General features: G+C 43.8%; 1 protein-coding gene across 1 annotated transcript; it reads left to right on the plus strand.

The window, feature by feature from the left end:
- Positions 1-10,792: 10,792 nt before the first annotated feature.
- On the plus strand, positions 10,793-110,784 carry SEL1L3 (SEL1L family member 3). Its single transcript, XM_044225842.1, has 24 exons — positions 10,793-10,957; positions 23,415-23,985; positions 34,419-34,545; positions 36,163-36,284; positions 36,671-36,786; positions 39,371-39,429; positions 46,987-47,119; positions 49,351-49,483; positions 51,013-51,153; positions 62,862-63,073; positions 64,322-64,501; positions 72,979-73,098; positions 74,835-74,975; positions 78,563-78,625; positions 82,291-82,467; positions 84,617-84,744; positions 87,078-87,161; positions 94,314-94,404; positions 94,539-94,623; positions 95,628-95,737; positions 100,392-100,519; positions 101,126-101,228; positions 101,309-101,381; positions 109,648-110,784. The coding sequence occupies exons 1-24, from the start codon at positions 10,793-10,795 to the stop codon at positions 109,785-109,787; spliced, it is 3,402 nt and encodes a 1,133-aa protein (XP_044081777.1). The 3' UTR covers positions 109,788-110,784.
- The last annotated feature ends 33,395 nt before the right edge of the window (positions 110,785-144,179 follow it).

A 144,179-nucleotide genomic window follows, 5' to 3' on the forward strand; every position in this document is an offset into this window, starting at 1 on the left:
GTGATTTAGCGCCAGATCCACAGGTAAAAGCCTTCATTAACTTCAGCGGGAGTCATAAGCTCCTCAGAACTCTAGGGTGAGATTAATAATTAGATAATGAATCTAACGCGCTGTGAAAACGAGAAGCCAGACTCATGAAATGCTGAGCACGGCGCGGTGATCAGTAGTCGAGAAAACCCTTATTTACTGACCCCTTTCCCCTGATCTGTTTCAAGTAAAACAAGAGATCCTTGATACTCTAAAAATTAATATAAATCAAATCAAATCCCTCCTGCCATCCCGACTCCTCTCAAGGGCTAGAACAAAACAAGGAGGTTGCCATTGAAGAGCACAGTTTGGAGGTTAGTTGGATTCTCTTTGAGGGAACAGCAGACTAATTTAGATCGCGTTTGAAGGAGCGGCATAATTGCTTATTGAATGTTGACGTTCAAATCCTAGTTATTCCTTTACCAGCGATTAAGGGGAATTAGGGAACAGTTCACGTCCATCCTGCTAAACCTGACCCAGTTTATTTACACTGTAATCTTACTTCAGAGCATGAGAGGTAAAACGAGCTGCTCTTATCAATTAATAGCTGGAGAAAAAATTAGATTTCAAGTTCAACATAAGAGCTATTTATTCCAAAGCACCTCAGAAATGAAGAGGGGCTCCCTGTTACACTGGAGAGAGGGGCTCTGGGTGGAGTGGAGGGGAGTGCTGAAGTGAATTCTTTTTTTTCCTTTCCCTCTTAAGAGTTTGAATTACTGTGCAATCTTGGATTTTCTAGTGACCTGTGTTAAAGCCCTGGGGCTAAAGCAGACCTATAATGGATCTACTTCTGAATTGTTCAGCAGTATTGGAGTTTAAAACAGCGGTCGTTGTACATGCATATAATGAGGCCAGTGCTTCCTTCTCCATCCGAGAGGGCACTGGTCACAGCCCTTCACCACTGCTCAAAGTACAGAGGACAGCAATCTCTTCCTCAGCCCCCTCCAGAATTCTCCGAGGCAGCCAGTTCTATCCTGAGCAGTCACTGAAGTTGCTCTAAGGATCTGAGATACCAGGTCAGGTCAGTGAAAGACCCTACCCTCGCCCCCAAATCTCCCATCTGACTTTGCCCACCCCAACCTCCAGTGCCACATTCCACAGTCAGAAATTCATGTCTCTGGGTTCAGGCATTGTCTCACTTTCAAGCACCCCAGGGAAGTAGAACACATTCTCGTTATCAGTGATTAATAATTTAATGCTCATTCGACAAACATTTGTTGTTTGTTGAATTTATTCATAACATGAATTAATCAGCGTCAGGGAATGAGAAGATGTATTGGAGTTGGGTGTTGCCTTTCTACTGGTAGCCCGACCCCTCTGCACCTCGGGAAGCTCAGCTGGAACACCGAGGGGTTGGATCAGATCCTCCAAGCCTCTTCTAGCCCCAGCACGGCCTACCTCTAAGACAGTTGTGGGAATGGGTATAGACCATATAGTGGGGATGGTTGGGGATGGTCCCTGGGCATGAGGATGTTGAGGAAGAGAGACTGAGACTTAACAGAATGAGCGTAGAAACTCATCAGAGGGCTTGGGTCTTTGATGTGCTTTATATCAACCTGAACTCTTGGGTCTGAGTTCCAGAGCTCAGCTTAGAGTCAGTAGGTACCCAATAACATTGCATTAAAAAGTATAGGGAAAATGACAACACCTATATATTAGTTTTCTAGGGCTGCTGAAATGAAGTGCCTCAAATTGGCACAGGAATTTGTTTCACAGTTCTGGAAGGTAGAGTCCAAAATTAAGGCACTAGCAAAGTTGTGTTCCCTCTGAAGCCACAAGATAAGGATCCTTCCTTGCCTCTTCCAGCTTCTGGGAGTCCCAGATGTTCCTGGAACTTGTGGCAGCATAGCTCCAATCCCTGCCTCCATGTTCATATGGCCTTTTTCCTTCCGGGTCTTCACGTTGTCATCCCTCAGTACGTGTCTATGAGCAAACATCCATCTTCTTGTCAGGAACCCGGTCCTATTGGGTCAAGGCCTACCCCACAATCTCCTCTTCACCTGACTATATCTGCAAAGACCTTATTTCTAAATAAATATTTGCAGGCACCCAGGGTTAGGACTTCCAACGTATCTTTTTAGAGAACACAGTGTCACCCATAACAGGATTATTTCACAGGATTCCACCGAAATTGTTGAGACATTGAACTGAAATATGGACGTGAAATGTCTTGGGGATTGGAAAGCATTTACACAAATGTAGGATAAAGAACTCAGCTGGGATTTGAGCCTGGTCCTTTCTGCTCACCTTTCGGCTACCCACAGAGCAGTTCACCATAGGGACTCAGAAGTCCAGTTTAGGGGTGTGAAGATAAATAAGGGGAAGAGTATAGAAAACAAGGTCAAGGACCCAAGGATGAAATTCACTACCTTCTTAGGGTTGCCTGGGCCTTGTTCAGGTTCCAAGTAAGTGAGGTGACCTCAAATACCCCATGTGCTAACCCAGTCTTTCCAGGACAGGATCCGTAGGCAGACAACACGTATTCACTGAGGAATTCTCACACTGGAGAGAATGGAAATCATTGATTTACACTCTGATTAACAGCTTTATGTTTTTTATTATTGTAGATTTGAAAGGTCACTTAATGAAGACAAGTTTTAATAAGCACCAGGAAAGCATTAAGCATTGTGTTATTCAGAAGGCAGATATGGTTCCTGACCTCCCAGAGCATGGGTTCTAGAGAACACAAAGACTGCCATGTGTCTATTTTACATATTTTTCTTTTCTCTTTCCTTTTTAGGGGGGTTAGCACCAGGGAAGGGTTGCATTCTTAGGAACCACAAGTCTAATTTCCAATTCTGGGCTGAATAGTAATTTTTCCTGAAGGTTTGAATAAATCATCCAATCTGCTTCAGTTTCAACTATTTTCAGCATTTCTATTTTAATCATTAATTTTGGCTGCTTAGGACCCCGGAGACACTGAGCCCGTTTGTGACTTAATTTGGGATGGGAAGGAGGCAGGAGGCAGAAGATGCACTGAGAACCAAACAGGAGAAAATGGGCTTGAGCTACAGTGTGAAAGATTTGGGCCAGATGCAATGAACACTATCTCGTGAGTGACAACTGCAATTCTTTGGTTTGCTCTAGCCAGGTGGATGATAGAATTCGCACAATTATAATTTGGGGAGGACAGAAGAGATTCTCATGTAAGAAAGAGAGTTTAATTTTCACTCTGATTTGACTACAAGGAGAGGAGTCTGATGAACTCTCCATCCTGGTAAATCATAGTACTCAAGATAATAAGAAGAGCACCCAATCCATCCGGCTCCCCTTTTTGCTTTGAAAGCCAGGGAGCTCAAAGCTAATGAAACTGTTCAGTTATCATAGTAAGATTAGCCTAGGGCACTGCTTCAGTTACCCACTGTGGTCAACAAACCACTCCTAAACTTAGTGGCTCAAAGCAACAATTTATTTTTACCTTTCATGGTTCAGCGAGTTGACGGGACTTGGCTAGGCAAATCTTGCTTGGGAGTTTTAGTCAAACAGTGACCGGGTTAGAGTCATTTAAGGTTTGACTGGGGTAAATGTTCAAAGACGATTTGTTTGTTCACACGTCTGGCCCACATGATGGCTGGAATGGCTGGAAGCCAGCAGAGCATCTCTCTCCCTCCACATGGCTAGCTTGGACTTTCTAAGAGCATGCTGGTGGTCAAAGTTGACCAGGGCAGCTGGCTTCCCTCCCTGGGAGGAAATAGCCTCCCTACTCCAGGGTTAGTATGGAAAAGTTCTTCATGGGTAGGATCATCTTTGGAGGCATGCCACCACAGGTATTTATAAAATTTTTTCTGTTTTCATAATTTAAAACATGTCATTCATGCCATGTCAGCGGCAGGATGCACTTACCAAATCTGTCAGGACTTGTAAATATTTATTCATTTATTTTTTTAGAGAGAAAGGGGGGTGGGGCAGAGGGAGAGAGAATCTCAAGGAGACACCTGCTGAGCCCAGAGCCCAATGCAGGGCTCAATGCCATGACCCTGAGATCAGGACCTGAGCCAAAATCAAGAGTTGAATGCTTAACCAACTGAGACGCACAGCCGCCCCTCTATTTTTCATAATCTTATAAGGGCTGTATCTTTCTTTGTGAGCTTTTTCAGAAGTAGACAAGTGTGAATAATATACAAATGGCACTTCATTCTTGTCTAGGGCTTGACAAGCTGCCGTGTGCCCTCACCCATGCTTCCTTGATGGCCTTACCAACGCCACATCAGTGGCCAGGTTGGTGACTTTATCCCCAACTTAACAGAGGAGGAGACTCGGGTTCAGAAAGGGTTTGTGACCCGCCCGAGATAACATAGCTAGGAAGTGGTGGGATGGCCTTGGACAGATGCTTTGACATTGTAATGTGTGTCCTTAACTCCATGAGGCCCTGCCAGACATTTCAAATCCAGATATGATCCCCCTGCTCACACATATACCTCAGAACACCTGTTGCCTCTCCACCACTGGTTGTCACACCAGGAGTGGAGCAGAGTGGTGGAAGCTGGAGTCCTTGAGCAAAGCTGCCTAAGCCAAAGTGGTTTGGCCCCCTCGTGACCATGAACCTGAAGTCTTTCAAATGACTCCGTTCCTTCCTCTGTAAAATGAGGCTGCTGCTGCCCGTGTCAATGCATCAAAGCAATGCATCAAAGCAACACTTGATAAGAACTTTAAAAAGAAATCTCCTGGGGGCGCCTGGTGGCTCAGTCGGGTAAGCGGCGCAAGCACTGCCTTTGACTTAAGTCATGATCCCAGGGTTCTGAGATCGAGCCCCATATTGGAGTCCTTGCTCTATGGGGAGCCTCTTTCTCTCTCTGCCTGCTGTCATGCCCCCCCCACTTGTGTGTTCTCTCTCTCTCTATCTCTCTGACAAATTAATAAATAAAATCTTAAAAGAAAGAAAGAAAGAAATCTGCCAGCCCAAAGCTGTAGTGATAAGTAGCTATTAAGAGAGCTATAAGTAGCTATTAAGCTATTAAGAGAACCCTGGTCTGGTTTCCTCTTCTCTAGGCTATTCTCGATTTTATATGGACCTCACTAAGTATCCATATGTGTACAGCTGATCTTGACATTTCATTTTACTTGGTATTATTTATTACCAGATAGACTGAAAGCTCTCAGTCGATGTTAATGCCTGCCTAAGGATCGCCATGTCAGCGGCAGGATGCACTTACCAAATCTGTCAGGACTTGTAGACAGCATCCGGTTCTCCAAGGTCTCACGTGGACTCTCCTTCCTCAATTATTTACTCTCTATGCTAGGTGCCCAGTCGATATCCACTCTCCCAACCCCCCACTCCCTGTCCCAAGTGGATCTGTACATCCACACCCAACTTCCCTCCACCCCTCTTTTTCACACACATGTTCTTAACACGCTCACCCAAAGAGATCTTTCCAAGCATGGACACGTGCCCTTGACCTTCTGCCTCTCAAGGTATACAGAAATTTCCTTACACCCTCGGTATACAAATACTTTGCTCACTGAGCCTAAAATGTACCCCTACCATCTCAGGTCCCCCAAGGATGGTGGGAGGAGTTTCACAGTCACGGCCAGTGAAGCAGGGCTCAGACCTCTATTCGAGTGAGGAGGCCCTGGATACCTAGCTGCCCTGCCCCGGGATGCTCAGTTCACAAGTCTTGCCACCAGTAGTCTGAGGGGGCCGGGGAGAGGACTTCCCCTCTTTCCAGGCCTGGTGGCAGCACAAATAGCCGGTGTGCAGTCCAGGGCACTTGTGATAGCTGCTCCCTAAGGGGGCCAATGGTCCTGACTTGAGAGGAGGCTTGGCTAAGGAAAGTTGCCTGCTTTTTCCCAGCTCAGGGTCGGGGGAGAATTGAGCTGAATGTGCACCTATTCAGAAGGGCAAGGAGCCAAAAATAACTGGGAGCAACAGCATTTCATCTGACAGGCCCAGAAATAGAGCTCATTTAGGAGTACACCAAGGCTACAGAGTGGGTGATTCTGAGACCTTCAGCATTCCCACAGAAACGCATGGAAAAAGTCCCAGCTCACACAAGGGCTTCTGTCCCCTCGTCACACAACTTCTCAAGGGTCCCACGGCCCACAGGAAAGGAGTCTGTAGAGACACAGAGACATAAGGCTCAAAGGATGGGGTGTGGGGATGAGGAGATGAGCATGGAATCTGGTGGAACGTTTTAAGGAAGGGAGGAACGGAAGTACTTGGTAAATATGGAGGACTCAAAAATGGAAGAACAGAGATAGGAACGGATTTAGGGAAGCCCAAAGCCTAGGTTTCTCAATTTGTCATGAAAAAAAATGGAAGTACTAAATGCTGAAAAAGGTTTTTGTTTTGTTTTGTTTTGTTTTTGCTGCAAACAGGATTTAACTGGATCCTGAAGGTCAACCTTGGCAGAAAAAAAGGCCATGGTTTTCCAATGGGGATGGGCAGCATGTTGCCTGACAGCAATCTTCTCTTCTGTTTTTGTTTTCTTCTCTTTTATGTTGATGTCAAAGGCAAATGTCACAGTTCATTTATCTTTATCCCGCATATCTGAAGTTGCAGAAAGGAATGGAGGGAGTGGGAGTGGACAGAATTCCAGAGAACTCTGGAAAAGCCAGGTACGAACAGGAAGGAGATGGAGAAGGTGACACTGACTACCGAAGGGAAAAAAAGGCAGAGAGGTGATAAGGGGGCAAGAAGAAAAGGAAGGATGGAAAGAAAACAAAATGAAAAAGGAAGATGATGAAGTCGATTTTATGGAGTGACTAAGTCTAAGAACTTTCTACATAGAAGGCATGGGGGCAGTGCCCAGGGCTGATTAAGAAACAACCCCCGCTTCCAAGGAGCTTTCAACCCACTTGAGGAGAACAGGCCAACAGACTGACTAGAACAAGATGCAAGCTTAGCCAGCTGCCTAATGGAGCTGCAGGAGAGAGAGAAAGGATTGGTTGCTTTTTGACTGGAAGTCACTAGAGAAGGTTCTCTAGAGCTGGTGGCATTTGCCTGGGACCCAAATGTTTATGTAGGAAGGCAGTGGGCAGAAGGAGATTTCCCCACTCTTATGTAGTGCCCTCCTGCCCCTTCTTATAACTCAGGTGTCTCTGCACAGTCTCTACTTGAGACATCCTTGGGACCTAGAAGTGTGGTTTCCAAGGGCCCCTGCATGGACCATGACAGCCCGAAGGTAAGTTTCTACGGGTCTACAGCAAAATAAGAAAATGACCCATCAGGAGTTTTTCACAACTTATATTCCGTTTAAAGGACTTTTTTTTTTTTTACTATATTAGGTCCTTCCTAATTTTTTGATAGTAAAAATACCCTGTCCTTTGGATGAAATAATGTTGATAAAAGACAGCATATTGGGGCATATTTAAAACAAATATTTTTACTTGGCAAGTGAATAGTTGCCCAAATGCATTGGTCCCTGAGATTTTACAGATTTTATTTTTTAAAAAGATTTATTTATTCACTTATTTCTTTATGAGAGAGAGAGAGAGAGAGAGCGAGCGCATGTGTGCAGGTGAGCAGGGGGGAGGGGCAGTGGGAGAGGGAGAAGCAGACTCCCTGCTGAGCAGAGAGCCTGACTTGGGACTCTCTGGACCCCAGGATCAAGACCTGAGCCAAAGACAGATGCTTAACCTACTGAGCCACCCAGGCTCCTGATTTTATAAATCTTAAACCATTTCAGCATCCAAGAACTACTGGCTTTGGATACCATTCTATGCCCACTGAGGCAAGCACGTTCAGTGAAGTTTCTGTCTTTTCCCTGCAGCCCTAACCCCCTTCCTCCAGACCTCTGATTGCTCCAACCCAGAAGCCTTGTGGAGGAAGGCTACCATCCTCCTTCGAGATTCTGTCCTGTTCCACGTTGAAGTGTGGTGTTGCTTTCTCACGGTCTCTCAGAGGGGATGGGATGAACGGACTCACACTAAGGCAGTAATGAGCCACAGTGGATAAATACGGTCCCCAGGGACCTTCACAGTTTAGCGGAGCATTAATACTTAATCCAAACCAATAAATCGTAAAAGTGGGAAAGAATGATATTTTTGGAATGAGCAGTCTTCTTCTATAATCAGACCACACCCTTCAAATTATTGATACAGACAGCTGGAGAGGAGGCAAGGGCAAAAACTGGTCCCGGCTTCTGGATCGAAATGTCACAGACCGCTGTGAATAGAAATCCTGACCTTCTCTATTTCTGCCCCTCTCCAGTACAAAACTGATCAGTCAATCCCTGTACCCCCCTGCCCTGGGCCACAGAGCAAGCTGAACACCCCTTTTTGAGGACCAAAATTGTGTTATGGTTAGTCTTCTGCACGCCAGCTGCTCCTCACATTAAGGGGTGACCAGTCACCTCTGGACTCTGGAGCCTTGGGTGGGGCCTGACGCACAGTAGGAGCACAGCTGAAGCCTAGTCAGTCAGAGATTTGATACACCAGGTTAAAAATAGCCCAGTGCCCTACAGGGTGCCTCCACAGTGACGATAGGGAAATTCAAACTCATAGGCTTCTAAAACTTCAATTCCATGAATCCCGATTACAAACAACTGGAGGAAACCATTTCGTTCCCTGAAGAACAACTGAGTCCGTGGGCAATGAAGGGGGAGAGAACTCCAGAGAAGCCTAGGAAGACAGGTTCCAGAAATATTGTGAAGCCCCATATCCTGGAACTGGCCAACAATTTTCCTTCCACATACATTAAAATGTATAATTTATACTTTGACCTGACTATATATATGTGTGTGCGTGTGTGTGTGTATGGACACAATCTGGGGCAAGACACCAAATCTTTCATCTCCTTAGACACTCAATAGAATAAATGATTCTCCACATCACACAGGAGAATTGTAAGTACTTTGGGTCTATAGAAGTGGGACAGTGTTGGAGACATCTGTCAAAAAGGAGCCCTCAGATGTTTTAAAGCCGTGGCCGCTGGATTAGGTGGGAGCAGAATGATACTTTCTATCAGCCAGTGGTTCTGGAAATGGGGTCTGTGGACCAGCAGCAGCATCCCCTGGAAACTTGTTGGAAAGGCAGCTTTTTAAGCCTCACCAGGGCCAACTGAACCTGAAATTCTAGTGGGCTTATCCAGCAATATATACTATCCTAAGTCCTTGCTGCGGTTCAGAGGCACGCTGAACGTTGAGAACCACCACAAAAGACATTACCTTGCAGTGAGTGTCGGGGAGCCATGAGCCTGACCCAGGACCACAGCCCTCAGGTGACTTAAAAAGAGAAAGGGATGACTCAGCTGGGTTGCTGAGTGTGCTGGGGCCTATCCTGAGATGGCTGAGGGCATATCCAGGCACAACCCCTGGGCACCCCACCTTCACTGCCAGCCTCCCCTGTCTCCTGGCTGGACTTGACCTACTGCTGTGGCATGTGCACAGGGCAAGGGCCAAATCCTTCCAGACTCCCAACTGTTCTTAGCGGCAATATGCACAAATCCACCAGTGCCTAAGGGAAGCTTGTGAGGACTTTCGAAGGTGGGTTAACTGTTAACTGTTTCAGAGCACCAGTTCCGGGCCCAGGCAGTTCTCTGAACCTCCTGACGCAGGCCCATGCTTCCCAGAGCACCGGGGAGGCCGCAAGCTGGAGGTCTTGCGGTCCAGCCGCGCCCCTCGGACTGGTGGCAGAACACACACCGCCAACAGCCAGTCCCAACCTGGGTCCCCAACACCCAGTGCGTGCCGGGTTTATTTTTTAAAAGTGTTTGTGCACTTCACGAGCCTTACCCTTTCATTTAGGGCTTCAGTCAGATTGCATTGACCTAATTAATTCATTTTCTTTTCGGTCCAAAGTGGAAGCCGGGCCACAGCGCTGCAAATCCAATGCAAACCTGCTTTGAGCGCCGATACTCTGGACAATTAAAACAAAGAGCGGTGGCGGCGGCACCGCACAAAACCCTCGGGAAACATCCAGAACGTGCCGCGTACCAGCCGGCAGGGCGGGGCGCAACCTGGGTTAAAAATGTGCCCGAGGGAGGCAGCCCCACCCCTGCAGGTGGACAGGTGGAGGTTAGCAGGGGTCAAAATCCAGCCTTAAAGGACTAGAAGGGGGGCCGCAACGTGGCGCAACTGCAGGGGGCACACTCGCCCCGCGCCCAGCGGGAATGGCGCCCTCGCCCAAAAGCAACGAAACAAAACCCATTGCACCGGCGGGAACTGGGCTGCGGGACCCGCAGGAGGAGTGGGTGGGAGCCGGAGAAGGCGGGAGGGGGCACTAGAACGGGAAAGGGAAGGAGGGGAGGGAGAGAAAGGACGGGGAGAAAAAGCAGAAAGTGGAAGGAAGAGGGGGTGAGGAAAAGAAAGGTGCGAGCGGGAGATCGGGGAGAGGGAAAAGGGGGAACGGAGGGAGGGGAGAGAGGGCTAGCGGACAGGAAGAGCGCCGAAGGGGGCGGGGGAGGAAAGCGAAGAAAGGGAAAAGGGGGGCGGGGGCGGGCGGGGAGCCGAGAGAACCGGGCGGGGGGGCAGCGGACAGGGGGGCGGGACCGGGGTCAGTCCCCACCTGCGGGGGCGCCGGCCGGCCGGGGAGGTGGCAGCCGGGATCGGGGGCAGCTGCGGGGAGGCGGGCTGGGCAAGGAGGCAGAGGGGAGGGAGGGGACGGCACTGGGAGGCGGGGAGGAGCCGGCGCTCGGCTGGGGCTGCGGGGGCGGCGACGGCGGGAGCGGCAGTGGCGGCGGCGGCGGCGGGTCCGGCGGCGGCGGCGGCAGGTGGCCCCGCGCGCGGCGGCCGGCCCGGCCGGGGGCGGGCGGGAAGGTGGCGCCTCGGGCGGGGGCCGGTCCCTGCACCAGGTGACCTGCTCTGGCCCGGATCCGGGCGGCCTCGCCATGCAGCGGCGCGGCGCGGGGCTCGGGTGGCCGCGGCAGCAGCAGCAACAACCCCCGCCGCCCGCGGTCGGTCCCCGGGCCGCAGCCATGGCCCCCCCGAGCAGCAGCGTCCCCCCGGGCCTCGGCGGCCGCCCTGCCAGCGCGCTGCTCCTGTTCTGCTACCTGGTGAGCGCCGGACCCTACCCGGGTCCTCCCCTCTGCGCGGGGCCCCGGGGACGCGGGCGGGGGCGGCCGGGGACCTCCGCGTCGCCGGGCGGTACGGCGCTGCTAGTTTGCTCGCTTCCTGGCCGCTGCGCCCCGGGCGCGCCGGCACCTGGAATGGGGACCCGGGGCGCGGAGAGGGGTGCGTGGATCGGACTTGCAGCGCGGCGCTCTCGCTAGTCTCCGTTCCTCTCCCTCCCCAGACGCGCTCCAGAGCCGGGCGAGGTTCCCCTCGAGACCCCCCTCACGTCCCCGGCTCCACCTGGAGCCTCGCCAGCCGCGTTTCCTCCCCACCCGCCGCGCGCGGCTCTCCAGCTCCCTCCCTCCCTCCCCGTCCTGGGCTTCCCTCACAGTCTCGCAGCTCCCTGCCTTCCCGTGCCCAACTTCGCCTCCCGCCTCGAACCTCCGTTTAGTTTCCGCCGGGTTCTCGTGGCCCGGACCGTTTTCTGCCAACGCGCTGGCGGCGAACCCTCGCGTTTCCAGCGCTCTCAACTCCTCCGTGGTCACTCCAGCCAAGTTGCGGATGCCAGAAAGAAATCGAGTTCTTTGTAACACGCTTACCGCCTGAGTGGCGACTTTAGCTGCGACTTGAACATTGTCATTTAAGAGAATACGCTTGGCTTAGGCACGTCAGTTTACCATTTGCGCTCTTCTTGGCTTGGGTTTCAGTCATCAACTAAATGGCAGTAACCTATTTTACAAAACCAGCTCATTTAGAATACCAGAATAATTCAGACCCTCAGAGCGGGGTGGGGGAATAGTCCTCAATTCCTTTGATGGCTTGCTTTCTTCTGCTTTGAAAGCTCCTAAACAATAGTAAATTTACAGGAGGCGCCACCCTTCCTGTCCAGCCTACCTTATGTTCCAGGATCCTGCAGAAACCTTGGGTTATCTCGCCATATATTACTGTAAATAAATGAAATCGAAAATGCTGAATCATGAAACTGATGTAATAGGAAATTCACAGAATGCTTAAAATTGAGCAGTGTCATTGTCCAGAATTGTTCTCATTTATATGGTCTCACCGTTATTTGGAGTCTTCCTTTGTAGAGGCTAAAAACTGCTCAGGAGACATTGTCAGCCATCAGGATCTGATTCCAGAGAAATTGCCACCCAGCCCAAGTTTCTTTTAACACTTTTTACTTCTTGGCTGTTGCATTTCTTGAAGCAAGAGGGTGTAGAAATGCAAATTTCGGTTTTAGTGTCTACCTGTTGAGTAATCCATGCTTCTCCTCCCGTTTTAAAGTTAACCCGCACCAAAAATTTGGTGGTTGGATTTACTTGCTGTCTTCAGAAGTTGTCAGTTAACATGTGTGGGTTAAGTATTATTATTTAATATTTATGCCACTGGGTTAGAGCTCACAGACATAAATATAACTGCCAAAACAAATGACAGGGTTTCAGTTTAAACAGATGATCCCCATCCACAAGGCACTGGTTACCCATAGAGGCAGAAATGATGATGTAGTAGAATATTGTGTGAAACATTAATGTCCAGGTTGTCTGGAAAGTTCTACGCAGAAATCTGAAGACCTGGCAAGGAGAGACCACTTCTTGACAGTTCTGAGAAATCAGAGGAACAGGAGCAAAGCCCAAAGGCCTAGTGGTCTGTGGGAACAGAGGCAGATGAGGGAGCAAACAGAAAAGATCGGTTGGGACCGAGGGAGTTTTAAGGGGCCAGGTCACAGAGAGGGGACAGAGGTGCTGTGCAGAGAATACAGTGAGAGAGTGAGGTGGTGAGGTCAGGCCTCTAAGGAGAGAAATTATAGGACATACTGTAATGTGGGAACTAACCAGAGCACGTCTGAGTGTCTTGGCTGATGGGGAAGGACTGGATTTTGGAAACACTGTGAAGAGGCAGTGTCAGTGCTTCCTGCTGTGTGTTTCCTTCGGATGGGCTTCAGATAGGCGAGTGCACAGGAAAGTCTGGCAAACAAGCAAACCACTTTGCAACTGAATGAGAAGCTTTTGTCAAGCCCAGGGAAAGCAAAAGTGTGATTTGGAAGATGGGCTTCACCTTTTGTTCTAAAGGTCTGGCCATTTCCATAGGATTCTGCTCTAGAGGTATGTGCTATCTGAGCCTCTGGTGAAAGGTGAGGCTTCCTGACCTTGGAGAAATTCACTGTGCGAGGTGGGGAACATCTGCCTGAAGCATGAGATACAGAAAATGACAGGGAAAAAAAAGGCATAATCGTGTCCATTCTCCTCATGGAGGAGTATTGCCTAGAGAAAGTGATTGGTCAGGGGAGGTGAGGTGTGCAGGTGGAGAGTAGATGTGGAGCAGAATAACGAAGCAGGATCTCAGGAACATTTAGACACTAGAGGGAGAAAGCTATCCCATAATTTGGAAACATAACTAATCATATTACTTTGTATTGTACTAAGTTGTTTATATGCATTATCCAGTATTTTTTTTAAAGATTTATTTATTCGAGAGAGAGCATGTGTGAGCGGGATGAGAGGCAGAGGGAGAGAGAGAGACTCCTCAAGCAGTCTCTCAAGCAGAGACTCCTCCTCCCACTGAACATGGAGCCCAATGCGGGGCTTGACGTAGGACTTGATCCTAGGACCCTGAGATCATGACCTGAGCTGAAATCCAGAGCCGGGCACTTAACCAACAGAGTCACGTAGACACCCCCTCCATTCTCCAGTATTAGCTTTAACGACAACCTTGTAAAGTGGGAGCTGTTATGATCCTCATTCGGATGAGGTAACTAAGACTCCGAGAGGTTAAGTCTGTTGCCCTAGGCCACACAGGTAGTCCAAGATAGAAACCCAAGTCTGTCTACTTCCAGAAACCCAGCCCTTAGGCATGCTGACGTACTGCTTTCTGTACGTTGCTGCGTTGCACTCTTTCCTCTCATACATAGATGCGTGGGTCATTACCAAACCTCTTACCATTAGCAGCCACTGTGCAGTTGGCCAGGATGTGAGGTCATGTCTAAAGTAGCCTAAAATACACAAAGCAGGAAGCACAGGCCACACACTAGAGGCAGGATGTTAATGAGAAAAAAAAAAAATAGGTGAAATCAGAAAATATTTGCCATGGAGGGATAAAAGATAGGGTCTCTCATCCGGAGGAACCCGGTGGAGGTTGGCACTAAGCATTTGTATGAATGTGTGTCTAGGTGTAGAGCCAGTGTGCCTTGGAATGCATTCTGTGCATTGGCTGTGATTTGGGGGTCGATTACCACTCTGTGTCATCCCCACCTGTGTTCTTGTTCTTTTGACCGGAGTCGAGAATGGTTTTCTGAACAGAAGCCTTTAAGCCCCGGCCCTCTTGGGGAGTGTGCTTCCCAGAGCCAGGGTCCTGAGGCAATGGGCACCTTTCTTCCCCATTGGCTGGGACAGAGTCACCTTCAGTGGCAGCTCAAGAACAGTACTGTGACTGTAGCTAGGTTACTGCCAAAGCATGAATAATTGTGACGAGGCCTGAAAGATAAGTCACGGAACGATGCCAAGCAGATTTCTGAAAAGATGATCCCTGGTTCCAGTAGCTGCCAGAAAATTCTAAGGTCACCAAAGGTCAAGAGGCAGAGAGCCTCCTCACAAAGGGTGAGGGCCCGGAAAGGAAAGGGTAGCAGAATTGCTTCCGCTGAGGTCCCGGGTGCTGAGTGCTATGGTCTGGGCAGGACTTGCCAGCAGACCCCTTCTGGCATTCCCGTACGTCATTGCCTCATACCTTTCTCCAGACTTGGCCAGACCAGCGGAGGTGGCCCCAGCCCCATCTGGGATGGTGGCACTTGTGGAAGGCATTTCTGTCCTTTCCGAACGCTGGTCTCGAATGTATAATTTTTTCTTTAATGAGAAAAACAAATCTCATAATGGCTGGTATTGATGTCAGCCGTAGAGTGGAAATATTCAGAGGGGACCTTCGCGTTTGTTAGACAACCAGAGGACAAAGACGCAAGGGGGCATTAGTGGCACAAATGTATGTGGTGATTGTTAGCAGATCTCCAGTGGCTGTGACAGAATTCCCTATCAGTGGCCATAGACCATGGGTTATCCCTCTGGTAGCACTGGTGAACTCCTTACTCTGTGTCTAACACATGGCCTAGGAAGATCAAAACAAGGTATAGAGCCTCTCTATTATCTCATTTGTACAAGAGTGAAAATGGATATTTGAAATACAGAGCTCAGCTTCAGACTTCCTGTCAGACAACAGAGACCACATTCACCCCCACCAGAGCTCCTAAAATCCCCCAAGCCATGGTGTTTGTCTCTTGCTTAGTAGACCTATTCCTCTCGGCAAAAGTGTGGGAATCATGAATTGGCTGAAGGAAGCAGGTGGAGGAGAGGCAGACGAGGCATAAAGAACCCAGGCAGTTCACAAAGATGGATAGATTTGACTAGATCATAAATAGCCTCAAGTGAATTACCCTGTTTATTGGCTCATCCTATTCCCCCTAGAAAGGATCCAAGGGACAGGAGAGCTGTGTGGCATGGAAGGGATGGCTGAGGACATTCTGCTTTGGCTGCTCTTATTTGTCTGACATCCTCATCCAAAGAACGGCTTAACTGATCTGGGGTGTTGGCTCAGTGAGGTGTGAATATTTGTGGGTAAGATGATATCTACACTCCCCAGGCACAAGGTATACCAACCTGGTAGGATCTTAGCCTTCATCCTCCTGCCCCTCTCTATCTTCAAGATGAGAGTGAGCAAAATCTCACTTCCCACACCTGTGGCCAGAAAGTGGGACTGGTGTAGAGGTCAGTTGGTGGGTCGAGGGCCTCATTTTGGGCATGTCTGGAAGCAAGAGGGACACCATAATTGATTGTGGAGTCAGGAATTTGAATTTTGGTTCTGTTTTTGAGGAGCTGGTTGACCTTGGGCAAGTGACTCCCCCTCTCTGAATCCATTCCATTTTCTCAGCTGTGTCCCTCCCAGAGCTGTTGTGAAGATTCGATTTGAAGGGAGTTCTATGAAGTTCTTTTTGAGAGGATGAAGTCAGAAGTAAATGAGAAGAAGGGCTTGCCGCATCTGTCCCAATGACCAGCTCATAGTTATTCAATGAAATTAAACCAGACCAAACCTTGGTTACCCTCATGATTTAAGTTAAAAAGGAATAGCCTATCAAACAGTATTAAAGAGAGGAGGGGAACCGATTCAACCAGGAGTCTTCTCGTTGTCGTGATGGTATTTCTCCAGCCAGCTCTCAGGTTTGCGAAGGCATATTCGTCCACTGGGAAGTATTGCCCAAGGCCCATCTTGATTTTGGCGTCCATACTGACATCACTGTCCATTCTGTTTAATTGCATGCGTTGTTGACATAAACAGGATTTTTGCTTGCTTCTAGTCAGCAGAAATTGGAAAATTAGGCCTCTTAAGCCGATACCATGACCTTTTGACTTATGGAAAGTTGGATACAGCCAATTTGGAGAGAAAGCACTCATGGGCAAGGTTTCCTTTGGTTATCGATGGGGTGGAATGGGCAGGAATGACAAAAACAGATACTCTGTAATTGTTACATGAACCCACCACATACACGTATTAGTGTAAATAAATTTCCCATGATAAGACATGAATGATTTAAGATACCTCAATCTCTTGGTCCCTTCCTTAAAGAACAAGTGGTCCATATAGAGAAAAGAGCCAAGCTTTCTCAGCTTTTTGGAACAGGGAGGGTTATTTGAATAGAATTTCTTACTGATTTTGTATAAGGGCATCAGATGCAGTCATCCTAAAAGAAGCTTAGATAGAATTGATAGATTTTTTTTTTTCCATCCAGAAGATACACAAATTCATCTGTTTCTCGACTCCCAGTTTGAATTGAATGCATTTTGATCTTCAATTTGGGGTTTTTTATCACGAACATGACATCAACTGACCCATTTCTTTCTTTATAAAAATTTACAATACATACACAATTAGACAAACATGAGAGAATCTGTTTTGAGAGTGTGTGTGACGTTGTCAAATTTGACTTTGATTAAGGCTTACTTCTGGTGTAAACAGATGTTTGAGGGCTCAGGCGTCTTTCAGAGCCCAGCTCCATTGTGTGCAGAGCAGATCAGTAGCTTCTGAGGTGGAACATATATGTGGCTGCCTGAATGGCCTAATTTGAGGGGCACAGAAATGCGCCCTCACCTCCCAAGTCTTGCTTAAAGCTGCAGTGCATCTGGGCTTTGCTTTGAAGGCGTTATCTCCCCCAGGCTGGTAGAGAAATGCAGATATGTGACACCACTGATGCCCTTTTTCATTATCACATTAACACTGATGAACTTGCCAGACAAACAGGCGTCCAACAGGGGGTAGAGGGATAGGACATTTTAAACATTTAATTTGTATTTTTGGTGTGGAGAAATGGAAAGTTCTAGAAGGTAGGGTGTTTGTCTAAAAGGTCTGGAGGGGCTTGATAGCTGAGAGAAGTTCACCCTAAATGGGTAAGCTAGGTGCTGGAGCACCACCTTCCCTGACCTCACAGTCCCCATATCAGCTGTGATCCCCTAGGGGCCCGGTGAGAGGCCAAAGGGTTAGGGTTCTTCCCAAGGACTTTAATTAGGCTAGATGGAAAAAGAAAAGTGGAGAGGGTCCCCATCACAAAAGAACTGGTGAATGTTGGGAAAGGGTGGGGAGGACTCGGGATTGGATCAAGAGCCCCTGGGAGCACTGACCTGAGGCAGACCACAGAGGCTCCTGACAGAAAGGCTCATGCCCAGGATTTTACTTCACCAGGAAACACTTAACCAAACTCCTTCTGTGTGCCTCGTTCTAGCTGAGAAGCCAGAGACATAACAATGAATAAGACATGGACTCTGACCTCATAATTTCTAAGCAAAGGAACAACTGGGTAATTTCTCACTTCCGTTAATGCAACCTGGCATGTGAAAATACCTATGAAGGTTGGACACGTGTCATGCCTGTAGCTGAAACTCTTCAAGTTAATTGCCTTATTTTCCTGGCAGGAAACAGCTCATAACCACACACATGACTTGAGCCAGGAAATCAGCCTCAGCTTAATCAATATTTAGAGTGTGATGTGTTGCTAATCGGTGTTGGTTTTGTACATAACAGAGGTGGCCACAACTCATGGTGCAGCAGCTGCCCACTGGGTCCTCTCCAAGCCACAGGATGCTGGCTTCCTACGTTGCATAGGAGCCCAAAGACTGAAGACCACCGTGCCTCCTTGAGGGATTTAGACCATGCCCCGATAGCCACATACAGTGATTTTGAAGTCCCCTTTGGGGCCAGCACACCCCCATCATATTACAAAAACATTGCCCGTCTCAGAAATTGTTCTTCTCCTGTATTCATGCTTCTCCGCCTTCTTAAGTTCATCTTCCTCAGTCCATGAAATTTTTCTGCACCCAGCCTCGCACTAACTTCTCATCTTACTTAGCTCAGACAGAAACAATAGCAAGATGTCAACACCATTGCCAGGGAGCCTTAGCAAAATAACAAATTAAGTGCCATCCACGGCACGTCTATGAAATTACGCCTAATTGGGTTATTCATCTCTTTTCTCTCACAAGACCATTCCTTTGGAAAGCATATTTTTCGTCATGTTGTGTTTTCCAAAACTCTTAAGTCTAGAATAAAAGCTCGGTAACCTAGAACAGTAGCCGGCAAGCTACGGCCCATGGGCACAGCCAGCTGCCTGTTTCTGTAAACAGAGTTGAGCTGGACCACAGCCGTGCTCCTTCGCTTCCGAGTTAGTTGTCTGTGGCTGCTTTCTTGATACCACAGCAGAGCTAAGTAGTTTTTCATGGCCACCAAGTGGCCTGCAAAACCTAAAATACTTACCATATGGCCCTTTTTTACAGGAAAAGTCTGCTCACTTCAAATCTAGCATAGCACCATCCAGTAGAAATATAACATAAGTCACAAATATAAGCCACGTGTGTGCTCCCAGATTTTCTAATAGCTGCATTTAAAAAGAAACCAGTGAAATTAATATTAGTGATATGTTTTATTTAACTCGCTGAACCTCGATATGATCGTTTCAACGTGTAATTGGGATAAGAAATATTAATGAGATATTTTGCATTTTTAAAAAATTGTCTTTGAAATCCAGTCTATATTGTACACTCACAGCAATTTTTAAAAAATAATTTATTTATTTTCAGAAAGACAGTATTCATTATTTTTTCACCACACCCAGTGCTCCATGCAATCCGTGCCCTCTATAATACCCACCACCTGGTACCCCAAACTCCCACCCCCCCGCCACTTCAAACCCCTCAGATTGTTTTTCAGAGTCCATAGTCTCTCATGATTCACCTCCCCTTCCAATTTCCCTCAACTCCCTTCTCCTCTCTAACACCCCTTGTCCTCCATGCTATTTGTATGCTCCACAAATAAGTGAAACCATAGCAATTTGGACCAGCCCCTTTACCAGCTCTTCCTAGGACTCGTGGCCTCTGTATCAGTTAGCATCTAGAACGATGAACCTTGGATTTACTTTTCCTGCACTTGAAGCTTTGAAGTAGATGAAAATAAAATAATCTTCATCTGCATATACAGAGTTTACCTTTAAAGCTGAATTTGGAGGGAAGGGCCTGGAGGGAGAACACAGTCAGGTGTCCTATACCTTCTTCTTTCTCATCTGTCCCTGCTGATCTCAGCGATGATGAACCCAATGTCCGGAAAGTCATGGGTCATCAAGTGAAGCTGAAACTAGTTTTAGCACGCTGCACTTATTAATGTGGGAAAGTGGACCATGCATGTTTAGCACTAAGATGTAAAGTAATGAACATTACTAGTAATGGCACTTTGCAATGAAATCTCGTGAAATCACGTAGCCTTTCCCCCAGAATTCTGTTTAAAAGAAGTATTAACCTGGAATTCTAGCGTCAGCAATAAAAACATGATTTAAAAAAAAATACTGAAGTGGAGAAGAGGGCTGGGGCGAGTTTTTAAGGTATCATAAGAGTATTGAGGAAGAAGTGTTAAGTCATTCTTGGAGAAAAAACACGAGGTGGTATTCAGTATACCACAGTATGTCCTAGACTCTGCCCTCTGTTGCCACATTAACTGGGCAAATGTGGAATTGAGTGACAGAGGCATGAGGGGCAGTTGGAATGAGGAATGCCTGCCTCTCTGTCTTCGGCTGGCTCATTGGCTGGATTCTCATGTTGAGAAGGAGCCCACAGCTTGGCACATCTGGCTGAGTGAAAAACCACCGCTTGTGGACCAATGCTGGGAGTATCTTTAGTCACCAGAAAGCAGAATTCCACCTGGCAGCTCTTTATTGCCTTGCTGTTGTGTGCTGTGGGGTCGGGAATGTGGGAGAGGGAGTGAAGGCCAGGGGCTGGGCTCCTGGGCTTGCCCCTGGGAAGCCACCAGCTGGGCCATGTTGGAGAACATCACTTCTCAGTGCTCGTTGCCTTGGCGGAAGAATGGGGTGGGCTGGCTCATCACCAGGGGCTAGTCTACTCTAACAGTCACTAGTTCTAATTATAAGATTATTTTTATGTTTGTTTTCCCCCCTGTAATTTGGAAGTATAAATGAGAGCATAAAACAATTAAACCTCTCATTGCGGGGGCAGGGAGTTTGGACTGTACCCACCTCTTTACATATTTCTTCCCACAGTTTTCCCATGACTCATTGAAAGCAATGGCCAGCCCTTCTCACTCCACCACTTGGAGAAGCTACATTTTTTATTTTCATCTATAGGACAGTTGCTTTTCTCTCCATCCGCCACCCCCACCCCAAATCTGTTTGTCCCCCCCCCCCAGTATTCATGTAGTACAAAATTCAAAAGATAAATAAGGCTATATAGCTCACGTCTGTCTCTGAGCCTATCTCCTGGTCACCTCATCCTTCTCCACGTGAGCAAGCAATGCTATACAGACTCAAGCAAATGTGTAGATATTTTTCCTTTTCTTAAGAAGAAACTCAAATGGTACTTCTGAACCTTGTTAAAACAACAACAACAACAACAACAAAACTTCAAACTTTAGAGATCATTTCATTATCTGTCCATGAAGCTCTTCCTCGTTTGAATAGCTGCCTAGCACTCTGGGAGTGGATGTCCTATCATTTACTGAACCAGCTCTGTCTTGATGGACATTTAGTTTTGCATCCTTTGCTGTTACAAACTTTGCTGCAGTGCAAACCTGCACATCCATCATTTTGCACAAATTTGAGTATATGAGTAGGATAAAATCCTAGAGGAGGAATTATTGGACCAGAGGGTGGGTGCATTTATATATTTGGTGGATACTGCCTGACCACCATCTGCAGAGATCACTCTCACCAGCAGTACATAAGAAGCCAATCTGGCCGGGACAGCCTGTTATCTTGGACTTTTTGATCTCTGTGAAGCTAGTAAGTTCAAACTGATTTCTTCAGTGTGGTTTCAACTTGCCTTTCTCAAACTATCAGTGGGAATTTACTTATTGATGAACTGTGTCATTTGCTCGTTTTTCTTGATTGTCAGCTTTGTTTCTAATTCGAGGTCAGTGCTTTCAAACAGAAACACTGTTCCCTCTTCCAGAAACTTCCATTGATACTTCACTGTCCGTAGAAGGGAAGTCCGCATTCCTTGGGCTGGGGGACTCAGTGGCCTTCAGAGCTGTCTACCCAAAGAACTTTTCTTCTCTCCTCCAAGCCCAGCTGAAGTACAATTCCTTCCATAAAGGCTATTCTAGACACATCCCCCCTGCCATGCCGGTAGGATTACCTTCACCTGGGACTGTATTCCTTTAGGATTTGCTTATAGTTTGACAGGCGCCCTGATCATGTTCTGCCTGGGGTCACTGCTCTTTGTAAACACAATTCCCTGATACCCAGCTTTGTGTCTTAGCCCCTTTTGCGTCTCCTGTAACCCTCAGCAGGAATTGAAGAAAGGGGGCCTTATTTCTTCCTTCTTTAGGAAACTGACCTTTTTTCTTTAAACTTGTAAAAATATTCACAGCATAAAATTCACTGCTTTTATCACTTCAAAGTGTACAGTTCAGGGAGTTAAGTACATTCATATTGTGTAACCATCACCACATCCCTCTCTAAACTCTTTTCCTCTTATAAAACTGCAACTCTGTGTCCATTGAACAATACTTCCCCATGATCACCTCCCCCACCGCCAACTCCAGTCCCTGGCAACCACCATCCTCCCTCTGTCTCTGTGCATTTGACTGTTTCAGGTTCTTCATAGAGGTAGAATCATGCAGTATCTATTCCTTGTGACTGGCTTATTTTACTCAGATTGTTTCCTCAAAGTTCATCTGTCTTATAGCATGTGTCAGACTTCCTGTTCTTTTTAAGGCTGAATAATATTCCATCATGTGTACATATCTGTTTGTGTATCCTTTTATTCACTGAGGTCATTCCTACCTCTTAGCTATTGTGAATAATGCTGCTATGAACATGGGTATATCTCTATGAATGTATCTCTTCGAGTCTCTGTTTCCAACTATTTGAGGCTTTATAGCCAGAAGTGGAATTGCTGGATCATGTGGTAACTCTAGGTTTAATTATTTGAGGAACTGCTGCACCATTTTACATTCCCACCCACAATGCACCAGGGGTCCGGTTTATCTACCTCCTCTCCAATGCTTGTTATTTTTGTTTTGTTATTGTTTTTGGATAATAGCCATGCTAACGGGTGTGAATGGTCCAGAGTAATCTTTTCACTATTGTGTTTTGGATGCCTGAATCACAAAGTTATATTTAGAAGAACTCTTTGCACCTGTATATCAGTATCTTATGCTCAAAACATTGCCTTGATCTCATGACCAACTTCCAAGAATTCTTCTGCAAGGAATGTCTGTATTAAGAGGGCTTTGTATTTAGAGAACTAGAGAAATCAACACACAGATAAAATCTTTCTTGGCCCATGTAGCCCCATCCATGGTGAAAGAATCAGACAACACAGTCTGTGGTCTAAGCCTGCCTGTGTGTGATTTGGAGCAGTGGAAATTCCTGCTGGTCCATCCATCATGCGTGCTTGTCCTGGCTCAGAACTCACGGGAGAAAAAGGGGCCAGGTTGGCATCCCTGTCATGTTCCCTCTTGGGTGCACTTTGAACTCTTCTCCCACACTTTGATTTGGCTGCATGTGTCACCGTTTGAAGTCAGGACAATGGTCTGGAAATGTCTGAAGCTGGCTCATCTCTTTTTCACGCTAAGGCAGGCTCACCGCTCCTGGATTTGTTGTGAACTAGCTCCTCCATTTGGAAACCAACTCTGGAATGATTGCCACGTAGCTTTGAAAGGCCCATTTTGATCAGCAGATGCTACTAAGTCTGGGGAGAGACTTAAATGTGGTCTAATCTTCATTTGTGTGTGTGTGTGTGTGTGTGTGTGTGTTGGTTTTTCTCTAATTGTTTGGGAGTGGTTTTGCCATCTTTTATGTTCCCCATTCAGTGCTTTTTGTAGAAAAAAGGAAACGATTCGCATATCTGTTAATGTGATGATTTTTAAACTTTCTATACCCCTTTCTTTCTTTCTTCCTTCTTTTTTTTTTTTTCCCCTTTTCAGAACGTTGTGCCGTCTTTGGGCAGGCAGACCTCCCTGACGACGTCGGTGACCCCCAAAGCCGAGCAGAGCGTGGCTTACAAAGACTTTATTTATTTCACTGTCTTTGAAGGCAATGTCCGCAATGTTTCTGAAGTCTCGGTTGAGTATTTATGCTCTCAGCCTTGTGTTGTCAATCTGGAAGCGGTTGTTTCATCTGAGTTCAGAAGTAGCATCCCTGTGTACAAAAAGAGGTGGAAGAATGAGAAGCATCTTCACACCAGCAGGACACAAATAGTACATGTGAAATTTCCAAGCATCATGGTTTATAGAGATGATTATTTCATCAGACACTCCATTTCGGTATCCGCGGTGATACTACGCGCCTGGATTACTCACAAATACAGTGGCGGAGACTTGAATGTTAAATGGGAGGAAAATTTGCTACATGCTGTAGCGAAGAATTATACTCTGCTGAAGACGGTCCCGCCTTTCGAACGCCCTTTCAAAGATCATCAAGTGTGCCTTGAGTGGAACATGGATTATATTTGGAACCTTTGGGCAAACAAGATTCCCCAGTGTCCTCTTGAAAATGGTAGGTCGTTTGCCTTGCCAGGGACCTAATGCTCATTTCTTCAGATGGTTTGTATCACAAGAGGATGGCAGGAGGTGGTTCTTACACTGGCCGTGAGGAAGGGGTGGGGAATGGAGGGTCACCGAGTCTGTAGTTTAGGACTCTGGGGAGAAGGGGGGTCGGAGGTAAAAAGGTGATGAGAGAAGAAATAAAGAAGAGAGTCACAGAGGTCACGGGGGGCCCTTGAGAGATTTGGTTCTGAAGTTGGAAAGGAGTGTTAATGCCACCGAAACAGACACTGGGAAAATCTTCTACCCCTCTCCCATCATGAATCCTTTGAGCGTCAGTTATTTTTAGGTGGAGCGTTTTGACCCAGAGGAGACGAGAACCAGAGGCACCTTTGTGCCAAAGGTGTTTTCCCACAGTAGTTTTCAGCCCAGAGCCCCTGGGTTCAACTCCTGACTCTGCCACTTTCTGCCTTGGCATTCTAGGAGCCTCAGTTTTCGGATCTGTAAAATGGGGATGATAAATAACAATTCCCTCAGAGCCATGTTGTGAAAATTAAACGAGATGTAATCGCTTAACGCATGATCAGCACTCAGCAAAAAGTAGCCACGATGCTGACAGAGTCCAAATTCTGCATCTTATCCTAAAAGCCACATGGTTACAGCCACTGAAGGATCCATGAGGTCTCTGGCTTGTGTGCTCTTAGTTCTCTCCATTGGTATGAAGGGCATCTTCCTATGTGGATGCTGAGGGCCTGCCAGCTCTTCTGCTGATCTAGCGATGGGGAGCTAACCTGGCCATGCTCCCAGGCATTCACCTGGTACCTGACAGTGTTTCCTGAGGTGTAGCTCCAGGACCAGCCGAGACAGAATCAGGTGAGGCTCTTGTTGTCAATGCAGATTCCCAGGCCCCATCCATATCCTTCTTGGTCAGGATCTGTGGAGTACAGGACCCTGAAACCAGCACTTTAAACACACTCCCATGACCCTGATGCATCTTTAAGCTCCAGGATCTCTGGAGCAGTGGCAGAGCTGGTGGGTTTTCGAACTTGAGTAACTGCCACTGAGCCCCCATAGGTCTGGGATAGCAGACCCATTCATGGTAGGTGCCTGACCCATCATGGTCTTTAAGAGGACTGCTTTGGGGCAAGATGACTTAAGAGCACTGAGAAAACAATGGCAACAAATATTTCCTGAAACCACCCCAAAACAGCCCTGTATCTGTTGGGCGTTTTGAGAATCTGTTTAACCATATATTGCAGTTGGTCACAGGCCACTTGCCATAGAATGAATGCATGTGGCATTACAAAAAAGAAAAAAAGAAAAAGAAAAAAAAAACCTCTTTATTTTAACATAATTATAGATTTGCAAGAAGTTGAAAAAATTGGAGAGAGTCCTGTGGATCCTTCCCCCAGCTTCCCCCTAATGGTGAGGTCTTTCATAACTGTAGCTCACTAGCAAGATCGTGAAAGTGACATTGACCTAGTACCTTTGAACTAGACTGCAGACCTTAAGCAGAATTCTCCAGTTTTTATGTGCCTTTGTGTTTGTGTAGTTCTATGCACTCTTACCCTGCACTTGGTCTGAATAGCCTTGTTCTGTGGCTGGTGTATTCTATGTTTGTGTGCGGCTTTAAATACAGATAATGGAGAAGGAGAAGGCTAGTTCCTTTTCTGTGTGTATGTGGGTTGCTGGTAGGGTGGGGCAGGCAATTAAATGTCTGAAACCTTCGAGCTGCCAGCGTTTTGATGATTGGTGTACATCCCTCTTCCAGGAGGAACCCCATGCTGGCATCTTTCTGGAATGCCTTCCACAGGGAGACCTCATTTATTAAGGAGAAGGAAGCATAAGGCACATACGGCCAGCTTTGATTTGCCTTCGATTTTGTCAGGGTGTAATGATTCCATTTCATGTGTGGCAAATCACATATTTCTCATTGAAGAATGACTAAATTGCAAGCTGGAAGTTTTCAAATGAAGTCGTTTATGAACTGGCTGAGGTCTTAGTGTGCCCCGCACATACCCTTAAAATACGAACCACCTTTCCTTTCTTTTGTTGTTCCTTCCCCTGTTCACCGAGCTTCAGAATAGTGCGGTGGGATTTTTTTTTTCTCCCCACCTTCCTTCGAGTGTTACTTTTGGGGTGAGAACGAAGCTAATAAAAGCATAATGCCGAGGAAAGCCTTCTCTAATCATTCACGTCACCTCAAAGGGGGGCTGGGCTTCTCCATGCACTCTCAAAGCCAAGCCCTGTTTGCGTGGCTGTGATATGTTCCCCCAAAAGGGGAACATTTCCTCTCCCTCTCTTTAAAAGAGGAATCAAAAGAGTGTGTGCAGCAGCCCTATGGAAAGTGTCCACGACCTTTGTTCTGGATACGACTGAGCGATGGAAGGGAGCCAGGCCTCTGGCTCACTCTTAGCAGGATTTCTCTGTTCGGCTCTTGATGAACAAGAGTCAAGTCAGAACAACAAGATGGCATTAGGGAGCCAGGGTGGCGCCTTTCATGCCCGGTCCCCTTGCAGTCTGCAGCCAGCGCCCGTGTGGGGTGTGGGGGAACGTTTTCTGTGTTGAGTGCCTGGTGTCCTACGAGGGCTCCACGTCTGGCTGGCTTTCATTTTCTTTTTTCCTTTATAAAGAGAGAGAGAGCCAAAGTCTCCATGCCCAGGGCTGTTCTGTGAGTATTGTTAGAGTGCCCCTCCACCAAAGGCTCCCAAGGGGATAGCTGAGTGCACCCGGACACAGCCCTCGCCCTCACACCTGGCCCTTTATCTCCTTTGCCAGGACTGTGCCCGGCCAGCCCGTTGGTCTGATTTTCGGTGCACACGCGGCAGACCCTTGTCTGGCCCTGCTGAGAAAACGTACCCCAGATCAGAAGTCAGCAGGTCCTTTTAGGACACGTGTGTGTCCAGGCTTGGCCACGTGTCCTTTTGGTGCACCTGTTCCTGCTGCATTCTGGGCACATGGGCACCTGTGGCTGAACTTTCCTGGGGGAAAGGGACCGGGCATTAGCTGTTGTCCTTCACCAGTTCCCCATGTGCCTGACTCACGCATGAGCTCATCGAGAAAAAGAAATTCACCACAAAGGCAACAAGCCTAGGCCCACCTGGGCGGCTCCCCCTGCCTGTCCTCCCGTAAGAGGTCAGCGGGTCCAGCGGCCTCCATCTTCAGACGACGTTGCATACTCAGTCATTCTTCATCTCGCGGATTGCCGTCATACTGGTGGATGTCACAGCCTGCAAGCGGCCTCCCAGCTTTGCCCTCACACCCCACAGGGCAGCCAGTGTGGACATGTCCCATTTATCCTACCCCCTGGAGGTGGTTCCTCCCACTGCTGTGAGGAAGAGACCCCCCACCCCCCGCCCTCCTCCACGACCCTTACCATGGCCTGTACCGGGGGTCCCTGTCCTCTATCTTGCTGCATCTCCTGCCCTGCTCCTCTTTGTCTACCTGCTCCAGCCACATGGGCCTTCCAGCTCTTCTCATGCTGACAAGTTCATTCTCGCTTTGGGACATTTCTGTGACGGCTCCCTTCCCCTCACAGCTTGCTTACTGATGTCATGTCTCTGGGCTAACGTCATCTCAGAAGAGAAGACTTCCCTGACTACTTTATCTCAGATGGCAGCCCCACCCCTGCCATTCCCACCCCCTTGTCATCTGTCGTTATTTTCCTGCATAGCCTTATCGTTCCCAGACATCGTAATTAAATATGCGTCGTTTCTTTGTTGCCAGTTGCATGTTTCTGGACCAGTACGCAAGCTCCATGATGCCAAGGTCCAGCCTTGTTTCGTGTAGTGCCCAGCACTGCAGTCCCTAGCACACAGCGGGTGTGCAGTGACTCTTCGTGAATCGGGTGATGAATGCTCTCAGCCAAGGGGCAAGGACCTTTTTTTCATATGCCTGCATATGACCTTCACACAGAGACATCCCCACACAGCTGTGTTGCCACATTAGGGAGCACACTGGGGTAGGGGGTGGCTGTGTGCCTTCTCAAGGCCCACACACACACACCCCCCACAACTGCCTGGGGACCACCCATCTGGGCTGTGCTGGTTAAGGATGCTGTCTCACGCTCAGTGATTCTCCTTTGCAACCACACACAAAAGCCCACCTTTGCCCTCAGAGTTTGAGTCTGGGATTGCCCATACCCTGCCGTGACTTAATCAATTTCTTTTACAGGGGATAGCCTTCCCCACTGCCACACCACGTGGTAAAATCATATCCATATTTTGGTAGCTGGCTCAAATTTCCACTGTTCCCCTGCTCACCCCCTTCCTTTCCTTTCCTTTCCTTAACCTTATGTTACCTTGCCTTACCTCGTCTTACCTCCTCTCCTCTCCTTTCCTCTCTTCTCTTCTATTCTCCACTCTTCTTTCTTTTCTCATCCCCACAACCAGAAATTAACTCTCTACCCTCTAGCCTTCCCTAGCCCTCTGTTGGTACCTGTCTCTCCATGCCATGTGTATCATGTTTAAGTCAACTGAACAAAGAACATTGAGCATCTACTATGTATCAATTTCTTTAGAGTCTGGAGGCTAGTAGATGCAGACATGGTGCCCTCTGTCTTTAGGGTCTTTAGGTGCTTATGGGGGAGGGAAAGCCAGCTGCCAATAGTAACAGCTACATTCAGTTACTGAGTACTTACCATGTGTTAGGCTCTGGGCTAAGTGCTCTATGTATCTCATTTAATCTGCCCAGTGCCTTACTATCATATTTACAGAGGGGGCTACTGACTCAGAGAGGGAGATTGACTTGTCTAAGGTCACACAGCTCTTCATGATAGAGCTAAGATTTGAACCCAGGTAGTCTGGTTCCCAAACCCCACATGTAACTGTTAGCCTATGCTGCTGAAGGATGTCACGAAGCTATTTATTTATTTACTTGAAGTCCTTCATTCATTGAAAAATGTTACAGAGCAGTCTTTATGTGTTCTGAACTTCGCTTTTTTCACAGGGGAGCTGACTTTTGAACAGAGACTTGAAGGCTGAGTAGAGTTTTCAGAGTCGGAAAAGGAGTAGGGGGAAGGGCATCCAGGCGGAAGGGAAGGTATGAACCACGGCACACAGAGGAGAAAATGCAGCTGAATGGCAGAATGGTGATGAGCTTGCATCTCTTGATGGGAGGGATGACAAAGAGGTTTCATCTTGCATTCCAGCTAGGAGGGATTGGGGTGGCCACCGAGAACGTGATGTTGAGAAGGATTCTGAGGCTGAGTCTGTGCTTAGTGAGAAAGAGTGGCAGGCAGATCGATTACCAGTGTCTGCCATATGGTGGAAATGCCGAGTAAAAACTTCATGCTCTGTGTTTGTTCACCCAGGTAGACTCTCAGGTGTGAATTGGGCGATTCAGGAAATCAGACTGGAAAAGCAGGGAGGGGGCCACCCTTTGAAGTCTCTGAAATGCCATGCGGAGGTGTATTAAGCATTCTGCCCTGCTGTCCATCTTAGGATGGACAGCAGTTTTTCTGAGCTTCCAGCTTAGGTCAGCAACTGGGGGACATGGCAGCTTCCTTCTTTTCCACTTTTTCTTCCTTTCGCCAAAAACCCATTCTCATCTTCAGATCCAGTGGATTAGAAGTGTGATTTCTTATAACATAATTCCATTATAACAAAGTCATGGAAGGGCTGAGTCAGATAGCGTAGCCAGGCTTTACCTGTCTCTGAGAAAGTACCAGGATGCAGTGAGCTATTTAAGTCAATGTCATGATGATACTGTTTATAACTATGGGAACAATGCATTTAGCACTTTCATTAAAAGAGAGAGAGAAAGAGCCTTAGTTCTTTTTTTCCCTCCAGTTAATCACGGTGGTCTCAATTTCTCAGTAATAACACCAATTAATGCCTCGCATCTGCGTGGCCCTTTATGATTTTCAGAACACTTTTTCTGTGCACATTGTCTCATTTAATCCTCGTGATAGTCCCATGGGAAAGGGTATTATTCTCATCCTTTCTTTTCAGGAGAGAAAAACCAAGGCTCAGCTTGTTTTGCGGGAGTCCAAACTTTGCAATGCCGCCTCTCTGAAATATGCTAAAACAGCCCTAACCCAGGTTCTAAATTAGAAAGGAATACACTTTTTTTAAGCTGAATTTTTACTGATGTGAATCATCCTGTTTTCCTCACCCACTGGACTTTGTCTCTTTGAAGCAGATTGAATAGCCGCAGAGCGCAGGGCTGGGGAGGCCTCTGAATGTGGCTGGCCCCTGCCTGCGGCCTGCATGGGAATGCTCAGACCTTGTTCTCTGCTTTTTTAGCCTAAAAAAAAAATATATGTACCTGGTAAAACAAACAAACAAACAAACAAACAAACAAACAAAAAATCATAGAGTGTAAAAGGGATTGGAGGAAGAGCGAGCTCCCACTCATCCTGTGTTCTCGTCCTTTTCCCAGAGGCAAACGCACTCACACTAGTTTCTTGCATTTCCTCCCAGAAATGTTCTCTGCTCCTATAAGCCTTAAGTTGAGAGCCCCCATCTTCATACACACATGGGAAGACCCGGGCTGTCCCGCACTCATTAGCAATACGGCAGAGATTTCCCCCTAGCAGCGTGTGCCACCTGACCTCGTTCTTTTCGGTAGCTGCTTAGCTTCCTGTTGCCTGACAGCCCGTAATTTATCTCACCTGTCCCCTGCTGATGGTCACACAGGTCGTTTCTAGTCTTTTACTATTAGCAACAAGGTTTCACCGAACATCCCTGTACATGTATCTTGGTGTACACCTACGAGTATATTCGCAGGGTAAATTACTGGGAGTGAAATTTATTTTATTTTTAACACTCCTACTATTGAATATGGCACTGACTTCCTTACTCGCCCACTTCACTGCCTGGTATCCTTTGGGGGAAGTTCTGACCTAAATCATACTTGCTAGAAAAGTGAGCTTTAGTTCTCAGGCTTTGCTTTTAAAGAAAATGAAACACCTGAACACTCCTGCCTTTTAATGTCTTGCATTTGGAAAGCACTGTTGAGTTACCTGCACTCTGTCCTTCTCCAGGTTAGAACATCTTAACTTCTTTTCCTCCTGTTTCCACTTACAGACCTAGGTTACTTTTTGCCTCAAGACTGTCTCTTCTCCCTTAATGGGCTGAGATCTCAGCTGCACCGTTGTGGCTGTGTTTGAAGCACGTCCCGAGTAGGGTTTTGTTACATGGACGTGAAACTGTCTCCAGAGCAGGTGTCCATGTCAGAGCTCTGATCACCCTGCTGACTGGGAGAATGGGCTCCATGACCGACCACAGCCACCATGCTCGGTGGTGACGTTCAAAGTATTTAACAACCAATTTTAGACAGGGTCTCGTGGTCGGGCTCTGTAAGCGCTAGCCATAGTGCTGAAACAGGATAGTGCGGAGGGCCTTTCTACCCTGAAGGAGAGCCGGGATGGGTAGTGGTTGTGGAGTCCTAGAGGGTCGACGCAGCAGCCATCTCTTTGGGAAGACCTGGGAGATGTGATGTGGTTTAATAACAAGTCCATTGGTTTTTAGTAGGAGATCAGCTTTGACTCATTCCTGCATCTCTTACTAGCCATGCAACCTTCAGTGGGACGCTAACACTGTTCTTGTCTCCAAATGAGGGAGTTTGTGCCATACAAAATTTAATGCCTCTTCTTGCTCTAAAATTTAAGGAAATAAAACAAGCAAGAATAGTCAAGGTGGTGGGTTCTAAATCTGAACTATCTTCCTGGTATTTTATGTTTGTTGTCATGATGACTTTTTCCTACCTAACTTCTTCATTCAAAGTTAGCCAGAGAAATGGATTTGAGAGAAGCGTCTGAAGGAAGAGAGACTGTGATCTGATTCAGGCAGCATGGGACACATTACGGCATTGTGAAAAGAGCTGAGCAAGAGGGAGGCAGGTTCAGATCCTGACTTGGCCATATCGTGCCCATTTGTTCATGCAATCATTCATTCAATCATTCATTCATTCATTCCCTCAATATTTGTGGAGCCTCTGTCAGGTGTCGGGCACGGCTCTGTGCTCGAGGGATGGGATAATGATTGAAGTAATGTCCCTGTTTTCTTGGGGCTTACATTTTAGAGGAAACTGGGCAAGTCTCTTAACCTCTTTGAACCTAAACTTTGAACTTAAGTTTTTCTACCTGTAAATTCTTTCATGAGGAATGACACTGGTGCTGTTAACTCCCCATTCTAAAGCCCACGACAGCCATCACTAATCAAGCATGGTGCTCCAAGCAGCCACAATCACTTACTAGAAAACAAGCCTCTATGTTATCCTGGGCTAGCTGAATTCTAACATCCTTTCCTGCTCTGAAATTTCATTCTTATTATTTCTAACCTAAATGGAAAGGCAATATTATACTGAAGGAAAAATTGCTGTAGAACTCCAAATCATAGAACTATTCAAGCTGCAGATTTTACAAGAAAGCCACCGCCGCTTTGGTTTTGTTGGGTACAAAAGGTATGTGTTTTTGTAAAATTTATTTTAGATCTTTCAGTCTAAGATTTTTTTCCTTCCACATCTTTTGCTGCAAGTTCTTCTGCTCAACCCGATTTACTTTGATCCCTGGATAAAGGAGAGGCTCATCAGCATTGACTTTTAACTCCTTTCACTTTGGAAACCTCTTTATGAAGCCTCCTTTTCCTGAAGTCAGGTTGGACAGAATCAAATCCTGCTCCTTTTGATAAATGTTTCTACTGCACACTACGTAACTCACCAGCAATCACTAGCAGAAGGCCTCCTAGGGGGCTACCGTGGCCATCTGGTCTTTTATGTTCCAGTCCACACAGTGGAAGCCAAACCAAGGTTGGGCTGACAGCAACTGCATGGTGATTTTCTCTCTGGATTCCAAAGACACCCTTGCAGTATTTCCATCTCTAATCCCCTCTACCCATCCACATAATGATCAGCAAGACTAGCGTCCCCAAATTGAGTTCAAGGTGTAAAAGGAAAAAAAAAAAGTTTGCATTGTTTCTTTTGGAATCGATAGTTCTATCCTTCTGAGTTTCCAAATGCCTCTCTACCTCTCACCAAACAGGGAGGTTTGTGGACACTGGGGACAATTTGGCTCTAGTTTATTTAATTCTATTAGGTATACACACAGGGTCTGAGATTATGAACACTTTGCTCTTGTGATTTCTAAGTTTTAATGAACCAGAGGTACCTCTCTCTATAAGACGTTTTTCTCCATTGAAGAATGAGAGCTGGGGTCTGAAATATCCCAGGCTGAGGCTCCCATAATTTGTGCCAATAGAGGCGTTCGGTGACTTGCAGAGAAGTTAACTCTTCCCTTTCCAAGAAGCCCAGGAAAATAGATGAATTCTACCATTTAATCACAGACATTTAAACCAAAGAGCATTTTAAGAAAGTGAAAAAGGTTCTTTATTCCTCAGTTGAGCTCAGTGATTTTTTTTTTCCTTTGAAGGGGGATGGGTATGGAAAATAAAAATATATATATATATATATATATATATCATTCTGGCCTCCTTTAAAGCAGTAGATATTAAATATAGATGAGATAAGTCAGTTCTCCTTTTAAGACTTATTAAGGACACCCTATCTTCTCTAGGGCCACAGAATTCTCCCACATTTGCTAAATAAAGTGGAAGGCTCCCTAGTTTTAAGGGGTTTGGTTCGTCATTTTGCCTAGGGTAGTATGGGGAGTATACTGGAAAGTGCACAGAAGGAAAAAATACCTGTGCACTTCTAAAAGCATGGATTCTGAAACCAAACTGCCTGAGTTTGAGTCCCAGCTCCATCTCTTATTACTTAATCTTCTCTAGGGCTCGGTTTTCTCATCAGTTGAATGGGGATAATAATAGCACCCATTTCATAGATGGTTGTGAAATTAAGTGAGATTGCTCCTGGAATGGTAGGCTTAGCACATTGCGTGGCATATTCTGTGTTATATAAACATTAGCTACCATTTTGGCAGCTATGCCTCCATTTCCTCATCTGCAGAATGGGGATAATAATGAGGATGAGAATGACGATTACGTGACTCTCTTTCTAGCTAGCTAAATGAGATATAGATCTATTTATAGCAGTGTGGATGGCATGGAGGGCTACTCACATGGTAACTGTTACTATTGTTGCACAAATTGTGAATGTTTTTCTTAGCCCTGGAAGGGCAGCATGTGAAATGGTTAAGAACCTAGAACTGGAGCTTGGACGTCAAATCTGGCTCTACTGTCATTAGCTGTGACCTCATGAGAGTTAGTTATCTTACCTCTAAGCTTCGGGCTTTTCATCTGTAGATTGGGACTCACACTACAATCTCCTTTACAGGGTTGCCGTGAACACGGATTGAGACAGCTCTCTATAAAGGGCTTAGCAGGCACTCGGCATATCATCAGTGTTCAGTAAACATTTGCTAATATTTTCAGACGCTTTCTTGTAACTGTTTGATGGGAGTTAGGCAGAGGGTTCCGGTAAAAATGTGATTTGGGAAGCAGCGCTTTTCTGGAGATAACTGAAAGGCAGCTGTCTTGCTGTTCGCAGATGTGGTCACCCTCCTGGGCTTTCTCTATGCCTCCAGTGGAGAAAACACAGGCATTGTGAAGAAGTTCCCGAGGTTTCACAACCGAGAGCTGGAGGCCACCCGACGTCAGCGGATAGATTACCCCGTGTAAGAATGGGCGGATGATGGGGTCTGGTGGGGCGTCCTCTGTTTAATCTGAAGACAAGGCAGGCTCGTGGAATCCCTTAGGAGGTCACACCTTGGTAATATGTTTCGGGAAAATGTGGAGATCCACACAGTTTGGACAGAATTTTTGGCCCAAAGCGTTCTTGAATTATTCTTGCCACTAGCAGTCCTCAGTTGGTCCCAGGAATGACACGAACAGGGGAGCAAATTGTGGGAGCCTGAGGCCTCGCAAGCTTTCGCGTCCAGCCCGCCACAGCCAGCGCCCACTGCTGCCTTCACTTTGCTCTTTTGGTCTTGAAAGATTGGATGAGCTGCTTGAAATCTCCCAACTTCTGATCTCCTCCATTGATTTCAGCAAAACCCAGATATATATATTTTTTCCTTCTGCTGAATTGAAGATGCTGAAAACAGTTCCTGGTTCACCTCAGACTGGATGGATTTAGCAGAGTGATTTAATTCTTCCCATGCTGCTGGCTGTAGAAAGATCTTGAGTCACTTTACCGAGCGTATGTTCTTGCTAAGCTTCCTTGTAATAACTTATCTTCATGAGCTTGCTCAGCTGGGTGGGTCTGGAGGGAGCTGTGTGGCACCATCTGTTTGCGTATCTTACCAACTGATTCTGAGGCCAGATTAGAAAGCCCAGAAAATTCTAAAGGACTTGTTTGGATATATCCCCAAAGAACCTGGGGCCACGGCCACATTAAGCCAAACTGTGAATTGTTTACTGGGGTCATGGTGAGAACTCTGTGCATTTGTTTTGACCTTGATTCCTATTTTGCCTGCAAAATGCAATTACTCCCAGCTCCCCATCTTGGAACTGCTGGTCACTAAGACAATGTGTGGTGTCAAGCAAGTGTTGAGCTAATATTTGCTGAGTGACGGATGGATCACACATCTTGGCTAAATGTGTCCTAGTTAAGTTGACTACTGTTATTTTATTCTCACCCCACAAATCACAGATGTACAATACGTTTTTTCAACTAAAATAGCCCCGGTCCAGAAATGGAACAATTAGATTTGTTGTTCCATATGGGTCAGCCGGAACTGTGATCCTGAACAACCTAATGTATGCATTAAAATAGTATCTACGTGTCCCAATTAACATATAGCGATGCCATTTGCAGATTACGACACTTTTCTACCTTAAGGCTTTTATCTTGGAAGGGAACAAAATTGCTCAAAAAAGCCTAATTATGTTTTTTTCTTTTAATCATTGAAATTAGCATAGTTTCTTATCAGATCACCTCTTACTAAAATCCAGATTTTTATTTTATGTCTGACTTTCTAAACCTTAATCAAGAATTTAGATGGCAAGCATGTGAGGTTCTCCAAAAGGCACAGAAACAGAGTTTTTGGTGCAAGGCACAATATCTGCTAGTTTTGTACAATGATCTTTAACTCCTGTCTTTCGCAGTTTCAATAACTACCTCCTTTGTCTCAAAAATCAAGCTTTGCAAGCTGATCTCCCATGATGAACATGAAGGCAAATTCATCCCTTCATTGGAAAGAAAGCAATTTACTTGGTCATTGTTAACTATAATTACCTGTTCTTGGATGATATCAATCTGCAGATTTTTTTTTCTCTCCTCACTCTTGTAGGTTTACTGTTTCATTGTGGCTTTATTTACTCCATTATTGCAAGGCCAATCTCTGTGGGATTCTGTACTTTGTTGATTCTAATGAGATGTATGGCACACCGTCTGTATTTCTTACTGAAGAGGGTGAGTATGAAATGGAACATTTAAACTGATAAACTGATATCGTGGTTTCCTCATGCTCTCTTGGCAGGTGTGTCAGGAATTAAGGAAGATACTGTCAACGTGGCGATTCAGTGAGAGTGATGATTTTCAAATGCAGCTTCCCAGGAATGTCTTTTTCTCCTGGAAGCTTAAAACACATGTCTTCTTTACAAAGGAATTCACTTGTGTGGTCTTTTGTTTGCTTTGTTCGTGTTTGCAGGGAGAAGGCCCATGTTCTGACTATAGAGCTCCTTAGGCCAATTGTTGAAAACATGTAATCACTTCATGCCTTCCTAAGTTTTTGTTTTGTTTGTGTGTTTGTTTGTTTGTTTTTTGGTCATTTCTCACAAGTTTAATTTTCCTTGTAGGCCACTTGCATATTCAGATGCATCTTGTCAAAGGAGAAGATCTTGCCGTGAAAACGAAATTCACCATGCCTCTGAAGGAGTGGTTTCGACTGGATATCTCTTTTAATGGAGGCCAGGTATCTGTGTGCACGCTCCGTGAAACCCTTCATATTAGGCACTGCAGTAAAGGCAGGGAGGAGGGATGTCTGCGGGAGCAAATGTGTGCTAAAGGATAAGCTCTTTACAGCTCTACACGTCTCCGATCAAACTTTTATAGATGGAAGTTTATTTTATTTTTTTTCTGATTTTGATAAAATCCCATCCCATTTAATTAACTTCCAAAGTGCTTCTTTCGACCATATTGTGAATGAGTAAATAATATAGTTGCTCTATGTCCACAATTATCTGAGCAATTCAGTTTTTGTTTTTTTTTCCCCCATCTCTCAAGGGAGATAGGCTTTGTGGAGATAAATGTTAAAATAACATCGGTCATGTTTATACACTGTTATCAGATCTATGCCTTTTCTTTTTTTTTTTACAGGAAATTTATTAGTTAGTTCAGCCAAGAAGTGGTTTGACTGTTTTTGGCAGTTACACAAGTGCTGACGTTTGGCATTAAACAAATAATAACCAGCAAACCTAAGTGTTCGTTCTGGTGGGACAGAGGGGGTTTATCTACTGTGTACTATAAAACAGTGCACATAAATGTTTCAAACTCTCATAATGTAGATTTTATGGATTATGGCAAATCTGTTGTTATAATTGAAGACCATTCCATTTCTTGATATACTTGATGCTGATGTGCTACTTTTTTTCTCTCTACTTTACTTCCTCATCAGCTTTTCTTATTGATTTGTGATTTTCCAGTAACAGAAGTGGAAGAGACGTGTTGTTTGTCTCATGTATTAGATAATACACAGGCTTCCCTTGGTGTTTAGGTTCATCACATTTTCTTTTCCCGGGGAGACAAGAAATCAGGTCAATCTTGTTGTCTCCCTAAGAAGAATCTGTAAAAGGTTAGCTGGAATTTTTTTTTGTGTTTGTTGGTTTCCTTAACAATGTGAGGTGACCTAGCTCTGGACTATGGTCCAGCTTTCCATTTATATAAGGATTACGATAGCATTAGAGCTTGGTTGCTGCTTGCTTCTGAGGTGAAGGTCAGCTCAGTACTCTGTGTCAGTTAAATGGGTCTCAAATCATCAGAGCAAATCACAGATTTATTTTGTACCCTATGTATGCAAGGCTCTTTGCTCACGGAGCTTACTGACTGTTTATGGGAGAAGCATTAAGCAGGTGAAGGGATGTCATAAGGAGAGCTTAATTACCAAATGATTCATGTTAACTCAGGGAAGAGAGGTCGCGCTTTACGCTGGCATGCTCGGGGAAGGTTTCACGGAGAAGGTTCTTACAGATTGGGTGGAATTGAGTTGGAGGGGAGGGGAGGGATCATTGTAGCACATCATTGGGGTTATCAGATAAACCAAGTTGGAGCAGAAATCGGCAGCCTGTAGAAAACTAATAGGAGAAAAAAAAATGTCTGTAGGGCCAGAATGTCGGCAATCTTGAATATCAAGAAATCTGGATTTCTATTCCCAAGGTGGCAGGGCATCATGGAAGATTTCTGAGTCAGAGTAGAGCAAATCAAAGTAGTCCTTTAATTAAGGAGATGAATTTAATTTAGCAGAGTACACGATGGGGTAAGGATTAGAAAGACCATATGGGGAGGAAAGAAAAAACAACTAGGGTTGGGTGGTTTTTTTTTTTCTTTTTTAAATTTTTGTTTTTGGTAGACTTTTGCCTTTTGTCTTACTTTATTTTCCATCCTATCTCATCTTCCTAATATATCTGTAAGTCCCCAAAATAGTATTATTGTTTTTCCACATGACATCCGCCACTCTGGTGGGACTGCCATCCTCATTGTTTGGACTAAATGCACCAGGGACTTAAAGCCGGTGGCTGGTTTAGAGAAACAACTGATTGGAGTCATTTTCTTCTCTGAGCCAACATGCTGCATATGGAGAATTGGGTTGGTTTTTATGTGTTAGTTTGTCTGTCATAGACACAGTGTTGTAGCCACACCTCTGAGTCCCTCATTAGCTCAGCACACGTTTCCTAAATCCTTGCTCTGTGCTTGCACTGGATGTTGGGGGCAGAAGGAGCTCCTTAGCTCCAGGGGCTTATGTTGTAGTAGCCGTCCAAGACACATGAAGAATGTGCGACAGCTCACAACATTATCAACAAAAACATTGTCACCGTTGAAACGACAGTGACGATTCTCCACGCTTGAGGAAACAAAGTGGGGGACAGCCATGCGTGAGGAACACTCAGCACCCACTTGTTTCTCCCCCTAAGGCTGTCATGGAATCAAAGGAAAATTTCATAAACCCCTTGTAGTATCTTACGCATTTCCTTCTCTTCCTATGCAACAAACATTTGAGCAGAAGTACACCAAGCAAAACCATGGCTTGTAGCTTGGAAGTATCTGAACCCCACTGGGGGAAACTGTGTGATGGATATGGTTAGATGTGAAGTCATTTGGAGAAATTAAATTTCTTTAATCTTAAAATATACACAGGGCTAGTAATGTATTCATTTTATTTCTGCAGAAATGGATCAGGTGAAAGACTACGCAGCCCATTTTATGCGTAATTAATACCCAGGACTGTATTTATGCTGTGAGGTGTTGGGACCTAACTGATCTTGTGTATTTCTCCCACACAGATTGTAGTCACCACCAGCCTTGGACAGGATTTGAAAAGCTACCATAATCAGACCATTAGGTAAGGGCAATATTTTCTTTTTATTCAGCATGATGTTGGATAAGGATTAGAAAATCTAATAACATTAGCCCTCAACCCTAATGTTCTTCCCACACTTTCTTATTCAGCTCTTGATCATGGACTATGTCGCGTCTGCCCTATAGCTCAGTCTTTGCACTTTTTTTTTCCATCTGCAAACTCCCCTCTCTTCCCCCACAACATTTTTTTCTAAGCAAGAGGAACTATTCCTCTCTCCAGATCTCATTGTGAATTCTTCCTTTCATGTCACTTGATAATTCATTTTCTTTGAAAATTATCTCCTAGGAAGGATTCTGAAAAATAAATAACGTATTAATGCTGCTTATTGAGAATGGTTGGTAACTTTGGCCCTAGTATAAAACATAAAAGCAGACAGTCTTCATATTTATGTTCATAATCTAAATTTGAAATGCATGCAACTATTGATATTGGTGTAACTTTTCATCCTCATGTAACCATTCTCCACAAGAGTTACAGAAACTGAGAACCGGGTCCTTTGCCTTGCATTTCATAATTTTTACATTTGCTTCTACACTCCTGTCTGATAGCGGAATTTCTAGTGGTAGAACCATGGGGCAGCCTCCTTTGGGCACTCAGGATACCTCCACATGGCTAGACCATATATATATTATATATATACATATATGTATATATGTATATATATTATATATGCTATATCTATCTCTCTCTCTCTCTATATATATATACACAGTCAAATGCTTAAGTGTAAAAAAGAGACACAAAAACTACCAGCTTTTATGTATAATTTAGGTATACGTGTATAATACACATGTACCAGCTTTGTCCAGATAATTTAAAAAAATGTATCAGGCACTTTGGCTGGGCATGGGGAAGCTCATGCCTCCCTATTGTAGTTACTTTACTACAACAAGCAAGACGCTGTCTCTCTGAACAGGTTCGTTCACTCAGACTCCTCACACAATCCAGATTTTCTTAGAAACCAATTATTGAAGAAAGGAACACAAGGAGAGGTAGCGACAAGGGAATGGGAGGCCATACACCCTACTTTTCTCCACCACCACCACCACCACCCCCTTCCCTCCCGTCCCGCCATTCCAGTTTACATTTAAGTCAAACTAATGGCTTTTAGGTGCTGGGCCCATAGAACAATTCTTATTTTCATGGCCGGATTAAAGGATTACAGTTATAAGAAAAGGCTAAAGGGGCGTTATTCTTTAGCCTGCAAGGAGAAGGTCAGGGGCGACATTGACAGCTGTCTGGGAACTGAGAGGCTGAGAACAGAGGAGAAGCCTGAACGGGGACCACGTGGACTTAGGCCAGTCAGAAAGAGTTCAATGGACATGAGTTTTGTTGTAGAACAGAGTTCAGAAACAGGAGAGGCCTGGGAGTTTGCTTTGGAGAAACGATGATGCATCTGGTATCCCTGCTCTGCTCAGTGGGCCCCAGAAATTGAGGGTTTGCATTTGGGGATGTGAAGCCTGAACATTTAATACCTTCTCCTTTCTCTCCTGACACCCACCTCTGACCCCAGGACGTTTTTGACAAAAGACTGATTTCATAGGCTCTTTTTAATTCTCTGTGTAAGGGCTTCTTTTCACGGTGCATCCCAGGGACCTAGATGCTGGCCTGAGTGAACTGGAGATGAGAGACGAGAGAACTGTAGAAAGATCACAGGGTGAGCCAGGCCTGGGCCCAGGAGGTGGGGAGGGAGACCCAGGCCTTCCACATAGTATTTAAGGAGGTGCCAAAAAACTCGGTAATTGTATTAGTTTGCTGGGGTTGCCGGAACATAGTACCACAAGCTGAGTGGCTTAAACAGCTGAACATTATTGCCTTACATTTCTAGAAGCTAGAGGTCCAAGATCGAGTGTCGGCAGGGCCGTGCTCTCTCGGAAGGGTCTGGGAAAAGAGCTGACCAACCTCTGAGCCTGCCAGGCCTCTCTCCAGCTTCTGACAACTCTGGGGGCTAGGGCAGCAGGGCCCCAGTCTGCGCCATTTTCCCTGTAAATGTGTGTGTGCGTCCTTCACATTCCGCCTTGTATAAGGACACCAGTCATGCTGGACGAAGGGCCCATTCTGCTAGTGTGGCCTCATCTCAACAAATTACATCAGCAATGGCCCTCTTTCCAAATAAGGTCACATTCCGAGAGTCTGGGCATTCAGACTTTAACATAGGAATCTGGGGTGGGTGGGGGAGGGGGAAGACACCATTTAACTCATAACAGTAATTGTGATAAATAACATTTACTATAATATTGTAAGAAATAAAAAATTAATGTCAGGAATATACAATGAACAAAAAAATGGAAAAGTTTTAAGTAAATACAGAATCCATGTGATCATATAAGATCCAGAGAGGAGGACCAATGTTCAGATACAGACCAATTCAACATTCTTCTTAAAACATTGAACTGATCCCTTACCTGGTAATGGGGCAGTCCGCAGACCCAGGAGTGTCCCTCGCTACCTCCTCAGCTGCCTTTCCTGTACTCCTGGGACCTCACCCATCAATTCAAGAGCTGAAGAGTTAATGTCAGGCCTGCCTGGGATTCCTGTTGTTGGATATTTGGAATCTCATCCATCAGAGAGGTTTTAGAGTGGGCCAAACTCGTGAACTAAACATCAGATATTTCAGATGGTCATGGGTTTACTCCTTGTTGTCATGTAAACATAAGGATAGCTGCTGTCCTGCCAAGGTGGTATGGAAAGATCCATAATTAAGTGCTCAGAAGTGCAGCGCTCCACACAAATGAAAGGCTGTCAGTGGCACTGGGTGGGGGCAGGTAACAACTTCATGCCTGTATAGTGTTTATCCTTCATTCATTTATCCAATATATGCTCATTCATCCAACACCTCGACCACACACCTGACCCAGTGCAGACTCTAGGAATAAAATCATGAACAAAAAGGATACAGGCAGTCCTTACCTTAAGGAAGCTAAAAGAAAGGAAGAAAGAAGGAAGGAAGGAAGGAAGGAAAAGGAAGGAAGGGGAAAGAAAAGAAAAAGAAAGAAAGAAAGGAGGGAAGGAAGAAGGAAAGGAAAGAAAGAGGGAGGGAGGAGAAGGAAGGAATGGGAGGGAGGAAGGGAGGGAGGGAGGAAGGGGCAGGGGAAGGACAGAAGGAAGAAAGGAAGGAAGGAAAGGAAGGGAGGGGAAGGAAGGAAAGGGAAAGAGAAAGAAAGAAAAGAAATGAAAGAAAGAAAGAAAAAAAGAAGGAGGGAGGGAAAGAAAGGAAGAAAAAAAAGAAAAGAAGAGAGAGGGAAGAAGGGAGGGGAAGAAAGGATGGAAGGAAGGAAGGAAGGGGAAAGAAAGGAAGGAAGGAAGGGAGGGAGGGAAAGAAAGGAAGAAAAGAAAAGAAAAGAAAAAAGAAGGGAGAGAGGGAGGGGAAGGAAGGAAAGAGTACCAGTGGGAGAGACAGATCTTAAATTCATAAATAAATATACAATTACAAATCATGATGAATTCTGGAAAGGAATTGAACAGGATAGTTTCAAAGGACACTCAAGAGGGTCAGAATTTACAGCAGATCCCAAAGAAGTGACATTTGAGATGATGATTACTCTAAGGGCAGTGAGGGTCAACCCGTCCGTAGCTTTAGGTTTCCCTTATTAAAGAACTGTGGAGCTGGAGCTGTTTTCTGGTTGTGAGTGAGGTTTATTTAACAACATCAGAGATTCGTTCAGGCTGCTGGAGCCAGGCGGTAATAAACCAAGGTGGTCTCCTATGTCCAGATAAGTGTAAAGATAGTTTGCCAGTGTGCCCAAGGTTTCCAAAAGGGACAGCCTGGGCTTTGGAACTGTCTAGCTCAGCTTTTATGTCCGTGAAATTGATGACCATCAAACAGGGCACAAGCAGTACAAGGAAGCGCTTGCAATCCCTGGCAGCCACGGAGGATTTTAGAGGAGAAAAATGTAGAGGCTCCGAGGTGGATGGAGAGCAGGCTGGAGAGATTTCCTATTTAGCTGTTCCTTTTGGATTTCCAGACCCAGTTCCAAGATGAGGGAGGGCTTTCCTCGTACCCACACCAGGCAATTCTGAGACATCAGCAGGGTATCCAAGAATTCAACTCAAGCCCAACATTGTCCATCTAGAGATAGCATCAGATACCATAGGGGAAGTGTCAGCCCTACAAGACGACCCTCACCCCACTTTGATGCTATCTGCAAGCTTTGGAGATTGGAGCTTCCAATGACCTTCTCCTTAGGTTCTTTTGATTTGCTAGAGCAGCTCCCAGAACTCAGGGAAGTACTTACTTACATTTATTTACCCATTTATTAAAGGATCTGCTATAGAATACTAATCAACAGCCAGGTGAAGAGATACATGGGGTGACGGCTGGGAAAAGGGCACAGAGCTTTCATGCTCTCTCCAGGTGTGTCACGGTCCCTGGCCTCTGTGTGGTCACCAACCTTGAGGTTCTCCCACAGTCCTTTAGGGTTTTTAGAGAGGCATCATTACATAGTCATGGTTGGCTAAGACATTGGCCATTGGCTCGTTCAATCTGCAGCCCTTCTCCCCTCCCTGGAGTTCAGGGAATGGAACTAAAACTTTCAATCCTCTAGTCACCTGGTTGGCCCACCTGGTCCAACTCTGACTTTGGGCAGAGTCACCTTCTTTGATATAACAAAAGGCATCTTTATTACTTTCAAAACTTAGGAGATCCAAGGGTTTGGGGAGCACTGTGAGCCAGGAACTGTGGACAAAGACCAAATACATCTTTTTTTTTTTTTTTTTTTTTAAGATTTATTTATTTTGGAGAAAGAGAGGGAACATGTGCGTGCACATGCATGGGGGGCAGGGCAGAGGGAAAGAGAGAGAGAGAGAGAGAATCTGAAGCAGGCTCCACACTGAGTGCCTAGCTTGATGCAGGGCTCGATCTCACAACCCTGAGATTGTGACCTGAGCTGAAATCGAGAGTGGGAAGCTTAAACGACTGAATCACCCACGTGCCCCCAAATATTTATTTCTTATAAACCACAATGTTGCAGTTATATTATGATAATGATTAAAAAGAAGACAAAAATTACAGTCCAGAACCAGGGGGACCAAGTAATTTATTAATTAGTTGAAAAATTCAGTTAAAGCAAAGATCCATTTTAAAAGATACCATAACCATTTTATTTTAATTAGAAAAACCCGGAAATGTACTTTCATCCACAGTCTTTCCAGATAGGGCCTTTCTTTTGTTCCAAATCTACCAATTGAAGTTCTCTGTGGTCTTCCTTGCATAAACGGCACCCAATTCCCATTTCTTACAAACAGAAAGAGAACAAAGACACTCATGAAACTACCAAAACCAAGATACGTCTAGATTTCTTCCATTATTTTTTTTTCTTTTACAGTTGTCCTAATTCCACACTTTTAAAGCAACCGTTCTTTTCTGTGTCAACCCAAAATATTGAACTTAATCGTTACAGAGTGAACAATCCTTTCTTCCTGATCCATATTTTATTGAATGACATCATAGTTCATTAATCTGTATAATTACAATGACCATACAATTGGCACTGTCAGGTTTGTGAATAGACACTTCGCATTCTTACTAAGTTTGCATTCCTGTAGTGGATTGGGGTTAATAATTATAACCGTAGTTACCAGTTATGGGGCCTATTTTGTGCCAGGCACTGTTCTAAATGCTCTGTTTAAATATCAGTTTATTTAATCCTCACAACAGTCCAGTAGGTAGGTACTATAGTCATTTTATTCAAACGACGGGAAGACTAAGGCTCCTCCGGAGAGTGGGCTCTGACGGGCCGAGCATCCAGCACGTTGCAGGGATAGCCAGCAGGGGCGCTGGTGAGCTGGTTGAGTTCTGTTAAGAGCGCTTCTGTTGTAGAAGCCTTGCGTTTTGTATCCATCAAGAGCCAGGTATTAGTGGTGACGGTGGCTGAAATGTTAAATCTTTCTACGGTCTTGAAAAACAAAATCAATTCACAGCTCTCAGAGATAATAACTTTGTGGTCCCTGTGGAAAATGAAGAGAAGGACCGTCAAGCCTGAGATTCTGAAAAGAAAAATATCGGGAGAAGAAGCTCTCCTTTTCCATTTTAGCCGCATTCGTGTAAAGCTAATTTCTAAGCGTTCATTTCTGCTGCCTTCTGTTGATGTTGTCAGAGTCTCATTCCTTCTCCCTTTCGTCTTCCTCTCCAGCCGGGTGAACCTGCTACAGTTCGGGTTCCTTGGTAACTGTCAGTACATCCCCCCTCTCTTGGGATAACCCCAGGTTGCTTGGCTTTTCTGATCTAACTGCTGGTATCTCCCTCCATCCCTGTTGGCATCACCCTGGCCCATTGCTCTCACGACTCGCCGGGCTCCTGGCGGCTTGCCTGACATTTTGTTTTCTTTCCGTCTGCTTCCATCTGCCCTCTGTCTTCCCTGGCTCTTTCCTCTTTGCCTGACTTCTCACTTGATGCTTTTCTTGGTCCTCCCCCCAACCTGCTGTCCTCGTAGGTCTGATACCGCCTCCTTCACCTACCCTATTTTAGTTTTTAGATAGGCAATAAATGGGGCTGTTTAAAAAAAAAATCAAATGATACGAAAAGATAGACAGCTAGATGTCTTGCTTCAAGCTCTATCCCCATCCACTCCATCCCCTACCTCCTACGCCCTGGGGAAATATTATTATTAATTTCTTGCAGTATGTACTTAACAGAGTTTTTAAAATGCAAATACAACAAAAAGATCCATTCTCCTCTTTCTTGGATAAAAAGTATATGCTCATTTTCCACACTTTTGTTTTACTTTTTTTCACTTTAATACATTGGAGTTCCCTTTAGTACACAGAGCCCTCTGTTCCCTTTTTAAGCTATATATTTAAAAAAGGCTCACATTTAGGGTCCATTGGCTGGCCTGACAGACGCCTGGGGTTGTCCAGTCTTTGGTGCATATAAACAAGGCAGTAAGGAACAACTTTTTGCATTTGATTCTTGTTAGCCCATTTTGTCCCTTTTTTTTCCCTTCCTACTCCTTCAAGTCTTTCAGGACAAGGCAGATTTCCAGCACACCACCTGTGCTGAGCTCTGGCATTCAGTCTCTTCCTTCTCAGTCCGAATTTTCCCCCGGGTTCTGATATGGATATGTTGTTAGTTTTTCTTCACAGCCACCTATCCATTCAACAAGGTGGGTTTTTCCCCCCTTTTAGAGCAAAACATTTCCAATTAAGACTAGCGATTCCAAAGAATTCCAATCCCAAACCATTTTACCAATATCAGAAGCTGGTAGGTACTGAATATTTGTGACGGGCAATGCACTCTGCCAGGCACATGCCTTTACATTTCACGAATCCTCCTAAGAATCTAATTATTGAGGAGCTAATTTACTAATGAGAAAACTTGGTCTCAGAGAAGGTAAGGGACAGGCCCAAGGTCACATGGCTGGTAAACAGCAGTTTGGATCCTAGCCCAAGTGTGTCTGACCCCACCACGGTCTCATCTGCTAGAATTCAGTGTGAAGGACGTGAAGAAATTTGGGGGTGTGCATCAAGAAGGGTCAGTAAAAGAGTCTTTTTTAAAGATCTGCTTCAGACCAAGGTCTCTCTTAATTCCTTGTTCTTCCGTAGCTTCAGAGAGGATTTCTATTATAATGACACTGCTGGATACTTCATTATTGGAGGGAGCAGGTATGTGGCCGGCATTGAAGGGTTTTTTGGACCCCTGAAGTACTATCGTCTCCACACTCTGCACCCTGCACAGGTGAGCCCCGGGCATCGGGAAGTTTCTGGGAGTTCAGGCATGATGGGCATGTGGCTGTAGGACGTGGAAGCTCATGTAAACAAAAGATTTACCCAAGCTGGACGTGGCATTGGCTCTGTCATCAAAAGTAATTAATATGGAGGCTTTTCCCCCAGCAAACTCGATAATAGATTTCTGTTAAGGTTTGGTTCATTTAGTACTCATGAAATGGAAACCATTTACTTCCTATGTTTTAATAACTACTAGCTTAATTATAGAGTAGATTTTTATCAGGCTGTTGCCTATCCAGTGATTAAGCTAATGAAAGGAGAGAATCTTAGTTATTTGGTAGAGCTTCTTTTATGTGCTATTATTTAAAGTATCAAAAGAGGACACACTCTAGAAAATTAAAATCTTGGTTCCATTCGCTGCTGTCTTCAGACACGCAGGCCTTGGGCTCCAACAATGGGTTGGCTGTACTTGTAGACATTGTGGAGGACCGAACCTACTATGCCGTGACCCTCACCTCCAAAACCCACCCACAGGTGGGCTTGTCCAGCTCTCCAGGTCAGCTCCCATGAGGCTGGTGCAGGGAGGCAGGGACTGCCTCCCTTCACAGAGGTGTCTTTTTCTGCCCTGTAAGGAGATCACCAGACACCTGAATAAGGAACCTTGATGCATTCCTGTGACCCCGCGAGATTTGTTCTGGGGAAAGCTGGAGTCATTAGGCAAAGTAAAGGAAGAAAAATGCAAAGCCCTACCATCCATGGGCACATGTCAGAGCCCCTATGGAGAGATTTCTGTGAAGAGAAAAACAAATTAATATATTCCTTTTGCAACAAATACTTCCAGAGCACCTACTATGTGCCAGGCCCTGTGCAGATGCTAAGGCGTCCATGATGATGAAGAGGGTAGCTCTCAAATTTTTTTTGAGGGTGGTTTACATGAGAAATCTATGTAATAAAAAAAGAAAGAAAAGAAGAAATCTATGTAATGTCCTAAGCACACACATACATGCACACACATATGCACATACCTGTATATATTATATATATGTATAAAATACAAAACCAAAATGAAGATTTTACTGAGTATACATGCCTTTCCCTTGTTAGACGCACTCTGCTATTTCATGTTCTATTTTTAAAAAATATTTTATTTATTTATTTGACAGAGACAGAGATCACAAGTAGGCAGAGAGGCAGGCAGAGAGAAAGGAGGAAGCAGGCTCCCCGCTGAGCAGAGAGCCTGATGCGGGGCTCGATCCCAGGACCCTGGGATCATGACCTGAACCAAAGGCAGAGGCCTTAATCCACTGAGCCACCCAGGTGCCCCTCGTGTTCTATTTTATTAGAAAAAAAAAAAAATCAGGGGCGCCTGGCTGACTCAGTGGTTTAAAGCCTCTGCCTTCAGCTCAGGTCATGATCTCGGGGTCCTGGGATCGAGCCCTGCATTGGGCTCTCTGCTCAGCAGGGAGCCTGCTTCCTCCTCTCTCTCTCTCTGCCTGCCTCTCTGCCTACTTGTGATCTCTGTCTGTCAAATAAATAAATAAAATATTTTAAAAAAAAAGAAAGAAAGAAAAAAAATCACTTCTGTTTACAACCTGTTGAAATACTTTCATGACCCTCTAATGGGTTACAACCTGGATTTTGAAAACCATTGAGTTGAGATAAGGCCTCTGTTTTGGAAAATCTCCCCATCTGCATCTTAAACACCAACGTCATGAAGGAACACAGTACATGCTCTAATTCACATGCAAGTGTTTTTGGGTGGCTGAGGTGGGGACATCCAAATCTGCGCACACATGGCTGGGGCGGGGCTGTCAGGGAAAGCGCCCTGAAGCAATGACCTTGGACCTGACTCTTGGAGGTCAAGTAGGAGCCTGCCAAGTAAAAGGAGGGTTTGCAGGGCTTGGCCTCCCTTGGGGACTGAAGGAGAGAGGAATGTGATTGTCTAGGGACAGCACGTGGTGAGGGGAAAGAAGAGGGTGGAGGCCTGGACTCTGGGAAGAAATTTAAGATGCTCTTGCAGAAGAGAAGGTAGCACCAAAAGCAGCGAGAGGGAACCAGACTGAGCTAGTGTGCCCTTGAATTATACCCTCCTGCTGCTGATCCAGAGTCAACAGTCTGTGTGCAGGCAAGCCATCTGGTAACACCAATGGGAGAAGAAAATCCTCCTGAACACGGCCTCAGAGGTATCGATGGGAGTTTGATGACAGTTGTTGTTCATTCGATTTTCTTGCCTTCTTGTAGATCGTTAATCCCCTCCTTGAGAAGCCACTTGCTGAACAGCTCAAATTATATTATGAAAGGTGTGCTGAGGTCCAAGAAATAGTGTCTGTGTACGCATCCACGGTACAGCACGGGGGCGGGCAACAAGAAGCATGTGAGTACTGAGCTCCAGAAGGGCAATTTTTAGCTCTGCGTGTTTGTGTCAACATGTTTGGGTCCTTTCTAACGCGGTTAAAATAGAATAAATATGACCTGAGTGGCGGGAACAGATACGACGTGGAGCCCTCCACAGAGGCAGGGGACCCTGGACGTTCCACCTGGATTCCAACCAGACCAATGGCCAACAGGAACCCCACACCTGCCCCTTAGCTTCAACCATATGAGATTCCTTTTAAGAATACAAATGAGAGCGTGTTGGGCCTCGCGTTGCTTTCTTCCCATCCATAATGGGATCTTTGGCCAGTCTAAGAAAATAAAAGTGAATTGGAAAATAAATTAATCATTAGAAATGTTTCCCCATCGGTGCACTTTTGTCTTGGACCATTAATATCTGAATATTAGCTTTCAGAAATGTTGAACAGTGACTTTGTTGTTTGGGGCTCGGTTTTGTTTTTTTTTTAATCCTTGAAATTGATTCTTTCTGGAAGACCCCGTTAATAGCCAGCAGAAGGAATGCATTTCAAATAGACTGCTTTCAGTCCTGTTCATATTTGCAGAGGCATCCTTCACTCATACAGGGTGGTCATTGATTATAAAAATTGGTTCCTGGCCTGTCTTCCAATATTCTGGCTTGGATCTGCACTTGTAAATTTCTCTGTGCTTAGATCTTCTTGCCTGATACGGCGGCACTAGAGTTAGTCCCATATGTTCCTTCTGGAAGAGAAATTCCTGTGGGGCCTTTGCCATCCGCAAAGACGAACGGAGTAGGGCGGTCCTGCCCACACGTCTCCCTCTCTCCGGAGCTGGACTTCCCCAGCCCAGGGAGTGCAGGGATGGGTGCCTCTGGAGCACGCCTCAGTCCGGGAGGACTGAGACCACAGTCTCAGTAAGGGAGGAGACGCAGCTATAGGGAAGCGTGGAAAGCCAGTGCCTCTGCCGTTTAATTTAAGAATAGGCAATCCTGGTCCCCAGCTGCTGCGGGTACAGCTGACTCATCCAGAAAATATGATGCTGTCAGAAGAGGGGGAAGATATATAGGAATAGTAATATCCCAAACAGGAAAGAAACTGATTTTGATAACTGATGTAATTTCAGGAGAGATACTCTGAGTTGGAAGGCCGTCCTTGCATGCTGATCTGTTTGGTGGCATTGGAAGGTTTTCCTAACATCCACCGCCTTGCCTCCCTGGGGGTCCTTGTGCTTTGCTCCTCAACTCACACTGCCAACAAAATGGCCTAGATATTGGCCTCCTGGGGAACAGTCCGAGGCCAGCTGCTCATTCTGTAGAATTATTCAACAGCCATCAGCAACTTTGGCACATTTCCCTTGGACATGGCTTTGAATTTGTGACCTCGAGGCAGAGGCATCAGAGCCAATGGCAAATCCCTAATGGACCCAAACCAACATCCAGGAACATTAAGTCTGACCTCTTATTTCTAGTTCCTCTTGGGGAGGAGGGATTTAGAAGGATGAGGCCTTCCCTCTTCTAAGGGGAGAGCTCTCTTGTGCTTCCCTTGCCTGCAGGTGACTTCCAGAACTCCTACCTGGACATGAAGCTCAGGTACGGGAGACCCTCCACGTGCAGAGCCTTCCCCTGGGAGAAGGAGCTGAAAGACCGGCACCCCAGCTTATTCCAGGCCTTGCTGGAGATGGGCTTGTGGACAGGTAATTGTGTCTTTGCCTCACCTTTGGACCTTGGCTGGGAAGGCTCCTTTTTTCCTGGTTCTGTTCACCCTCTTTGGTGATGTATGCCTCAGAGTGATTTTTTACCCTAGAGTTCTAGGTTAACTTCACATTTAAATTCTGCCCTTGTATGTCCACAGCTCTCAATGTATCTGTGCATACAGATACAAATACAACCCCAAATACAACAACAAATTTAGGAATCACTCCAGCCATTCTTTTAAAGCCAAGGCCACAAATGATAGCCGCCAGCCAGAGCTGGCCACCAAAGGCATTTGGTTTGGCATGTACATGACTGTCCATTTTAAAGAAAAAAATTAGTTGCTGGTATCTAAAAACTTGCATAAAAATGCAAATGTTTAGCTTTTCTTGAAAACCCCACAGATCTGGCAACGCTGGGTCTTTTACGTTAGCCTCGGTTCCAGAAGTGAGACCTATCTATTCCCAGTCCCTCCTTCCCCCCCAATCCAGCACCTCCCGCCTACTTCGTTCCTGGAGCTTACCTGCCAGGGCCCTCAGGCCTTGAAACTTGAGATCCTTGACATGAAGTACACACTGTAAACGGCATCTCGGGAATCTGTCTATAATTCCCAAATATGGCTAGCTTCTGCTTAGGCCCATCACAGTTGGGGTTGGCTTAGTAATTAAGTGCATGCTGTAAGAGCCACACGGGATCTTGAAATGATGTCTGTTAGGAAGAGGAGGGAAGCTGGAGGTGTTCAGCCTGGGGAAGGGGAGACGAAGGGGGGTGATGATAACTCTTAGTGGTAAGAGGCAACCCCTTGAGTCAGGGCTTCTGTGTCACGTAAGGACTTCCTGACAATGTCAGTGTTCAATGGAAGAGAGTCCCTGCTGCAGACAAAGGGTAAAGGGAATCTATTCTGGCCTGAAAGAATCCAAACCATACCAGATATTTCTTCTTTGATTCATTCAATACTTGCTGAGTGTCTGCTCAGTTGCTTGGCTAGGCTTTAGAGAGAAGTAAAATAACACAAGTTCCTTGCCCTGAAGGGACAGACTTGAAAACAAAGAAAAATGGTGATGCATTTTTAAAAAAGATTTTATTTATTTATTTTAGAGAGAGAGAGTGTGTGAGTGGGGAGGGGGAGCCTTGGGTGGGTGGGTAGGGAAAAATCTTAAGCAAACCCCATGCTGAGCATGTGGAACCCAACACGGGGCTTGATCTTATGATCCCAAGATCATGACCTGAGTCAAAACCAAGATGGGATCTGCTCAGTGGGTTAAGTCTCTGCCTTCAGTTCAGGTTGTGATCTCAGGTTCCTGAGATCAAGGCCCACATCGGGCTCTCTGCTCAGCAGGGATCCTGCTTCCCCCTTTCTCTCTGCCTGCCTCTCTGCCTACTTGTGATCTCTCTCTCTCTGTCAAATAAATAAATGAAATCTCAAAACCAAGAGACAGACATTCGACCAACTGGGCAACCCAGGCGCCCCTGGTGATGCATTTTTAATAGAAGTGGCGGGAGTAAGTGGTAGAGTCACAAGGAAGGGAGTAGTCAGGAAAGGCTTCCTGGAAGAGGGGACAGTGGGATTGATTCTTGAAGGGTCAGTAGGTGTTTGCCAGATAAGCGGGGTATCTGGGTATCAGAGGCAGAGTAGAGGCAGAGAGATGGGAATAACATCACCTTTGAAATGGTGTGCAAGGTGTTTGAGAGGCAGGAGAAAGCCTGGAGGGTCTGATTCTGCTTATAGTTCCGAAGGCATCCTGAGAATTTGTGCTTCACCTTATAGGCGACAGGGGCCTGATGAAGGGTTTTAAGCAGCAGGCAGAGGTGCAATCAGACTTGGGTTCCGAGGTTACTCAGGTAACAGCGGGAGGTTGGGGGAGGTGAACAGCGGGGTGTGCCTGAAAAGAAGTGCATCCTTGGTAGTCTGTGGTCCAGGCCAAGGATGCAGGCCTGAATGGGACAGGGTGGTAGGGACAGAGCTAAAGGGTGTAAGGGGGTTGGCTCTCAAGGATGTGTGACTGCTTAGATGCAGGCAAGGAGGACAAGGAGCAGGAGGCGTGTGGAATCAGGTGACAGCGTAGCCTCTGCAACCAGGAGGCCCGTCTACAAGTTTAGCTTAGCATGTACTAGCCGGGTGGCCTTGGGCAAGTTACTCCATGTCCCTGTACCCCCTTCCTCACCTGTGCAGCGGGAATGATAATGGTACAACCACTCTCCTAGTGTCGACTTGATGAATTGATGCATATAAAATAGATGAAACAGAATTGGCCTATGGGACGCTGGGAACAAACGGTGTTTCTCCATCTTGGCACTAGTGACGTTTTGGACTGGATAATTCCTTGTTGGGGTCGGGGTGCTGGAGGGGAGGTCTGTCCTGTGTGTCTGCTACATTTCTGGCCTCAACCACTAGACACTAGGATCCCTCTCTCCCCTCCCATGACCCCGGTCTTGAGTTGTGAGGGTCCAGAGTTTTCTAGATGTCTGTAAGGAGGCCAGACTTCCCGGCACTGAGAACCATTCCTGTGTGAGTGTTACTATTGTCACCCGGCAGAGACAGTCCCCAGGTTTCCGCTGCTCATGCTGGACGCGCGTGCTGATAGGTTAGGCTCTATGGGCTGAAGCCACACCCACATCAAAATAGGCTTTCTGAGATTTCTGATCATATTTAAATATAGTTTTACTGACTGGGAGCAGGAGTGAATCATTTTCACAACCCATTCTTTTTAAAGGAAATACTCTTCAATAAAAATGTTTTCATGTTATTTTTAGAGCTCAGAAGTTTTGTTTATAAGAATTTAGAATTTCTTTTTTCCCCCTCCGTGGAGGCCTGGAAACAGAATCTAATTAAAAACCCAAATTGTGAGCTCCTACACCTCACGGTGTCCTGAGCTGTGGGACTGGGGGGAGCCGTCACCTCACAGCACATAGCGTGTTCTGCTGACCCCTGCTAGGCCTTTGGGGGTCATCTGTGGTGAGCAGGGAAGCCCCAAAGCCGGATTTGCCACTTACAGCCCACTGCTGGTGCCGAGCCAGCCAGGCGAGTGCCTCTGGGGCCAAGTCTGCTTGGGACGGCGCCAAAGAATGTCTCCCGAGGGGCTGTATCTTACACCAGGGCCTCTGCCTCCCTCTGGCACCCAGCTACCTGCATTCCTTCACCCCCTTCCCTTTCCTAGAGCCAAGGACCAGGCCGAGAGAGAGCCTGGGAAGGGTGGGCAAATCTCCAGAATGAACCTCAAGCCCTCATCCCCCCTTCAGCTCCAGTTTTTCTAGGTTATGTTGTCCTGTCCATAAGGACGGGGGAGCCTTCTGTAGAGGTCAGGTGCACACTCCTCATTAAAATCCGTCTCTCTACCTGGCACACTGCCCTTGCTTGGGGCTATCACAGTGTCCTCCTGCTCACCCTGGAGAGAGACCAGGGTTGAACATTGTGTTCAGTTTCTAACAAGGCTGAGCGAAATGCAGAACATTTGATTTTGTAAATTGAGGTTAAGAAAACAAGTTTATATTTTTTTTAAAGGTATCTTTACTCGGGTCTCCTGTAAAAGGAATAGACGTAGACCAGTGTGGCCTTCTGGGTTCATCTTGCCGTAAGTGTCTGGCTGGATTTGGAGGCTTTGGATAACTCTAGTTAATAAGAACTATGTCTACATTCTGTTTTCTGCCGTTGCCCCGAGCTGTCCCATCCTGTTCACTAGTAGACTTCCTTAGAACGTCCTTATCATATTACATTTTTTTTGTGTGTCTGAGATAAGCTCTGGGAATGGAATCAAGTATCAGATGCTTGGCGCTTGGAATTCTGGCTGCAGGAACTCCATGGAAGCAGGAAGAGAGACAAGGAATTTATTTAACTGTGTGAGAAACTTTTTCAGTTGCTCATGGCACAACCTTCCATCCATTTGATCAGTCCACAGATGTTGACCAAGTGCCCCCCGTGAGCCAGCACAGAACAAAAATGGGGCCATGTTTTGAATGATAGTTTTTACATCAATAGAGAGGACAACTTCAGCTCCATTGTTCCTACCAAGGAGATGAATTTGTGGAATTTTTTTTTTTTTTTTCCCCAGCACTTTGAAAAAAGAAAACCACTTAAGACAGTGGCTTGTGATTTCTGGTTCTTTGTGACAGAGTCGTTTTTTCCTTGGCAGGCTGTCACACGTACACGGCCACTCCACTCCCCGGCCACTACACGTGCGTGTTTCCGACCTCAGAGTGTGGTTTCCCCGCACTGTGTGATTTCAGGCGGATCGTCTGCTCTCTCACTAAGCCAACAGCACCTTCAAAGGAGAGATGAGAACATTGCAGGGGGTGGGCAATCTGGAGCATTGGCTTCATCCACGACCAGTAGGGAGCAGATAACAGCATTCCCTGCTGCCAGCCGGGCGAGCTCAGAATTGGCCACCACCCCTCCGTTGTTCCCGAAAGTCTGAACTGTGTTTTCCTACCGCAGAAGAAAAATCACCATTTGTACCATCAGTCCTACAGGACTGTAATTAAAAATATATTTTTTTTGTGGTTAAAAATACGTGTAATATAAAGTTCTCCAGCGTAACCGTCTTTATGTATACTCTTCAGTAGTGTCAAGTGTATTCACGTTGTTGCAAGATCTCTAGAACATTCTCACCTTGTAAAACTGAAACTATGCCCATTAAACAAGCTCATTTTCCCTCCCCACAGCTCCTGATACCCACTCTTCTACTTTCTGTCTCCATGAACTTGCCTATTCTAGATACCTCATAGACGTGGACTCCTCCAATATCGGTCTTCTTGTGACTGGCTTATTTCACGTAGCATCAGGCCATCGAGATTGTTGTGGCATGTGTCAGAATCTCCTTCCTTTTTAAGACTGAACAGCATTCCATCATTTGTAGGTACCACATTTTGTTAATCTGTCGATGGACACTTGGGTTGCTTCTGCGTGTCCGCTGTTGTGAATAGAGCTGCTATTCCAGACTGAGCTTTCAATTCCTTTGGCTACCGACTCAGAGGTGGGATTACTGGATCATATGGTAATCCTGTGTTTCATTTTTTGAAGAACCTTCATACTCTTCTTAGTAGCGGCTACACCATTTTACGTTCCCACCAACAGCACACAAGGGTTCCCATTTCTTTCCTTCCTTGCCAACACGTGTTGTTTTCTGCTTTTTTGAGAACTGGCCATCCTCGTGGGTGTGAGATGTAATTTATGTTTGTTATTTATGTACTGGGGCAAGTTTGGTTCAATGGTGATTAAGGATGATGCCCTCCTAAATGACATAAGGCTATTAGAGAGCTTCATGGACAGAGAAGCACCGATATATATGGCCATGAGGGATAAGGTCGCCTGAATAGAGCTCATCTCACTCTACCTTGAGTTGTAACTATTGGATCCCGTTTGTGTCTCTATCACTCGCGTAATCACACGCTTATGAGGGGAACACAAGCGGTGTAAGTCTCCCACTTCTACTTCCAGTCCACGGTGTCTGCAGTGGTAGTACTAGCTGTGTTAGGTGCTTAGTTATCGATCCTTTTCTGTATGACCCTACACAGCACATTTCTGTACCCTTCCCCTCCAAGAGCATACTTCATCCACCTGCATTCCTCAGCTAACCTACAAATAGTCCTCAAGTCCCAACTCAAATACCGCCCCCTCACACCACATTTTCTGGGTCCCCAGGCGGATAGCTTTTCCTCCCATGCTCCCCTTGCCATTTTGTAGATATTATCTTCACAGGACCTGTCCTACTGCATTATAATTGTGCAATTGCCTGGTTCCACAGTGGAGCTTCTAAGTCTTCAAAGACAGGAATGGGATCTATGTTTTCTTTGAAGTCCCTCAATAAGTATTTGTTGAGGGACTGAATGCACTCCAAATGAGTAAGTGATCTCATTTTCAGTACTAAAAATGTCTTCGTTGGGTCAGTGAATCACTGACTGGATGAGAAATTTGACTAGTTGACTAGTTGACTAGTTGACAGGTTCAAGGTCTACACTGGCCAAGCCATGACACTAATCCAGACAGATCGAGGCCTCTGGGCTTATTCATCTTCTTTCTACATTTTTCTCACTTCTTGTACACTTCTTCAGCCTGTTCTCTCTTAGGAGCTGCTGTCCTGGGTCTGAGACACCTCTGCCAACACAGTTCTCTTTCCCAGGTCAGCCAGCAAGCTGCTTTCCAATTTCTCCCCATCAGTAAAAGTAGCCCAGAATCCTTCTTAGGCACACCCATTACAAAAGAATTCCTCAAATGTAGCCCTCGCGGTCCTCACTTTCATATGTCTGTTATTGAATTGCTGAAGTAGACAGGTGCCCGGATGTGAGACAGCCCCAAGCAAGGTTTGTGCAAACCCAGTTTGGCACCCATGCATTGGATCCCTCCAGCACTGTGGTGGGCCCCAGGGCAACCGTAATGAAAGAACTACTCCAGCCCACACAGAACTCTCTGCCAAGTGCCAGGGGTTGCGGAGGAGGGAGGCTTCTGAAATGTTGACAGCTGATGTGCTAACCTTGTATAAAATGCAGCTGTCCCCACTGGTGGTTCCCACTCTGAAGAATCACAGGACGTGTTCCTTGTGTCCCAGAGTAGGCATACCTTTGAATTAAAGATGGCAGCGCTCCTCGGGGCACTCAGCTGCCATGCATATAGATGTGGCAGAAACCCTTCCTGCCTCCCGGCATTCCAGAGCCACTGCTCTGCATCTTGATTTCCTGGCTTGGCACGGAAATTCTCCTGTGCCGTTCTGTCCCCAGCTCCACAGCGGTCCAGACTCTGGGTGGCATCCAACAGGAGACCCCATGTTCAAGACTTCAGGACTTCTGATCGGTCACCCTCTGTGTCATTTCCTGGGGAACCTCCAATTCTTTAGGAAAATGGCTGCTGTTAGAGCATAGAAATTGCCCTATTAGCATTTGGGCGTTTTCCCTATGCTAGGATAGTAGGATTCTAGGGTGTATGCTTTTTCATTATTTAAGAGGTATGCTGGCTATTTCTTTTACTCTCCTGTTGCAACTTTCTCGTCAAAATGGAACCCTTAGAATTCAAAAACCCTTTGAGTGGGGCTCCAACATCCAGGGAGGAGAGACGGTGGGGATGTGGGGTTGCTGGTAAGAGGCTGCGGGGATGCGGGGATGGGAGTGGATGTGGGGCTCAAAGCCAGAGAGCTGGTTTGGGTAGGAAGGAGGGAGGAAAGCTGCAAAGACGGAATTGCAGGTGGGGTGCCAAGGCAGGGAGGGACAGGTGGGTGGGACAGGTGAGCTGGCCAGCAGGCCCCTGTGGGCATCTGCCTTGAGGCCAGAACTGTTTACTCCCTTCCCTCCCTTGGTTCTGGACTGGGCGGCTCTGAACCCACGAACTGTGGTTATAGAAAGTCCAGGGTCTGCCAGCAAATAGGTCTCGGGAGGAGGCCGGGTCTGAGGTGGGCTGGCCTCCCAGGCTGATGCCATCTGCATCTTGCTCCTTTTGTTTTTGTTCCGGACTGGCCTGCCTTGCCCCAGGTTTAGGAGAGCTAAGTGCCGAGCAAGAGGAGGCCCCACGCAATATGCCAAGGGGATGCTGGCCTTAACTGGTTTGCTTTTGACTGTTCCTATTTTCCCCAACAATTGCAATGTATATTTGGAAACACTAAAATGCAGAGCACGGAAATGGTAGACATACAGTAATGTTTCTTAATAACACCAGGATACCGTGTCCTTTAAGAGCTATTTTCAGTGCCGTTCATTGAAAAACCCTCATCTTTATTTTTGTTTAAGAAAGCATACATTATCGTTTTTTAAAACAAATACACAGAAGCACAAGGAAGAAAACAGAGAGGGCCACGCTGTTCCTGCCCAGAGGACCTGTGATGGCAGCCCTGGGGGAGGAGGGGGTGGAGAAAGGAGGGAGGGAAATTACGGGGACAAGCCTGGAAAACTTGCATACAGAAGAATACAAGCAGTTTACTTTTTTTTTTTTTTTAAAGATTTATTTATTTTAGGGAAAGAGAACTGGAGGGGCTGGCAGTGGGGGTGGGGGTGCACAGAGGGAGAGACACAGACTCCCTGACTCCCCGATGAGCGTGGACAAAAGACTCCATCTCAGGACTCTGAGATCATGACCTGAGTCCAAAATCAAGAATCCAAAGCCCAGCCCACCAAACCACCCAAGCTCCCCAAGCAGTTTACTTTTGAGAAATAAGCCTCTTTCTTGGGGCTCTGGGGCTCATGGGATCAGGATACAGATGAAGAATATGCTGTGTTTTTTTCTTACAGAGTAAACTGGGTGAGAACTTCCTTTTCTGGTTACATGACATTTTCTCCTTTCACTTCCTCTTCCCTCTCCAACTTGCACTTTGGATGTGTTCCACCTTTTGGAAGCTTGAGGCTAAAAATGACTTTGCTATTGATGCCCCCATCCCTCTCAAGAGGAAGGAGTCTGCCTCTCTCCCGAATGCTCCATCAGATGCCCACTCCAGCTCCCCAGCAAGGGCCCACCTTCTTGTTTTCTGCTTTTTGCCTCCGTTAATGATGAGCCTGCCCATGGCCGCAGTATGTTATTGGTATTGCTGTAGAAAAGAAAAACTGAGCAAAACAATGCCGCACTCCTGGGGAAATAGGAAGGATTAAGGAGTTGGGGCGCTGGGCTCTTGTTTCCTTAGCTTCTGAGGCAGGAAGCCAGGAAATGGGAACGTGGCTCCTTCTTCTATTGTGTGTGTGTTTGTTCAGTATGCCCGTTCATCTCCATAAACAAGCATGTTTTTTAGTTACAGATCGTCTAGAAAAAAAATATGCATATGCTAAACCAGATGGGTGAAATTAACAATTTCATTAAACTAATTTTGAAATTGCCAGTTTATTCACCACTGGTAGCGTGGCTTTGCTTTTCTGCCGCAGTTGGAACTTGAACTTTAAAGAATGTGCAAAAACAGCAGTTTGACTTTAGACTTTTTTTTTTTTTATTAGATTCACTAGTGCAGAAACTTGTTTAGATTCTTCTGCAGAGGAAATACTGATTGGTAGTATTTGGGGGAGGAGTTAGAAGTTTTAATATGTAAAAGAAATAATGAAGCCTTTTCAATCTGCTTCGCTTATAGTCTGCAGGTTTTTTGTGCTAAGGCTTTGAGTTTGGTGAAGGATTCCCCTTTTGCTCCCTGTTCTCCAGCAATCCCGGCTACCTGCGCACTCTTGCTAATGATTTCTGGGGTTCTGTGCCAGGGGTCAGCTGGGGCAAGTGTTTCATTTGGAGCTTCATTTGGTTTGAGGTCTCCTCTCTCCTCTGAGCCCACAAAGCCCATGTCTGCGGGTACTCAGGCAAAACTGATCATCTTGGTTAGGTGTTTGGCAGAGCAGGTGAGGTGGGGATGAATCATTAACAAAATGTTAATGTTGCTTTGCTCAGAATATGCACAGAGGTGCATCTGAGATGAGTACATATTTAAAAGTAAATGTATGAATAGGTAGGAGTAGGATTTATTTTGCAACTTCATCTGAGTGCTGCAGTGCATAACAAATCCAGTGGAGAAGGTTCTTATCCTGCCTAATGGTTGGGTAGGATGGAATTCTCTCAGCTATTCAAAGGGAAAATCCAAAATGAGATCCCCAGACTCCTGGTGGAAAAGGGTGTTATTATTCAGATATATCCCAACAGATGAGCAGAGGGAAATGTTCAAGGATGTTCACTGCCACGTTGTTGGTTATAGCAAACTCACTGGAAGCAACCCAAGGGTCTAAAAATAGAGAACTGGCTGGGGACACAGCACTGCTACAGAATGCAATACTAGCGAAGCTTTAGAAAGAATGGGCTTCTGATAGCCGCAGACAAATACTCATGATACATGGTTAATTTAAACAAGAAAGTTGAGGGTCAGAATTATAGAAGCTTTTGGAAAGAAAAGGCATGTGTATCAATACAGATAGTTGTGTATATGAGTTTTAGTCTGTGCAAAGGGAAAATTCTGGAAGCATACACACCAAGCCTTTAACAATGCTTGTCTTCACTTTTAAAGAGGGACTGGGAGAGAGGGCACTTCTGATTTTATTTTATACAAATCTGTATTGTTTGATTTTTTTTTCATAAACAAGCAGCTATTTCTTTAGGGATTAAAAAATACAGAAAGAGAAGTAAATTCCATTTGTTCAGTGAGGTCATTTTTTCATGTTCAGCAAGCAGCTATTGCTTGGGATCGAGAGAGTAAAAGCAGACCCTGCTGTTGCTTTTTGGAATCTAGTAGATGGCTGGGGTGAGGAGTTCCAGGAGCCAGGAGATGAGACTGCTTTGGTTCGGGCAGGGGTGGGCTCCTTTCCTGCAGCTCAGCAGGTGGAAGCATGTGTCCCCCACTCAGGAGGCAGCCAGCCCTCTTGTGTGCTCAAAAGGACTGGCACCAGCTCGTAGCCAATGGCTTGGCTTTTGCAATATCATCCTTGGATCCCAATGGCCTCTGTTTTTAGCATGGACTCTGCGAGGGACTTGCCCTTAAGTAAATCCAATCTCAGACCTGCCCATTTCAGTTTTCCTACATTGGAGATTCATCGCTGTTTACTCCTTAGTTGAGTGCTGATAGAATGGGTCTCTTGTTGCCTCCTAAAAGTTATTAGTAACATTTTTATTTTGGATAGAATGAAGAAAAGAAAAGAAACATGTTGGACATAACAACTTTTAGGCAGATGCAATTTTAGTCTTAAATAAGTTGACCATGTCTCTTTAAACCTAAATAATATCTATACAATCCTATATGGTCCTTTGTAACATATCATCTAATAGATACAAAGAATAGAAAGTAAACATTTGTTGCCTAAACTAAGGAACGAGAGAGATGAATGGTGTAGGCATACTTTGGAAGACTGTCACCCTTACCTTATAAGGCCATATAACTTGCTAGTTTGGGCTTAAATGCTTATCAGATTTATGGGATGGTTAGGTGAAAGGAAATATCGTACAGCTGAAGGCAATTGCATAGAGAAAGATCTACCCATATTGGTAAGGTACTTATTAAGACATCTGGTTGCCTATTCATCAGCAAGTCGGTGCAGCAGAGTAAGTAGGAACGGCTTTCGTGCCTCGCAAAGCTGAACTCAAAATTGGGCTCAGCCACTGGCTGGGTTTTGTAATGTCGGACAGGTTAGTTGATGTCTCCAGGCTTCAAACTCCTAATTGGAAAAGTGAGGACACTAATAATAGTCCTACCTCATAAAATTGTTTGGATTACATGACATAATTTACATAAGACACCTAATCCAGTATTTGGCATTTTGTAAGCCCTCCATAAAAGTTGACTCATTCCTTTCGTTGTACTTAGAAACCCTCAAGAAAAGCTGGAGGCAAAAGATAAGAAAGCACCTCAAAATAAGTTTCGTTTGCTCAACTCTTTAGAGCAGCACCTAGGAATATTTCTGAGGTAAAACACGTTCTTCTTCCGAGAGTCTCAGAGAGAAAAAAAAGTCTCTCTGGAACTTTCAGTGGTCCTGATTTGGTGGTGAGTTACACTGAGTAAATTACTCTCTGGAGGCTGTTTCTCAGCTATATATAAGGCATATCCTTTTTCCCAGGCTACTAGGCTGTCATTCAGTGCCAAAGAAAAAGCTATTTGCAGAATGACACCGTGGCATCCCCGAAGGGTTTCATTTACCTCCCTGGAAGGTGGTATATTTCAAGGCTCTGCAGAACCAGCCATATTAATAACTCAGGTGGTTTAATTGGCTTTTCCCCCTTCTTTCTAAAGCCACGTCGATCCCATGGTAATTAATTGTGTGTGCTGTGAATTGTGGTTATTTACAGTGCCAAGGAACCAGAATGAATCTGTATTAGAAATCGGCGGGAGGATATTTGAGAAGGCTGTAAAGAGACTCTCCAGTGTTGATGGTCTTCACCAAATTAGCTCTGTAGTCCCCTTTCTGATGGATTCTAGCTGCTGTGGATACCATAAAGCATCCTACTACCTCGCAGTCTTTTATGAAACTGGATTAAATGTGCCTCGGGATCAGCTGCAGGTAGAGTATTTCATGGGTTCCAGGAACATCAGTCACCCGCATTGTATTTGCAGAGTAATGCTCTCATACCCCAGGTGGAAGATGGACCTGTTCATGCTCCGTGGAGTCCTTTAAAAATCTTAACACTCAAGAAAAACATCCTAGAGCTCCGTAAAGTACAGGATCTTCTTCTTTCAGAGAGTGAGAAAGGGCGCTTCCTTTCTGGACACAAGCTGGGGGATACGACGATGTACTCTAAGGAAGAGTTGGGGCACTCCTTCAAGAATAGGGGCCTCTCATCCAGCTCTTCTAACTACTTAACTCTTTTGGCTGTAGGACCATTATCCAGCATGACTGGATAGCTTAGTGAGCTAAGTGAAGTCATTTGGACCTCTAAGCAAGGACCACCAGCCTTCTACCATCAATTCAGAAAGCCATAGCAGACTGTTTCCTTTGTGGTTCTGAGACCCAATTAATTATGCCATTTGCCACATTTGCGATCCCATTTATTTAAGTGCTGCAAGTGGTTCCTGACTACTTTAAGTTTTCAAGTCTGCACTCAGGATTGTTCTTCCTGGATTTGAAGAAATTTATGTTGTTTAAATCTACCCAGGGAGTTCCATGTTCCTTCTATGTGACTGCTTTTTGTATGTCTCTGGCTTATTGGAGGTTGTGACTGATGGGATGCTTTCCTGAGTCCCCAAGCAGTCCCCCACAAAGGTAGAAGAGTGAAGAAGATTGTAGCCTTGTCTCTGTCACAAAGTGGCTGGTGGGCCATAGGCACATGACTTCAAGTCTCTCTCTCCCCTCTTTCCCTTACTATGCAATGAGGCTGTTAGACCAGTTGACCTCCAAAGACCCTTCTCAACACTAACATTCTGAGAGTGTAAGGTTAGGACATGGCCACTATTCATATCATCTGCCATAGGTGAGGTAGGTGAAGAGGACCAGGAATCCTTAGAACAGTTGACAGATACACAAAAAGATTCTATGAGAGAAATCAGGGGACAATCCCTGTTTTCATGGAGGGAAGGGCCAAAGTCAAGGAATCATAATATTAAGCATTAAGAAGGACAGAGAGCTAGAATTTGTAAACCATTAGAAAGTTGCTGTGGCTTCTTTCCTAAAAAATATTTTTAAAGGCCTGTTAACCTGTTTCTGGAATGACTAGGTTCATATATAGGAATGGGGCCAGATGACCTTTAAGTGTGAGGATTTTATGACCTTTTCTACAATCCTGTGAACACTTGGTAAATTTCTTCCTAACAGGGCATGTTGTACAGTTTGGTAGGAGGCCAGGGTAGTGAGAGGCTGTCTTCAATGAATCTTGGATACAAACACTACCAGGGTATTGACAACTACCCCCTGGACTGGGAGCTGTCCTATGCCTACTACAGCAACATTGCCACGAAGACACCCCTTGACCAGCACACACTACAGGGAGATCAGGTAAGATAAAGAAGTGGGTGGAGATGGTTATGGCCCTGTTTATGGGGGCTTCCTGAACAATTTTATACAGCGTCTGCACCTGTGGCTGGCTCATTTTCAGGACTTCAGAGGATGAGCATAATTGAATGGAGAGAAAAGCTATCTTGCACTCTCCAATTCATATTTCCTGGCTGTGTTCTTAGGCTGGATGCAGGAATATTCCTACACCCATGCATGAAAAGCTCTTCATGAGCCAAAGGACCAGCATGGGAAGAATAGATTTGGCCCTGCGCAGATTTCGATTTTGCAAAAAATGTGTACCAGAAACATAGACACCTTTTCTTTGTTCCAAGACCTTATAAGGGGGTGGGTCTGGAGATGTTAGGGATTGGGTCAAATTGAGCGGGGGCAGTAAGCCAAGGGCTCCCATCAATGTGCAGCCAGCAAGCAGGGTCTGCTGTAAGGAAGCAAGCTCCATCCCCAGCTACGTTCCCAGTGCTGGGCACCTTGAGAAATATCTGTCCCCATCGTATAAGCCTTGTTAGCTCAGTGCTTCCAAGTGACTGACATGTGATATTTGAAGCCTGCCTCAGCCAGATTAAGGTTACCTAATTCTAGCCTTCAGTTCCGTAAGCTTCCAAATCTTATTGACTCATTGGGCCAAGATATCAGTGGCTCACATCTGCCAAAAAATACATAACATGTTACATTGGATCAACTGATGGTTTGTTTTGAGGACCATGAATAAAAGGGTGTAAGCAGAAGTGCTGGTGTAAGAATTCAAGGAAAGCTGCCTCTACTTGAGGCAGGTCTGCATTCCATGGGAGTACACTATGGCATGGTTGGCTTCTTGGAATGTATTTGTATGTATGCTCTTTATCCAGGAAGGATTTAAAAGCCATGGTCATAGCCTTTGAGGTGGTCAACTTGAGAGGAAATGCAAGCCACCTCTACCAGGAGTTGGCAATTTTTTTCTCTGTAAGGGGCCAGATAGTAAATATTTTAGGATTTGCTCATATAGCCTCTGCCAGGGAAAATATATGAGCAAACAGGAAACCTAGGTTTGTGCACTGTAAATAGTACATAAGCCACATGGCCGTATTTGGCCCCAGTGGTGGCCATAAACTCTTGATTTCCCCTGTTTCTGTTCGGTGAGCCCAGGGGATATGCCTGGCTAGGTGAGGATCATGGAACTTTAGCCTCAATGGCTAACTGGGAAATTGTCCACTCACTGGTCCCCAGTGCTGCCCCTGGATTGCACTCAGAAATCCATAGTACAGAAAACTTGCACTTTGATGATTGGGAATGGATGGCACCTAGAAAGGAAATAATGAAATCTACAGTGGCCACCATATGGTTTCAAAATAAATGACTCAAAGGTATATGCTGTCAGTGACCATTAAAATTGAGTCAAACTATGAAACACCAAATGACCATCTATAGAGCCATTCTAATTCCGTCATAAAATGGTGATTTCTACTGAATAAACTCACATAATCTTGTCATTATTGTTTGTATTCCCTCAGTGTAAATAAGCTATGTGAAAAATTGGACCTCAGTTTAACAGGAATTAATTTATGAATCCATAAAGTTGTTGTTGTTGCTTTTTAGAAAGGAATTATTCTAAAAAAAAAATTCTGTACAAAAAAACGAGCCACAAAGTCATAGTGTGGTTATTCTACTCAGCCTAAATGTGTTAATAATGTCCTCTATGTATACATTATACTTTTAAGAATTCTAATTCAGCATAAATTAGCAATGGGGAATGGCATGTTGCTAACAAGCTCCTTTTCTTTTGAAGATTTGGCACATGCAATGTTGCGATTATGAAAGAAAATGTTTAATTGGTCAGAACCAGGGAAGATGAATAGAGGAGGTCCATCTTGCAGCTGAAAGTCGTGTGATTAAGAATCACAGATAAGAATTATACAGTTAGAAGAGTTGTATCCTCGCTCATTTTCTTAAGAATGTGTAATTAATGGCTTCTTGAGAATTGAAGCAGGTGTCATACATTGATTTAAATGTTCTTTTGTTGAGAAATCTATTAATTCACCAGCAGCACGTAACAAATGAGGAGATACGGAAAGCCAGACCTCTAATTAACAAACCAAGGATTCATCAGTAACTCCTTCCTTAATTCTTGCTTCATTTTCTCTTTTATGTAACTTGTGGTTTACATCATTTCATCTTTTTTATTCATAATCTTGCTTCATGGTGACATGATTTAGCAGGACTCTGCCTCAGGTGAAAGAGAAAGAAGCTGCTAGGTTTTGTTTGTTTTTGTGTCTTAATCGCAAATGAGTTTCTTTCATTCTCACTGCTCCTGGGAATGTGCTTTTCCACTGGGTTTGGTCCCTAGCTTCCTCACTGTGCACCTGCTAGAGGGCCAGGGGTCTCATCCACCTCCCTGGTGTCAATATGTGCCTTCCACATACTGATGACACTCAGACCTTCTTCTCCAGCTGAGATTTTCTTTCTTACGTTCCCCCATCTGCAATCATAACACACTGTGACGGCAACACGCCACCTCCCCTCTCTGTCCCCCAAAACTCCTCCATGGGCGACACTACTGTCCGTGGTGCTGGCAGCCAAGGAGCCGCCCTGCCCCCCATCATCCCATCAGTTACAGTCCTCCTACCTTTACCTGCCCATTTCTCTCTGATCCCCAATCCTGCTGCCCCAGGTAAAATTTGTCCCTCGTCATCTCTGCCCTGAGCCACTGGACAACCCCTTAGTCTGGGCTGAATCGTGCCCACCCTTTCCCATCCCCGTTGAAGCCCTAACCCCCAGTACCTCAGAATGTGACTCTCCTTGGAGGTAAAGGCTTTAAGGAGGTAACCCAGTTGAAATGGAGTCATTGGGGGGGAAGGCTGGGGTAATATGGCTGGTGTCCTTAGAAGAAGAGGGGAGTAGGACACAGATAAAAGAGCAGGATGACCACAGGAGGACACAGTGGAAAGGTAGCCTTCTGCATGGTAAGGAGAGAGGCCTTAAAAGAAACTAAACCTGCTAATATCTTGATCTTGGACATCTAGCCTCTAAAACTTTGAGAAAATAAATGTCTGTGGTTTATGCTGCCCAGTCTGGGGTGCTTTGTTGTGGTGGCCACAGCAAATCAATCCACATCCTGACTGGTCTTTCTGTCACTGGACTTGTCCCATCCATTCTCTTCTCACTGAGGCCAAAGCAGGCTGTCCACAGTCGAGGGTCTCATCCTGGTGGCACATCAGTTCACCTGGGGGTTTAAAGAATAGCTCTGTTCAGGCTTCACCCCGTGGTCTTGAAGTGACAGACTGGAGAGGCGGGGGCCTATGTGTGTATGTGTATGTGTATTAGTTTGACCTTTGAACAATGTAAGGGTTAGGGGCCCTGATGCCCCCACATATTTAAAATATGTTTTATTTAAAATACTTAAAATTTTATAAAAATATTTAAAAGTCCACGTATAACTTTGACTTCCCCGAACTTTGATAGCCTACTGTTGACCAGAGCCTTACAGACAGTATAAACAGTCCGTTCACATGTCTTTTGTATATGTGTATTATATGCTGTATTCTGACAATAAGGTGAGCTAGACAAAAAGTGTTATTAAGAAAATCATAAAGAACAGATATTCATAATACTGTATTTATTGAAAAAAAATATATAGACTTGTAGGTTCAAGCCTGTGTGGTTCAAGCATATTTAAGAAGCTCAGATGCTCGTAATGTGCAGCCGGAGTTGAGAAGGGCTGACCCGCAAGATCTCAGCTCAGCTGGTCGCTTGGAATAGGAGGCTTTCCCTGATCTGCCTTCTGTTTCTCCAGCCTCAGCTGTCAGTAATCCCTGCTTAGCCTGTCTACTCTGGTGACACCATACTTTTGGCCACAGGCTGCTGCTCACACCTCCTGGCCTGGTGTGGTCTCCTCTGCCTGGTTTGCTTTTCCACACTCGCTCCTCTTTTCCTGCCTGCTGACCCCCCTACTTGAACCCTGGGCTCAGACATCACCTCCTCCTCCAGATGTCCTATTATGGGGGGAACATGGTACCTGGGTATATCCCTATGATTGCCTTTAGGATGGGTGCTAAGGACAGGGTCACAGAGCTGACTTCCCCAGGAGACTGTAGGCTCCCAGACACGGGCTCCTTGTCTGTTCACATCTGAAACCCCAATGTCCAGTGCTGTGCTTGACACACCGATGGGTTTGCCGGTGGGACACTAGATGGGGTGAGAGTGTGGTGCATCCCGTGACAAACGTGGTGTCATTACAGTGTCCTGTTGACTCTCTGGTGCTATTTGATGCCAGCAGTGTTCAGTGGACCGCAAGCACCCTCTCACTTGGAGCCTTTCTGTCCCCTGGTTGGGAATCTGGGGTACTTATCCTTACAGCTGATATCACTCCATTCTTCCTTGAATAAAAATCTCTAAAATGTTAAATTTTAACAAAGAAAACACACACCCCTTCTTGGGAGCCAGGCATGATAGCTGACTTTAAACATCCTGAGAGGCAGGTTCTGACTGGCGGTTCCCACAGGGCTTGTGGGAAGTAGCAAAGGCAGGCAGTTTAAGTGTAGGCTCCTGAGTCCCTGGAGGGTAGGGTGGAGGGGGATCTGGCTGAGCCGTTGTATCTCGCAACTCCGGAGAATACAGGTGCTCGGGAAAAAGCAAGCTACCCAGTTGCAAAGAGGTTTTCAAATTCCTGCCCTGTCTTCCTTCCTCTCTCTCCATCTAGTCTATCTCTGTCTCTGTCTGTCTCTGTCTCCTTCCCACTTCTCTCTCACACATTTCCCTTGCTCTCTTTTTTATTTCTCTCTCCTCCTCTCTTCCTGTCTCCACCACTTCCCTTGCCCTCCCCAACCCTTCCCTACCTTCCTATCTGCCCTGCCTTGTGCCCTGTTCTGTGCTCAATGGCAGATAGCTGATATGGTGTGAGCACGGCCCTTGTAGCCTGCAGGCTGAGCAGAGGGAGAGAGCATAAAGCAGGGGACGGGCAGTGTGGCGTCTCCTCTGATACCGAATGTGGGGGCTCTGAGGACAGCACGGTCTCCAGACAGTGGGCCCCCTCTGACCTGTTCAGCAGTAAGGGATCTGAAATAGTCATTCTAGAGACCTTGATTTAAAACACAGTAACAAACAGAACCCCTCAGAAGCCTCAGAAATCCCGGCACTGGTCAGCGTGGGGCCTCTCGGTCCCTGGCCGCCTCTACCCAGCTCTGGCCCCCACCCCTCACCCCATCACTCTGCCCAGCACAGCTTCTCCCTGGCTTGGGATGTCTCTATCTGAAGCATCATTCTCCGGTCACAAAACATGGTTTGAATGAATGAACCACCATGCATTGCTTGCTTGTAGTGGTTGTTCCTTCATCGGATGTCCTTGTAGGCGGTGGGCTTTCACAGAAGGCCCCAGGCATGTGGCTCTGATGTGGTGCTAGTGGCCACCATAGTGATTCCAGCACCAAGGGGAAGCCGTAGGGACCCCAGCACCACGGAGAGCAACCAGCTGCCTGGGAGTGGCAGACAATTAAGGCGTGGCCCCAGGACCAGTTTTGCCTCGTTTGGGTCCCAGGTCTGCAGTTCACTGGGTGTGAAATCTCAGGTAGTTTTCCTCACCCCTGTCTCCGTATAGCTTTTCACCCGTCAGGTGGGTGCCATGATGGTGCGCATCTCACGCGGTCACTGCAGCTTGAGTAAGTTAGTCCACATGACCTGTGCCTAGTGGAGCCCAGCCCAGGGTATGAGCTCGCTGAAATGTTTCCGGCCCCACCGCCCCCTCTTCAGATTCTGCTTCTTCCATCTTCTAAAGCATAACATTCTCTAGAGAGACCGTCCCCACAACGGAAGGCCAAGAGTTGCACGGAACCGCAAAGTCCACAGGAGGGTGAATGTTCTGAATTGCTGTCAGCCTTTGACGTGTTAGGGTGAACTAAGGACCAAACAAATGATGAGTTCCGTCGCTGAGAGCTTAGCATATGCCCTCCGCTCTGCGAAGCTCTGTATATACCATCTCGTTTGATCCTCACGCAGCCCTATGAGGTCAGCTCCCATTTTACAGAGCAGGCAACTGAGAGACTCAGAGAAGCTAAAGAACTGCGCAAGGTCACACAGCAAATGAGTCATGGGGCCTCAGTTTGAACCTAGGCCTTTCTATTATAAAAAAATAACGGCTGATATTTTAAAAAAATATTAAAAATATTTTTAATATAAAAATTATATTATAAAAAATACTATAAAAAATAATGGCTGATAGGTTGAATGCTTTTGATATAGCAAGTACCATGCTAAGCTCCGTTTTGTGGATGCAGAGACTGAATCTCGGCTCAGTAAAGTTAGTGGCCCAAGGCCTATGGGTAGTTAGTGGTGAGTTAGAGTTCCCCTTGGTCTGATGTGAAAGGTTGTGCTCTTGATGGCCCCGTCCTGCTGCAAAGCTTGATGGCACGACCCAGATGAGTAGAAGGGGCTGGGCCAGGGGACAGTGATACAAAGGACAGATGTGTTCCTTCTTCTTCAGAATTATGCCCAGCTGCCCAGGATCCCCCATAAACATGACCTTTGCCAAGACCCTCCTCATGACACTGTTTGAATTCACTATGTCTCCGGGAAGACAACGGAACAGTCTACCATTTGCTTCCTCTCAGATGTATGAGCCCTTCACTGGTGGTGAGGCCCGTGAGCCCCACTGCTGGCCAGCCCGAGTTTGACTCCTAAGTTTGAAGAACTAAATATATGATCTTGGATGAGTTACTTAACTTCTGAGCCTCAGTTTCTACATCAGAGAAATGGGAATATTGGCAGTGATATTCTTATAAGGTTGCAAAGATTCAATGAGCCAGTCTTGGGCAAAGCAATTAGAACAGTGATATATCCTCAGTGAAACATCAGTGATATATCTTATCGGGATAGATGAGTGACAAAAGTTAAAGGGAAAGAAACAAAATGAGGAGAAGAGAAACAACCAAAAATCAAAATACCCAAGTTCTCCTGTTGAAAAAAGAATTCTAGCTGGGAATTCCATTATTTGAATAACTCAAGCTTCAGCCCAGTTCTAGGCTCATCACAGATAGTAGAGTGTCCCATGGAGTTTGAGCTGAAACGCCAGCTCATTGGCCACACCCTTGTCAGAGTCAAGGAGACAGAGTGGATTCTAGGGCTTTCTTGCTAGAGGGCAACACTATGGTGAGTCTGAAAGCACTCTGTCTTTGAAGTTAAGCCAGCCTGGCTTCCGTGCCTGCCCTACAAAGGGACCATGAGCTCATGGTTTCACCTTTGGGGCCTCAGTTTCTTTGCCTATAAATCGAGGACAGTAATATTTGGGTCGCAGCCTTTGGTGAGGATGAAGTGAGAAATAAAATTTTAAATATCCGGCACAGAGATAGTTTCAGGAAAAGGTAGTGGGTGTCATTATTCGAATTGTTACTCTTCACTTGGTGGCCTCCCCAGGTGAGACACTGAGCAGAATGTGACACCTGCTGGGGGCCGAGCTCCAGCACCGTCCCCACTTTCCAGCTCCCACCCCGCCCCCTTGCCCCCAGAAGGGACCTGCCAGTTTCAGGAATGGGGCTGCAGGCCAGAGTTTGTGAATATAAGGACGTTTCTTAACTAACAAACAAAGAGGGTCAGAAGGGAAATTAGGCCTGGCTCCTTGTCCTCTGAGGCTTCTTTCCCAAACTCATGCAGATCCAATTTTTTTCACCATCTGCCCGTGACATGTGCAGGGCGTGGGAAGCCCGTTCCAGTACCCCTCATGGCATTGTTAAATAGAGTTCATTATGTGTAAGGAGAGACCATGAAACAACAGAACTGGTCTCTTGATAAACAGCCAAAATTTACACATCAAAATGAGTCTGATTTTCTTCAGAGGAGTCGGATACCTCGGAGGCTGTGTGCCAATTCAAAACATTTTGTGAACTCTCCCTCTGGGTTCATCCTTAGAGCCTCTAGCACATTCTTGCTCGCATCCTTAGAGTGAACATGCCCTCTTTTTTTCCAGGGTAGATTTAATTTTTGGAAATAGCCAAAAGACATTTGAAGCTGAGCCCGCTAAATAAAAAGGGTTAGTCATGCAGGATAATAACACTTTGGGATAAAAAAAAACAAAAAACAAAAAAACAAAAAAAACAAGGTTATACTTAGAAAATATTGATTTACCCTTTTTGATGCTGTGTGTAATCTGGCTCTGAAATCAGTAGCGTGAAAGTGGTCTTCTGAACAAGCTTGAGCAGCAGAAGCAGAAGTGGAGGAAATTTTGCCCTCCCAGGGTAAATGCTTTGATAGGAACAAAAATACCCATTTGGATAGATGTGATGTGATACATAAATTTAAGAAGAATCTGATCTCGTGGCATTGTGAGCACACCTCATATTTCAATTATTCATATAGTTTTTACTTGAGCAATTGCTAGTTTAAGAATAACATCCTGGATCTTGCATGCCCAAATCATTTGGACATTTCCCTTTTCTCCCTCCTTCCCTCTCCTTCCTTTTTCCCTCCCTCCCTGTCTCCCTTCCTTCCTTCCTTTCCAGGCGTATGTTGAAACAGTTAGACTGAAGGATGATGAAACGCTCAAGGTACAGACCAAAGAGGATGGAGATGTCTTTATGTGGTTGAAGCATGAAGCCACCAGAGGCAATGCGGCAGCTCAGGTAAAAATGTGGTCCACTGCTTTGGAAAGCCTATCAATTATAATAGCCCAGGTTCTGTCACAGTAGAAAACAAAAACAAAAACAAAAAATACCAAACCTTACTGGTTTAAAGCAACATGGGTTAGTTTCTTACTCCTGCTACCTGTCTGTTGGGGTGAGCATGTGCTGTGCTCTCGTAGACCCCTCCCAATGGGGCTAACGGGGGCTTCACTGCAACACAGGCTCCCATAGCCATGGCAGCAGGATTCTGCTCAGAAGTGGCACAAGCCATCTCTCACATTTTACTGGCCAGTGTAAGTCACGTGGTCTCTCTTGACTTCGGTGTAGTCCGAAGTCTGCACCCAGAAGGAGAGAGAGCTGCAAGGTTTATAATCTGTCCTAAAGACTACCATCAGACACTTTAGGGCACTGATAGAAATAAAAAAGAAGCATCTTGGGGTACAGGAGAGATTAGATGGGTATCAAGAAGAAGCCATGAATTCAGCTAGAGGAGTAACAGAAATCAGGTGAAGCATGACCCACGGACCAACCTTGGCTCTTGAGCATGTCTCGTTTTTTGGATGGACTTTTCTGAGGTACCAGGAAGGGCAGAAAGCTGGGAGAACTTTTTCTTTCTGACTTCTTGCCTTGACTGCACTATGAAGAGAAACCCTTGATGGGAAGCAGCTTAGGCAGACTGAACCGGGAGGGAGAAAGCTTCCTGAAGAATGGCCTTAGCTTTTGCTTCGAGCTCCTAATGAGCATACAGTGTGGGGAAGGGCCTCTGGGTCTGCTAAGCAGGCAGAAGCCCAGAGATGGGAAAAAGAAAGAAGACAGAAAAGACAAGTGCATTGGCAAGCAAGCATTTCAGAGACGCTTTAGTAATGGGTCTCCTACCTGTCTGTGCTGACCTTCCTAGCATTGTCAGGAGATACTTTGCTGGAAGTTTTAAGTCCTTGAGTGGGGGTAGAAAGAAAAGGAAATAGAAGAAGAAGCAGAAAGGAAGAAAGACCACAAGGGTCCAGAATGGGGCCAGAATGTTAACAAACATTTCTCTGGCTCCCTTCTTGGGCACCTGTCCCTAGCCTGCAGTCTTTCTAGCTCGGGAAGGAATTCCAGTGCCTGGTTCTGGAAATGCCTTAGTCACAGTCATTTCCCAGGTGCTCCAGGGCTTGTATGAACTTTCCTGTCTTCGTTCAGCAAATCTTTGTTGTGTAGCTTCCATGACCTTCTACTGAGCTTTGCTGAATGGGGGCCAAAGGGAGAAAGGCAGACAAATCACATCATGAGGTTCTGATCCCCAGAGAACTCCCAGCCTTGAGTGTCACGGTGGAATGAACCATGTGGACAAATGCTGGGGTGGGAGGAGATGAGTACCTTCTGATACGGATGTGCACACACCTCCAGGCCACTCATGAGGCTAAGGGGACAGCATATACCTTCCAAAAGAAAGGTGCTTTGAAGAGAGGAGACAGTCATTGTTGACCAGGTTCCATCCGACTCTGGCCCTGGGTGCAGTAGACTGATTCACGTTCACGTCCAGACATGCATTGTTTCCCACTGGGGCTAAGGACTTGTATTTACACAAGTTCACCTTTCAGGGCTCTAGCCTCCAGTTGGAAGAGGTCATGTGTCTGCCTAATTCCTGGTTCTTGATATGAAAACCTTTTGAACTGGGTTTGTCCTTTCACCTTTTAAAGCCTTGTGTTAAGCATTACACAGGAAAGTAATTATCTCAATTTGCTACTGTCTTGAAGCAACGACTAGCCCAGATGCTGTTCTGGGGCCAGCAAGGTGTGGCCAAGAATCCTGAGGCAGCGATCCAGTGGTACGCCAAAGGCGCCCTGGAGACTGAGGACCCTGCGTTAATATATGACTATGCCATTGTGTTGTTCAAGGTAAGAGTCCCTCAATTTGGGCTGAAATTACGCAATTCTCATCAGGCTTCCGGAGCAGTTTCCCATAGGTGTGCAGGCAAATAAGGAGTCTGTAACTGGAGAAACTCAGTATATGCTTCTGTCACTCTTGATGGAAAAGGATATTTGCTGAAAAGGCAGAGTCAGAAACAGTCCCCGGTCTCATTTTTAATCATTAGTCTTATGTTTGGCACCTGAATTCTCTTTGCTTTTGCAAGAACTGTCTAGAGGAAGCACCCCTCTTTTATGGATTGGAAAAAATGGCCAACCAGCCCCAGAGGTACTGCAAGTTGTCATTGAATTACAGCTTAACCCAAGTGCCCCTTTGGGCTGGCTCCCAACAGTCTGGTCGGTCAAAAACAAAGATCTTGTTTTAAGCCACAGGAAAACAGGGGATGGGTTGAAAGAGCATTCGCCCAGGAGGCAGAGAATGGAATTCAGGTCCCTCCTCCAAAGTCATCAGCTTGGTGTCCTTGGAGTTACTTGATCTCATGGGGAAATGGTGATGACCAGAGACTGAATGAGGTAACATAATGAATGGACTTCGAGAAATGTAAAATACGGTCTAATAGGAAATCCTCCTAGTTTGCACTGATTGAGCACGTATTACCTGATTTACACACGGGGAGGCATTAGGATTGCTGTTTGTATATGTATGTGGTAATCGAGGTAGAGAAAGGATTTTTAACTTGCTCAAGGTCACACAATTGGTATATTTTAGAGATCTGGGACTGGGATCCCGGCACTATGGCTTCAGAATCTGTGTTCTGCACCCCAAACACAAGACATCAACTCACCAGCCTTGGAAAAGCAAAAATCTTTTGGTCTCGGTGTGGAAGCCCCTGGGGCCCATGTCATGCCCAAAGAAAGCAGCTGCCCTCAGATAGCGAGTGTCTTCAAAGGAGGGCATGGAGTCACGTGGCCAGGTCCATCTTCAGAACCACCGCTGTGGCCACTCACTGACTCACAGCCATGGCTTTGCTACATTCCTAATCCTCTAACAACTTAAAACCTATTGGATCATACCATACAGTTTCCTAATTTAGGGTCTGGACTTTTCCTTTTTCAGTTGTCAAGTCAACATAGAAATGGTTTGACTCCTAGCCATATGTTGATGCATCCATGTGTTGATTCAATAAACACCCATTCCGGGCTGACCAAATGCCACACACTGTGCCAGAGGGAGGGACAGATGGATGTGTGTGCCATGTCCCCGACCTCAAGGGGCTTGTGCAGTGGTGGGGAGGGCAGGCACAGAGAGGCACTGTCTGCCAGACCTGAGGCTGGCCCCTGTCAAGGTCCAGAGAAGATAACAGCATGAGTCAGACGTTACTTCTGCCCACCAGGAGCTCACCATCTCAAGGAAGAGGAAAATACAGTAATAAATGACTCTGGAGGTGTTGCCATGTCTGCTTTCCCAACCTTAAAAGATTTTTGGTTTTCCTGCATTCTAACGAAGAATCCTTCAGGGGGATGAAAGCCCCTTATTGGTATTTCAGTAACGGGAAGATATTACCTGTGGTCAGAAGGTCCCTTTAAGTGCGTTCCATGTGAAGGAGTCCCATGCAGAAGATGACCTTCCAAAATGTGAAGAACAGCCATGTGCTCTGGAGCTCCGTGTGGGCATTTGGCGTGTCGTATGATGGTGCCATGGTGACTATGGCTTGTCCAAGACAGTCCAAGCCGTCCCCTCTTGCATGACACGAGGATAGCACTTTGACATTTACTGTAGCAGCTGTTTTCCATGAACTCACCCAGTGGACATTACTGAGCACTTACTATGTACCAGGACTTTACATTTCTATCCCTTAACAACTTCCAGTACAACTCAGATTTGGGCCTAGTGCAGAGGCTTTGTGCAAGAAATTATCCCACTTTGGTTTCCATAACAAATATTCTGGAAAATGTTTGGCACTTAGTAATCAGAATACCTGAATTCTAGCTGCAGATCTAAATGTGAGGCTTTGGGTAAAGTCATCCTCCTGTTTTATTCCTTCAAAGCAAAGAAAGAAGTTGATGAAGATAAACCTTGAGTTCTACCAGGTTCTAACATTCTGTCATCTTGTTCTTTCTGACGATTTTCCAGAAGGCCAAAAAGGTTGTCCCATGGCCCCATCCAGTTATTCCAAGTAGCCTCTATGTCCTTTTCCCTTTCTTCTTCCTCTCTATTAAATGAAGTAATGTTGCATTTCTGAAAAAATATTTTCATCTTCCAATTTTGCTTCAGCTCATCAGTTTCACTAAGTAGGTAACTTCAAGGCTTAGAAAAACTTGGTGTGTATAATTTGACTTTTAGTTGGATTCACAATTTTATTTGGGGTCCTGAAAAATACAGAGACAAACATATCCTGCACAGTTTCTGTAAGGAGGTTATGAGTCATTATACATTCTCAGCACAGAATGGAAACGCCTGGGAAGAAAGAGAGTGTGCTACTTATGAACTTGGAGCGTGGAGCCCGTCTGCTTGGGTTCAAATCCTGCCTCTGCGTCTCACTCACTGTGAGACCCTGGGCAAGGGCTCATTAGGGAACACTAGCAGCATCTTCCCAGGCTTGTGGTGAGGATGAGATACAGCAACACAGTGCTGGGCACACTTAAACTAACACAGGGATGTTTGCTTGTGCCGTCTTCAGTAGAGTTAAAAGCTATGTTCCTTGCAAAGCCCCCCACCCCACTCCAAAATTATATCACATGTTATGCCATCAACTGTTTCATCTATGACCGGGAAGACTCCACGGGGCACATGCCATGTATTTGTCAACACAGACGCTTGGTGAGTTTGGTAGCGCCGATGGTTTTCATCCAGCTGGCCTTGCCCACCACCTTTATTGTCAGTCCTATGGTAAGAGAGACCATGAGGCCCTCTCTTGCCCTACCCTCAGACCTGCTGCTCCTCCATGCCATCCTCCCCACCCCTCAGTGTGGTCCCACAAACTTCCTCTCTTATAGCAAGGACCACAGAGCCATTTCTCTCTGTGGCGGTGCTCAAACCACTTCTGCTGGAAAAGCTTCATTTTGCGGGAGGAACCTTGTCCGTTTCTGTCAACATCTGAGGCAATGGAGGCCAAGGGGTCCTATCCCCTTCCCGTCTGGCTCCTGAGTTGGTCTGGACTCCCAAGAGGACCCGGGAAGGCTGCAAAGTATAGCCCAGTAGCTTCTGGCTGTCCATTGTAGATTAAGTGTGACATCAGACTCGCAAATGAGGCCATCTGCAGGAAACACATCCAGGATGACCAAACTCATTTCACTCTTCTTCAGGGCTTCTCCTGTCAAATCCACAGGAACGCCATTCCCTCGGTGATGATGGGGGGTTTGTAGGGACACTGAGCTGCCAAGCTGAGATCTGCTGGCCCTGAACCACACGTACAAGCAAAATCATAGTGATGATGAGGAGGAGGATGGTAGATGAGCTCTGCATGTAGAAACCTTGAAGATAAGGCTTTTAATGAAGAAGGCTCATGTTTTCTTTTTTAAGTATTTTATGTGGAGCACTGATACACCTCCAAGATGTTTCCGAAGGCGCTCTGCTTTTATTTTCTTCATGCTCATTGCTGTTTATCATTGTTTAGGGTCAAGGAGTGAAAAAGAACAGACGGCTTGCTTTGGAGCTGATGAAGAAAGCGGCTTCCAAGGTAACACTTCTGCATATTGTCACCCACACCACACGCTCACAAGTCTGCGAGAGTCAACGGCCATCCCGTGGCCCAGCCCCTAGAAAACGGAGTGAGGTGGGAGGGTCACTGCCATCGCCGTGATTAGTCACTTCGGAGCTGCGACACAGACAGAAACCCACCGCAATGGGGACAGCAGAATTCAAAAGCTGAACTCCCCTTCCAGTCAATAGAATGCAGGCCGATTTTGTTTGAAGGCTAAAATTATAATCCCAGGCTGCTCTGATAACAAGCAGTGGGGAGCGGTGCTCCTTGGAACTGAATGGATATATAGATACGCCGCTGAATTAGGGAAACCAAAAGCCTAATTCCTGTAAAGCTTAACCCTGTTGTGTCCAATCCCTGTGCCCTGCCCGTGCTTTAATAATGAGGATGTTTAGCAAGTTGATAGCCAGGTTTAAAAATTGCTTTGTTTTGGTCACTATTTACTCTAAGATATTGTCAAGTTAGCCGGTTTCATGATAGCACTACAGAATGGAGGTTAAATATCGTGGGGGTGGTGACGTGTACACGTACGTACAAGGCGTGTACACCCACACAAGCAAGCACGCTCACAGGTGCATGCGTGTGGATTTGCAAATAAATATGTAGAAACCGCTATAATTCTACAGCCTTGATGGAGTCCTTTATAGCCCTTCTGTCTCTTGAAAGAGACCCCTCCCCAAGGCCGCTAATATTTGCCTCATCAACAAAGACTCCTCAAGCTGATTTCCACCCCCTCATCCTCCCCTGAGAAGTTCAGAGTCTCTTTTTGTGTGTGTAGAACAGGAGGTTGGAGCACGGAATAAACCGAGAGGCTTTCCGTCCACCATGGTGGTGTCAAGAGGGCACATGACCCAAGAGAAGGGAGCCCACTGAAGAGCACACCAGCTCCTGCCCCCTTACAAGTTCAAGGGCAGAAGTAGCGAGGCTGTTGAATGGTGGTCCTTGAGGGCCTTTAGTCCAAAGCCCCCTAAAACAGGGCCGTGATGGGCTTGCCATGGCAGGTGTGAAATTTGCATCTCTTCAGCCATCCTTAGTGGTGAGCTGATGTCTAATGTGCTTTGTTTGGAAGGGATTCTTTTTTTAAAATTGACATATAATGTATTATTTGCCCCAGAGGTACAGGTCTGTGAATCACCAGGCTTAGACATTTCACAGCACTCACCATAGCCCATACCCTCCCCAGTGTCTATAAACGAACCACCCTATCCCTACCCCCTACCCCCCAGCAACCTTCAGTTTGTTTTGTGAGATTAAGAGTCTCTTCTGGATGGGGTCCGGATGAAGGGATTCTTAGCAGAGCTTCGGTGAGGATTGGGGAATGCTGCGTTATGGCCTGGAGTCATCACATCCTTAAAAGTGTAGTGTGATTCACACTTATTCACCTGGCAAGGGATTTTGAGGCCCCTAGTCTTTGTCAGGCACTGTGAGGAAGGTCCCACGCAGTTTGGTTTTTGGAATGAGCGAGAAGTCATGGGAGTAAATCTGGTGTTCAAGCTATGTATGTCCAGAGCAGAGTATGATTGGTAAGAGAGAAGACAGGATTTCTTGTGGGGCTCCAGATGCAATTCCTTGTGGAGTTTTGCAGATGTTTTGAGGGATGACAGCTTGTGGCCCCTAGCTTTGTAGCAGAAGTCACTGTGATGTGTACATTCCATAGGCTTGTCCCAAAGCTGGCTCTTGCCACTTTATAGTATGGCCTGCTCTGTTACGTCATTGAGAGGCATTCTGCCAGACTTTCCAGGAGACCACCTTGCACCCTGTACAGCGTGCTGTCTGGGAAGAAGGCTTCCATGACTAGGTCCACAGCACTGACACCCTTCCCGACGTCAGCTGGCTTGGGAATCAGCTGTCTTGGGGGCCTGCAGATCCCAACTCTACTCTCCACCCTCAAGGTGTAGGATTTGGATTCCATTTTGTTTAGCACCTCATGTGAAGGGTGACTTTCATTCGTTCGTCAAATATTTATTGAACATCTGCTCTGTGGCAAGCACTAATATAGGTACTTGGGACACAAAACAAAGATTCCTGCCCTAATGGAGATTCTCTCTTAATTTATTTTTTTTAAGACTTTATTTATTTTTTTGAGACACAGTGAAAGCAAGAGAGATCACAGAGCTCCAGAAAGGGAGAAGCAGACTCGCCACTGAGCAGGGAGCCGGATGTGGGACTCTATCTCAGGACCCTGGGATCGTGACCTGAGCTGAAGGCAGAGGCTTAACTGACTGAGCCACCCACGTGCTCTAGAGCTTCTGTTTTAATGGGCTTTGTTCATTTCTTTCCCTCTGGTCTTTCTGGCAGCTGGAATCTAGGAAGAAATCTAGAAAGCGTAGTTTTTTAGGATCTGTTGCAGACTGAGAAGTCTCAGCCTGGAATCTTGGCATCTGTGCTGAAGGGACACCCGTTCTTCACTAGTAAAAGGTGGTGAAAGAGATTTGGTTCTGTACTTGAACTCTGATTTAATAAGTCTCACAGGTGCAAGGCACTGTTTGACCTTCGGATCCTTTTCCCCCTGCTTCTTCATGGTTTGGTGGATCCGGCAGAAAGGGAGACATGAGGACACTGCATGCCCAGGTCTACACACAGGTGTCTCACTGTGGGCCAGAGCCTCCTTCTGCAGCACTCACACCCCTTCGGGGCTTCCGAGCCCTCAACAACCAAGCTGCGAGCTGCCCTGTGGAAGCACGTGGGAACATCTGGGGAAAGCCCATGCGGACACCTAATAGGACGAAATCACAAGGAGGCTCCAGACTCCATCCACATGAAGCATTTCCTTAGTACCAGCCCCAGGTCTAGACACGGTTTTTAAAACCCTCCTTCCGGAGACGCCTGGGTGGCTCCATCAGTGAAGCATCTGCCTTCGGTCGGCTCAGGTCATGATCCCAGGGTCCCACATCAGGCTCCTTGCTCAGCAGGGAGCCTGCTTCTCCCTCAGCCTGTGGTTCCCCCTGCTTATGCACTTGCTTGCTCTCCCCCTCTCTCTTTCTCTCTGACAAATAAATGAAATCTTAAAAAAAAAAAAAAACACACAAAAGCAAACCCTCCTCCCATGCCCACCTCCCTCCCACTCTGCCTCAGCCCCCTCTGCCCCCACCCTCCCGACTCTGCCTGTCAGGACTGGGACTCTTAGTAGCCTCGAAGCCCCTGTGCTTTGCAAGTAGGCTGTTGCAGCTGCTTCCCTCAGAGAATTTGTTGATGTTTGGGGCAGAATAATCAACAGATGGGCAGGCGGGTCACCTAGAAAACTGTTCCAGTGGCAGGGGCTCTGAGTTCTCCTCTTGCAGGTGAGCACTCATGAGTTGCAAGGTCACTGTTGATACTTCAGGGCAATAAGAGACCTTTTGGAGACGAGGGCTTTGTGGAAGAGCCCTCAGATGCTGAGCCATGATTTGGGGGCACCATGACTGCGGAGCTGGAAAGCAGGAATCCTGGCAGCAGCCGGCTGAAATCCCCCTGGGGGAAGGCTCTGAGCAGGCTCGTGGTTTTTAACACTTAGCTTTTCTTCAATGCCATCTGCCCCCAAAAAGAGATGAAGGGTTTTGCTCAGACCCAGGCAGAGTGCTTTCCCAACAACAGATTCTCTTTAGGTTTCATTAAAAACAAACAAACAAAAATGTAATTTTTTTTCTTGTTCTAAAATCTAGGGATTACATCAGGCAGTCAATGGCTTGGGATGGTATTACCACAAATTCAAGAAAAATTATGCCAAAGCAGCAAAGTACTGGTTAAAAGCTGAAGAAATGGGGAATCCAGATGCATCGTACAATCTTGGAGTCCTGTATTTGGATGGCATTTTCCCAGGAATTCCTGAAAGGAATCAAGTAAGACTTGACACCAGCTGTGCAGCTGGTCACTGGCTCGTCTGCTGTGTGTCTGGCCTGGGGGAGGTCCCATGGGTGATGCAGACGCCACCCAAGGCACAGACCCTGTCCTCAAGCAACTCAAGGGTCCAGTAAGGAAGATAAGATAGCAGATGGCAAAGGATGGCATCTAGCCAAGTGTCACATGTGTGCTCGTTGCTATGACCCAGACAGTTCTGGACAGGGGAAACCGTGAAGATCAAAAGCAGTCAGGAAGTCTTCATGGAGGAGGGAGGCCTGAACTAGGGAGGAAGGGGAGGATGATACGCGATAGAGTGAGTGAGAGGCAGTACAGAGATTGATCTCATTAGGAGCAAAGAGAGCTGGGTCCAGATGGGTTTGCCTGGTATAAGACCAGACTGAATAATAGTCAAAACAACAGTGACAATCTTCAGTGTTTGCTAAGTACTTCCTCTGTGATGGTTACTCAGAAATACTTGACATGCATCCCATGTCATTCTAACCATCTTCTGGAATAGCTGCTATGATTATGTCCATTTTACAGAATGAATATCAAGGTTCTGAGAATGTATGTAACTTACTCATAGTCATATGCTTACTGGAGGCAGGACTGAGATCCTTGCAGAAGCTGGAAGCCCCTCGTTAGCTCATTAGCCTATTAGCCCACTAATACTATTGATGATGGTAATTATAATTTCTGCACTGTCACAGGCCACAGACTTCCCTGAATGCCCACTCTATGCCAGGCATTCTTCCAGGCACTAGGGATACAAGAGGCTTACATATATCTGTGGGAAGAATATTCCAGAAAGGGTGAACAGTCAGGGCAAAAGCCCTAGAGGAAAGCAGGAGTGGCATGCTCTAGGGATAGAAGGGAAGCTGGAGCAATGGGAGCAGGAAGCAGGGAGGGGTGAAGTGGGGGAGAGAAGGTTGGGCAGGCAGATGCGCTGGTCATTGTGAGGTCTCAGCTGCTCCAAGGAAGATGGGAACCGCTGGGCCCCTTTGGACAGGGCAGTGATGTGCTGTGTTTTAAAAGGATCCTAGCAGAGACTAGGATTAAAGAAGACAGGAGGAGAGCAGGGGGTTAATGTATTGAATCCAAGTGAGAAAAGATGAGCGACCCCAGAAGGGGGATGGAAGTGTGGCTGGATTATGCATGTACTTAGAAGGTCAAGGTGACAGGGCTTGCTAATGGATTGGATGTGAGGTGTGACAGGAAGACAGGGTGACTCTGAAGTGTTTGGCATTTACGGAGGTAGAAGTGTGGAGGGGGCATTTTGTGGGATGGGCCAGACTGAGGCAGCAGCAGGTTTCTGAGGGTAGGAAACTGGAAGATAATTTTGGTGAAGCACCATGCTAAGCCTTGAGAATCCATCTCATTTAATCCTTGAAAGAGCCTTTCGTGCTAGGTACTATCAGAAGCCACATTTTTCAGTTGAAGAAATGTCGCAGTTGGAGAGATGAACTACCATGCCCAAGGTCACATAGCTGGGAAGGAGCAGAGCTTGGATTTAGACCCAAGCCCGTCTGACTCCAAATCCCTGGCTTACGAATGGCATCTAACTGTCTCAGAAAAACAATAGTGACCAGTAGAACATTCACGCTTCTAAACATTTGTCTTATTTTCCCCTCCACCTCTCTCTGCCTGCATAAGAAGGTGTATATTTTTATGCATTGCTAATGTCTGGTCACCCACACATATATGCCAGCGTGGATTTTTTATTGTCATATTCTAATTCTCACCTTCCTACGGGAGATGCGGTCTTGGCGCATGAATTTGAAGAAAGGTATTAAGCAAGGTTAGGAGAGCCAATGCCTGAATTTTCACCTGGCGTGAACCCGGCCTGACTTCTGATATATTCTTCTGTTTCATTTACAGGGGTTATGGGATTCGTAGCTATGTGTTGTCTGATTTGTTTATTTGGCAAACTTGACAGAATAGTTTACTGTCAAGGTTATCACATCCAGAGGTCGGCTTCTGTGATGGGCTTTCTTCCTGGAGCTTGACTTGGTTTTCCTAAAGATATCAGAAGTGATTAGCTGGTGAAAATATCAGGGGTTGAGTGTCTCACCGTGTTGGCTTCCATGAAACCAGCCCAGCCGGGAGGACTCCTCACCAATGGAGATGACTCTGTTTATCTCTCTACAGACTTTAGCCGGTGAATATTTCCATAAGGCTGCACAGGGTGGACACATCGAAGGAACCTTGTGGTGTTCTCTCTATTATATCACAGGAAACCTGGAGACGTTCCCTAGAGATCCTGAGAAGGCTGTCGTGTAAGAACCTGTCAGCTGTTGTGTACAAAGGGAAAGCCATGTACTTTATTCACTGTGCCTGGAAATGGAGTTCCCGTTCTTTGTTTTGCAATTTTTGAATTTCACCTTTATTTTTACCTGTTGTGCATGCACAGACTTTCAAAAGCCACCTCATTCGACAAAGTGAAAACAAGTACATTTTAATGGAAACCCCAAAATAATAATTTGACATGGGAAAAGCAGAAAATCTGCTACCCCACCCAAACTACTTGTTCTCAAGAATAAGTCACTTTCAGTCTTTTCATTATCTCTTTACTATTTGCTTCTCTCTTTCAATGACACACTCATCCTATTTCTTATTAGTTTCATTACAGGCTTTGTCTAATGATGTCCCTCTGTGAAAAATAAAGATGTAGTTCCCTCTCATTCTGCCACCTGCTATCCCACGCATCCACACTTCCTGCCTTGTCCCATTTTCCCATTAATATATCATTACTTTGGTTAGATTAGTATCGGGGTGCCCATTATTAGGACCATGGGAGTCTGAGGTACAGCTGACCCATGTGTTAGGCTATGAGTACTTTCTCTTTCTTACACAGATTTTTGTGTTTGTGGAGTAATAATTATACTTCATAGTTCTTCAGGTGCTTAGTTTTCTGCATACTTAATCATTAATCATGTGCTTAATCATGTGCTTAAATCTCCAAATTCTCCCACAGTTGTCTAAATGTCTCCTCAGTATGTCCAGACCCACCAGGTATTTGATTAACTTAATCTCAGTGACATCTCTTCTGGAGTCTTCCCTCAGGACAGAGCTGCCCTGTCATCACTGTGGGGGGTTTCCTTCCCCTTCATCTCTGTCTTTTTGGGTTCTCCTTGCTGGACCCTATTTCTTCTTCTTTCTTGGTTTATGCCTATGCTTTTGTAGAGCACATCCTACAGTAGCTTCCTAGAGAATGGTGAACAAGAGGCACATTTCTGAGACCACTACATATCTGAAAATGTTTTACAGAGGTTGGGAAATAAGGGCCCACAAATAACATGCGGCCCACCCTCCATTTTGTGTGACCCCCAAGAGCTAAGAATGCTTTTTGCATTTTTAAAAGGTTGTAAGACAAGTGCACACACTAAGTTGAATACAAATAGAGACCCTGTGTGACTCACAAGGCTTAAAATATTTATTATCTCGCCTTTTACAGAAAAAAACCCAAAACTTTGCAGACCTCTGCTTTAGACCACCCTCATACCAGTAGTCTGGCTTTACAAAAGGTTTTGTTTCATAAGACATTTGAGAGAAAATCCAACCTGACCTGAACTCACTGATAAAACTTGACCTAGACAGACTTGAAGATTTTATCAATATTAGTTAGGATGTTTGGTGTGAACATTCATATGTTCCATAAATTTTTCTTTTGTTATTGATTTCTAGCTTAATTCCACTGCAATCAAAGAATGCATTCAAAGAATTACTTCAGTCCTGTGGAATTTGTTGAGGCTTTCTTTATGACAGGATACAGTCAATTTTGCTACACTTGCTTTCTTTTGCTTGTTAAAGTTTTGTTATTGTTGTTGTTGTTAGAGTTATATCTTTTTCCAGCCTTTACTTTTAATCTTTTCTTCTTTTAATTTTAATGTGTGTCTCTTCTAAGCAGTAAATAATTGGGTTTTGTGTACTTTTTATTCAATTTGACAAGTTTATTTTTTTATTAGGGTATTTAGACCATTTACATTTAATGCAACTTACAGAAGTATTTTGTTTTACATCTGCCATTTTACTATTTATTCCTTATTTTTCTCATCCATTCTTTGTGCTTGTTTCCCTTTTTCTTACTTTTCCTTTACATTAATCAAGATTTTTTTTAAAAAAATTTTATTTCCCCTTTCCATTAGCTTGCTAGTAATATATCCTTATAATATTCGTTTAGTGGTTGTAAGTCCAAAGATTACAACAGGCCAGTTCATTATTAGTAAAAATTCTCCAGGATAGATTAGAGAACAGAAAAAAAATGGAGAAACCTTAAAATAAATCAGTAAATACATTTTAATGGAGAGAGTACTAACTCTTGGTGAAGATGATCTATTTTCATATCAGCAGGTATTTTTCATTAGGTACATTTCATGTCTTTATTTCCATACATGATAATTCCTAACCACTTATAAGAAAAGACACTGAAAGCAAATTCTCAAAACGCATCTTTCTTTACCTTCTTAATGTTTAGTTCTGGTTTGTTGCTGTGTAAAAATTCTAACAAGCAAAATAATCCCCAAGTGGGATTTATTGAGATCATATGAAGAAAAAAGCAATTATTTAATTTGTCATGGTTTGGGTATTTTCTCATTCCTTTTCTTTTCAGATGGGCAAAGCACGTAGCTGAGAAAAATGGCTACTTGGGTCACGTCATTCGCAAAGGCCTCAATGCCTACCTGGAGGGCTCATGGTAAGCTGGGGACCCACATTAGAATGAACTTTCTCAGCCCTCACCCTTCAATTTGTCAGTGTAGTCATATGAGATAGAGTCTTAAAATACAACCGAAAAAGCAATTTGCAGGGAAATCACGACCTCCCAGTAATGATATTCAGAGTATCACAGACTGATTGGCTGTTGATTAGAAAACATACCATTTCCATGTTTAATTATACACAAAAATTAGTTCTCTAGGGGAAGTGTCCACATTCATCAAGTTGAGAGACACATGCATGTGTTGACTTTCCTTCCCTTCAAGCTTGTTCCTTTTGGTTTTAGAGGTTCCTTTGGTTTTTCACACACACACACCACAAGCTGAACCTCTGCCTCTCCCTGGCAGGGCACAGAAAGTTCACAGGAAGCAGAGAGAGCAGTGTGTTTAAGGCTCAAACTACATCCTTCCACTGATATGTGACTAAAATCTTCTGTGGCCAAGAGCCTGGAATTACTGGAACTCACTCAGCAGACCTCAGATGTCACAGCCAAACAGATTTTCCATTTTAACTTTCTTCTGATAAAATTAACAAATTTTATCCTGTACCCTATGGGATGAGATACTGCACTAAGGACTTGGAGATGCTCCCTGTTTGCTGTGCCTTGATTTTACAAATAAGGGCACATCTTCCCAAACTGCAGACTCCACCTGATTCCATCCTTCTGTTTTCTTCTGCCAGCCCTGCCACTCTGTCTTACTTTTCCATTGGGCCATCTTTTCTTGGCTGGATTATTGCCTAAGTGATCTGGGTATTTTGGTAATAACTTAAGAGGGTATGCAAATCAGCACATATCCCATTGGTCCATTGCCTCAAAAACATTAGACCAGACCTATCATAGAGCATACTCTGACCTGAATCTTAATTAAAAGTTAAAATACAAGTCCAAGAGAACATTATTTTCTCCTTTGGTCTATAGTGCCTGCATAATCAGCAGAGAGCATGTCGATGAAAATTTTAAAGGAGGAAGGGAAGTAAACCCAATGAAAACAGCACCAAAAGGAATGTTTGTTATTATCATCCTGTGAAAGTTTATTATCTGTGGCCTCACTTCACACAACTTGGAAAAAATTTTGATGAAATTATTATTTTCCACTTGATACACCTTATAATTTTTCTGGTGTTTTATTTTGTCTCCCAAGTGAGCTTCAGTTTGTAAAACTCCCAAATTTGAACTTAATTTATTCTCTTCTTCTCATCCTCCAAACTTCCCACCCTTTGTTCCCCACAAGCTTTTTAGGGGAGAAAGGGCATTCAAATACTGAAGTGCATATGTGGGTTTTCCCAAAGAAGGAGCACATCTGTAAACACCCCCACACTCACACACACACACACACACACACACAGATGCTTGACACTATTTTTCCCATAGAGTGTCTATTAATAGCTTACATTTCTTGCCTGCTTTTGAATTTAACATCACAAAGCATTTCAGGTAGCACATTTTTAAAACTGGCTGGGAAGGTCAAGATGAATTCAGATTTTTGTGACCTTTCGTCCTTCTTACAATATTCAGCCATAACACAAGATTGATTTTTTTTTAAAGACTTTATTCATTTAACAGAGAAAGAGAGGGCACAAGCAGGGGGAATGGCAGGCAGAGGGAGAAGCAGGATCCCCGTTGAGCAGAGAGCCCACTGAGGGGCTCCACCTCAGGATCCTGGGATCATGACCCAGGCCATAGACAGACGCTTAACTAACTGAACCACCCAAGCACTGCACCTCATTTCTTTCTCATGCTGAACTACCTGCAGTTTTCTCACATGGCCTGCGTTCTGTAGGACCTCTGGATCTTTGAAGTTGCTGTTTCCTCTGCCCAGAAGGCCTCCCTAACTCCTTCCTCCCGTTAAGATCAGAATTGCTCTTATTGATTGCCTGGTGATTTGCACCCCAGGGCCCAACACCAGGTGGTACCTGGGAAATGCTCAGAAACAAATGAGTGCATGATCTAAGGTAAATGGAACAACCCTAACTCAAGACACATGAGCAGTATATAAAGGGCATGAAGGATTCTGTGAAGGAAAAGACGCTATCTGGTTTGTAGGACTTAGATCAGCCTTCATGATGGGGGTAGCAGATGACATGGCCTTGAAGGGTGGGTGAGATTACCCCTTGACCATGCAGGGAACAGCATTTCTAGTGAAGGGAACAGCAGAAATGAAAGGAAAGAGATAGGAAAATTCTGGATGAGTCTGGAAAATTTTAAGCCACTAGTTTGCCTTCAGGTAAGATTTGTAAAAGGGAGTAACAGATAACAAGAGAAAAAAGGTGCTGCTCTATGGAACTTTGAATGGCAGGTCATACACTTTTTACTGAATTTATGTGGCAGTGGGGAGCTATCAATAGTTTGAGGAGACATTCATCCAAGTCTGAATGTTGACATGACAGAGCTGGGTTCTGAGATGTCTAACTAGATGGCAAAGAGAAGGGAGAGTCTGAAAGGGCATGCTGGGTCAGAATCTGGGTAAAAAGAGCTGACCATTTGAACTGGAGATGTGGCATAAGCCAGTTGAGTTGTTTTTTTCTACTTCTGTCATACAGTAGTTGATACGTATGAAGTGATATGTAATACATATATATATAGGTTCTCAGGCATAAGGATAAAATGAACATCTGTAGCCCTATGTGAGAAAATGAACAGGGTGCCTGGGTGGCTCAGTTGGTTAAGCGACTGCCTTCAGGCGATTCAGGTTGTGATCTTGGAATCCCAGGATCGAGTCCCGAATCAGGCTCCCAACTCCATGGGGAGTCTGCTTCTTCCTCTGTCCTTATCCTCACTCATGCTCTCTCTCACTGTCTCTCTCTCAAATAAATAAATAAAATATTAAAAAAAAAAAAAGAAAATGAACAGTTGAAACCCTCTGCATTTCCCTCCCAAATTATACCCATCCCACCCTTGGTCCCCAGAACTAACCATCACCCTGAACCTTGTTGTTGATCTCCCTTTGCTTTCTTTATAGTCTTGTTCTATGTGGATTTATTCTTAAGCAGTAAAGTTCTTTGGCTTGTGTCTGAGCTTTCTATTATTAGAATCATATTACATGTAGTTCAACTGCCTTTTTAAAAAACCTAACATTATGTTTCTGAGATTCATATCCCTTGTTGCATGTATCTGTGGGCCGTTCCTTTTTATTTCTGTCATTGACCATGCTTTACTTATTAGTTCTTATTTTAACACATTTGCATTTCCCATTTTTTGTTGTTTTTAAGAACAATGTGGCCATGAACATTTTTTAGGTATATCGTGACATACGTAGGAAAAGTTTCTCTAGAATATAAACTTAGGAGTGGGGTCACTGGGCAGGCACCTTATAAGATAGTGTTCACCTTTATAAGATAATGCCGGCTGTTTTCCCAAAGGATTTTACCAATTTACTCACCCACCAACCATGTATACATTTTTGTTTCTTCATATCCTTGCCAATCTTGATGCTGATGCTAAGTATTGAGTTTCAGTTTGGATTCAAAGCCTTTTTTCTATCAACAGGAAGAAACATCTAGTATCCATTATAATGACAAAATCCTCGTCAAAATATATCTGAGGCAAAGTGCTTCTGTTTCCTCCCATTCTCCAAGTCTGAAGCCCACCCTGAGGTTAAATAGGAAATAGAGGGATGTTGGCCTCCCCACACCATGATGGGGCTTTTTTGGTACCATCTATTCTGCTGTCATAGAACTAAATCATCCATCAATGTCCCAAGTCCTTCCCCCTTTTTCATTTTCTGTGAGTGAATTCATTCTGGATGTTATTTTCAAATTACATGTGTCAGTTTGATGAGCTTCTGCTTTTCTGTGTTGTTCCAAGATTTATACGGGATAGTTTAAAAGAGGAGCATGATTGAGAAAAGTGCTTTTTGCTGTATAGGCATAATACGGAAGATACTATTGTCATGCCTCAGGCTGTCCTCGGACACCAGAAGTCAGTGAAGGAGAGGCCGGCTGTCATGTTTCATTTCTCTGCCTTCCCCCATGTGTGTTTAATCTGTGAGCTATGTGTTTTATTGTCCTTTGTCTTCAATATGCCCCAAATATTTAACCCAGGAGGTTAGCCAGATTATGGTGGGCTTGAAGCAAGACAAGTAGGCATGCCAATTTCCAGTTGAAAGAGATTCACCTTTCTGCAGGAGACCAGGGGTCCTGCGTTCCACGGGGATCCCAGGATTTTTTTTTTTTTCTATCTTTTCAGTTCGAGCTGCTTCATGCATTGGCAGAGAAAAGCACAAAGAAAATCATATAATTGTTTGGGAAGCTGCTCAGAGGTACTCAGATTCACAATTCACAGCAAGCAGCCCGAGGATTGATTATTAAGATGTATCATTATAAAATTCTCTATGTGTATATGCTGAGGCAGAACTGGAAGGATAACAAATATGTCCCTAAATGTGTTCTTTACCATAAATCCCCTCCTCTCCAAGTCCACCCGCCACCCCCGTCCCTGCCAGAATGACTGCCTGGGGGACAACTTCACTTTAGTGCCTTGGAAATAAAGCTTGAAGCTCTGGTGAGCTTCCTAAGCCTTGAGGAAATTCATGGAAAGGACAGTACAGCGTTGTGGCTTATCTTTGGGCTTCCTGCCCACAGTTAAGTGCTGCGTACATGTTTGTTCCATGAATATAAATATAGAAATATCTGTAATTGATACTTCTGGGTACTCTCTGTTGAAACACAATTAAATAAGAACAAATCACTGGGAGCCTAAATGTGGGTAGGATTTCTGCAGAGGTGTCATTTCTCAGAAGTCTTAATAAGCTGAGAAAGTCTGGCCTTGAGAGTTCTAACCTTCCCCTGCGGATGGTGGCAGGGTGGGAGTGCACAGCATTGGAGAATTGCTTCTGCAGCAGGGAAGACAGAGGTGGATTTCCCTTCAGTGCTTCTGTTGACATTGATGTTTCATAGACATCTCTTTCTGATGGATTTCCGTGTTTCCTCAAAGGAAATGCTTGGGAAATTCTATGACATTTCCTCTTGGCTTATACAATAATTGGACAGTGGAAGTCTTCCTATGAAACTCGCCCCCCTTCCCCTCCCCACCACCAAAGTAACTTTGGAGAGATGATCTTGTCTTTGAAAAGTTTGTCCTAGTGACTTAGTTCTTCTGGGAAGTGTCAGCCTCATGTGCTCCCACACTCTAATCGTCTGCCCGACTGCTGTCAAAGAAAACGTCATTTTGATTACATTTTAATAATGTGAGCCATATTCCGTCCAGTTACAGTAGCAGAGGGACCTGGCCCGACATGTGACCTTGAGTTGGCAAGTCTACCCCCTCTCCTTCCTGTACCCATTCCTGGGGAAGACAGGCACTGGTTCCAAAGAAATGTGAGATTTTAAGACCTTGGGAATGGGTCCCTGTCGTAGAGTGATGGAGACTTTTGACCAGGCCTCCTTTGTACGCCCTCCATATGGGGTCTGTTCTGAAGATTCTTGTCACAAAACGTGATTTTTGCCAGCTGTGTAAGAAAACGCCTACGCATCTCTTGTGTTGTTCTTATGGCTGCCGTTGTGGGCTTGTTATCTGGCTTGCAGTGCAGGGGACAGCTGCCCAGCCAGCTTCGTCTCTCTTTAGCATGAGTCATGGCTAATTGGTCCACAGCCTTGGGTGTCTGGGAAGCCGAATCAGCTCCCTCAGCAGTTACATGGCCCATGACCTGCACTGTGTCCAGTTGAAGGTCTCACCGTCCTAATTTGATGCCCAGTCACCTCTCTCTGTCCCTAGGCAATGGGCCATCAGAAGCTGCTTTAACAGTGTAAAGAACATGAGTTCAGAATCAGCTCTCCTAATTTCCCCAGCCCTACCAGAAGCCAGTTTTGGGGTAGAGGTACAGTCAAGAAAGAGTTAACATCAGCTCCTGAGAATGCCAAAGAAGCTTTAGGAACAATGATACCTGGTCAAAATAAAATGTCACTCATAACCTGGGTAACACAAAGAAAATGGAGGAAATCATAGAAGTAAAAAGAAAAAAAATAAAATAACTCAATTTTCACTACCTAGAGGAAAGTACTACGAGGATTTTGATAGACAATTTTTAGGTTTTATTTTTCTCTGCCCATATGCACCTGCATGAGCATGTGAAGGTGTGTGCTCGGTTTTATTTCTGTGTTACAAGAGCGGAACTGCTCTGTTTCTCATCCTGCTCTTTTTTTTTTTTTTAACTGAATGGAAAATTTTGCATAAACATCTTTCTATGTTTTTGAATTCTCTTCTACAACATCATTTTTAATCGCCTCATCTGAATGTGGTTGCGCTCTGGGGTAATTTAACTACTCATTGATTTTCAGATACTTAAGTTGCTTCCCGTGTTTTTTGTTCATATAAACAGCTCTGCCGTGAACTCTGTTGTCACTGAATCTTTGCGCACATTTCTTGCTTCTTTAGAATAAACCTTCACAAGGGAGAACTGTTGGCTAAATGATGTGTGGATTCTTAAGTCTTCCTGCATTTAACGGTTGGAGTCATCTGCCCTCCCACAGGCATTGGCCATAGGAATATCCGTTTCCCCCAAACCCTTGCTTTTACCCTGTCTTGTGAATCTTGTGCCAGTCTTTCAGCAGATCAACTGTCCTCCGTCATTGTTTTGCCATCATTAACTACTAGCATTATCGAACATTTATTTTTTTCTCTGTGTGTTTGGTCATTGGTATCAAGCCCCTTGTAAACTCCCTCCCCTCTGCCAAACTTCTAATGCATCACAAAAGCTCAGCTGTAATTAAGCTTGCTCAGAATCCTAAGCCCCATGAAGCCTTTCACAAAACAGGGACCCGAATGCACAGGGCTTTTTCTAAATGCCACTTATCTCTTCTAAGCTGGGATGGAAGGATTCAAGGACAGAAGGCAATAGACAACCCAGCCCAGCCAGCATGCCATACACCGTTTGGCCAGTAGAGGTAGCTGTTGCATCAACTAGCTCTCCAACCTTATCAGTGAGTTCAGCCTTTTAAGATAGAAAATAAATCAGTGCAGGCAGTATTTTTAACAACAGTATTTATTTTAAAACACACACACACAACAAACTCATGATTTTGTGGCTTTAAAAAAACTGCTTATTTTGTGCCCTCTTATGCTTGAATATAAAGCTCTCCGTGAATATTAGTAAGAGCCACTGTATGAAATTTATTATTAATCATCTATTTTTAGGCACGAAGCTTTGCTGTATTATGTTTTAGCAGCAGAAACTGGAATTGAAGTGTCACAGACAAATTTAGCACACATCTGTGAGGAGAGGCCAGTAAGTAAATGTATTCTTCTTGGAGTGGAAGCTCTAAGGTTAAGGATGATGAATTGGGTTTTATGAAGGCAAAATCAGTCACTTGACTGAAATATATTAATGAATTAACTTTTTCTCCCCCTCCATCCCCTTAGGACCTGGCCGAGAGATACTTGGGTGTTAATTGTGTTTGGAGATACTATAATTTCTCTGTTTTTCAAATCGGTGCTCCTTCATTTGGTATGTATAGAAAAATGGGTGCTAAATTGAAGCATTGGAAGCTTTTAATCTTTAGTAACAGGGAAGAGATAACAGCTTTGTGTGAAGTATGATATTTCTAAACAATTAGGAAAGAGTGTGAAAAATCTCTACTATTAAGATCATGAGTAAACTGCTGCCAGCCTCCAGCAATGTACTTCTCCTCTCTTGTCCACTGAAGGCTTGAACCCACCATTTCTTCAGAGCTGGTGAGAATTCAAAAGAGAAACCTATTCTGGAGAGATCCTCTGGGCCAGTCATTGGTGTTTTGCCTTCAGATACATCCCTGTCTTCCTCTGCTCTGCTCTGTATGGGAGAGGTTGATCCCCGGGAACTATAGTTCCTAGACTCCTGTGTTCTTGGGCATCTCATTGGTTTCGGCCAATGGGAGGTGCCAGCAAGAGATTGCTGGGTGGGAGGAAATGAGAAGTCCCAGTATTTCTCCCCTTCTCTCTCTACTTTGGGCTGTGTCTCCAGCAATGGCTGTACACCCAAGGTTCCAGTTCCTGCCTGACAGTCTTGAAATCTTTTGAACTACTTGGCATAGATTCTATTTTTCTGACTAGACACTGAGTGATATATACACCATTAGGCAAAACTTTTTCCAAGGGAAAAAAATAAAAATATGGCTTAAACAGAATAAAGAAATGCCCATCAGTCATAAGACTCAGGCAACAAAATTTCAGATGTCAAATAAAGTGCCCCAAACAATCTTGGCCAGTTGGACTGTCAGATTGCAGACTGGGATTTTCACAGACCCATTTGGGAGAGCTGCCCAGCAAAGCAAGAAAATGTGTCTAGAAATGGTGGTGCTCCGCACAAAAGGTTTTCGTTCCCCCACTTCTTGACATACCAAGGAAACAATGATGATGTGTGTTCAGGTCCTGGTAGGAAAAATTCTCAGTCATGCGAATGGGCCAACCCTTTAAAACATTGGTCTCAAATAAAACCACTTCACAAATGGGCCTGTGCTTTCTGTCCTGCAGCATATTTGAAAATGGGAGACCTTTACTACTATGGCCACCAAAACCAGTCCCAAGACCTTGAGTTGTCCGTGCAGATGTACGCTCAGGCAGCCCTGGATGGAGACTCACAGGTAACCCACAGAAAGGAGCACTGGGTGATGTCTGTTTGTGAGGCTGCAAGACCTGGCTGGGGTCCTCCCAAGCCCTTCCGTCTTTATCTGCTTCCCTGTTCACAAAGTCATTTCTCATCCATTCCCACAGCTCCGTGAGGACATGAACCCTAATAGGGAACCTTTATGGAGCACTTGCTATGGTTGCCACACCATTTTCCTAACCATCTCATGAAGGTGGAGATGACTATGACCACGTTATAGTTATAATGGAGGATAGCAAGACTACAATCAGATGATAAATTGCTCAAGGCCAACCAATCAGGTAGCACGCAAAGCAGCCTGATCCTAAAGCCATGTCTTCTGGCTCCATGTCCAGGAGTCTTTCTACAAGATCCCATCAAACTAACTCACTCCATAGAAACTGAAGAAATAGGAAGTGTGGTCCAAATGACAAACGTGATTTGCCCATAGAGTTGGACCAACACTTCAGTGATAGGAAGTTGCTCTTGGTGACTTTTGTCGGGGTTGGGGGTTCTTATTTTAGAGGATTTTTAAATGTATAGAAAAGTTGCAAAAGGAGTACAGGGAGTTGCTATATACAAGTCACCCAGCTTCCCTGAATGTGACTATCTTGCATATAACCACAATACCATTATCAAACTAAGAAGTCAGTCTTGCTTCAGTACCATTAGGTATACTTGAGGCTTTCCCCTGGATTTCACTCATTTTTTCACTAATGTTCTTTTTCTGTTCCAGGATCCCATCCAGGCTCCCTACATCACATTTAGTTGTCCCATTTCTTTAGTCTTCTTCAATCGATAATAATTCTTTAGTCTTTGTTTGTCTTCCATGACCTTGATACTTTGAAAGAACACTGGTTGGGTATGATGTAGACTGTGCCTTAATTTGGCTGTCTTCTGCTGCCTCATGAATGGAATGAAGTTATGCATTCCGAGCAAGGAAAGCACAGAAGTGATGAGTCCTTCTTGGTGTATCATATGAGCCACATGACGTTAGTATGTCTGATTACTGGTGTGGCTTGGTTAAGTTAGCTTTGGCTGGGTTTCTCCCCTGTAAAGTTAACATTTTCCTTTCTAATTTATATATACCCTCGGGAAATCGTTTGCAACTCTGCATGTATTCTTTTTCTCCTCGAATTTCTGTCCACTAGTTTTAGCATCCTTTAGTAGATCTTGCTCGCAACGATCATTGGTGTGGTGAGCGCATGACGATCCTGTTCCCTCTCTCTGACACTTGCTAATCAGAATCTCAGGGTCATTTTCACAATGGAAGTCACAATGGTTGATGCCTCCTATTTATTTATTTATTTGGCAGACAGAGTGAGAGAGCACAAGCAAGGGGAGGGGCACAGGGAGAGGGAGAAGCAGACTCCTCACTGAGCAGGGAGCCCAATACCTCCAACCCAGGCCCCTGGGATTATAACCTGAGCCAAAGGCAGAAGCTTAACTGAGCCACCCAGGTGCTCCATGCTTGATGTCTTCTTAGATACCAGGTTTCTGGTGTTGTGCTTCAGGATTTGATTTCAGAGCAAAGGTTGGAATCTCATCCCTATCTTAGTTTTTGTTTGTTTGTTTGTTTTTGTTTTTTAAGGAGGTACGATATCTGAGTGTTTCTTTATTTGGGTTAAACCCCCATGTCTTTACCACTTCATTGCTATTCCTACCCGGCAAGTCACTGAATCACCGAGTTGGTGTTTTCTCATTTGGAAACTGGGGTTAATAATAGCATTTAGCTCATAGGGATGAGGATTGAATGTTATTAGATATTCAGCACTGAGTACACTCAATGGACATGACCCTTCCTATAATTATTTCTTCTGGAATGAAATCAGAGTTGATGCTAAAAGGACTCGGTAGAGAGCCAACCTTTCTTCAATGATATCTGTTGGCACTCAAATTTAGGGGACCGATTTTATTTTCAATTCTGATGTTTATTTTTTGGACAAACAATGTTATGCAAACATTAAAATGCAATTTTAGAGGAAAATAAAAATTAAAGGATGCAGCCCATTTCCATGGTGGGGGCTTTATTCCCTCCTGTCTTCCCATCCCCCTCCAGCTGCTGTCTACAAGCAAGCGTGTCTCTGTAATGTTAACAACAGTGTCTGTGCCCCTTATGAAATGCATCTCTTTTCTCATATTGCAGAGATGTGTGCATTTTACTGCATAGTCTCTGTAATTATTGATTATTCTTAGCCTCTACCCCATATTTTGTTGTGCGCATGGCTGTAATTTATTAAGCTTTATCTTATTGGTGGATGTTTATTCTCATTTGCTAATTTGTTCATTGATTTAGCACCTATTTATTCAGTCCTGCCATGTCTTAGACACTTCCTAGTGGTGGGGATGGGAGAGAAAAAGATAGACAATATTCTTGCCTTTGGGATTTATACTCTATTAAGGAAGACACGGAGGCCTTTTCCTGTTGTTTTACAAAGCTCTCGAGTGCTTTAGTGGACATGTTCGTACCTCCATCTTTTATCTCCATTTGAATAATTTCTTTATAATCTGAGGGCTTGTATGACTGAGTCAATCAGTCGAAATTGTCTCATGGCTACATAATAATAGCATATGGCTGATGTGCTTTCTGGAAGGGTTTTCCAAGGAATATCTTACCAAGCAGTGGTTGAGTGTGAGAAGAGAACTGAAATCTTGTCAGCATGGGATGTTTTCATGACTTCACTTTTAATTATTCTAGTGAAATAATTATAAGTTGATAACTTCCTTATTGTTTTATGTCGCATCAGTTTGATTACTGGTGGCAATGCACATTTTTACATAGATTTTATGATCATTTACTCATGATATATGTGGATTCTCTATTCATGTTCTTTTCCTATTTATCTACTGGAGGTTTGATCATTTTATTTTTTTTTAAAGATTTTATGTATTTATTTGGGAGAGAGAAAGAGCAGAGTAAAAGGGAGAGCAGGAGCAGGGGAAGTGGCAGAGGGAGAGGGAGAAGCAGACTGCCCTCTGAGCAGGGAGCCTGATGCAGGGATCAATCCCAGGACCCCGGGATCGTGACCTGAGCCAAAGGCAGACGCTTAACCGACTGAGCCACCAAAGCATCCCTGATACTGGTTTTTTTTTCCCCCCATTTAAATCATAATTAGTTTTTTATACATTTTCCCAGTAGATAATAAACCTTAAGCTATTACATTGCACACAAATATTCCCCTAGTCTATTTTCCCACTTATTTTAATTTTGCTATTTTTCCAAGAGGCATTAAAATCATAAAAGTGATTTTTTTTCTTTTCTTCTAATATCTCAAATTTAAAAGTATGTTCCTTTTAAAGAGTAGAGAAAGAGTCTATTTTCTGTGTTTGTAAGTGTGTGTTTTGTGTACATCTCAAAGATTCAACACTTTCATCTATTCAGAGGTTATTTGACAGAATAATGAAGGTAAAGATTTGAGGCTCTGGACCCTTGCATCTGAATTCCAGCTCTTGCCCCTGTCCAGCTGTATTACCTTGGGCAATGTCCTTAACCTCTCTGTGCCCCAGCATCCCACCTATAAAATAGAGAGGCTAATAGTACCTATCTCAATTTGCTGTTATGAGCATTAGGTAAATAAACAAATATATATATATATATATATATATATATATATGTGTGTGTATATATAACTGTGCCTCACATATAGCATCACTCAGAAAATGTTAGCTGCTGTTATGTTTTCATGATTATTGCATAGGAGGTAATGAGAGGCCTGGTATATAGAACCTGTTGGAGGTGATTTTCACTGAGATCCTTATCTGTGGCAACTGAAATGAAAGGTCAGAGGAAGGATATAAGTCATTAAAACATGACCATAAATTCTTTGAAGGGCAACAATCCCATTTCACTTGTAAATCCCTAGTGGTAAGTAACACATCATTTTTGTTGATTTCTCTGTCCGACCACATGCTCCGTTCCTGATGGACTGTGCCTCTCCCCAGATAGAGTAGCAGCTCCCATTCTTTATGAAGCTTCTCCACTGTCAGGCTCTTAACTCTGTTGGTTTTTTACATTAGATCTGCACAGCCCATTAAAGCAGGTTCTACCTCAGAGGGTGGAGAACAAGGTGTATAACAGGAAGAGGTAGGGAGTTGTATCTGAGTGGAGATGTGCCAAGAGGATAGTGAGAAGAAGTTTTCCACACTGGCCTGGGAGAGCAGAGACAAACCCCTGTATGTGACTTTGTGCAAGAGAGAAATTCTCTATGTTAGAATGCCAGTCAGGAGAACATTCTGTTCAATTTCTGACACGCTGATGGTATCCCAGAGCGTAATCTGTAAGTGATAGACATTGCCTTCAACTTGGTATTCTGGTTTGTTGATGACACAAGGGCACATTTTCCAGGGAGTTCTGTCTTGAGAGAGTGAGCAGGAAAGGACAGATTCCCCTGCTTGACTGGCTTCTGAGCAGATGGGACGCAGCATCTTCTGAAAGCCTCCCGGTTCTCCTGCAAATAAATTTCTCAGATGCATATATTTAGGGAAACAATCCATCAATGAAGATGACAAAACCATCTGGCTCAAGGGACTTTAAAAAAAAAAAAAACCCAAAACAACAACCAGAGGTTGTAAAAGTTTACATTCTGATGAAGGGTGTGTGTCTGGGGTTTATTATAAGGAGTTGATGAGTTTGGTTTGTGGCTTGTTTTCAGGGTTTCTTTAACTTGGCTCTGCTCATTGAGGAAGGTGCTATAATCCCACACCATATTTTGGATTTCTTGGAAATTGACCCAACTATCCATTCTAATAACATCTCCATCCTCCAGGAACTGTATGAAAGGTGAGTCCGGAGCCTTCTTTAATGCTGTGGAATCTGGGGGAACCCAAGTAGGTGGTGTTCGCTTCTTGGTTGAAGTCAGTTTCTCTCATTACATAACACCAGTTGTTATGAAAAGGGCTCAGGATTTGTTCTGATTCGAGAACACTCAGCTGGACCCAAACTATTTCCCTTTTTTAGCATCTGAGGCTTACTGTACTGAATGTGCTTGATCGGAAGTTAAAGTGCTGACCAAGGTTTCCCACCAGAATGGAAAGAATAATATGTCTGATTAGACCGTGCCTTTCTGCAGGATAGGAAAGGGTTCTGATGTCTGCACTCTGGACCAGCACTCAGACAGGAGTATTGCTCTGGCGAATCCATGTCGGGGTCCTCCTTGACCCACTAGCTTTTTATTAAGGACAGGACTGATTTTTTCCAGCCAGGAGCCTGGAATCTCAGGGTGGGCCCCAACCCTTTAGAATGGGCTTCATGTCTCTGTTTTTTCACTTCAAGTGTGCCTGTTTCCCCAAAGCAGGAGGGGAAGATTGAGGATCTGACAACATGGGTCATGGGCGATGCCCCCGAGGTTTGCTGGTCCCTCCGGATTCTCTGTCTTTTTGTCCGCAGGTGCTGGAACCAGAGCAGCGAGGAGTCCTTCAGCCCCTGTTCCCTGGCCTGGCTTTATCTTCACCTGCGGCTCATCTGGGGCGCCGTCCTGCGCTCTGCCCTGGTAGGTGCCATCTCCCCCAGCCCTGCCCTCGAGGTCCCTGCCCTTCAGCAGCCATCTGACTCGTGCTTTGGATTCTGCAGATCTACTTTCTGGGGACCTTCCTACTGTCTGTACTGATCGCCTGGACCATGCAGTATTTCCAGTCTGTTTCAGGTAAAAATTTCTAAGAAGCTGGGGCAAGATAAAAATAGAGGGATTCTTTTTCCCTACCACTGCCTCCCCCCCCCCCAAAAAAAATAAAGAGAGAGAGAGAGAGAGAGATGATCTCCCTCCTCATGCCTTTGACCATGCTCTTTCCTTTCGTTAGATGGGTCCTTCATGGCGTGGTGGGCTCCCCCAGGGGGTACCATCATCTCTGGCTGATGGAAGGTCCCAATTACTGTTATATTTGTCAAAGTAAGCAAGGATTTTTTTCTTAATAAGAAGCTTTAGAAATTGAACAAAAAATGTCTTCTCCCATTGATAATACATCCAGCATCAATATCCTACGTCTATTGCCCTAAAACCCAGCTTCCGAAGCCCTCTCCGGCAGGATTTCTCCCTATTTATTCCAGTCAAGAAATGAAATGTGTGGGATGATAAAGAAGCCCTCACAAAGAGTAAAAATACCCAGCCATGTGGATTCAGAAGGAGGGGCTGAGGAGGAAGATGAAGTGACAGTTTAGTGTGATTTCCGCCGGTCGCTGTTATTTTTCCAAGCTCACGTAGGGCCGTCGTTAAAGAGATGGACACCACCGTAGCTTGGAGCAGTGGGCTTGGAGTCCAGGCTCGGCTGGTCATTAGTGGTGTGATTTACGGCGAGTTATTTCATCTTCCCAATTTCCCAATTTTCCAAGAGTAGAATTAGGTAATAATAGTTGCTATTTCCCAGGGATGTTCGAAGGCTTCGGTGAAAAACACACATGACGGTTACCAAAGTGACTACTGCAGGTAGTCTCGGCCGTTGTATTTACCTGGCGTATAAAACCCTCTGAGCAAATATGAACTCATGTTTGTCACCCCTATCAGGACATACGATGGAAGGCTTTAGTGCATCGTGTGGGATATCTCACACTTAGTAGGTGCTCAAAGTTGCAAACCTCAGTCAGTGGAGAATTAGAATTAGGACTGGACATGGCATTGGAACACACGCTCAGCCCCTATCCGTGTAGCAGATAATGAAAAGCGAAAGGAGTGCATCTCGCCACAGATTTGACGGTGGGAAGGAAGTCTCTGTTGCAAGAGGCTAGCGCAGAATCATTTCCCTCTGATTTACCTCAGGAGGTTAACAAGGAGCCATCAAAACTTGGCCAGATTTGATGCCCCGTCATATGCTGGCTTATAAATTTTCCTCATGCAAATTCTGTCCCGTCCCTAAATTTGTTGCCAGGTAGAGCACATTTATTTTGCATCTTGTCAGTGTTTTCCATTTCAAATTATCTTTGTCATTTTTACTCTGTAGAAATATTGTTATGATTATTACAAATGCAATTGCGTTAGAGGAGCTGAAAATTGTCTTTATGATTTTATGCCAGCTGGTAGCCATGAAAATTCATGGGCTGGTGGAATTGCTTTTATCAGAAGCCATCTCTTTTTCCTGTCTTCCTGTCTGCATTATCAGTCTCTCCACATTCTCGCCTCCCTGTCCCTCCTACCCTTTGATAATTCTTTTTCCCCTTTGCTGAGTATCCTTTGCTCTTTCTTACGTTTTCTTCATTTTTTGCAAACCCGTTCACTTCCTGTGCATGCCTCCCTCTGTGTTGCTGGCCTTAGACAAGTCTGGACAGATTCTTAAAGTTAAGTTAACTCTATGCCCTTCATTTTACATGTGAAGAGATTGAGGCCAAACACATGAAGGGGTCTGCCCCAAATCACAAAATGATGTCCAAGAAAGGACAGAGGGCAGCGGGATTTCAAACTTTTTCAGACTCGTGATACAGTTGACCCTTCAGCAACTGGGGTTGGGAGGGGGGTAGCTAGGGGCACCAATCTACCCTGTGGCTAAAATTCTGCTTGTAACTTTGACTCCCCTGAAACTACACTACTGACTCCTGTTGACCAGAAGCCTCACCAAGAACAAACAGTCGGTGAACACATATTCTGTCTGTTATACATATTACATTCTATATTTTTACATTAAAGTAAGTTAGAGAAGAGAATTCATTGTTCAGAAAATCAGAAGGAGGGGAAAGTCCATTCAAGGTGCTGTCCTATGTTTATCAACAACAACACCACAAAACAACAGAACATAACACAAAAAACAAAAAACTTGTATAAGTGGATCCATCCAGTGCAAACCTGAGTTATTCAAGGGTCAACAGTATTTTAAAACAGCGGTTACCATTCTGTCTCTGACCTTTGTTCCCTTCTATAAAAAATATTTTGTAGCACATTTCTGGGACCTTGAAATGAATGGTAATTATCTTGCCTACCACAACACATATTTTTAAAAGTAGCACACTAACAGCAATATAAAGGAGAAATAAAAAGAAATGAATTATAATAAAATGACACATATTTCAGTATGTAAATTCTAGCCCCATACTTCTTTACTATAATGTGCACATGAATCACCCCAGGAACTTGTCTAATGTGGATTCTGATTCAGTGAGTCCAGGAGCTGGCTCTGGGATTCCACATTTCTAACAAGATTTGAGGTGGTGTCCATGCTGCAGCTCCATGGACCACACTTTGACTAGGAAGGGCCTAAAAGTGTAAAAAAAAAAAAAAAAAGTCTCCACATTATTTCCAAAACATGCTATAAGTGGTGCCTTCCAGCCCTGTTAGAACTAGTGTAAAGAGTTAAAATACATAGTAAATTATTTTCATATTTTTAAAGTCTTCAACATAAATGCAAATTTGTCAGTAACTTAGAAATAGGGGGAATCCTAGTGGCTCAGGCAGTTAAGCCTCTGCCTTTGGTTCAGGTCATGATCTCAGGGTCTTGGGCTCGAGCCCCTGAATTGGGTCCCTGCTCAGTGCATACTCTGCCTCTCCCTCTAACCCTCCCCCCTGCTCATTCTCTCTCTCCAGTGAATAATTTTAAAAAAAATCGTTTTAAAAAAGCCAAATTTTGAAATAGGAAGGTGCTCTCTCAGTGCCTGGGCAATGGGACAAGAGCCAGAGGGGTACAGAAGAGCAGGAGAGAGGGTCAGAGGGCAGAGTTGCTGGGATTGGTGCCTGGCCCATGACGGGGTTGATGCCTGAGGTCTCCTGATCTGCCCTGGGGAAAGGGGTGCCCTCTAGCGGATGCTGGTGTGAAGCAGGCACAGGAATGAAGTCTGGGTGCTGAGTGACAGTTAAGAGGGACCAGACTGGAAAGTTAGGAGCTTCCCTTAAATGGCCTTGTATAAGGCTTCTTCTCTAAGTGAGGCATCTTTGTCATTTCGCGATTTGCATTTTTCTGGTCAGTGTTTTTTTAAAAATTAGTGATTTATGGCCAAACTTCTAAATTGAACTGTCCTTCCATTTTGCTTTCAGCTCCAACTACCTTCCTTTTCTTCCTGCGTTTACATGCTCTGTGATCTATAGTCCACACTCCACCGCGTTTGTCACACTAAATTGTCCTCTGTTCGGAAGGCTAGCAGTGTGAGACAGTAGCTAATACCACAGGCTCGGGAGTCATGCTGCCAAGGTTCTGGCCCTGCCACTCACTGCATGACCTTGGGCAAGGGAGGGAGCCTATCTGTGCCTCAGTTTCCCTTTCTGTAAAGTAGCAGCAATAGCAGTACACCTACTTGCCATTGTAGTTGAAAGAAGCCAATAACCAGCGGGGGGCGGGGTGGGAGGTTGGGATACTGGGTGGTGGGTATTCTAGAGGGCACGGATTGCATGGAGCACTGGGTGTGGTGAAAAAAATAATGAATACTGTTTTTCTGAAAATAAATAAATCAATTTAATTAAAAAAAAAAAAAGAAGCCAATAACAAATGCTAGCCGCAGCTAATACCCTGGGAGCATCCCAGGGTAAAGCACACCGACACCAAGTGGCTCTGTACTTACCCTGCTTGGGCTGAATCAGTAACAGATACAATTCCCAGAGCCCCGTGGGTTTTTCTGTGTCATTAGACTCTTTCTAAAACATCAGACTCTTTTTTTAAAGCATCTGAAAGATATTGACCAGGCTCTCAGGAGAGCCAAGACAAATATATGAAAAATATCGCATATCTCTTGTGTCCTTTAAGGGGACTTCTTTTTGTCTCCTGGCTGGCGTTCTACCAGGCAGCTCAGTCTCTCTTGAGACCGATGCCTCCCAGGGGAGTTCCAGGATTCCTGGGTCTTGGGTGGCGCCAGGACCGCTCATGTGACCACCAGCCTGATAGCAGAATGCACACCGCCCTGGGCCGCCTCAGTCCCTCCAAGTCCACTGGCTTTGCAGCTTCTGGTCACCAAGAAGTCCCATCGGCTTTGCAGTTCACCTTTTGTCCCCCCATGCTTTCTTCCTGAGTTTGCTGAGGGACCACGGTGAGGACTTTGCTGCCACCGGGACAACACACAACCGGGCTCAGCCACTTTCCTCCTCTCCCTGCCTCGTTGAGTCTCTGAAGCGCTCTTCCTCTCCCCTCTCTGTTGGGGCCGCCAAGCATAATTGCCTTAATAGACTCAGGCTTTTGGGGGGGGCGGGAAACCAACAAAAAAAATTCCCAAAGCAAAGTATGTCTAGAACCATTTCCATTTCTGTCCCTACCAAACAAAAGTCCCCCCAGAGACCGAGAAAGCATGGGGGCTGGCTGGCTGCCTGGAGGAAGGCAAAGAAAGGATGGGGACAAAATGGAAGGTACCCCTCCAGAAAGAGTCCTGCCTTACCAGTCTTACCCGAAACTTGATGTCTCGGTAGAATGCACAGCATAGAGCGAGACCTGGCTGAACTAGCAGGCCCTGGGTATGACGAGGTAACCTCTTAAACCAATGTTGTTCTATTCAAAAACAGCCAGAATTGAGGCCGAATCATTCTTTCTGCCCAAGTGGTTAGTGCAGTGGTCTTTGAAAACGAGTAGGATGATATGACCAAGATTAATGAAACTGTTTCTACTCTTTTCCTGTCATCTACATTTCCAGTGAATGAGGCTGCTTCTAAAATTACAGTGAAATCTCAGAAAGTGGCGTTCATGAAAAAAGTAGTAGCTTTCAAGTCAGAGCTACTTAATGCAGAGATTTCACTTTTCTCATCACCCTTGGTGCTGACCCAATAGCTTTCCTCATGAGAAATGTTGAAATGACATGAATCTTATACTTGTCCTGGGATCCCGCTAGATCCAGAGGCCCAGGTCAAGTAGGCTAGATCTTCTTCATTGCATAGGATTTCTGGGGCTTCCCCCTCTCTGCTCCCTTCCCCTTGGACTCCATCTTTGCAAACATTCTATTAACTCGGGACTGACCCAGTATATTCCCTCATACTCTTTTCTTTTATGCTCCCATCTGGCCACTTGGCAAGCACAACTCTTTCCTACAATGGTCCACAACAGGGGTTGGGAAACCTTTTCTGCAAAGGGCCAGATGATAAACATTTGGAGCGTTGAGGGTCATCTCAACTACTTGGCTTTCATTATAGGGCTAAGGTGGCCATTGAGCGCCCATGAAAATGAGTGGGCGTGGCTCGTTTCCAGTTAAACTTTACTACAGATGTGAAAAGCAGAATCTCTTATGTCACCTGTCACAAAATATTACTCTTCTCTTAATTTATTTTCAACTATTTAAGAATGGAGAAGCCATTCGTAGACTGCAAACCATCCAAAAAGAGGCAGTGAGCCCTGGTTGGCCGGTGGGCTGGAGTCTGTTCCACCTGGGTCTACCCCACTTAGGGCCAGCTTTTAGTTAGTCTCACTCAGGTACAGAAAATGGTCCCCCTCCCCCAAGAGTCAGGTAATACAAAAATCACTTCGATTTGGTTCTGGAATATGCTCTATAATTTTTGAAACAGCATACTTATTTTCCTGGTTACTTTGATTCCAGGCTGGTAATCAAATTAGCACGCATTTCAGGTGAGCAGACACAAAGAGGCCACTTTAAAATTATGATAGGCTGTGGGGGGCTTGTCCAGTGATTGCGAACCCCCGTTGGAAGGGGGACCGTTCTCATGTGGATAATAACAGATTCACTGTAGAAACATCAAGCGTTTTTATTATGTTCTTTCTTATGAGAAGATTTAAATGGTGGCAATGCTAATTACGCATTCCTTCTACATTTACACATTGGCACTTTTTTGTTTTAATCAGAAAACTGATTGCTGATTTATCTTGTTACCATGGTGATTTAAACTTTTTTTTTTCCAGAGCTTGAAAGGGGGAAAAAAAATGCATGCCTTAGTACTTTGTGAACTCCCTCAGAGATCATCAGAAACACAAATCTCAGGCTCCAAGGGGGTCTCGGACACCATTCAATATAAGTCCTTCAATTCACAAATGTGGACATTGAGACCCATGAGATGTAAGAATTTTAGTACTGAAATGTCTGCCACTCAGTACCTATCCCAAAGTCACTCCTAGTGGCAGATCAATGAGACTCGCCCTAGACCGAATGGTCTTTGTGCCGTGTCGCTGGGTCTCATGCTCCCTGCCTTGGTGAGATCACCCACCAGAGTGATGGCTTTAACCTAGAAACATCACATCGTTATATAATACCCTGGTTCCCCATCCTACCAACCATCATCACTGTCCTGTTCTTTCAAAACCATCTCCGGATCCGCAAAATATTCTGTAGCTCTGAGGAGGGGTTCCTAGGAAATTCCATATCCAGAACACCCAGAGGCTTTGGAGCTCATTTCTGAAGTCTCTGGAATGGCCTTGTGGAGATGGAACTCTTGAAGAGTTTATCTAGAAGTCAGATTGTCCACGTGGTATCATCTTCTTAGGGTTGGTACATTGCAGGATGGACACTGGGCACCTTTACAAACAGTCTCACCTACTGAACATGTCTAAGACTTGGGGACCGCTGATCTTGAGTGAGATCCCCAGTTAAAGACCCGTGAGCAGTTGTTTGCACAAACTCTGGCTACTGTGTTAGCCATGTGTCACACTGGTCCTCCAAACTGCCTCCTCTGGGCACTTTGTATACATTAACTCATTTAGTCCTTGCAACAATTCATCATGGGTGTAGATACTTTTATTTTCCCCATTTTTTTTCAAAAATTTTACTTATTTATTTGACAGAGAGAGAGACACACACACACACAGCAAGAGAGGGAACACAAGCGGGGGGAGTGGGAGAGGGAAAAGCAGGCTTCCCGCTGAGCAGGGAGCCCAAGGCGAGGGCCCCATCACAGGACCTGAGCAGAAGGCAGAGGCTAATGACTGGAGCCATCCAGGCGCCTCGTATTTTCCCCATTTTTTTAAAGGCAGAAGGAGAGCAGGGTATTTGTCCAGGTCACATAACTGCTAAAGGAGAGCGGCCAGTTTCCAGATCCCACAATCTTATGAACCAGGGTGCCTCTCAGCCTCGGTCTAGAAAGCGGGGTGTGCCCATTTCAGAGCTACTGATATTTGGAGCCAGATCGTTCTTATGCATTATAGGATCTCTGTGACCTCCCCGGCCTCTACCCACACTCCGCCAGCAGCAGCCTGCTCTCCAGCTGTGACCACTAACAACATCTGCCAACGTTGCCCACTGTCCCCTGGGAACCAAAATCGCCCTTTGAAAACTGCTGACATAAAGTACAAAACTTTATAAGCTTCCCTAATAGTTACGGTGGCTCAACCTTCTTACTAAAGGTAGATTGATAAATAATTAAACCTAATAATTATAATTTCTAAGACTTATATGCATTTATTTAAATAACATAATTTAAACCAAATTTGATACTTCATCCAGCGAGAGTAAGAATGTGAATAAAATGAGCACTCCTTTCTGATTGACTGGTATAATTCGTGGTTTTCATTGTGTCAACACCTTGGGAAAAAAGAAATGACCACAGGAAACATAGACCAGAGAGTCTTTCCCTTTCTCTCTCCCTTTCTTTCTTGCTTGCTTGTTCTCCCTTTCCCTTTCTTTCTTTTCTTTTTCTTTCCCTTTCTTTCTCTCTCTTTTTCTTTCTTTCCCTTCCTTCCTTTCTTTTTTCTTTCCTCCCTCTCTCTCTCCCTTCCTTCTTCCCTCCCTTTCCTTCCCCTTCCTTCCCTCTCTCTCTTTTCCTCTCTCTCTCTCTCTCTCTTTTCTTTTTTTTTTAAATGCAGACATTTACCTGAACATCACAGCATAAATCCAGAACTCAGAATCCCAAGACATCAGAACTATCAGAGATCCTTGAACATCTATTCCAGTCCTCCATTTTATAGGGGACACCAAAGCCCAAGGAACCTAGATAACGGGTGTAGAGTTACTCATCTTTTAGGGTCAGGGCCACTGGACCAGAAGCATCTGCCCTGGCTTGCTAGGGTCTAGGTGTGGTTGTGTGTCCTGCATTGCACTAGTTTGAATACTCAGTACCTGCTGTTCATGTGTCTCTGCAGCCAGCGGTTCCCATCCGACACCAGCCCGGGCCTCCGCAGACCCCACATTTCTCTCCACAAGTCCAGCTGTGACTCCAGCTACAGATGCCTCTGTTCAGGACCAGCCCACCGTCCATAATAATGCAGAGCCTCGAGAGTGAACTGTGCACTCCAGGTCTCTCCCGATGAGAGAGAACCCCGACAGCAGCTGGTATTGGAAAGTTGGGGCTAGGGCATTACATGTCTTGTCAACTGGATGCGAATTTTGCACTTGATGTCTTTTTTTTTTTTTTTCCCCCATCAAATCTGATTACAAGGAAGTACCCAGTACAGGCAGTGGGTAAACTGAAAGTTATCAGACAAATATAAGGAACATCCTGACAGGGGTGTGTTGGCGAGGTTGACTGGGTCACTGCAAAGTCCCTCTCTAGTGACTGTGTGTATGGGGGGGTTATTGTTTGCCCTGTGGTGTGTCTGAATCCTTATACACTGAGATGTGTTTTAAGAATCTTAGCCACTTATTTGTTCCCGTTCATTAAAGAACCGAAAATTGTGACCTCTCTATCAGTTTGAGAATCTTTCGGGATGTGTGTTGGCCACAGCACTGCTCCTCCAAGTCCAAAAGGCAGATTTCAGTTTGACTTCCAAGACCCAGCAGTTTTAAGACACCTTGAAAGAAATCGGTTGTGGCTGGAAATGCAGGGAAGGCAATGGCTTTGTAAATGGGTTTACATTTTTCTCCTTGACTTTTTCTAGGATCGTGCTTCTGAATCATTTAATGACATTGTTGGATATCATTTCCTTTTCAATTGACTCCATAAAATACCACTTAGAAAATTCTTAGTATTTACCTGTAGTCTTCTCCATGAATTACCCATTAGAATAGAATGGTGGCAGTGGAATATGCAGGAAATAAGCCTTTAGCTCATAGTTCCATCCCTACCCTTATGCCTGCCTATTTTCTGTGTAAGGGGGTTGTGTGTGCGTGTGTGTGAGAGAGAGAGAGAGAGAGAGAAGAAGAAGAGGAAGAGCAGACTGTCCATACACTGTATGCTGCTAAGGTAGTAAATAAATCAGTAATGCAATATTGTGGGTCCAAACTACTCTTTGCACTACTTTATTTACAGTAGCAAATAAAAATTATTTTTATACTGTTGACTCCTGGGACGTGGCTTGCTTTCTTTTTCGTAGTTACTGTTGTCCTCCTACAAAGTCCATGGACCTCCTACAAGGTGCATGCATGTTCCTCAAGGAGGCAACAAAAAAAAAAAAAAAAAAAAAGGAGAGTCCTCCTGATGAGAGGGATGATTTCTGGTAACCCATGACTGTTTACAGATGGAAGGGGACTACCCTCCAGGGATCCCATGCTCAAAGTCTGCCCCCTGCAATGTCTTTATGGTACCAGATGGTATGTCAGGGCTCCGGGTATGTGGGGGCTGTATTTATATCAGTTCTGGGTGACGTCTGCCATCCATGCTCTTTCTCCTCTGTGTACCGTGTAGAGTGTTCTTGTATTACCAAAGGTTGTCTTCCTTGCTTGCGACAGAGCCAGACTTTGGAGTCAGATGGCCCTGGATTCAGATTTCAGTTCTGTACCTTTGAGGTCAATAACCTTGGATGAGTGATGAATGCCCTCTGGGTCTTGGATTACTGTTTATAAAAAAAAAAAGGTAATAAATTCCACCTCTCCTGACTTGTCATGTGGCTTAAATGAGATAACTTAGGTAAAACGCCCAAGACGGTGTCATGAACATGATTGGTTATTATTTTTATTAGAAGGAAAAGTCTGAGGGGCATCTGGCCGGTGCAGCCTGTAGAGCATGCAACTCTTGATCTCAGGCTTGTAAATTCAATCCCCACATTGGGTGTAGAGATTACTTAAAAATAAAATCTTTAAGGGACGCCTGGGTGGCGCAGTTGGTTGGACGACTGCCTTCAGCTCAGGGCGTGATCCTGGAGTCCCGGGATCGAGTCCCACATCAGGCTCCCAGCTCCATGGGGAGTCTGCTTCGCTCTCTGACCTTCTCCTCGCTCATGCTCTCACTGTCTCTCTCTCTCAAATAAATAAATAAATAAAAATCTTTAAAAAAAAAAAAAAAAAAAAATAAAAAAAAAAAAAAAAAAAAAAAAAATAAAATCTTTAAAAATTAAAAAAAAAAAAAATGGAAAGGAAAGAGAAGTCTGACGGTCCAGATAAAGGGCTCTTTGCTTTACCTGGATCCTCCCTTCATGACAAACACTCACTCTTCAGCTGTTGGGATCATAAGACGTCAGACTGCTCACTGGGAATTGCCATCAGCTCTAGGAACCTGCCCAAGGTTATGTCCTTGCAAGAGCACCTCATGCCCAATGACTTGTTGATGTAGCGCAGGCTTTCATAACCTCAGAAATATGGACATTTGGGACCGATGGCTCTCTATTGTAAGGGTGGCCTTGGGCATTATAGGATACTTAGCAGCGGGATCCCTGGGCTCTACACACAAGCTGTCACGCATGCACGCTTCCCCCACACACACACACCCAGTTGTGACAGCCAAAAATATTTTCAGACCTTCCCAAATGTTTTGGGAAGCGGAGTTGGGGGGAAGGAATCACCTTGCACCACCCTTCACCTTAAGAATGACCTATGTAGGAAAAAAGCTTTCTTGCCTTACTTTGGAAGAGCCCTGAAGGGCCATCCCAACTCCAGAACACCACCTTGTGGCAACCTCATTGTAGTTCAATTTCTCCCTCTACCTCATTCTGCCTTCCTTGTTTTTGTGTAGGATTTCCTGACACTGGTCCCGTAAAACTCCAGATGCAACCCTGCATCTCGGAGTCTATTTCCAAGGAACACAGCTGTATTAGTCTGCTAGAGCTGCCATAACAAGGTGTCACAGACTGGGGGGCTCAACCAATAGAACTGTATTTCCTCACAGTTTTGGAGACTGGAAGTCCAAGATCAAGGTGCAGCCGGGCTGTTTTCTTCTGAAGCCTCTCTTCTTGGCTTTTAGATGGCCTCCTTCTTCCAGTGTCTTCACACAGTCTTTCTTCTGTGTGTGTCTGTGTTCTCATCTCCTCTTATAACAACATTATTATATTGGATTAGAGCCCACCCTAATGACCTCATTTTACCTTAATGATCTCTGTAAAGGCCACATCTCTGAATACAACCACATTCTGAGATACTGAGCATTCGATACAATGTTGGGAGGACACAATTCATCCCCATAATACCAACCCAAGACACTGTGGGAAGTGGTTCACGTCCAGAACACGGGCTCATGGCAGCCTTCTTGATCTGAGACAGTTGTCCAAACATGCTCATCTCCAGGTCATGCTGGAAAGAATTGGAGTTGCTCCAGGACCAGACTACTACAGGTGAAGCTGGTAGGCAGGTCACACATCAATTCATGTCCCAGCTTAGGCACTTATTCTCTCAGGAGTTCTCAGCCTGTATGATCTGGGTCTAGCTCACACCTTCTCAAGCCTCAACCTCCCTTCTCTCCCCAAGTTCTAAATTCACTTCCTATGAGGTTAGTGTAAGGCTGACTGGACTAGAACACTGTACAATGAAGTCAACATGGGGTGAAGGTGGGAGAAACGAATGGAAGAGTGAGGTCCAGAGTTGATGTTTGCTTACTTCCCTATTACTGTCTCCTTCATTTAGAACATTCTTAGGCCAGGGGGTGTAGACCAGCAGATTGTGAAACAGATCGCTTTCACAGCACACAGATGCGATTGTGAAACAGATCGATTCATAGCACACAGATGCGATTTCTTTGGCCCATCCAATATTTTTAAAAATTTGAATAATTTTGTAACATCTTAAAATAAAAGATTTAGGGCTTCTCCTAATAAAATCTGAACACGTAAAAAAATAGCTTTCATTGCTGCATGACAGGAATTAGCTGAAGCTAAGTGGATCTGCCTCTTTTAGATAGAGGCTGTACTTTCTTGTTTACCCCAGTCCCACAGTTCCCTACTGATTTATACCTCGGTGATTTAGCCCACCTAGGTATTTGAGTTTACAACCCATGCTTTAGACTTATTTCTCTTTATTCTTAGTGACTGCATTTTGGCAAAGCTGAGAGTGACTCCCAGATTCATCTACTGCTTAATCATTGTCAAGCCTCAGTTAGCTGGGGGAGTGGTAGTCTTTCTTTCCATTCCTTGGTAGAAGAAGATGCAAAGTTGTGACTCATTTGAAGTCCCATCAAAGTGTCTAAAAAAATGTAGGATAAAATGTCAATTAAAAAAAATAGTGTTTTTCTATACCAGCAGTATAGAATATTTAGTATTTCCTATACTAAAAAATACTAAATAATTAAAATACTAATTTCCTTTATAATAGCAACAGTTTTTAAATGTCCAATAATTAACCCAATAGTAAATTCACTAGATCTTTACAAAGAAAACTAAAAATGTCGATGTACATAAAAGAAGATACAAAGTACTATGCTGTGTCCATGGATCTAATAATAACATAAATATGTTAGTCTCCTCAAAATTAATGTGCACATTCAATATTTCAGTCAAAGTCCTGAATTTGTGTTTGTGAGGAACTGACATACTGCTTTTAAAACATATGGAAGGGTGCCTCCCGGGTGGCTCAGTGGGTTAAGCATCTACCTTTGGCTCAGGTTGCAGCCCTGGAGTCCTGGGATTGAGCCCTGCATGGAACCTGACATCGGGCTCCCTCCTCAGAGGGGGAGCCTGTTCTTCCCTTTCCCTCTGCAGCTCCCCCTCCTTGTGTTCCACTCACTCTCACCTTCTCTCTCTCTCTCAAATAAATAAATAAAATCTTTTAAAAAAATAAAATAAAATGTGTATGGAAGAATATAAGTCAATGCACAGGTAAAGAAAATTTGAAAAAGAAGAGGAAAGAGAATTGACTTACCAAACATCATTTTACTACAAAGCACAGTAAAGCAAACAGCGGGGGCCGTTATGAAGGAATGGACAAATGGTTCAGAGGGGAACAATGGAGAGCTCAGGAACAGGCCAGTTACATATGGTGTATGATAAAGTATCATCACAAACCAGCTGGACTAAGAATGGAATATTTAGTAGTCAGAGTTAGGAAATTGGCTATTCACAGGTAGAAAAATAAGATGCACACTGTATGTCCTTTATACGAAAAAAAAAAAAGCCAAATTTAATTAAAGACTTAACTGTGAAAGGCAGACTTGGAATGCTAGTAGGAGTAAATGTAGGACAGTATTTTACTGATTTTGAATTAGAAAGGATTTTTTAAAGAGTAGATAGATTTCTTTTTTTCAAAAGTGAAGGATTTCTGTTCTGATGACCATAGACAAAATTGGCAGATTGGTGACAGATTAGGAGAAGGCATTTGCACAAAAGGCATTTTTCACCACAAAAGATCAATAACTACAATGTGCAATGAGTGCACACTAATCAACCACAATAGAAAACCCAGTAGAAAAAATATTCAAAGCATATGATCAGATAATTAATGGAATGGGAAAAATCTAACAACTCACAAGTAAATAAAAGGCAGCTCAATGTAACCTGAAGTCAAAGAAATACAAATTAAAATGAGAAGCTATTACTTCATATCCACCACATATTCACAAAATGAGAAAGACAGATAATAATAGTCTGAGATATGGGGGAATAGAAGCTCTCATGCCTAGCTAGCAGGAGGGCAAACTGGTACATAATATGGCAGTAATGTACTTAGTGAAAATGAATTGTTTATTACCCAGCAAGCCTACACTTAAGGATGGGCTCCACAGACAGCACAGGTGTGACAGGATGTGTATGAGAGAGGATATTTATCACAATGCTGTCTCACAGAGCAAGGAGATGGAGCAGCCTGGATGTCCATCAGTAGGACAGCAGATGCAACAGATGAATGTTAATGGAAAACAATACAATAGTCAGAAAGAAAGGAATTAGACTTATGAGCAGCCACATGGAAAGATGTCAACAAATATATTACATATATATATTACATATTACATATATATATTACATATAGATGCATGAAAAAAGTAAGAAACTGAATAAGATCTGTATCTCAACACTATTTGTGTAAATTAAAAATTAAAAATCAAACTCCCAGAGAATATTATATACACATGCATTTGTATACATACATAGTATATGTATATATTTCTGTGTGAGTATATTTATACCTTTTTTTTTCCAGGTGCATAAGTAGTTCTCAGCCTTGGTGATATCCACATTTGGGGTTCTAAACATCTTTGTTGTGGGGATTTGTCCCATGCATTGTAGGATGCTTGACAGCATCTCTGGTCTCTCTCCTAAATGCCAGTAGCACATTTTCAGGACAACCAAAAACTTCTCCAAACATTTACAGGTGTCTCCTGGTGGAGATGGAGGAACTACTGGGGATTAAGAATCATTAGCTCAAATCATGTATCACTGGCTCAAACTATTAGAGTGACTAGTGAAGTATTCAGAGGTAGGGACTGGGAAAAAGACTGTGGGCAAAGGAAAAGTATTACAATAAAAAAAAAAAAAAGAGCAGTGGTGGTATGCCATGAACTGAAGAGAATGATTAATTCAACTTTGGGTACCCGAGGTCCAAATACAAGCAATGAAGAAACACAAAACAAACTAAAATTGGCCTTAGTGCTCAGGATTGGCAGGTGTTAGTTGGAGTTCAGTCTGTTACCATGTGAAAATCCTTGAAGGGAAAAAAATGAGTAGACATTATAATATTTTGGCTTTCACTGTGACTCTAGCCTTGGCTTTCCTTTACTAAGTCTGTGCTAACGCATATTTTGCAAAAGCTCTGGTGTTATGAAGACAGTGTTGAATTAACCAATGGACAGACAAAGCACATGCTATGATCAGCAAAGCAGAGAATCAGACACTGGTGAGAAAAAGTCAGCCCTGATGAAACTGCCTGGATTTTAAAATTAGAAAAAGCTAGAAATAAACCTTTAAAAATAAATAATATTTTCTAAAAGTAGCACATAACCAAAAGATAAAATGAGGAATAAAAAAGCTAGAGTAGTTTTATTAATATCAGGCAAAATAGATTTTAAGAAAAAGAGTGTTACAAGAGATAAAAAAAAAAAGGACACTTCATTACATTAAAAGGGACAATAAATCAGGAAGATAGAATAAATAGAAATAAGGAGAAATAGACAAACCCACAAAATGTGAACATTAACACACTTCTTTCAGTAATGAAACAACTAAAAATAAATCAGTAAGTATACAGAAGACCTGAATAACAAAACACTTTATAAATGTTTTAACATAAAACACTATACTCCCAAATCACAAAATACACATTCCTTTGAAGGACACATGTAATGTTTATGAAGATAAACTATATCCTGAGTCATAAAACAAGTCTCAATAGAATTCAAAATATAGAAATCTTACAGAATATATTATCTGACCACAGTGGAAATAAATTAGAAGTTAACAAAAATAAAGCAACTAGAATAGCTAGAAAAGAAACAATACATTGTTAAACAAACCATTGATCAATGAAGAAATCTCAAAGGAAATTAGAAAATATTTTGAACTGAATAATAATAAGCACATAACATCAAAATTTGTGGTACTGGATGGCATTAACTGTTTGTAAGAGAAGAGGTAGATCTTGGGGCACCTGGGTGACTTAGTTGGTTAAATGGCCGACTCTTGATTTGGGCTCAGGTCATGATCTCAGGGACCTGGAATTGAGCCCCAAGTTAGGCTCTGCACTCAGCAGGGAGTCGGCTTGAGGAATCTCTCTCCCTCTGCCTCTGCCCCTCTCCCTGCTCACGTTTTCTCATACAGTCTCTCTCTCTCAACTAAATAAATAAATCTTAAAAAAAAAAAAAAGGAGGTAGTTCTCAAATCAACGATCTAAATTTCTACCATAAGGAAAAAGAAGAGCAACATAAACTCAAAGTAAACAAAGAAAAAATAATAAAGAAAGGAGAAGATATTAATGAAATTGAAACCAGAAAAGTAAAGAGAATCAATGAAATCAAAGCTGGTTATTTGAGGAAAAAAATCAATGAAATTCATAAGGCTCTGTAGAAAAGATAAAAAATTGCCAGTATCAGGAATATATGAATAATATCACTACAGATCTTATAGACATAAAAATATCAATAAGGGAATATCATGAAAACTTTACACCAATAAATTTGACATCATACACAAAATGGAAAATTCCCTAAAAGACATGAATTGACTGCCAAGGCTACTGTAAGAATAGATAATGTGAACAGTCCACAGCTTTTAAGGAAATTGAATTCACAGTTTAAAAACATTTTCAAAAAGAAATTTCCGTGCCCAGATGGCTGTAGTGGTGAATTCTATCAAAAATTTAAGAAACGGGGAGCCTGGTTGGCTCAGTTAGCTAAGCATGCAACTCTTGATCTTGGGATTGTGAGTTTGATCCCCACGTTGTTTGTAGAGATTAGTTTAAAAAAATTTTTCTTTAAAAAAATTTAAGAAAAATATAATGCCAAATCTAGACAAGCACTTTCATAAAAATTAAGCAAAGGAAATAATTCAGTATTTATTTTATGAGGCCAACATTACTTTGACATAAAATCAGCCAAAGTAATACAAGAAAAGGAAACTAAACCACAGATCAGCAACTCTCATAAACACAGATACAAAAATCTCTAACCAAATGTTAGCAAATTGAAACTTATAATAAATAAAAAAGGTAATACATCATGACCAAATGTGGTTTACCCCCAGGAATTCAAGGTCAATTTAATGATTGAAACCAAACAATGTAATTCACCATATTAAAAGACAAAAAATATAAAATAAGATCATCTCAATAGATGCAGAAAAGACATTTGACAAAATCCAACATTCCTTTATGATAAAAACAGGCATCAAATTAAGAAGACAAGGGAAATATCTCAATTGCATGAAGGGAATCTACAGCAAAAGCTATAGCTACAGCTACATTTCCCTTAATGGTGAATGCTTCCCAGAAACAAAGCAAAAATGTCTGTTCTCACCATTCTATTAGTATTGTACTGAAAGTCCTCTGTAAGATTTCTAAGAAATACACAAAAAAGATACCATAAAAAACTAAGTGACTTCAGTAAGCCTGTAGGACCAAGTCAACATACAAAACCAGATTATATTTTAACATATTACCAAAAAACAATTGAAATGTGAAGGTTTTTTTTTTTTAAGATTTTATTTATTTATTTGTCAGAGATATGGCAAGAGAGGGAACACATGCAGGGGGAGTGGAAGAGAGAAGCATGCTTCCCTCTGAGCAGGGAGCCTGATGCAGGGCTCAATCCCAGGATCCTGAAATCATGACCTGAGCCAAAGACAGATGCTTAACCACTAACCCACCCAGATGCCCCGAAATGTGAAATTAAAAAAAAAAAAAAAGCAAGCTATTTACAAGCGCATCTGATAATATGAAACATCTAGGGATAAATTTAAGAAAAGATTTATAAGATCTGTATTCTGAAACTAAGAACATTACTGAAAAACTTAAAGAAAAGCTAAATAAAATGAAGAGCTAGATCATGTTCATGGATCAAAAGATTTAATATTTTCAAGACGTCTATCTTCTCCAAATTGATTTATAGATTCAATGCAATAGCAATCAAAATCTCCGCAGGATTTTTTTTATTTTGGTAGAAATTGTCAAGCTGATTGTAAAATTTATATAGAAATACAAAGGACCTAGAACAACTGAGGCAATACTAAACAAACAAACAAACAAAAAAATAGAAAAAGAAAACCTAAAGGACTGACACTACCTGATTTTAAGACTTATAAAGCTACAGTTATTAAGACAACATAGTAATGCCATAAAAATAGACATATAGATAAGTGGCACAGAATAGAGATTTTAGAAATTCCCACACATGTATGGTCAATTGATTTTCAACAAATTGGGCAAGACATTCAACTTCCTTGGAGAAAGAATAATCTTTTCTTAAAAACAACACTTGATAGTCATAAGCAATAAATTAAACCTGTACCTTACCTTCCACCATAGATAAAAATTAATTCAAAGTGGATCATAGATCTAAATGTACAGGGTAAAACTATAAAACTTCTAAAAGAAAATATTAGTAATACTGAACTGTTAAAGATTTTATATACAGAACACAAAAACATGAACTATAAAAGAAAAATATCAATAAATCAGATTTGATGAAAATGAAAAATTCTTGCTCTTCAGAACACTGTTAACACAATGAAGAAAACAAGCCACATACTGGGAGAACATAACTGCAAAAAAAGTACATGACAAAGGACTTGCATGTAGCATATGTAAAGAACTCTTACAACTCAATAATAAGACATGAGAAGTTTAATACAAAAAAGGGGGGGATGGATGAACTGAAGACACTCTTCATCAAGCTAGCTATAGGAATGACAAATAAGAACATGAAAAATATACTCAGTATCAGTAGTCATTATGGAAATGCAAGTAAAAATCACATTAGGTACCACTCGTACTTACCAGCATGGCTAAAATTAAAAACTTTTATCATACTAAGTGTTGATGAAGATATGAGGGAACTAGAACTCTCATTTACTGCTTGTGGGAATTCAAATGTTACAACCACTTCAGAAAAAAATTCTGGCAGTTTCTTAAGAAGTTAACAGTGTTAAGTGTTCATTTAGTTAATTTAGTGTTTTCAGATAAAATAGAGGATGTTAAATTGGAACTTCACATAAAAAATAAATAATTTTTAATACAGTTATGACCTAAAAATTTAGCAAGACATATATTTTTAAAAAGTTACTTGCTTTTTATCTGAAATTCAATTTAATTGGGTACTTTATAATTTTGTTTACTAAATCTGGCAATTCTACTTCCTGAACAGCCCAATCATTCCATTCCTAGGCATTTACCCAAGAAAAATAAAAATGTATGTCCACTTGTATATATAGTGTTCATAGAAGCTTCCTTTGTAATAGCCCTAAGCTCGAAACAATTCAAATGTCCATGAACAAAAGAAGGGATAAACAAATATGGTATATCCATATAACACATTACTACCCAATATAAAATAAAAGGGAATGAACTATGGATACACATAAGCTATGGACGAATATCAAATTAATTATGCTGAGTGAGAGAAAGAAGACAGTAAAGAGTACATACCAAATTTTTCCATTTACATGAAATTCTCGAAAATGCAAACTTATCTATAATGTCAGAAAGCTGATCAGTGATCGCCTAGGGCAGGCAATGGTTGAAGAAAGATGCAGAGGCAAGGAAGATGTTTTTGAAACTTCTAGGAGTGATAGATACGTTCATTATCTAGATTTTTATTTTATTTTACGTATTTACTTGACAGAGAGAGATAACAAGTAGGCAGAGAGAGGGGGAAACAGGCTCCCTGCTGAGCAGAGAGCCCGATGCAGGGCTCGATTCCAGAACCCTAGGATCATGACCTGAGCTGAAGGCAGAGGCTTTAACCCACTGAGCCACCCAAGCACCCCCATTATCTAGACTTTGATGATGGTTTCATGGGCATTTACATATGTCAAAATCTATCAGATTGTATATTCTTTACATATGTGCAGTATGTTGTGTGTCAACGACACTTTGACAAAGCTATAAAATTTTGTTTTGAATTTTCCTGTGTGAATTTACTCTGTGTATAACAGTGTGTGAAACTCTCCAGTGGATAAAACAAACATTTTACTTACTTGGAGAGAGAAGACCAACAAATATAAAAAGTTAAATAAAAGCACAAGCATTAAACAAAATGTAATTTGGGACAGTATTTGCAAATATTAAACCAATGTATTTTAGTTTATCCCACAATTCATGTTCCTTTGAAACTTTCTCCCTCAGAGAGGGACCTAAATCTTATAACCAGAGAGCAGAAGAAAACAGATATTTGACTTCATTAACAGGATAAGGGGCTTGCCAACTAAGCCTGGGAAAAGAATGGGTTTCTTACATTTCCTATATCAAAGGGTAGATTTGGAGAATTAGCTCAAGGATTTTTCTATCAATGGTGGAGAGCCAATATTCCTTCCATTTGCGACAACTAAATACTATGATTGAAAGAGTATAATAAGAGGGAAAAAAATCACACTTTAGAGCCAATGATGGGGAAAAGAAGAGAGGAACAGAGTTTGAAAGCAGATGCCATGGTCCTTCTTTTCTATATCCTCTCGACATCCTCTGTGTCCTGCCAGTCTTGCTGACCCTCTTGCCCGTACCTGAGGTTCAATCAGTGCCTTTGTTTGCTGTAGCAAAGGGCAAGAGCCTGAGGCTTCCCAGAGACTTCTTAGCTTTCTGTGTGATTTGAAGATGAGCAGAAACCTACATGTGCCCTGAGGGAGAAATGGAGAAGGTAGCTGAAATTGCTGGCTCTCTTCTCTAAGAGGGGCTGCAGCTATGGGAATCTTTATTTATTTTGTTAAGGAGGCTCCGACATAGTAGGTTTGAACTCATGACCCTGAGTTCAAGACCTGAGCTGAGATCAAGATTCAGATGCTTAACTGACTGAGCCACTCAAGTGCTCTAGTTATGGAAATCTTTAAACATCGGTGAAAGCCAGAATGGAGGCCACTGATGAGCAGCAGTTGGAGAAGATGGCTCTGAAGCACTGCCCAGGCCAAGGGAAGGGACCACACGTGTGCTGATTGCAGATGTTTGCTTCAGAAGCTGGCCCAATGACTAGATAGTATGAAGACTTCACACACCATTGTAAGCATCCTACAGGTTCTACCATTCTACCATCTTACAAGGGAATTTGGGGAGTGGGCGGTGATTCTGAAAGAGGAAGCATTTTACCTAAAGAAACTGAACATCCCCCAAAGATACTCTGTTAGTTTATTACTTTGGAGTAAATAGTTCCCTCACCCTGCTCCCCCACCATCCCCATCAATAATACCTAGAGGATGTGCACTCCAATGTAAGTCTAGACTATAGACAAACTAAAGAAAATTTATTTCCACTGCACATCTTTGTGTGATGTACATACCTCTGCAACCCATTACCAAGAAAATATAAGATATGTTTCAAGGCATTCAGTGATGGAGAGCAAGAGTAGTAGCCAGAAAGTGAGGGACAGTCACAGAGATGGGGACTCAGTCCTATAGCCTGTGTAAGGTTTTAGGCAGAGAGGAAGAGCATGTCAGGTGGGGAGAGCTGACTGAATGAGGGTCTGCAGGTGAGGACAGGCACATACACCTCAGTAGATGAATGGTGAATGTAGGTGAATGCGGGGGAGAGGGGGGCAGAGAGCTCACATTGACTGGAGGGTCTCTGGTGCCCCACTTGGTTAGCATGACCGGGAACTCAGCAGTGAACGAGCTCAGAAAAGGCTGTTCTGAACAGGCATGGACCTGCCTTCTGGAAAGTTTGCAAAAAGAAAGCCAGAGAACGTGGCCACCTGAATGTCACTTGGTCTCTCAATAGGTCAAGAAGCTGAATGTGGTCATGTGATGGCTCCTGGGGCTTACAGCGTGGCAAATAGTTTCAACATGGTGCTGAGAGGGACTGGGACGATTCTTCAGAGGGCAAGTCTAAGGCACTAGAAACACCAAGGGTCACTCTCCTAGGAAGTCAATCTACAGAAACCAGGGACTCAGAATGAAGGCTGACTGGCACCCAGGAAAGAGAGCTCTTATCTTCTTGTTTCTATTCAGTCCATAAAGAACGTAAGCTGGCTTGATCCTTGAGAACTGGCGTGACTCATATTTCATGTCCCTTCCTGAGGCTGGGCTGCTCAGCCAGGCAGAACTTGCTGAGAGGTTGTAGAAGAGGAAGAGGGTTTCTCCTTGCAGCTCTGATGCCTGGACATGGCCTGCCCCCACCTCTCCCTCCCACATCCTGCCTCATGTGTTTTTAATCAGTCGACACTTTCAGGCACACTTTTCCCTCTGCCTCTCTGACCTGGGCCTCCTGCAGCAGGCCACATAGCCATGGGACAGACAGCATGCCTCCTGTCTGCATCTGGAGTCCCACATAGCTCAGGTGAGTGCTGGGCTGAGAAGCCCTATAGCTTCCCCACATGTCACACGAAGCCAGATTGTATCCAGAAGGGTTCATCTCTGTGGAGAGGAAGAACAGAGTTGTTTGGCCAGGACCCCAGGCCAAGTGGTGCCCAAACTGGTCATATGGAAGAGTCTCACTTTGACCCCAAAATAAAATAAAGGAACAAAAAGCTTATACCCATTAGAACGGTCCAAATTTGGAACACTGACAACACCAAACACCAGCAAAGAGGCAGAGCAACAAGCACTCTCATTCATTGATGATGGAAACGTGAAATGGTGCAGCCCTCTGGAGGACAGTTTGGTGGCTTCTTACAAAGCTGAACGTACTCTTAACATACAATCTTAACATACAATCCAGCAATTGCATTTGGTATTTACTGGACAAATTGAGAACTTCCCTCTGCACAAAAACCTGCACATGGCCTTTTATGGCAGCTATATGGATAATTGCCCAAATGTGGAAGTATCCAAGAAGTCCCTCAGTGGGTGAATGGATAAAGAAACTTCGGTAAGTCCAGAGAGTGGAATTATATGCAGAGCTAGAAAGAAATGCACTGTCAAGCCATGAGAAGACATGGAAGAAACTTAAATGCATAGAACTAAGTGAAAGAAACCAATCTGAAGAGGTTACATACTATATGATTGGAGCTATATGACATTCTGGAAGGGGCAGGACTATCTAGATAGTCAATTTAGTGGTTGCCAGAGATGTGTGACAGGGAAGGACAGGGATGAATAGGTGGAGCATAGGGGATTTTTAGGGCAGTGAAAGTGCTCCAGATGATACTATCAAGATGGATCCATGTCTATACTTTTGTCCAAACCCAGAGACCGTATAATACCACGAGGAAGCCCTAATGTACAGTATGGTTTTAGAGTGACAATGACATGTCTCTGTAGGTTCATCAACTGTAACAAATATATCACTCGGGGAGGGGGAAGTTGATTCTGGGGGAGACTGTACAGTATGGGGACAAGTGGTTAATGGGAAATCTCTGTTTCTTTGCTTGAATTTTACTGTGAGCCTGAAACTGCTCTAAAATTTAGTCTTGAGGCACCTGGGAGGTTCAGTCAGTTAAGACCTGACTCTTCATTTCTACTCAGGTGATGACATCATGACCCTGAGATCAAGCCCTGCATCAGGCTCTCTGCTCAGTGTGGAGTCTGCTTGAGATTATCTCTCTCCCTCTCCCTCTGCACCATCCCCCGCTTGCACTATCCCTCCCCTTCTTTAAAATAAATAAATAAACCTTAAAAGAAAAATTAGTCTTAATTTTAAAAAAATAAATGATTAAGCTAATGGGGGTTAATAACTTTAAATAAATAATGTTCACTTTTGAAGAAGAGTCACAGTATAGGAAAAGTAGTACTCATTAGGACTTTAGGAAACATTTATAGGAATTCTTGGAGGCCTTATAATAATTTCATCACCAAAAGGGTGTGTGAGACCCACAGGTCTGCAGTCACCCACAGGTCTGCAACCGCCCACAGCAGGCCCACCTGATGTACATGACTTTCAAGGAACCCTGAGCAACCAGCAGACCATCTGGGCTCAGTTCACTGGTCTCATTCTGTCATCTCTGAGCTGATGTCAAGGTCTGATATACAAGCATTGGCCTTTTTCACTCACACCAGACACAGAGACTTCATACTCCCTCCTTTTCTCATTTCAACTATTCCATAATCCAGCTCAAATTTCTCGGCCTCTGGAAACTGGAAGAGAATTGACACTCTTCACTATTTGCCATTTATTTGGTACTTTCTGTACATTATTCTGTTTCTGTAAGCAGGGATCCCAGCAGGACCCCATTTACCCTTGAGAGTGGTCGAAGGATACCCCACCTCACAAAACACTGTTTGGAGACTTGGATTTGCATGGAAGCTAGAATGTCTTCTGGGAACGTATCTTGATTGCTGTTCATGCTGGGGTTCAGACAAGCCTGACAGACTTAAGGGCTGTGGATTGGCCAGGTCTTACAGAAGGCAGAGAAGAAATTGATCCTACGGACTCAGACTCAGTCAGCAAAAGGCCCAAAGGGCTGCACAGGAGAGCTAAACTGGGTTTTCTGTGGTTGCTATCAGAGGGCCTCTCCTTAACTCTGCAATTCTAGAACATTCCACACTTGAAAGTGCTGTTTTGTTAAATTCTGACAAACTTCTGACCAGGCTGTGTAGTTCACCGATTTAGTATAAATGAGGGAAAGAGTATTTTCTATCCTTATAAAAGCAATTACCCTAAATCATGAATCTAGCACAGTGTCCCACTGTAGTACACTGCTCAGTGTACTACACTGTTGCTCAGGCAATAGAGAGTTGTTAAGTTTGTGAGTCAAGCTGTCCCACACCATAAAATTTGTGTCCTCTCCTATTTCTCAGTGAATCTCTATTGCAGCCCCACCAAACAGCCACTCTGAGCTGCTCAGCCAAAGCAGAACTCAAGCTTCGAGTGGTACCCTGGCAGAGTTCTAGGGACCAGGGGCTGGTGGGGTTAGAGGGCACCCCCCCACACACACTGAGAAACATCAAGACTATTGATACTCTGTTTTTGAGGAGGGAATTTCATCTTGAGTAGAGGAGCTATTGTAAATCGGGGATCAGTATGAATGCACCTCAATTGTATCCTCAGGGGGTTGAAATCTGAGACTTTGGGTTTATATTCCACTTAATGTTCACAGTACCACTGGAAGCCAGACATATTTTCCCCATTTTACAGATGTAGAAACTATGTTGCTGACGAGCAAACCACTGTAGAGCTCACTGGGATGCAGCCATAAGCAGCTATTCCTCACTCAGGCACCTGTGGGTTGGCTGTGGTTTGGCTGATCTAGGTGGGACTCAGCTGGGCTTGTTTCCAGGCTGTGGAGTACATCCAGGCATGCTCAAATGTCAATCCCATACAAAAGGCTCAAAAACAGTGTAAGTGCATTTAAAGCCTTTATTCCGGGCTGCCTGGGGCTCAATTGTTGAACGTTCCACAGGTCATTTTTAGGTCATGATCTCCCCCGTGGTGGCATCAAGACTGGCATTGGACTCCAGGCTCAGCAGGGAGTCTGATTCTCTCTTTCCCTCTCTCTCTGCCTCTCCCCCAACTCTCTTGCAAATAAATAATTATATCTATTTGTATATTTATTTATTTATTATTTTTTAAGGTTTTATTTATTTATTTGACAGAAAAATACAGTGAGTGAGGGAACACAAGCAGGGGGAGTGCAAGGAAAAGCAGGCTTCCTGCTGAGAAGGGAGTCCCCCTCCCCATGTGGGACTCTCCATCCCAGGACCCTGGAATCATAACCTGAGGGAAAGCAGATGCTTAACGGGGCCACCCAGACACCCCCAATAAATATATCTTTTAAATAATATATTTTTTAAATAAAAGTTTCATTCACTTCGCTTCTCCTAACACCCCATTAGTTAAAGCAAGTCACATGGGTAAGCCATGTGGGCAGGGATGCAGATGCTTCCTGTGGAAGAGGGAGGGGGGTTGCTTTCAACTCCTACTTGTCTGAGGCCAAAGCTAAAGATGCTTTCTCGCAGCCTCTGCTCACTGCCCCCTCTAAAAATTCTCTGGTTTGTTGTCTTTACCACTGAATGAAGCAATCAATTCCATACTTTCGCCCTGTTGTTCAGGTCTTTGTGCTTTGGCATTTGCTTTGTCTCTGCTGTGGTACTGTTGAGTATTAAAGCAGGGACACTTCTGGGTCACCCCCCACCTTGCACAATGCTGACACAGAGAAGGACCACAGTAAGTAATTACAGAAGGACTGGTCAGGTGTATCATCATACCAAGAAGCCTGCGGTAAGTGCCACTTTGAGTATTCTGGCAGATTATGTGAAAACAAGCCCAAAAGAGCTGAGTGTGTAGCTGTGCTCCCCTCCCACCATGCTGGAGGAAGATGACAACTCTTTGTTATTTCTGAGGATCTGCCACCAGCAGGTACAGCTGGATTAATCAGCACTGTGTCCTCCTTGCAGACTTAATTAGCAGTTCTAGTTGAAACTCAGCTTCTTGTTAAAACTAGACTTTAAAAAAGAACTGTTCCAAGTTTATATCCTAACTTTCAGTTCCATGTCATCAGATATGAGATGAAATCTCACTGTTTTAAATTGAGTTGTAATTGACATATAGCATTTGTGAAGTTTAACATATACAATGTGTTGATTTGACACACTTATACATTGCTATTTGATAGCTACTGTAGCCTTAGCTAACACTTCCATCACATCACATAATTATCATTTCTTTTTTTGTGGTGAGAACATTTAAGATCTAGTCTCTGAGTAACTTTCAAGTATATAAGGCAGTATTGTTAAAAATTAAAAATAGAACTACCATATGATCCAGCAATCTCACTTCTTGGTATATAACCAAAAGAAGTGGAAATAGGATATAGAAAAGATATCTGAACTCCTATGTTTATTGCACATTATTCACAATAGCCAGGATAAAGAAATAATATGTGCCGTCAGTGAATAAATGGATGAAGAAGACATTCTGTGTGTGTGTGTGTGTGTGTGTGTGTGCGTGCGTGCATATATAATGGATTATTATTCAGCCATGAGAAAGAAGGACATCCTTCCACTTGCATTAATATGGATGAAGCTTGAGGGCATTATGCTGAGTGAGATAAGTCAGACAAACAAAAATAAATATGATATCACTTATATGTGGAATCTAAAAAGGCAGAATTCCTAGAAACAAAGAGTAGAATAGTGGTTACCAGGGCCATGGGGGTGGGGGAATTTGAGATGTGGGTCAAAGGGTATAAATTTGCAGTTATAAAATGTATAAATTCGGGATGCCTGGGTGGGTCAGTTGGTTAAGCATCTGCTTTCAGCTTGGGTAATGATCCCACGGTCCTGGGATCAAGTCCAGCATCAGGCTTCTTGCTCAGTGGAGAGTTTGCTTCTCTGTCTCCCTCTCCCCCTGCTTGGGCTCTCCCTGACAAATAAATAAATAAATAATATCTTTAAAAAATGCATAAATTCTGGGGATCTAATGCATAAAATCTCATTTTCTAAAAATAGTCAAGAAATGAGAGTCAGAGTGATTCCAGAATGCCCTTCCCCTAGTCAACTGAGATGATGATAATGCAGGTTAATACTTAGCTAAGCACTCACTTAGCGTACAAGGATCATGCATTCACCACCTTGCTCAATCTTCATCTTCCTTAACCTTATAGTTATTACAACTGTGTAATATTATAATTATTACCCATTTGGCAGCTGGAGAAAATGAGTTTTGAAGAAGTAAAGGGACTTGCCCAGTGCCCCAATGTTACAAATAGTAGCTCTGGGAAATAAAACCCTGACAAAAAATAAAAATTAAAAAAAAAAATGCTGTGCTCTTTCATACTCACTGCTCAATCCCTATTGCATTCTTGTTTATTTTATTGAAGTGATTTCAAGTGCTACAAAGTACAGCAAATAATATTCATGTATCACTGATCAGTTTTGTAAAATGTTACCTTTTTCTTTTGTCTTTTGGTGATTGGTTTTAAAACACCAAAATACTACAGACACAGAACATGACCCACAGCCATCCCTCCTCTCTATTCGGGGTAACCACTTGAATTTAGTATTTTTAATTCCAGCAAATTTTTTTAATGTTTACTACATATGTAAATAAAGACAAACATTGTATAGAATTATTTTGAATGTTTCAAAATTCTATTTACTTACTATCCTTCTAAAATGTGTTTTTCTTCCCACCTGATGTGTTTGGGATTTCTCTATGTTGATGCATCAGGAATATTGCTATATACTTTATTTTGTACTTATATCATTGGTTACTCATTCTCCTCTTGGTTTTTGTTAGGACAAAAAATACATCAATGTATATTTCCCGTCTGAGTTTCTTCATGCACATTTGCCAGAAGTTTCTGTGAAAAGTACCAAAAAGTGATACTCCTGTTTTGAAGGGTTTATTTTGTACTTGATTTCTGTGTGGGTCTCCAATGAGGTCATACCAGCTTCCACTGCCACTAGCAGGACCTGAGAGCCCCACGTAGCTTATATCCTCACCCACACTTACGATTGTTAGAATTTTAAATATTTTCCAATCTAATGTCAGTAAAAGGCAGCTCATTTTAATTTATTGTCTTTGATAGTTAGAAGAAGTGCATCTTAATACTCCATTGCCCAGTCATATTTCTTCTTCTGTGAATGTTTTGATCTTATTATCTGTCCATTTTCCTATGGAACTGTCTTTTTCTTAATGATTTGGGACTCTAGATACTACTCATTAGTCAGTTACATGTGCTGAAAATATATTAATTCCCCTGGCATATGACTTATCTTTTCATCTTTTTAATGACATCTTCAAGCATATAGAAATTTTAAATTTCAATGTAGTTAGTTTGCTCAATTTTAAATATGTTAATCTTCTATTTGAAAGGCAATACATATAGCTTAAAACTCAAGAGGTACAAAGAGCATATAGTGACAAGTTTTCTCTTGCTCTTCCTCAGTCACCAAGTTACCCTTGGCATCCTTCCAAAATTATTTTATGAACATAAAAACAAACTATAAATATATTCACCTTTGAACCCCAGTATGAACATACTGTGAACACTGTTGTGTATAGTGTGTCTTAGGGTTTTTTCACCCTTTATCTAAACCTTGAAGATGATTCCATTTAGTACTAAAGAGTTTACATTTTACAGCTCCAGTATCCCAGAGTATGAATGTATTATAATTAATATTTTACCAGTTACTGATTAATACTTGGTAGTTGGCCAACTTTTGAGGAATAGAAACAATGTTGCACTGAAAAACCTATTTAACCTATAGAATATATGTATGTATATGTATATTATATATGTATAAACATATATATATATATTTCCCCTATAAAGAAAAAAAATGTTCTTTTATGTGTGCATATATCTAGGGAACAAATTCTTAGATATGGAAATGCATGGTCAAAGGGTAGGTGCAAATGTATTTTTGATAGATATTACCAGATTCCTTCTGTAGGGATTATAAAAATTTCCTCTCCACAGCACTGGAAGAAGGTTGTTTTTTATACCATGGGTGATACTATAAATCAGATTTCTGAGTTTATACCAACATGAGAGATAAAAAATAGTATCTCAGTGTGGTTTTAATTTGTGTTTCTGTTACTATCAGTGAAATTGAAATAAATAAAATATGTTTAGATTGTTTGAAAACCACTTGTATATATTTTTCTGTGATATATTTGTTCATATCAAATTATTGGTGTTTTATTGATTTGCAAAAAGGATTTTCTTTTTTTTTAAAGATTTTATTTATTTATTTGACAGAGAAAGACACAGCAAGAGAGGGAACACAAACAGGGTGAGTGGGAGAGGGAGAAGCAGGCTTCTTACTGACCAGGGAGCCCAATGTAGGGCTTGATCTCAGGACTCTGGGATCATGACCTGAGCCAAAGGCAGGTGCTTAATGACTGAACCACCCAGGAGCCCCCAAAAAGATTTTATTTTTTAGTGAAATCAGCTGTTTGTGATGTAAGTTGTAAATTTTTTCCCAGATGGTTCCTTAGGTTTTTGACTATACTTAGGTGTTGTTGTTGTTGCTGTTATTGTTTTAGTAATTTCGACACCCAACATGGGGCTTGACTTTACAATGCTGAGATCAAGAGTTGTGTGCTCTACCAGCTGAGCCAGTCAGGTGTCCCCCCACCGTATTTCTCTACTTTTGTTTAATTCTTCTCTGATCTGTTGTCATCAAAATATTTCTCCTGGGTTTTCTTCTTAGAATTTGTAGTATTTTGCTTTTTTACATTTAGTTTTTCAATTCATCTGAAATTAATTATTGTTTATGTTGTTAGGTATAAAAGTAATTTTAGTTCATTTCCCATATATTATATATATTATAATTAGTTATATTATATTAGTTATATTATATTATAATTAGTTATTAGTTTTATGTAATATATTTAGTTATATTATAACTATATTAGAATATATATGTGTATATATACACATATGTATGTATATATATAATCTGTATCACTTATATATATTATATATATATAAAATATATATATAATCTGTATCACTTATTGAAACATCCTTTCTGGGGTATCTGGGTGACTCCGTTGGTTAAGCTTCTGCCTTCAACTCAGGCCATGATCTCAGGGTCCTGGGATGGAGCCTTATGTTATGCTCCCTGCTCAGCAGGGAGTCTGCTTCTCCCTCTCCCACTGCACACCTCCCCCAGCTCATTCTTTCTCACACTCTCCCTCTCTCTCTCAAATGAATAAATAAAATCTTAAAAAAAAAAAAAGAAAAGAAAAAGAAAACTCCTTTCTGTCCCAATAGATTGGTACTGGTACTCTTGAAGATAATAAAATTTTCATGAATATGAGGATCTATCTGAGTTCTCTATTCTAGTTTGCTTATCTATTCCAGCACTTTGTAACCTTCTTACAATCTGAACACACAGAAAAATATCATCTTCAAATTGCACATTGGAGTAAACAGAAGAGGCTGATGGTCCCTCCTGGGGCTTTAGCTGCTTCAGGCCCCACTAGGACTCCCCTAACCACCCTAAGGGCTGATTCGATCAATATCTCAGTACATTTTTAACACAATGAAGGGGCATCATGTCTATTTACCTTAATAACAAACCACTCTATTTCTATAATTACAGTTGACTCCTAAACAAAACAGGAACTGTACAGGTTCACTTACACATGGAGTTTTTGGATACAGTGCAGTATTGCAAATGTATTTTGTCTCCCTTTGATTTTCTTAATAATATTTTCTTTTCTATAACTTAACTTGTTGTAAAAATACTGTACATAATATATATAGCACACAAATTATGCGTTAATCAACTGTTTATGTTATCAGCAAGGCTTCTGGTCAACAGTAGCTCCTAGTACTAAAAAAGGATTATAAAAGTTTTAGGGAAGTCAAAAGTTATATGCAGATTTTCAACTACACAGGGTGGGGGTAGGGGATGGTGCCTGTAATAATAAATCTTGGTATTCATCTAGTAAAGCAAATCACTCCTCTATTTTTTCTTCAAGATTGTTTTTAGCTAATTCTTTTTCTGTCCCTTTGCTTTTCTAGAAGAATTTTAAAATCAGGTAACTTACAGATTAATTTTTTGAGACTTGAAATATTCAGTCTCCTTATCTATGAACATGGTACACATCATTTAGTCATTATCATCTTCCTAAAGCTTTAAAAAGCTTTCAGTGAAGTTTTTTTTTTTAAGTTTTTTTTTTTTTTAAAGATTTTATTCATTTATTTGACAGAGAGAGATCACAAGCAGGCAGACAGGCAGGCAGGCAGAGAGAGAGGAGGAAGCAGGCTCCCTGCCGAGCAGAGAGCCTGATGTGGGACTCGATCCCAGGACCCTGAGATCATGACCTGAGCCGAAGGCAGCGGCTTAACCCACTGAGCCACCCAGGCGCCCTCAGTGAAGTTTTATAATATTTATTCTAAAGGTGTGACAAGTCTTTTGTTAGACCTATTCTTTGGTATATTATTGTTTTGTGGATATTGTGTATAAATCATTCTTTTCTCTCTTGTTTAAAGAATGAGAAGAACATGATAATGTCAATAATATTAATACTGCTACTGCTAACACAATAGTAAATATTTATCCCCTATATAGAAAACATTATTCTAAGGACTTTACATATTTTAACTTACTTGATCTTCAGAAAAACCTTATTTAGTAGTTTTACCATTATTCCCACTTTACAAATGAAGGAACTGAGGTGTTGACAAATTTTTCAACTTGCCCAATGTTGTCCAGTTGGTGGATGACAGTGTTGCTTTGGAGAATGAATTTTTATATATTTAAGGACACCAGAGGAGGAATCCAAGATGGTGGAGGAGTAGGAGACCTTAGTTTTGTCTGGTCCCAGGAATTCAGCTAGGTAACTATCAAATAATTCTGAACACCTGCAAACTTAACTGGAGATCTATGAAAATATTAGCAGCAAGTCTACAAATAGAAAAGTGGCCACTTCCTGCAAGAGTGACAAGATGGAAAATTTCACCCCTAAAAAGAGAACAAGAGGTAGTACTGACTCCCAGGGACCTAATCACTATGGATATAAGTAAGATGTTGGAAATAGAATTCAGAATAATGATTATAAAGATACTAGCTGGGCTTGAAAAAAGCACGAAGACACTACAGAATTCCTTTCTGGATAAATAAAAGAACTAAAATCTAATCAAGTTGAAACCAAAAAAAGGCTATTATTAATAGGTGCAGTAAAAAATGGAGACTCCAACTTACAGGATAAATGAGGCAGAAGAGAGAAATTGATATAAAAGACCAAATGATGGACTAAAGAAGCTGAGAAAAAGAGAGCTAAACAACTACTGGATCACTAGGGCAGAATTTGAGAAATAAGTGATACCATAAAGCAAAACAATTATCAGAATCATTGGGATCCCAGAAGAAGAGAAAAGAGTGAGGTGGGGAACAGAAGAGATACTGGAGCAAATTATAGCAGAGAACTTCCCTAATCTGGAGAAGGAGTCAGGTATTCAAGTTCAAGAGGCACAGAGAACCCTCCCTCAAAATCAATAAAAAATTAGGTCAACACCTTGACATCTAATAGTAAACCTTGCATATCTCAGAGACAAAGAGAAAATCTTGAAGGCAGCTCAGGACAAGAGGTCTGTAACCCACATGGGTAGAAACAGACTGGCAGCAGAACTATCCACAGAGACCTGGCAGAAGAGAAAGGACTGGCATGATATATTCAGGGTGCCAAATGAGAAAATATGCAGCCAAGAATACTTTATCCAGCAAGGCTGTCATTTAAAATAGAAGGAGAGATAAAAAGCTTCCAGGAGAAACAGAAACTAAAAGAATGTGTGATTACTAAACCAGCCCTGCTAGAAATATTAAAGGGGATCTTTTAAGCAAAGAGAGCCCAAAAGTAACATAGGCCAGAAAGGAACAGACAATATACAGAAAGAGTGACATTACAGTTAATACAATGGAACTAAATTCATATCTTTCAATAGTTACTCTGAATGTAAATGGGCTAAATACTCCTTATCAAAATACACATGGTATCTGATTGGATAAAAAAAAAAAAAAAACAAAAACCAAGATCCAAGATCCATAGATATGTTGTCAGCAAGAGATTCATTTTAGACCCATAGACACCACCAGAGTGAAAGTGAGGGGGTGGAGAAGCATTTATCATGCCAATGGACATCAAAAGAAAGCTAAGGTAGCTAGCAATCCTTATATAAAACAAATTAGATTTTAAACCAAAGACTGTAATAAAAGAGGAGGAAGGATGCTATACCATAACTAAAGGATCTATTCAACAGAAAGACCTAACAATTATAAATATTTATGACCCTAACATGGGAACAACCAATTATATAAACCAAGTAGTAACAAAATTAAAGAAACACATTGATAATAATACAATGATAGTAGGGGATTTTAACACGCCCCCTCACTGCAATGGAAAGATCATCTAAACAAAAGATCAACAAGGAAACAAGGACTTTGAATAACACACTGTGCCAGATGGACTTCACAGATATATACAGAGCATTCCATCCTAAAGCAACAGAATACACCTTCTTCTCAAGTGTACATGGAACATTCTCCAGAGTAGATCACATATTGGATCACTAATCAGGTCTCAACTGGTACCAAAAGATTGGAATGATTCCCAGCATATTTTCAGGCCACAACACTTTGAAACTTGAACTCAATCATAACAGGAAATTTGGGAAGAATTCAAATACATGGAGGCTAAAGAGCATCCTGCTGAAGAATAAATGGATCAACCAGGAAATTAAAGAATTTTTAAAAACTCAAGGAAACAAATGAAAATGAAAACACAACTGTTCAAAACCTTTGGGATGAAGCAGAGACAGTCCTAAGAGGGAAGTACATAGCAATACAAACCTTTCTCAAGAAACAAGAAAGGTCTCAACTATACAAGCTAAACTTACACCTAAAGGAGCTGGAGAAAGAACATTAAGAAAGCCTAAATCCAGCAGAAAAAGAGAATTAATAAAGATTAGAGTAGAAGTCAATGAAACAGAAACCAAAAGAACAGCAGAGCAGTTCAATGAAACTAGGGTTCTTTGAAAGAATTAGTAAGAGTGATAAACCCCTGGCCAGACTTATCAAAAAGAAAAGAGAAAGGACCTAAAACAAAATCATCAATGAAAGAGGAGAGATCACAACCAACACTGAAGAAATACAAATAATTATAAGAACATATTATAAGCAACTATATGCCAAAAAAATTGGGCAATCTGGAAGAAATGGATGTATTCCTAGAGATGTATAAACTACCAAAACTGAAATGGGAAGAAATGGAAAACTCAAACAGACTAATAACTAGTAAGGAAATTGAAGCAGTAATCAAACGTCTGCCAACAAACTAGAGTCCAAGGCTGGCTGGCTTTCCAGGGGCATTCTACTAAATATTAAAGAAGAATAACTATTCTTCTGAAGCTGTTTCAAAAATAGAAATGGAAGGGAAACTTCCAAACTCTTCCTATGAGGCCAGCTTTACCTTGATCCCAAAACCAGACAAAGACCCACCAAAGAGGAGAAGGATAGAACAGTATCTCTGATGAACATGGATGCCAAAATTCTCACCAAGATACCAGCCAATAGGATACAACAGTACATTAAAAGGATGATTCACCACTACCAAGTGGGATTTGTTCCTAGGCTGAAGCATGGTTCAACATCCACAAACCAATCAACATGATACGCTACATTAATAAAAGAAAGGACAGGAAACATATGATGCTCTCAATAGATATAGAAAAAGCATTTGACAAAATATAACATCCTTTCTTGATTAGAAGTCTTCAGGTGTAGGGATAGAGGGAACATACCTCAATTTCATAAAAGCCATATATGAAAAGTCCACAGAGAATATCATTCTCAATGGGGAAAAACTTCTCCTAAAGTGCTTTCTCCTAAAGTCAGGAACATGGCAGGGATGTCCACTCTCACCACTTTTGTTCAACATAGTACTAGAAGTCTTAGCCTTAGCAATCAGACAACAAAAAGAATAAAAGGCATCCAAATTGGCAAAGAAGAAGTCAAACTCTCACTCTTCACAGATGATGTTTTACTTTGTATGGAAAACCCAAAGGACTCCACCCCAACATTGCTAGAACTCATACAGGAATTCAGCAGCAATGTGGCAGGATATAAAATCAATGCACAGAAATCAGTTGCATTTCTGTACACAAACAATGAGGTAGAAGAGAGAAATTAAGGAGTCAATCCTATTTACAATTGCACAAAACACCATAAGATATCTAGGAATAAAGCTAACCAAAGAGGCAAAGGATCTGTATTCAGAAAACTCAGAAACACTCACTCATGAAAGAAAGTGAGGTAGACACAAAGAAATGGAAAAGTTTTCCATGCTCATGGACTGGAAAAACAAATATTGTGAAAATGTCTATGCTAGTTAGAACTATCTGTACATTCAATGAAATCCCTATCAAAATACCATCAACTTTTTCACAGAGCTGGAACAACTAATCCTAAAAATTCTATGGAACAAGAAAAGACCCCAAATAGCCAAAGGAATGTTGAAAAAGAAAACCAAACCTGGTGGCATCACAATTCTGGAATTCATGCTCTATTACAAAGCTGTAATCATCAAGATGGTGTGGTACTGGCTCAAAAACAGACATTTAGATCAATGGAACAGAATAGAGAGCCCACAAATGGACCCTCAATTCTGTGGTCAACTAATCTTCTACAAAGTAGGAATGAATGTCCAATGGATAAAAGACAGTCTCTTCAACAAATGGTGCTGGGAAAATTGGACAGCCACATGCAGAAGAATGAACAGGGACCATTTTCTTACACCATACCCAGAAATAAACCTAATGCCAAATATGAATACAAATGAAGCAAAAATTAAAAAAAAAAAAAAAAGGAAAATGCCTCATCTTTATGAGTATTGTCAAAGTATTGTTAGGTCTTCACTATCAGAAGCAGTTAATGAAATGTGGGGAGGCTATAGCAAGATCTCCCTCCTGGTTCTTGAAGGGATTTCCAAATTGGGTCAAGATGCTCTAGCAATCAATTAACAAACATGTAATGAATGGGAATCATGTGCAGGCTCTAGGTCCTTCTACACTCACCGAGCTGGCTGATACCTGCTCTTTTTTAACTACGCAAGGGACATCAACTACTCAGGAGACATCCCAATCACAGAGGCCTGATTCCATAGGGGGTAGTGGTCCTGGAAAAAGGAGTACCACAGCCGTAATACCATCTGTCCTCAGCTATGCAGACCGAGCAACAAAATAGACTAAATATATGTTTAAAATCATGGGTCTCATCCTCTGGAAAGCAAATTCTATCAAAACAATGAGATCTTAAATTCTTCTCAGAGTCATGAGGGACGCCTGGGTGGCTCAGTTGGTTGGACGACTGCCTTCGGCTCAGGGCGTGATCCTGGAGTCCCGGGATCGAGTCCCGCGTCGGGCTCCCAGCTCCGTGGGGAGTCTGCTTCGCTCTCTGACCTTCTCCTCCCTCGTGCTCTCTCTCACTGTCTCTCTCTCTCAAATAAATTTAAAAAAAAAAAAATCTTCTCAGAGTCATGAGATATTTTGGATCTATTTTAATTTTTGTTTTTTAAAAAAAAAATATATATATATAGCCAATTAACTAAAGTAACATGTGAATTACAGCTAAATTTGAATAATATGAGAAAACACAAAATCTTCATAATTTCCCTTGCTGAGGATGCTCATTGCTAATAGGATTTACGCATCCAGGCTCTGGAGATAGTTGATAGCTAGATTACCAGTCAGTATTGCTTTGTAAACGTTCCAACTTAATTCTTGTTTTCACCTAACAGAACAACTTTTTAGGTCAAAAAATTTCTTTTTCTTTACCATACTTCTAATGGCTGAATTATATTACATTATATGGATGTACTTATTTTTGGTTTATCCAATCTTCCCATACGGCATGTTTATGTTATCTCTGATTTTTGGTTATTATAAAAAATTCTGACAAAAAAAGTCCTTGTAGTTAAATCCATAATTTCCATACTAATTCCCTTGGGATAAATTCATGGAAGTAGACTTGCTGGATTAATGAGGGTGGACAGTTTAAGTCTTGCCGTATGGGGCTGGATTGGCTTGACATCTCAGGTTGGAGCTGGCATGACCACTCAGTTTAAGATGTTTGGGTTTCCAGCAGCAGTCACAGCAAACTCTGGCTTCGAGGGGTGAAGCTGCATTCCAGAACTCAGAAGCTGGCTTCCCCCTGCTGGCCTGCTGCATTAGAACCCATGGTTACTTCAAACTGGCGGGGGGGGTGGGATATTGGGGTACCAGGTGGTGGGTATTATAGAGGGCACGGCTTGCATGGAGCACTGGGTGTGGTGAAAAAATAATGAATAATGTTTTTCTGAAAATAAATAAATTGGAAAAAAAAAATAAAGAACTCATGGTTACCAGATTCTCCTCCAGCTCAGGTTCTTACCCTGAAGGATTAAAATCAGGAGCACTCATGGGCTGGTGGATAGATTTTTTGGGGGGGGTGGTCCTCTGAACTCCAGAGGTTCAGAACCTAGAACTAGCTAGAAACTAGAATTTCTAGAACCAGGAGTGAGAACTGACAGATCCAGGTTAGAACCAGCTCTGAAAATCTATTGGGGGTCTGTTTGGGGGAAGGCAGAACAAAAAGCTACCTCTTGAAATCATTGATTTTAGATAAAGGAGTCAAAGGTCTCTCCAACAAGTACTGACATTCTACAAAATACGAGTTCTGTTCTAGTTTACCAAAGGCCTGTGTGGTATTTCAGCCCAAGTGACTTAAATATACATAGGCAAGAGAAGTTCCAATTTGAATGAATTGGGTCATTCTTAGCTCATTTTAATTTTCCACTGCAAGTGAACTTTGTTTCCACTCTTTACAAGAGAGGGTGTGGATCTGGGCTAAAATCCTGGTTTTTACACTTCTTAGAGATCTGCCTTGAGTGAGTGACTAAATTCTTTGTGCCTCAGTTTTCACATTAGTAAAATGGGCATCAGGATACCTACTTCATGTTGCAAGGATTAAATGAGAAAGCAAAGGTTGTGCACCTGAGGGTCTAGCATCCAGTAAATACTTAGAAAACATGAATCCTCTTTTCCTGTTCCCTTAGTTCATCAGCGACTCTGGTGTGGCATAAACATTATAAATGTAGAGTCTTTCCCAACTGCTTTATTTACAATTTCAGGTTCATTGGCTATCCCAAATCAGCAGGAGGCCTTCTATAAGTGGAGCCATTCACTTACAATAACCAAGAAGCAGAAACAGCCCAAATCTCCACTAACAGATCAACAGATAAGCAATTTGTGGTATAGACATACAATGGAGTATCATTCAGCCACAAAAAGGTTAAAATAAAAATAAAAATACATACTACAATGTGGATGAACCTCGAAAACTTTACGCTAAGTGGGAGGTCGGGGCACCAGGTGGTAGGTATTATAGAGGGCACAGATTGCATGGAGCACTGGGTGTGGTGCAAAAATAATGAATACTGTTATGCTGAAAATAAAAAATAAATTTAAAAAAAAAGTCAGAAACAAAGAGTCACATATTGTATGATTCCATTTACATGAAATATTCAGAATGGAAAAATCAATAGAGAGAGAGAGAAGACATAGATGGTTTTAGGGGTTGGGGAAGGTATAATGGAGGAACTGCTTAATGGGAAAGGGGTTTGACTTTGGAGTGATAGGAATGTTCTGGAACTAGAGAGAGGTGGGGAGCACACAACATCATGAATCTGAATGCCACTGAATTGTTCATTTTAAAATGATTAATTTTACATGACAGGAATTTCACCTTGATAAATTAATTTTAAAAAATCATGACAGGGCCAAACCCATTCCACCCAGAATTCAAAGCCAGGCTAGCATGCACGCAAACTCGTAAGATCCTAGTCCACTACATTGCTTTCTCGGGTCAAAGCCACTCTCTGGGCCAGGCTCTTGAGGGAGGCAAAGGGGAGAGAGAAAATGAGTTGGTTGGTTGGGTAGAAGGGGAGGGGAAGAGCCCCAGGACAGAGGGAAAGCCCTGCAGGGGTGTGAAACTCTTGCTGACTGTGATCCCCAACACCACTGACTTTCTAATTGGTCTCAGCCACAGTCTTGATTTCTTTCATGAGACATTAATCCCAAGCACCAGACTGGGACCAGTCTGATGTGGCCTCGCTGTGCTACATTAACCCGCTGATTCGAAGGGAGTTCTAAAAAACTGGCCAGGAAAAATGCATGGGAAATCAGAGCCCCCTCTCTGTCCTCAGCTTCCACCTCGCCACACCCCATTCCCGCCACATCCCTCAGTGCTGCAAGATAAGCCTCTCCTCGTGCTGGATGTGAGGGTTTCATGGCAGAAGGGTCGGCCCCGAGCATGTCCCTGATAGGATAATGCCTTATCCTCCAGCTTCCAAGTCCCAGTATTCCGCTCAGAGGCTCCAGAGTTGCAGGGTTAGGTAATCAGTGATCTAAAGCTGGCCAAGGCGTGGAAGGAAGACCTCAGTTAATCAGCAGATGCTTTGATAGTTTAGGGCCAGGGCCAAGCAAGAGGTGAGAAAGGGGGATCTTTCCCTTGTTGGAAGGTTGAGCTGGGGGGTGAGAGAAAGCAGAGACCCACACTTGAATCCTGAAATGTACCAGCCTATTAGCAAGCCTGTGTCTACTCAGCGTGGAAGGCAGATTTCTGTCCCTGAACAGTCTAGGTGCCTGGGACACCGATGCTCATGTCTTCCCCCAAGAATACCCCCATCACATGATGTCACTGGAACCCTAAACCTCCCCTTGCCTCCCCTCTTTCTCTTGCCCCCCCCCCCGGGTCTGATGGTGCCTGGAAGGATGCACGAGGCGCTTGCTTGCTGTTTTACCAACAGCTGGAAAGTCTAGTTCTCTGTGTAAGGAACCACTCAGTTAGAGGGAGACAGCGGATTATAACCCCACTTTGGGAACTAGAGCACACAATTTAAGGAAGCACTTGTATGACCTCAAGAATGAGTGCCTCCTTAAATTTTGTGCCCTTGGTGCCTCTCTTGCCTCACCCCAACCTCTCCCCTGTTGATACCCTGCCTCACCTAGTTCAGTAATCACACGGAGATCAGATGCGATGACACTCAGAGGACAGATTCCCACGAACTTATCAGTCCAAGAGGCTGATGACTAGCACCGAAAGGTCGATTTATTCATTTATAGAGCTTGGTTATTTTAGGCAGCCACTGACTACACAGCAGAGGCGGGAAGGAAGCTATTACAGTAATACCAAACCCTCACCAAACTTCTACCATGTGCCACGCAGCACTGCAAAATGCTGTCCACTCGGTATCTCATGGAATCCCTGCAACAATCCTATGAGACAGAGGCATGGATATGTTATTCCCATGTGACAGAGAGGAAACAGGGACTTTGTAAGAATAAGGGATTTACTTGGGACCTTGTAGATACGTAGGAATCCAGGTGTGAGCAGAGGAGAGCCTGGTGTGGAGCCCACCCGGGAGATAAGAACAGTCTGAACTGGAGAGGCAGAAGCAGCAGACAAGGGGTAAGACCGGCTCAGTATCAGAAAGGCCAAATGGTCAGGCCAGCAGCCCCTGGCTGTGGGCAGTGCTGGGAGGAAGGGATTAGCGAAGACAGCCCGTTTTCCCACTTTCCAGCTTCCACCACCTGGTGGGGGAATGACGACTGAACAGCCTTAGCGCTTCCGGACAGTAGAAGCTGGTATCAGAGACAAGGTGCTCCTTCCTGCATTATTTGGAAGCCCCAGTGAGTGAAGGGAGGGATGGAAGAGTGAGAGATTTTCACAGATTTATCAGGCAGCCTTGGGGCGCTCTTGGAACCGTCCCCTTGGAGCCCCTCTAAACATTCTCTGTCCACGGGAACATGTGATTTCTCAGCAGGTTTCTCCATATCCGTCAGGATCAAGTCCAAACTCCGCACAGACTCCCGTTATCTCTACCTGAGCCGCCTTATCTCTCTGCAGGCTCCTTGCTCACAGGTCAGCCTGCAGCAATTCCTGGAAGTTCTAAGGTCCCCTTCTGATCCTGGCCTTTGTTCCCTTTTCTTGGAAAGCACCTCCCTTTTCCCCTCCCCCCTAACAGGTCCTCAAGCCCTTTCAGGAATCTGGTGACAATGATAGCTCAGGCTTCTGGGCTGTATTCAGAGATCAGAGATCACCCCCTTTGGGAAGTCTTTCTCCCCCCTCCCCCCTTCCCCCCATCCCCCACCCCCACTCCCACTCCCAAGGCACTGGTCCTCCCTCTCATCTCCTCAGAATCAACAGGACTGTGTACTTATAAGCCTTACGATGCACCAAGCAACACGCTTGGTGCTCTAATTATGAATCTCGGTATTTTCCTGAGTATAGTATTTCCACCCCGGGACACATGAAATGTTTCTGACTCAGATGAACTTTAAAAGTTTGAATAGGTGTGCATTTGCTATAGTGTTCTTTAGGAAAAAAAAAGAAAAGGACTCACACACTAAACCCAAGATGTCACAAACATTGCTGCTTAGGACAAAGCAAAAATGCACGGCAATGTGAGTAGAGGAACCAGGCAGGGAGAGCAAAGGAATGTTTTAAAGGGGGAGGGGCTGATATCTGAGGTTCCAGGAAATCGCACTTAATCCTTACAACAACCTTGTGAAAATGGTATCTTCACGTTGCTGAGGTAGAAGCCGGTGGGTCCCAGAGGTTAAATAACTTGCCTCTGGTCACCGACCCGCACTTGCAAGGAGGGCATAGGGTTGGCTCTCCTTCTGGACTGGGTCCTGCCCCCCTAGCAAAGCCCCAGCCTGGACTCTGTCTCCCTCTCTGGATGGTTGGTGGTCCTGGAAAACAGGAACATGCCTTTATCGTCTGTGCATCTTGTGCTCAGGACATGTCCCAACACAGTAGAATTTACTAAGGTTCTGTGCAAAGAACTGACGGCCTGAGAGACTAGTGCATGGTTTGCAAGACACTCCCCAGCATTTTCATTCACTCTGGAGAAAGATTTTTTAATCCCCCTTTTTGCTTCTCCGGGGAGGGCACTGGGATCAAAGTCTCACCTTCAAGCCAGGAGCATCAAAGAGGGACCAAACTCCCCAGATGCCACAGAGGCCGGGGAGCTGGGAGTCTGGTGGGGCAGGAGTATAGGGGGTAGAGAAAGGAGGAAGAGAAAACTGATCAGGCCCTCCTCTGCACACCCCAGGCAGGGGACCTTTAACCATGAGCACTTTTCTCCTTTTCCAGCTCAGAGCCCAGGGGGCCAAAGTCAGAAGAACATCCTGTCCTCCACAGACACTGACAGTCACTTGGGACTTAGATAAGATATCAAGAGCTGAAGCCTTGTCCTTGAGCAAGCAGACACTCTGTGGGTCAAATCCAGTTTCCCAACTGACACACTTCCTGAGGGTCATTTGCATTTTTCTTTTCTTTATTACATTTTCTTACTTGTAACAATATAATATAAATTCTTGGTCAAACAATTGGGAGGAGGGAAAAATAGATAAGTATTTATACTTTTGATATATTCTTATATGTGTCTACATGATTATAAATATATAATATAAACATTTCTTTTTTAAAAAAAGATTTTATTTATTCATTTGACAGACAGAGATCACAAG

Source organism: Neovison vison, chromosome 11 (assembly GCF_020171115.1).
Source record: "Neovison vison isolate M4711 chromosome 11, ASM_NN_V1, whole genome shotgun sequence".
In the NCBI taxonomy this organism is placed as follows: Eukaryota; Metazoa; Chordata; class Mammalia; order Carnivora; family Mustelidae; genus Neogale; species Neogale vison.

Coding starts and splice junctions, on each gene's coding strand:
- SEL1L3 (XM_044225842.1), top strand. CDS start 10,793: ATGCAGCGGCGCGGCGCGGGGCTCGGGTGGCCGCGGCAGCAGCAGCAA. Junction 23,986..34,418: donor CCAGTGTCCTCTTGAAAATG/GTAGGTCGTTTG, acceptor TGCTGTTCGCAG/ATGTGGTCACCCTCCTGGGC. Junction 36,787..39,370: donor TCTCTTTTAATGGAGGCCAG/GTATCTGTGTGC, acceptor TCTCCCACACAG/ATTGTAGTCACCACCAGCCT.